Consider the following 121,896-nt stretch of genomic DNA (forward strand, 5'->3'; position numbering starts at 1 on the left):
TGCATTTGGAAAGGAAGATGATATCTGTCTGTATTTGTGCAAGTTTCTTCATGAGGTTGATGGATTTCCACGCCATACGGCTAAATGCAGTGCCTTGCATGGTGTCAAGTATCAGAGGGGTAGCCGTGTTAGTCTGGATCTGTAAAAGCAGCAAAGAATCCTGTGGCACCATAGTAACTCTAGCTCAGGAACCAATCCATGCCACAAACCTCGATGCCAACGCTACCCACATATCTACACCAGCGATATCATCACAGGACCTAACCAGATCAGCCACACCATCACCGGTTCATTCACCTGCACGTCTACCAATGTAATATACGCCATCATATGCCAGCAATGCCCCTCTGCTATGTACATCGGCCAAACTGGACAGTCACTACAGAAAAGGATAAACGGACACAAATCAGATATTAGGAATGGCAATATACAAAAACCTGCAGGAGAACACTTCAACCTCCCCGGCCACACTATAGCAGACCTTAAGGTGGCCATCCTGCAGCAAAAAAACTTCAGGACCAGACTTCAAAGAGAAACTGCTGAGCTTCAGTTCATCTGCAAATTTGACACCATCAGCTCAGGATTAAACAAAGACTGTGAATGGCTTGCCAATTACAAAACCAGTTTCTCCTCCCTTGGTTTTCACACCTCAACTGCTAGAACAGGGCCTCATCCTCCCTGATTGAACTACCTCATTATCTCTAGCTTGCCTGCATATATATACCTGCCCTTGGAAATTTCCACTACATGCATCTGACGAAGTGGGTATTCACCCAAGAAAGCTCATGCTCCAAAACGTCTGTTAGTCTATAAGGTGCCACAGGATTCTTTGCTGCTTTTACAGATCCAGACTAACACGGCTACCCCTCTGATACTTAAAGAGAGGTGTGGCCCGTGCACTGTCGGTGCCATGTGTTATAGCCTGTGTAATGTATAGCACATGGCAGACTTTCTCCCATAGGAGATCAGTCAGCTCGCATGGCTAGAAAGTTATCCCTGGCACTCCCGCCTTGCTTTCTGACTTTCCTGCCCTCGGCACTCTGGGGCAGCGATAGTGGATTGAAATAGCATGGGGGGGGTCACTCTCACAGGGAGCAGAAGGGGGCCCTCCCCTGTGTTATTACTGTGTTATTAGCAAAGACGGGGGCCTGTGCTCCCCTCGCACCACTTCCTTTAACCAGCGGATGAATGAGCATGGAATACAAATTAAATCCCACCTGATTAACTGAGATAGAGCTGGTTGGAAAAGAACGAGTTTGATTATTTAATCATACCTGAAATGTATTTCGAAAGTTAACTTATTCTGATAGGCCACAGTGTGTTCCTTGTCTATTGTATTCATAACATATACTGTCTGTAGATGGATACAGTGGATGGGTCTGGTGATTAGACAGATCGATAGATAGATAGATGATAAGCTCATGCTTTGTTCAGTAATTTACGCTCTCACCAAATGAGAATGGCTATGTTCATAGCCATCAATCAAAACGCTTTCTGAGAAAATCTTTTTTTATTCATTGTTTCTTTCTTAGCATCTCAGTCCACCACCTCTGTCCAGGGGGTTGTGACAGTATTGTCCCTAGATAACATGCATTGCTGTCATTCATGCCCTAAAAGAGATCATTCTGTCTCTGCTTAACTGTGCCAGGGGAATGCAGGAAGCAGCTCTGGGATGGGAGGGGAAGCTAAGACAGACAGACAGAGAAATTAAATGCGCCCCCTCCGTCAAGGCCACCTAAGGAATAACTTGCCACATACAGAAATGACAAGAAATGCAAAGTATGAGCTCTCTCAGAGACAGCACGTCAGCCACACGCACCCCTGCAGGTTGACAGCGCTTGTCACATTTACCCAGTCTAGTGTCGCTGCACATAGTCGTGGTGTTCATAGAACTGTCCAAGAGAAAAATGCTATCGAAGAGCTACAGACCCAGCTCCTCTGATGTCAATGGAGAGACTCCCCTTTGATTTCAGTAGGAGTTGGATCACCCCCTCATTGAATCAGTGCCTCGTAGATTTCAAGGCCAGAAGAGTCCATTTGCATCATCTCCTCTGACCCCCTGCATAGCACAGGCCACAGAACTTCACCATCGATGGGTAATTATTTGTTAAGTGGGGATGGAGTGGTCAGGCTGGTAGATCTGTTTCTTCCCAGCACTAGACACCTGAGGACTAGTTAGAGGCAGTGCAATCTCTGCTAACTAGCACCTGTTGCCTCTCATTACAGGGCCAGAAGCGTCTCTTGAAGTCTCATCTGGCACAGCAAATGCATCATGTTGCCCTTCAATGGCTCCTGCTTCAATCCCCCAACATTCCTCCTGATTGGCATCCCTGGGCTGGAAACCCTGCACGTCTGGATCTCCGTTCCCTTCTGCTCCATGTACGTCATCGCCATCCTGGGGAACTGCACCATCCTCTTCATCATCAAGACAGAGCCAAGCCTGCACCAGCCCATGTTCTACTTCCTCTCCATGCTGGCCGTCATTGACCTGGTCCTCTCCACCTCCACCATGCCCAAGCTGCTGGGCATCTTCTGGTTCAGTTACAGAGAGATCTGCTTGGACTCCTGCCTCCTCCAGATGTTTGTCATACACTCCTTCTCTGTCATGGAGTCTGGGATCTTCCTGGCCATGGCTTTCGACCGCTACGTCGCCATCTGCGACCCGCTGAGGCACAAGACCGTCTTGACCAACACGATAGTAGCCAAGATCGGGCTGGCGGCTATGATCCGGGGCATGTTGTACATCTCCCCGCTGCCCCTACTTGTCCAACAGTACCAGTACTACAGGACCAACATCATTGCGCATTCCTACTGTGAGCACATGGCAGTTGTGATACTGGTGTGTGGGGATATCACCATCAGCAATCTCTATGGGCTGACTATTGGCTTTCTGGTGCTGCTCATGGATTCTCTGTTCATCGTCCTGTCCTACATCATGATCCTGCTGGCCATGTTCAGGCTGACCTCAGTCAATGCCCGTCTCAAGACCTTCAGCACCTGCATCTCCCACGTCTGTGCCATACTGGCCTTCTACACACCGATTGCTGCCTCGTCGTTGACTCACCGGTTCGGCCAAAACGTGTCTCCTCACATCCACATCCTGCTGGCCAACTTCTACCTCCTGGTCCCACCCATGCTGAACCCCATTGTGTATGGGGCAAGGACCAAACAGATACGGCAGAGAGTGCTTAAGATGGTCTCTCTGAGTAGGCCTGGCCTCTGACCCCTAATCCTGAGAATAAGGACAGCTACATGAAGTGACTATCAGGTGGCAGGAAGGGTGGGGTGGCTAAAGATTTCTTTGAAAATCCCACCCAGGCTCATCAGTGTTTGTGAGGAGCACCTAGACAGATCAGAGGTGCCTTGTAGCAAGGCAGGAGTTCACTGGGTACGTGGGAAGAAAGGTACAACATCACTAAAGCGAATAAATTATATAAAGGCAAATTCCTGCCCTCAGAGGTCAAGGAGAGTTAGTGCCAGTTATCCCACCTCTGGAACTGGATATCCTGCTGGGGGAGCTCGAGTGGGGAGCCAGACAGAACTGGGATTCTCTCTCCACTCTATCTGTGTGATTTTGGTCCAGCATGTCTGAATGAAACCTCTTTCTCTTCAGGAAAGCCAGTGGCTATTTTCCACACTTACCTCTGTGGTCTTTTGATATATTTAGTAGGTGGGTGAGTGACGGGGAGGGAAGGAGCATTACAAGGAACTCCTGGGGAGAGGCATGTCAGGGGGTGAGGGACAGTGCTGGTGTGTGCATACAAGTGAGGGTGTGAGGTTGACCTCTGAGTGTGGGAGCCACAAAGGATGGAAGGGGGAGAGTTTGCAAGGGACAGAATCGCCTGCCCACTCACAACTACCACAATCCCCCAGGTTTGGGCTCAAGCTGCTGTGAGAGGCTGGAGGACGCTGACCCCGGCCCGCTCAGCCTGCTGGGCACAGAGACATGAAACGCACCCTTCCGGCCTGCAGTTTGGGATCCCTGAATCACCAACACCTCCCTTGCAGCCCAACACAAGCTGGCTGAAGGGACGTGCGCAGCAGCTTTCACTCCCCTCTCTCCTGCTGCCCTGGGGAAAGAGTCCCCACCAGCGGTCATGAGGCCCGTCCTCTTTTCCCCACATCCCCATCTTATGGCCTGGCACTGACCGAGGGCCCAATCCTTGCAGTGACAGGTGCAATTCTCCCCATGAGGCACAGTCGGACAAGATGGCGTATGTCAGCCCCAGGGCTATGCCGGCTCATGTTCTGGGTGACTCTTCCCTCCACCCCCCTCACACGTACCCCTTTCTCCTCTCATCCACTTCACTTACTCCAAGGTCTGTTTCTTCCTTCCCCTCATCTCCAGGCACTCCCAATGGCTGACCGACCTAGCCCAAGTGCCCACTTGCTCCTGCTTAACCATCACCTCCCTCCTTTCTGGCACCTGCTTAACTGGTTCCTGGCCTGCTCTGCTCTCCCCAGCCCCCAGAAAGCTACAGTCTAACCCTTCTGCCTCTTCAAGTCCAGCCTCACCTCTCTCCTGTCATAACCATGGAAGTAGTGGGTCTGCCCTGCCTGTGAGACGCTGGCTGTGTGATGTTATTGACATAAACGGTGACAGTATCAAACATTGTTGCAACCACTGTTACATATTTGCAGCAAATATTGTACAAAAGTTGTTGTGTGGGGTGTATATAAAAAGATTATGGTTTGCTGGTTATGATTATGCTGTCTGTATAAGTAGCCTCAGTGAAGCATTTGGTCAGCTTCTTGAGAAAGGACTATTCTCAGTAAGTGCCCAATCAAGAAACACTTAACTGACAATGGATCTTGGGAGACACCAATCCACATCTGAGCTTTTCTGGGAACGTTCATACTAAAATGTAAACAAGCACATGGGCCTGTAAGGAACCAAGTCTTGCATGGACATGTGACTTGGCCCTGTGACTCCAAACTCCATCTTGTAGCTGTGATTTTGCACAGGAGAACCAAGGGGTTTCCGCCCACGAGAGAAAGAACATAAAAGGCCCTGGAAACCCCTCCATTTTGTCTTCAATCCTGCTTCTTTCTTCTGGAGGAACCTTGCTACAAACTGAAGCTCTGAACAAAGGACTGAGTGACCCATCCCCGCTGTGGATGTTCCAGAGACTTGATTTGAGCCTGAAGTTTATTCTATCACCGCTACAAGTCTAAACCAAGAACTTTGCCATTACTGTATGTAATTGATTCCATTTAACCAATTTTAACTCTCATCTATATGTCTTTCTTTTTACGAATAAACCTATAGATTTTAGATTCTAAAGGATTGGCAACAGCGTGATTTGTGGGTAAGATCTGATTTGTATATTGACCTGGGTCTTGGACTTGGTCCCTTGGGATCAAGAGAACCTTTTTTCTTTTACTTGGGTGTTGTTTTTCATAACCATTCGTCCCCATAACGAGTGGCACTGGTGGTGATACTGGGAAACTGGAGTGTCTAAGGCAGGAGTAGGCAACCTAAGGCACACGTGCCAAAGGTGGCACACAAGCTGATTTTCAGTGGCACTCACACTGCCCAGGTCCAAGCCACCAGTCCGGAGGGCTCTGCATTTTAATTTAAATTTAAATGAAGCTTCTTAAACATTTTAAAAACCTTATTTACTTTACATACAGCAATAGTTTAGTTATATACTATACACTTAGAGAAAGAGACCTTCTAAAAATGTTAAAATGTATTACTGGCACATGAAACCTTATATTAGAGTGAATAAATGAAGAGCTCAGCACAACACTTCTGAAAGGTTGCTGACCCCTGGTCTAAGGGAATTGCTTGTGTGATTTATGGTTAGCCAGTGGAGTGAGACCAAAGTCCTCTCTGTCTGGCTGGTTTGGTTTGCCTTAGAGGTGGAAAACCACCAGCCTTGGCCTGTAACTGCCTCGCTCTAAGCAACTTGTCCAGAATTGATACTCTCAGTTGTGTCCCTCCGGAACCAGAATCATTACAGGCTGTAATTGGTTTAAGGCCTCTAGACTGAGAAACTGTTGCCATGGAACTCAGAGAAGGGCCTTATAACATCCCTTAACCGAGTCGTGCTAAGGAGAGCATGATGTATGCTGGGAACTTGGTTTAAAGGACTGGATTCTTGCTAATATACTTTGACGCTGATTGGGGTTGGGCCTTCAGGTGGTTTCAGGTAGAAGTTGCCCCTGGAAAGTGCTGGTAGGGCTGCCAGACTAGCCTGAGTGGTTTTCAATGGATGAAGGAAGTTTAAAACCCAGAGAAAACCTGATGTGGGGAGGGACTGGTCTTTGGGGTTTGATGGGGTTTTTTAGTTTGCTCTGTGCCAGCCCAGTGCTGTAGGCAGCTTGGAATTCAGTCTTTGCCTGCTGATCTGACAGCAGCCGCTGCTGGAATACAGTGACCAGTTCTGCTGCCTGCGTGCAAGAAGGACGTTGATCTGTTGGAGAGGGGTCAGAGAAGTGGCGGGAGAATGATTCAAGGAGTAGAAAACCTGCTTGATAGCAACAGACTCAGGAAGCTCTATCTGTTGAGATTCTCTACTTCAAACCCAGAGTGTTTGGGAGCAGTGCCCTGGCCTTGGTTATGCAGGCTAGATGATCCCAATGGCCTGGGAATCTATGAATCTGTGAACTGGCTCCTCCATTGCAGGAAACTTCCCCTGACACCCCCACCTTGCTCCCACCCAGCGTCCAGCCTGACCTCAGGAAGAGCAGCCTGCCAGTGGAGGGAGCCAGGACCTAGGGAGCTGGAAGGATTGGGAATTGTATCATTCGTGGTTTGGCTTCCTAGACAGGAAGTCAGGCAGAGGCGGGCTGCATAGCTCATGTTGAAGATAGTTGGAACAGCCTCTCTGAAAGAGGATCTGCCTCTAATCAAGTGGTCCCCAAACTATGGGGGGCACAGAGGAAAGTTGGGGGGGGCATGGAGGAGTCTGGGCCAACCCTCATAGAGGGCGGGCAGGGAGCGCCACCCAGCCACGCTTTACCCCCAGCTCTGCTCTGGTCTTGCCCCCAGCTGGGCTCCGGCCTCAGCTCCTGGCTCCCAGCCCGGCTGTGGTTCTGGCCCCACCCTCAGCCCCTTTACCCCTGTCCATGCTCCCCCACCCCCGGACCCATGGCCCCAGTTCCTGAACGAGGATCTGCGAGGGGAGGGCAGGGACAGGAGTAGAGGGTGGCACCACGTGAAAAGGTTGGGGACCACTATTCTACCCCTTTGGGCTCGATGTGAGTACCGAGCCCCAGATGGCACCAGGAGCACTTTGACATTAACTACAACAACCTGAGTGCAGCTAAACGCTCCACCAGGGCTGAAACTCCCGGGAAACGTGGCAGACAAGCGGAAGAGATTTCACTAGTGCGTTACTCTGTACCTGCCTGGGATGGGTGCCAGTGAAAAGGAAGGCAATCAGAATGAAGCCTTCCTTGTGAGGATAGCAGGTTTGGCTGCACTTGACGTATCTAATAGTTCTCAGTTAACTCAGCCTGGGAAGGCTACCTATGAACCCGTATTGAGGCGAGCTGCCCTCCATGTAAAAATGAAACATACTAGTGAGATATTGTTAGCCTGAGGGTGCAAAAAGACAGTGCAGCTCAAGAGGAGTTTGTGACAGATCTGCAGCTGAAGGGTCAGTCTTGCTATTTTGGGTGGGCTTACAGCATCCCCAATAAGAGGTCAGATTGTAATTAGAATCCAGAACAAAAAACACGGAGAAAAACTACTGGGGGACCCAGAATTAATCCTTGATGAAGCAATTAGAATTTGCCAAGCAAGAGAAGTCCCCCAGTCCAGACTGAAGCCAACGGAGGGAGGACAGTACTCTGACACTAGCGATATAATAGAGAAGCCGAAATACCACATGAAAAGAGACCTGTGGCAGAAAGGGATGCGGAGCTCAAAGTCTGACTCAAGCAGGACCAGCACATGCAGTGGCACATGCTGTGAAAACCAGCACAAGCCAGGACAATGTCCGGCATATGAGGGAAAGGCAAAAACAGCAACGGAGTCCATCACTTTGCAAGAGTTTGCAAGCATGAACAGGCTCAGAGGAATTTTTCATAAGAGCAGTGGACACCACTGCAGCAGTGAATGGACTGTCAATCTGACAACAAATGGGATTGTATTCATCCTAAATTGGACACTGCGGTTTGGGGGGAGCTGGGGGAATTTGGCTGGTGCCTTTCTCTGTGTGATTCATGAGTGGCTCTAGGAAGGATAAATACCAGGGAGGGAGAGGAATTATTTAAGATCAGTACCAAGTGGACACAAGAACAAATGGATATAAAGTGGCCATCGGGAAGTTTAGACTTGAAATTAGACGACAGTTTCCAACCATCAGAGGAGTTAAGTTCTGGAACAGCCTTCCAAGGGGAGTAGTGGAGGAAAAAGACATATCTGGCTTCAAGACTAAGCTTGATAAGTTTATGGAGGGGATGGTTTGATGGGATAGCCTAATTTTGGCAATTAATTGATCTTTGTCTACTAGCAGTAAATTGCCTGTGATGGGATGTTGGGGTGGGATCTGAGTTGCTACAGAAAATTCTTTCCTGGTTGCTGGCTGGTGAGTCTTGCCCACATGCTCAGGGGTTGGCTGATCACCATATTTGGTGTCAGGAAGGAATTTTCCTCCAGAGCAGATTGGCAGAGGACCTGGGTTTTTTTCGCCTTCCTCTGCAACGTGGCGCATGGCTCACTTGCTGGAGGATTCTCTGCACCTTGAAGTCTTTAAACCACGACTTGAGAACTACAATTACTCAGACATAGGTCAGGGGTTTGTTACAGGGATGGGTGGGTGAGATTCTGGGGCCTGCGTTGTGCAGGAGGTCAGACTAGAAGATCATAATGGTCCCTTCTGACCTTAAAGTCTATGAGTCTATGCAATCCAGCTGGGTGTGGGGCTCCACATGCAGTTGTGCTGAGTGATCACAGCGCCTGGAGGGGTTTGCTGCTTGTCACTAGCAAGGCATTGGGAGAAACAGCCCAGGCTGGAGACAGTTAAGGGGGCACAGCCATCCCACAGTCCCAGGCTGTACCCCAGGGATCCCGTCACACTCTCATTCCACTCCACCTTCCATCCCCACGAGTCCATCTTCTGCCCACTCCACTCCATTGAAATGGCTCTCAGTAAGGTCTCTGATGACCTCTTTGGGCCTGTCTACACTGAACTTGGGAGCGAGTCTCCCAGCCTGGGTAAAGAAACTTTCTCTAGCGAGGCTCAAGCTAGGGCGCTAAAAATAGCACTGTGGATGTTCTGGTGCAGGCTGCAGGTGGGGCTGTCAGATTCACCCAACCCCTAGACTTCAGGGCCTGAGCTCCAGCCCAAGCCAGGACACCCACATTGCGATTTTCAGCAGGCTTGAGACAATATTCTGTCCTCATCCTCCATGGCCACTCCACTGCTTTCAACATTACTGATCACGTCTTCCCTTGGTTTTCAGAATCCCACTTTGCCCTGTTTCTCTGGCCATTCCTTCCAGTACCTCTCCTCCCTCTCCCTCTCACCACGAGGTCCTTCTGGGCTCAGTCCTTGCCTCTTTTCCTTCAGCACCCTCTTTCTGGGTGGTCACATGCACTCATACAGCTTCCTCTGCCAACTCCGGGCTGGCAAACCAATCATTCATAGAATCATAGAATACAATCATAGAATATCAGGGTTGGAAGGGACCTCAGGAGGTCATCTAGTCCAGCCCTCTGCTCAAAGCAGGACCAACACCTACTAAATCATCCCAGCCAGGGCTTTGTCAAGCCAGGCCTTAAAAACCTCTAAGGAAGGAGATTCCACCACCTCCCTAGGTAACCCATTCCAGTGCTTCACCACCCTCCTAGTGAAATAGTGTTTCCTAATATCCAACCTACACCTCCCCCACTGCAACTTGAGACCATTACTCCTTGTTCTGTCCTCTGCCACCACTGAGAACAGCCGAGCCCCGTCCTCTTTGGAATCCCCCTTCAGGTAGTTGAAGGCTGCTATCAAATCCCTCCTCACTCTTCTCTTCTGCAGACTAAATTATCCCAGTTGCTTCAGCCTCTCCTCATAAGTCATGTGCCCCAAACCCCTAATCATTTTTGTTGCCCTCTGCTGGACTCTCTCCAATTTGTCCACATCCTTTCTGTAGTGAGGGGCCCAAAACTGGACACAGTATTCCAGATGTGGCCTCACCAATGTCGAATAGAGGGGAATGATCACGTCCCTTGATCTACTGGCAATGCCCCTACTTATACAGCCCAATATGCCGTTGGCCTTCTTGGCAACCAGGGCACACTGCCTACCCACCACATAGCCCAGCCCCAGCGCAGGGAGTTGAGTTCAGAAGACTGAGCACCCTGGAGCGGACATCATCAGTGAAATTAGTAACAGAGAATGAGCCACAAAAGACCAGCTGTGGGTGTTCAGGGGACGATGGAGAAGGTGCTATGCAGAAGCATAGGGATTCCATCGGCTCCAGTCTGCAAGGAGCTGTGTGATCACAATCCAGGAACCCTGGCCTTCGTTCCCTCACCCCATTACCCAAACTACAAATGTTCCAGGGCTTAAAGATACAGGGGCAGGCTCTGTTCTCCTTTACCCTTGTGTCCATCTCACTACTGACTTGGACAGGGACGGCCCAGTGCTACTGAGAGCAGAATTTTGGCCCAACAAACCCATGAGTCCAGAGCAGAGATATGCAGCAAAAACCTATTTGACTAGCATTTAACTCCTTCGTGTGTCACTGTGCTCCAGAGATCATGCGTTAGAAGGCTGCACTGGGGTATCTGCAGCAGCAGGGGAGTATGAGCTGGGGTACCATCATCGTAGCGAAGTTATACCAGTTGGTACCGACTGTGCTGCTTGGGGCATTTCAGCTCCTTGTGTTTGTTGGGGAGATGCAGAGAGCAGGGGGAAAATCTCTGTGGGATGAAACCATGAGCTCAGCTCAGCAATAACAAAGAGAACTCATCACTACCAGCAGCACCAAAGAAATTCTGCAGCTGAGCCCAAGACTTTCAGTAGCTTTCTAGTCTTATGGATTCTCTTCTCCCTCACTGCCCCCCCGGTGCTGTTGGTGGCCCTCCATTGACTCCAGTGGGACTACTCCAGATTTACACCCATGTAAGCTTAGAGGAGACTCAGGCCCTGTGGCTCGATTTTGGAAAGAGGTGGACAATTTCACAAAGTATGGGAGGGGATTGAATCAGTAAGTGTGATGCAGTAGAGACTGTCTGTGTGGAGGATGGGAGAGCTTGGGATGTCTTTAGGTGAGGGACAGGATCTAAGCCTGTAACCTGAGCCAGGAAGGTGGGGAGGGGATCAGCACCTTTGCCTGGGAAGCTGGACAAAGGAAGGGGCCGGCTGGAAGAAGTGCAGTTCAGTTTCGGTTTTGGGCTGGTTGGTTGGAATTCAGGGAATCCTAAGCTGGGATCCAAAGACCCTGAACCCCCGGAAGGACTCGATTGAGGGGTCCTGGTTGGGCCTCCAAGCTCTGCTGTAACCTGCATGCCTGTTGTCCAATAAACCTTCTGTTTTACTGGCTGGCTGAGAGTCACTGTCAGTCCCAGGAAGAGGGGTGCAGGACCAGACTTCCCCACACTCCGTGACACCTGGATTACCCCAAATTTCAGGGGTGTTCTGAGCCCATGTGCAGCCCCACCATTAGTAATTATAGAAACTAAGAAAAGGGAAACCAGAATAGCATTAGTTAATCTCGCCAAGGGGTGAGAAGGAATTTTTCTTCTCATCTATCACACTGAGCAATTAGCCAGGTGCATGATTGGCCTTCTTTGATGGTTCCTTTGAAACATCCTGCCTTGACCGCTGCTGGGGCAAGGACACTGAGGGGGCTAGCAGAAAGACTGGTGACCTCATGTGGCTTCTCCTACATTCAGGATCCTTTACATTGATATTGATCTTAAAGGCCTAAAGAGTTAAAGGTGTTTATAAACTCTTTGACAGTCCAGCATTAAACAGTGATAGGCAGGTTCAGGGTTATTTTTAAACAGAGCCCTTGGTTTTATGCAGTTGCTTGGCAAACACCCAGAAGCATTCATTCCAACTGAAAGTTTCTTGGCTAAACACAAGAAACGAAAACAAGCAGGTTTAGTGAAACTGCAGTTGAGCGATGATGCAAAACAAACTTAGTCACACCTTATCAAAGTCTCTCCTTTTGGAACCAAAATATCAGCTGTTTATTTTCAGAGCAACAGTTCTCTGATGAAAAGGAGAAGGTTACATTTACTCTCAGTCCTGAAGTGAAGGGCAGTCACTGATCCTTTTCTTAACAAACAGACTCAAAGTGGACGAGAGACAGGACAGGTGAAATATGGCATTAGACGATGTTTTTGGAACGCTGGATTACTGGTTAGTTAAGAGTGGAGGATTTGTCTGGCAAATCGACCACAACACCTGCTGCTTGGACCCCCCTGGTTAGATATGCTCTTTAAACAAGGCAAGTTTGGATGGACGTGTTATGATTAACTTCAGGACTTGATGAAAAGCTGTGAGAGTGAGACAGGAAGCAGTAAAGAAACAGTGGGGTAGAAAATTCTCAACAGTGGAAGGGAACTCAGTACAGGATCAATGCCAGATGCTGGCATTGTATGACATGGGATGGAGTACTCGATAATTGTCCTGTTCGGTTCATTCCTACTTAAGTATCTGGCACAGGCCACTGTCAGAAGACAGGATACCAGGCTAGATGGATCATTGGTATGACCCAGTGTGACCATTCAATGTTCTTATCTTACATGCCTGGGCAGTGCTGGTAGGCTGAGGACTGGATGGTGTGATAATGGGATGACTTTTAGAACTCACAGGTGAAAACAAAGTTCCTTAAACAAAAGCAAGACCAGCCGGTGTCCTCCTGAAAGAAAGTCCTTCAAGCTGGTTTGCCCCTATCTTGCAGTCGGGCAAGACCAGACAAGACAAGCTGGGATGCAAGGTGGGATGAGGGGTGAGAGACCTGATGATGGGTGTTTTTTTCCAATGTCTCTTTTTAAGAAAGTCAGAGAGGGAGAACTTTGGCAGCATAATTCATCCCTCTCGGTTTTTTGTCCAACCTTTAGGCCTAATGTCCAACACCGATTTTGGTTCATTTCCGGTTCCACATCTTCTCTTGCTCACCAAGCATGATTTTAACACACCACTTGAGCTATATTAGTAGGCCCTTTTATTTAGACTAATTGAATTTTTCTGTCTCCTTTTCATATCTTTTCCCACCAACATTTGTCACAATGACCTTTAATGACATCTTATGAACTCACACATACTTCTGACAGCTGAGCTCACACTTAAGGGTAAATGTTTAGGCCCTTTTAGTACAACAGATCTCACAGCATCCCGGCCAAGGACTTTTGTGAATATAGGGATCTTTTGGCAACACATGGAGGGCTCGACATTCAGCATGTTTGTGCAGAATTGCACACTTGCTTTGCACTCGCACCCCCGTCGTGCAAAAAGTCGTGTGAATATAGCTGCACACCTAGCCACATGTGCTCTTTGGGCAAGCACAAATGAGAGTTTGTACCAAAGCAAGTGTGTGTGCCTGGTACACAAGAACACACTGGCCTGCTTGTTTTGGAAACAATACAAGCAGAAAGCCCAGCCAAGGGAGGCCTGGAGTCCGGCGTATGCAAAAACTAACAGTTCACACAAATAGTTGACGTTACCCCTTCTGCCTCTCCCCCAATGGACTAAAGGCCATTCCCAGTCCCCTGTCCTGACTTTTGACAAGACTGATCTATGCAATCAAAGACCCTGCACAATTCAGAAGAGCCGAGGCCTGGAAAAGCAGATAGATACAGAGCATCGGGACCCGGTACATTGGCAGATCTGTGTGTGTGAGTCCAGGGCTAGAAACGTGGGGTGCCCCGCAGGGCGGGACTGAGGCGCATTAATGGAGCTATGCACATACTCGCGCCACCTCAGGTTTCTTGTCTTGGGTTTTGGGACGGAATTTCTCAAGACTCCTTCAAATATCTCTGGTATTCCAGCAGCACTGTGGCTCAGGGTCTGTATCCATGAAGAATTACCCTACTTAACTCTTACATGGCGATTTTCACCCATACGTATTGTGGTTAGATGTTTGACTGTGTGTATGTGTTCTCCCTGTGTGCTGCCCCAGCTCTGCGCAGACAGCCAGCACAGCAGACCTACGTACTGCCCTGCTAACATAGTCAGTTACCACCCCCTGGCATGGCTAATTATCACCCATCACCTTGTACTGGTTGGTTTGATCAAAACATCTGTATTACGGACTGTCATTCTGACCTTGTCTTTCAGGAGGGTCAATGTGTTCCTGTTATCTTTGGGGAATGTTTTTGTACCATCCTTGATATTGGGGTGTTCTGGTACCACTTGATATTGGGATGTGTTTGCATGAGTTCTCTATGCCTAGCACCCCTTAGGAATGTGTATTTCTGCAACATCAGCTCTGTTCTTGCCAGATTCTGTGAGAAGGGCATGCCTTATATTAGGCCTCTAATACGAGGGCTTATGTATCAGGCTCTCTTCCTACTACACAAATCTACACACTTTTCAAAGGAGGCGAAGCGCATTATCCCCATTTTACAGTTGGGGAAACTGAGGCATGGGGCTGTGCTGTGACTCGCCCGAGGTCACTCAGTAGGACCACAGCAGAGCTGTGAACAGAACCCAGGTCCCCAGTAAAGCTGTGCAAACAACTAATTTTCCGGTTCAGTAGCTGCACCAAAAAAGCAGAGGGGAAAAGTTCATTTCATGCTGACCTAAAATTATATTTTAAAAAAACATTAGTACACCAAAAAAAGCGGGGGGGGAGGAATAGTTTGGGGTGAAGTGAAACATTTAGTTTAGTGTTTGAGCTTTCTTTTACCTTTTTGGATAAAATTAATAGATTTGAAGTAAAAGTTGACATGAAACGGCCTTTCACATCAAAACGTGGAAAGATTTCAGTCCAAAAAATGTCAAAAAGAAAATGTTTTGCGGTTGGGGGGATTTTGGTGGTTTTTTGTTTGTTTGGGGGAGGGGCGTTTTGTTTTGTTTTGTTTTTGTTTAGGGTTTTTTTTCCAGCCAAAACAGTTTGGCAAAACCGCAAAATATTTCCAGTGATTCATAGCTGCGTTTTTAGCACACACAAAAAAGCCCCCAAAACGTTGCCCAGCTCTAATCTCTAGGCCAGGGCCTTATCCATCACACAGTGCTGCCTCTGGGACAATTACAGTTCAACGGAGGGGAAAGGGAACAGAAAAGGGGGTACTGTCTAGGCAGGCTGCAAAAAAATGGTTCTGTGGGCCTCCCGGTCATCTGGACCTGGTTCCTCGCTCCCACTGAAGACACTGGAAAAATTCCCATTGACTTTAGTGGGAGCAGAATCAGGCCCTTAAAATAAGCATGATAATAAAAGCAATTATTTATTAATTATGTTCCATGACTTTTTCCCCCCAAATGCCATGGAGTAACAGAGGGTGGGTGGTGGGGCAAAGTCAGAGTTTGCCCGTAAGGCCAGATTCTGGTATCCTGCCACGTGCTGAGAGGTACGTTACTCTGCACCCGGCCTCAGTGGTTTCAATGGGACGATTCACAGAGTGAGATACAATCCGGTGTAAGGAAAGGTATCAGAATCTGGCCCAGGAGCAGCTGGAAGCTGGAGAAAGCTCCTGTTCCCATGGGCCTGTCAGTTTGTTGAACTTAAATCTCAGCTACAAAGCCAGATAAACAAACCTCTGTTTTAACTGCTGAGGCCTCTTCTGCGGACCAAAGGGTCCATCGTGTGGCAGTCAGTCCGCAGTGCAGGTGCCCAGACAGGGACGTGAGCACAGTGTATGTTAGAAAACAGTAGAGAGGATCGCTGTGAGCTTGATTCTCAGGCCTCTGACAGCAGCCTCCCACTGAGGTCAGCGGTTACTCTGGCTTTACACTGGTGTAACTGAGAGAAGAATCGGGTCACTGGCTCATAATACCCAGAGGTCTTTGGCAGAATCAGACTAACCCAGCCACCCCCAAGCTGCCCCCACATTCCCTGCCACAGCATGTGTAAAATACATGGGGTGCACATGAGTGTCATTCGGGGGGACAGGGGCAGGATACATTTTTATGCAATCAGATCTGTAATACTGATCTATTCCTGATTGATGATTTATTTCTTACACCCTTATTCCACAAGTACAAAGAATCAGTCGCAGGCCCTTTAAATTGGTATTTGTTTGTCTTTCATCCCTGTAACTCCTGTGTGCCTGCTTATTAGCTCTGGCATGATTGCTCCAAGGGTCACCGGAGATCCCTGAGTTTGTCCACTGTTTATTAAGTCGGCCCCCAAGGAAAATATAACTCTCCCTTGTTTACATGCAACATTTAATAGCAGGTCCTTGTTACTAGTAGCCACTGAGCAGCCACTGAGGAATGGCCTGCGGCCAGATAATTAACCCCTCGGCACCTCATCCCATTAGCCACCGACCAACTTTCCAATTTTTAATTCGACCCTTGGGTGGAGCAGCCAAAAGCAATCAACAGCTTAACCCCGCGGCTGCTGGACAAGCCCAGTGCTTGGGTTGTTAACCTGGAGCTTTATTGACAGGTGTCTGCAGCGCAGCAGGGGATGTGGCAAAAGAAGCCAAGGAAAACTGGGGTGCCTGGCAAGGGATCTCTGAAGAGGCAAAGATGCTGCGTGTCTTTTCCTCAGTTTGGTCGGGGTCCCTCCTTCTGAGACAAGGAAATTGACTGGGTGCCTGGTGGTGCAGAGTACTGGGGGGGGGGTGGACTATTGTGAGTAGTGGCTGATGGGGATCTCTGAGCATTGGGGGGCTGTTCACAGGACACACAGGGGCTGTCACAACACACTATGGTTAAGAGGAATCAACTTCTGAGCATCCTAACCCTAGCAAAACCGATCCTAAGAGCAAATCCCCATAGTGAGCCTTGGCTGTATTTCCTGGTTCATGCCAAATGTCCCATCTGCAAGCAGGAATGTCGGCGGGGGTGCATGTCACTTGCGTGTGCTAGGGCTTGATCCTGAACTGTTGATGTAAATGGGAGGTTTGCCATTGCTCGAATGAGAACAGGATCAGGCCCTTACTGCTCATCAGCCCACTGTTTGCAGCAAGCGGCAGCACTGTGTGACAGCATTACCCACACAGCAATAACCTTGCCTGTATGCCTGCACCTCTATCCTGCCACTGCTCCTCCAGTCCTGGCCCCCAGCACAGCAACGCTGGGGTTTTCCTGAACAGAGAGACGCAGATACTAGACAGGTACACGAAGAGTGCCAACAGTGAATGATGATTTTATGATGCATACATCAGCAGCTAGGCTGAGACCAAACAAATTTCACCTCACTTGTGGCCTAAAAATAATGTGAAGCCAGAGGAAAGGGCAGAGTGGATCAGCCTGCTGGGCCACCTGCCCAGTTTTGAAGCACTGAATTTTTATATCGTCCCAAATAAAGGACTGAACCAGTTTCCAACATTTTCGTGTCCTGCTGTTAACTCCAAAGCGGCCCCGTGTGCTGCGCTGAAAGCCCCACACCAGAAGCTGCAATGGTCCAAGGATCAGGAGGACCCTTGGAAACACACTCTTGTGTTTCGAAGTGTATCTGATTTTTAGAGGAGCTTTCTGAGCTGGCCTGCTAGGACTGGAGATGTCACCAAAACAAGCTTTCTCTTCATATCTCAGCACTTCCAGCTCCAGGAGCTGCACGGGCCTCTGCGAGGGGAAAGTTAATTCAACTTTTACAAACTTTAAAAAAGGTTAGATTTGACTCTTTTAGCAAACAGGTTTCTCTGCTGGCCCAGGTGAGACCATGGAAAATTCTCCACCATGCAGAGTGTGTAGTAAATTATCCATAAGGGACCAGCTCCTGCAGAGTTGTCTCTGTATCTGTTTACTCCTGTGCACCCCCAATGGGCCATCTTCTGTTTTCCATCAGACGAGCATAAATTTAGAATATCTCCCTGGAGCCCGTTGGGACTTTGGCCTAAGGAAGGATGGAGTGAAGTCTTTAGAATTTGGACCAAGGTTACAATTTATGATGGCCCCCAGTGGTTAACGTGAACCAGACTGTACCACCTGCAGGCTCCATAAGGAACGTGTGGGCTATGACCACGTGGGATGCCAGGAGCTCATGATTTGCGTCATGCGTCACAACCTCAGGACACAAACAGAACATTGGCAGGTTGCCGGGTTGCAAACAATGCTGCGCGGTGAATGGAAATTCCCCTTTGCAAAGCATCTGAGATTTCAAAATCTGGCTTTGTTCTGCACTAGAACAAATAACAGCCTCAATTAGCTGAGAAGGAAAATTCCAGGGGAGAAAAATGTGTCTTGGGTCAATCAAAACATTTTGTTTGGATTGTGCCTTTTTATTTTGGATTGGATTGGAATATACATCACACAACATGCAAGAAACTTTTAAACTAAAAGTTGTTTCAAAAGGAAAAATTGAAACATTCCATTTTTTATGTACAGAAATGGGACATTTTCACATCGACGGAACTTTTTCCCCCCGTTTTCTGAGACGAAATTTGAGTGAAATTGACTGGATTTTGCAAAGCACTTTAAAATGTCAATGGAATGGCACAGACCCACAGAAAACAGCTCCTTCTCCGACCAGCCCCATGGTTAGGGTGACCAGATAGCAAGTGTGAAAAATCAGGACACATTCATAGATTCATAAATTCTAGGACTGGGAGGGACCTCGAGAGGTCATCGAGTTCAGTCCCCTGCCCTCGTGGCAGGACCAAATACTGTCTAGACCATCCTGGATAGACATTTATCTAGAAATGGAGATTGCACAACCTCCCTGGGCAATTTGTTCCAGTGTTTAACCACCCTGACAGTTAGGAATGGGGGATAATAGGAGCCTATGTAAGAAAAAGCCCCAAATATTGGGATTGTCCCTATAAAAATCAGGACATCTGGTCACCCTACCCATGGTGCACGACCATTGCATCACAAAGCTTATGGCACATAACGGTAACCCTGCAACCCAGCACAACACAACTGGTGGGGCACTGTGACACACACGGTCGCATGACACAAAGCTGCAGCAGAGCTGTCCCGATGCAGTAACTCAAACTGCAGGATGTTGCAACGCAAATGCCACGACACGGTGGCAGGACAAATGGCTGGGTGCCACAACTCTACTGATGCAACTGGGTGAGAGCAAAATGCAAAACAACTTAGCCCAAGCAGCACCACACGCAGAACACCCTGCTGTTACACAGACAGGGCCGTGCAAACAGCACAGCACTACAAGGCAGATGGGGTGAGACAAACAGCCTCAGAATGGTGTGGCCCAAAGCAGCCAGGCGGCAAATGGCATGAAGGGAGGTAGCTAGCAATGGCTGGCAATAGCTGCTTGGGATCTAGCTGCAAAAATCCAAGACCTGGAACAGCAGGAGCTGCTGGAGGAAGCTGGCTCAGCCCCTGCCTCTCCTCTGCTGATTGGCTGATCTGGGAGAACCACTGTCTGGGATTGTGCTGCAGGGAGCCGGGCTGCCACACTGAGTGAGGCTGACAGAGCCTGGTCATCAGCTGGGGGGATTGAACCAGGGACCCCTGTAGCTCAGAGCATGAGCACCTACAGCATGAGCTACAAGCGCACTGGCTCTTAGCTAAGGCAAACTCATTTCACTCTCTGAGTGGTCCTGGAGCCACCGGATGGGACAAAGCACCACAACCAGACAGTGTGTAGGTTACACACTTCCCCTTGCTGAGGAAGCACATCCTGAGTTTCAGAGACTTCCCAGTTGAAATCCCGGACAAGCCTCCACTTGTAACACCAATGGACCCCAGTCATCGGCAGGATCGAACCGGGGACCTTTGTGCATGAGCCTCTGCAGCACGAACTAAAAGCCAACTGGCTGCTAGCTAAGGGTGTAGAACAGCCTCATTGAACTCTAAGTGGTGCCAAAACCTGGAACAGAGCACCACACCTAGAAGATACGTGGGTTACACAGTGACATCACTTCCTGACGTATTACATCTCTAGGGCAACACCTGCGCAAACCAGGTGCACATCCCAGGGGCCATTCCTGGGCTAGGGCCTGGGCCGCCATGCTCGCTCGCAGACAGGACAGGACAGAGCCATGCGTTCCCAGCCACCCCCTGGCCTCTGAGTTGAGCAAAGGGGGGGCCTTTGGGTCTTGGAAATGCCCCAGAATGCTTTGCACCGGCTGCAGCTGGTGCAAAGGTTTATGGGACACGTTGGAGCCATAAAGGCTACAGAGCCTGATGGAAGAAGCAGGACACAGACAGGGTGGGAGTGCCAAGAAGGGATTCATTACTGAGACAGGCAGGCCAAAGCCTACTGCGGCCTAGAACAACAGGCCCAGGCATCCGAACCAAACTCTTGGAAAACTCCTGCCCCTCATCACCCACAGCCTCCAGGCTCCCAGGCCTAGCTTGCTATTGACATAAGAAGATTCACTGACAGTGTCTGTTTGTGCAGAGTCCGAGCAGTTGCCCAGCGTCCGCAGGGAAGCTCTTAGATCTGAACGTGTCGGTTTCATTAAGTGAAACTGTTGCAAAATCCCCCAGCGGAACCGGCAATTGTTACAACCTGCTAATTGGCCCACCTGCGTCCAGGCCTTCCCGGCCAGTGCTAATCAACCCTACTGTGGCCTGGTGCTATGTTTACCATCCATCTCGTTAACGCTAATTGGACTCACAGCCAGAGCGGCACCCCCGGGAGGGGAGCTGGCTGGAAAAAAACTTTAGATTCTTTTAACTTTGTCTTGTTTGTAGGTCAGGCAAGAAAAATCAGCTGAAGGCCCATAAATATACTGTCAGGTCTCCACTTCCTTTCATGCCATGGGTCACTAGAGCCAAATTCTACCACTGGCGGGTGGGTGTGTCTCTCCCAGAGAAGTCACTGGTATGTGCCCATCCACAGAGAGAGAGTTTAGGCCATGGCAGCAGTGGAGAGCCCCACCTGCTCTCATCCCTATTACTCCACTTAAGTCAAGGAATGGATGACTGGGGGTCCTGTTTGCTGCTCAGTCGCGGCCAGAAGCAGGCACCAGGCCATGACCATGCTAACTGGTGAGCCAAGTGCAACACCGACAGATCCCAGTCGTTGGTGGGTGGGATTGAATCTGGGGCCACTGGAGGTTAGTGCATGAACCTCTACTGCATTAGCTAAAAGCCAAGTGGCCCTTAGCTAAGGCTCCAGGTCAGGCTCAGGAATCTCTCTGTCTCTGAGTAGTCTTGGTGCCACTAGCTAGGACAGAGCACCACACCCAGAAGGTGCATGGGTTACACAAGCAGGTATCACCGCCTGGCTGGCGGTCATGCTGAGTTGGTTGTGTGCTACATTCCCCAGATGTGTGTGTGATGGAGAAAGCATGGGCCCGGCCTCCAGTCGCTGTGTGCCAGTGTAACGCCATCGAGCTGAATTCTCTCTGGATAGGAACTGGCGCAGGAGTACTCCAGTTCTCAGCCCCACCCACCCAGCAATGTCAGTGGAATTACTCTTGATCTACATGGGAGAGGTCCGTGGGGTCAGAATCAGGTCCGGTGGCTTTGCCCATCCCTGGCCCATGCGAAGGTCCATCTAAGGCAGGCCTTGAGGCCTAAGTGTCCCACACAAAGTGAGCTTTTGAGTAGCACATGGCGTGGCAAGGAGCAGGCTGATGTTGATCCAGGATTCAGTGGACAGGCATTCCCTAGCACCCGGTTACCCCGACTCACCCAGCATGTGACATGCACACTGCCATCTCTCAGGGCCGGAGAAGGCTTTGGGCAGCCTGGGATCCACTCTGCTCTGCATCGCTAGCTTCCAGCCCCACAAATGCTGCTTCAGTCAAGCAGGGCTGAGCAAAGACCTGATGGCTCCTGCAACCTCCTGAGCTGTCTGTCAGCACTCTGAGGGGTAGGTTAGACCCTAAGGGCACAGATATACTACAATAAAAATCCACAGTACCAAGGGCCAGCTGAGTGGGGCTGGGGCTGCAGGGTTGTAAAAGTGCTGTGTAGAAGTTTGGGCTCAGGCTGGAGCCTGAGCTCTGAGACCAAGGTCCAAAACACACTTACCCCTCTCCCACCACAAACACTGTCTGCCCTGCCATGCAGCTAGACCTGAAAGGCTTCGATTTTTATCGGCACATGTTAGTAAATGTCACTCCACTGCACACCCAAAATCCGACAAACAAAATTTCTGACAATAAAAATCAAAGTAGACAGCTCAGCAAAGTACGAACCAGGTTGCTGGAGAACTCGGAGTGTGACAGAAAGATATTTCCTGGGCGTGCATTGCCATGCAATGGTGACAATTTGTGTTTTAATGGCTATAAAGCTTTCACTTTTTGACTCTCAGCCTCTACTGTCATTCAATTATTGTCACACACACACACTTACACTCACCATTGTCTGGCCTCTCCATGATTTCCTGAAACTGAAAATTTTCACCGATGCACCTAAAAAAACTTCTCCAAATCCCAAATTTTGCACAACAGTGAAAATGTAAATTGATAAAAATGGGAACAAAAGCTTAAAAATAAACATTCGCATTGTTCATTAAAATGATTAAAAAATAAAATCGAATTTTGCCAAATCTACGAACAGCCCACGCAGTCGCTACAAAGGTCGAAACACACAATCTCTGCCCCCCAACACTGACCCATTGCAATCCTTACACACCTCGAAACACACAATCTCTGCCCCCCAGCACTGACCCACCCCAACCCCTACACACGTCCAAACGCCCAATCTCTGCCCCCCGACATTGACCCACCGCAACCCCTACACACGTCAAAACACACAATCTCTGCCCCCCAACACTGACCCACCACAATCCCTACACACATCGAAACACACAATCTCTGCCCCCCAACACTGACCCACTCCAACCCCTATACACCGCAAAACACATACTCTTCTGCCCCTGCACTCACTGACCCACGCAGCCCCTACACACCTCAAAGCACACAATCCTCTGCCCAGCACACACTGACCCACCCCAGCCCCTACACATCTCAAAACACAAAGTCACACACGCACACTTACCCACAGCCAAGCAGCCTGTTCAAACACCCACACTCCTCCAGACTCAAAGCCCATTGCAGGCACACACCCCATACTCCTATACACATACCCTACCCCCCCAACCACCTCCCCCTCTGCTCCACTCCCTCCAGTAACTCACAGGCTAGCACACCCCTACCCCATAACACGTCATGCCTCTAACGCACGCTACCTGCCTCACTTGCCCCCTACACATACACACACAACCTCAGTTGCACGCCCACCAAACTCTCTGTGTCTCCACCCACATCGGCCCCACTAGGCCCTTTCCCCTCCTGGCCATGAGCCCAAATGGTGGAGGCCTTCACTTTGACCCCAGAGTGGGCCACCACCATCATCAACACCCCACCCAAAAATCCATGCCTAGGCTGTATCACACCTTAACACAAGTACGGCCAGACTGGCTCAGACAACGGTCCAGCTGCCCTGTATCCTGTCTTCTGGCAGTGGCTGGTGCTAGGGGCTTCAGACCCCTGGTTCTCAACCAGGGGTCCAGGGCCCCCTGGGGGGCCACGAACAGGTTTCAGGGGGGCTGCCAAGCAGGACAAATGTTAGACTCGCTGGGATCCAGGGCAGAAAGCCGGGGCCCAGGGCAGAAAGCCAAAGCCGCACAACGTGGGGCTGAAGCCAGGGCCTTGAGCTCCGCCATTCGAGGCTGAAGCCAAAGCCTGAGCAGTGTAGCTCTGTGAGGGGCCCCGTGGCATAAGGCCCCAGGCAATTGCCCTGCTTCCTACCCTGTAACACCGGCCTTGGCTTTTACATGCAGAAAACCAGTTGTTATGACACAGGTGGGACATGGAGATTTTACTGCATGTTGGGGTGTCCTCAGAAAGAAAAAGGTTGAGAACTCCTGCTTCAGAGGGAATGAACAGAACAGGGCAAATTTATCAAGTGATCCATCCCTTGCCGCCCAGTCCCAGCTTCTGGCAGTCAGAGGCTTAGGGACACCTGGAACATGGGGTTGTGTCCCTGACCATCTTGGCTAACAGCCATTGATGGACCTGCCCTCCATGGACTTAGCTAATTCTTTTTTTTAACTCTGTTAAACTTTTGGCAACATCATCCCTATCCAGTCTCACGTGATGGGGACCGAGGGGTGATAGGTGCGGCCTGGTCTTTGCAAGCAAAGACACAACACTTTAGTTTTACACTGAGGTAAACTAGGTGAGGTCAGCACTGTACCCCTAGCGGGGGCTGGCCTCGCAGTAAAGCTAAAGGCCCAGCTCGGCAAACACATGTAGGCTCCTATCTTCTATTGACTCCAGAAGAAGTTAGGAGCCAAAATACTTGGAGGATCTGGGCCAAAGTGTCTTGTTCTCACTGTGTTCTTACCCCCGAATAGCTCCCGTAGTTACCCTGAGGCACCCGCCTTTTTAGCAGTGAAGACAAGGCCCGAGCTCTGTAGCTGGATGTAACAAACAGGGCATTTGCGAATGTTGGTAGAGGAAGTAACTAAGAGCACAGACGAGAGTGCAAATGACAAGCAGGATAACGGTGTAGATGGCCAGCGCCTGATTCGGTCTCCACTCACAGCCGTGTAGATCGGGGGTAACTCCCGTAAAGTCAGTGGGGCTACAGTGGTGTGAGATTAGAATCAGATCCCCCAGATCTTACAGAGACACACAGAGAAATGGCTTCAAATGGGCAAAGAGAAGCAGCTGAAGTTTCTCTGACATCACCAAAGCTTAACACATCCCCTGCTTCTACTGTCAGAGCTATATATATAGGGCCCCAAACCCGCCCCTCCCCCCTTTAATTAGCATAACCCCACCCAAGAGCTAGTTCCCTCCATAAATGGCCTGGCCTTCATTTTGGATTCCTTTTTTCCAAGCAGACACACTGTGGAGGTAGCTAGTGGGTTGGATGTAGGTAGCTTTAAACCCAAAGGTATCAGAACAAAGAAACAAAGGTAGCCAGGGCAGCCGCTGAGGAATGTAGCTTTTATTTCAAAGAATGGAAATCTTCCCCTACATTTGGGCCTCAAAAATCTCAACTCAACAAGCCTTAGAGATGGAGGGGAATATGCTTTGCCCACCACAGACACAGGGTATAAGGAAGGGAGTTTATTAGCATTGCCATGGGAAACTGAGGCACGGCGAGGGGAAGTGACTTGCCCAAGGCCATAGGTGGAGTAATTGGCAGAGCTGGAACCAGGATCACAGCGTCCTGGCTCTGAATCCCCTTCTCTGACTGCTAGGACATTCTGCCCGCTCCTTATGGGGGACGTTAAGTCAGATGCCCCACTGCTAGGAACAGCATAGTGCCTGAGAGATGGCTACGTGTTCCTGCAGAAGCATGAGGAGCAGAGAGGCTCATTAGGGAGAAGGCCAGTGTCAGGACCCGCTCACTGTGGCAGACACAGTCACAGCATGTATAAACCAAGTACTCTTCCCGGCAGCCTGGCTGCAGGCTTGCAGGCCCCCTTGGCTGTGATCCCATCAGATCTCCCCTCTCCCAGTCAGTGGTGAGAGGAGAGGCTTTCAGGAGACACCCAGATGCTGCAGGGAATGGTTTGGATAACGCACAAGTTTCCCTCTAGTACTAGGGCAGTGAGAATCCACGCGAGTTCTCCATCCCGAGCCAGTTTTAAATCAGGAGCAGCTTTTTTCCCCTCAAAGCTCTGCTCTAGTTCCAGGGAAGGCCGGAGGCCTGTGTTGTGCAGGAGGTCAGGCCAGATGGCCAAAATGGTCCCTTCTGGCCTTGGAATCCAGGTGATGCTCTTCCTTTGGGTCAGCGCTGCACAAAACTGAATATTTATAGTATAGTTGTTCCCAGGGCCGGCTCCAGGCACCAGCCCAGCAAGCAGGTGCTTGGGGCGGCCAAGGGGAAGGGGTGCTTGGGGTGGCAAAAACCCTGGAGCCGGCCCTGGTTGCTCCCAGCTGGGATCAGGGCCCAGCCGGACCCTGTGCAGACGCAGTCCCTGCCCCGAGGGGCTGACAGCCTAAACGCACTGGGCCCAAGGCTCAGTTCTGCCCAAACTCTACTTTAAGATGCTTTGCTGCTAAGCCCCCGCTGCAAGTTAAAACCAGCTGGAACTGCTCTAGCTTGGCTCTGCTGCCTTTGGCCACAATGACTGGCCCAGCAGCTAGGAAAAATGGAGCGTGGTCCCCACTCCCCTCCCTAAGACATCCCCCCCCCATGCGGGGGGTGTCACAGGAGCAGTGTAGAGGGACCATTAGGCAGCAGACACAGGACGTCGCTGCCGGCTTTCCAAGAGCTTCCCCTGCATGCCAGCGTGCGGCCCTGCAACAGTGCTGCTTTGCGGGCACACGTATCGACTTGCTTCCCAAGAAACACTTGCTGATGCTAGGCTCTCTTGTGCCGGTTAGGACCCCGCTCCTCACCAGGAATGGGGTGGAGCCAGGGGAGATTTTGCTCAAACTTTCCACCAATAATTCACCTGTGAGCCAAGACCGAGCCGGAGCCTGGAAAGCACCCGCCCAAGGAGTGACTGCTCTGGGAAGTGACTGGAAAGAGGGAGGTTGGAACAGGAGCCTGAATCAAAGCCCGCATGGCCAGCCAGCGGGGACAGTCTGTGCTGCCCCCCAGGATGGATCCTGCCAGCTGGCAAGCTCAGATCCAAACCTCCCCAGCTCTGGGGGTGGCTGTGTGAACCCACAGTTCAGCTGGCCTGTCCTAAAGACCAGCCACTCAGCACCAGCCAGATCTGATTCTTCCCTGTGCCCCAAGTAGGGTGACCACCAGCAAGTATGAAAAATTGGGACGGGGGGGTAATAGGAGCCTATATAAGAAAAACGCCCAAATATAGGGACTGTCCCTATAAAATTGGGACATCTGGTCACCCTAAAGTCTGGGGCTGTTTAGATCCAGACTGTGACAGAGCTTGGGACCAGCTACAGAATTCAGATGTGGATGTAGACATCAAACCCCCACCCAGCCCAGAGATGGGCAAATCCTAGCTGGGACAGGCCAGGGATGATCCATGATGAAACCATCCTCTAGCGTCTGCAACGTCATCTGTTGCCCTGGAAAGGACTGTGGTATTGTCACTTCTAAAGGCACTTAGGTGGTGCCCATCACCACAGTCATTGAGCCCCTCACAATCTGTAATGTATTTATCCTCACGCACCCCTGGGAGGCAGGGCAGGGCTGTTACCCCACTGCACATAAGGGGAAACTGAGGCGCAGCAAGGCTAAGTGACTGCCCCAAGGTCACACAGGAAGTCTGTGGTGGAGCAGAGCTCTCTCATGTGCCTGGCTAGCACCTTAACCTGGGTGTTAGAACTTCACTGCACCTTCAGCTCGGAAAAGGGACGTGAGGTCAGCGGCCTGCTGGGAGCAAACACCCTGACTGTGAGTTTAGAGAATAAATCAATCCATATATTAGTTAATGACTGCAGGGTTCCAGAGTGATCAGCCCTGTACTATTGCTGCCGCTGATATTGTTTTGGGTATTATTCACCACTCGTTAACTAACCTCCGAAACACAGTTCTTTAAAAACCAAACCAACCCTGAAATGCAAATGAGCAGAAAGCACAGGCCCTGGAACTAGGGGTGCTGGGGGTTCTGCAGCACCCCCTGGCTTGAAGTGGTTTCCATCATATCCACCGTTTACAGTTTGGTTCAATGGTTCTCAGCACCCCCACTACAAAAATTGTTCCAGCATCCCTGGCAGAAAGGTCCCAAGACACTCTGCACTTTCAAAGTTTGACCCAGTACAAAATCTGCCTTCGCGCTGCTCCAGGCACAGGCTAATCCAAGCGTGGAGTAAGGGCGACATCTAGTTCTCAGAGAGGAGAATTTCAGCCTCTTCATTTCTTTCTTTTTCCATTTTACTTGTGCTCCTGTTAAGGGCTGGTCACCTTGGCTAGGGCCTAAAGTTCCCAAAATCTCCACCCCAGCTTCAGCAGGCTGGTGTGATTATCTTTCACTGATACTTTTCTTTGAGATAGGACAGCCTGGTCATCCTGGGTGCAACTTAAAAATCCCCTGGCACTGACACACTGGCCCAGCTGTCCCTGGCCAAAATTATCACCCCACTACATGTGCACACTAACAACCCCACACATGCTGTGTACAGTTGCTTGCTACCCACCACCCCAAAACTGGCTGCATTTCCATGCTGCTGTACGCAGGGCCCAACAGAGAGGGGACGAGTAGAGCAAATTTGGCCTGGGCCTCAAGCTCGAAGTAGGCCTCAAACGTAGACACTTGTTAATTTTTTAGCATTCGATAAGTGTCACAACTTGTTTTTATGAGCATCCCTATCGAACCAAAATGTGACACACACTCTCAGCTTAGAGCTGCAACTTTGAGCAAATAAGAGATGGGATTTGGGAAAAGACATAATTTTTTTGTTCACTGATATGGATTTTGTCATATTAAAGAGTTAAAAATGTTCATAAACATTGCGTATTTTTGTCAGTTTGCCTGCATCAGTGGCATCGGGTAAATGCACCTTCAACGTGTTGAAGCAGCTAAAGAGCTGTCACCGTTCAAGTATGGGACAAGAGTGTTTGAATGGCTTCGCCATGCTTAATATCAACTGTGACATTGCACAAAGCTAGATTTTTCCTCAAAAATTAGTGCATTTGCACAGAAAAATGCTAGAAAAGCATTTGTTCAATAAAAAAATATTCAAATTATGTCTCACTCTTTTTTTGGTGCCTTATTTTGGTTTCGTGTAGTCATTTTTTATTTTTATTATGGCTAGGGGCCTCAAAAGCTGGAAGTGGCCCGGGCCTCTCTGGACCTCTGAGACGGCCTGGCTGTATGTATAGTTTGCAAATCCTTCCAGTTAAAAAGTGCTCTATTAATGTAATATAGGTGTCTTAATATTCTGCACTGGCTGTATGTCCCCCACTTCCCTCTTGCTGGAAGGAATCAGAAATGCTCAGTTGTGTGTTATAGGCCTTACGCTGTTAACAGGAAACAGATATTCTCCTTTAGTTCGAACAAGGGGCGCCTGTCTTCTTAGAAAAGGAGAATCTGAGTTCTCTCTCTGCTGGCTCTATAAAGTTGGAAGAAGTAATAGGATTGGTGTACTCTGTGTAATGCAATTAATTATCCCATTCTTTGAAGCAGCCAATTGTCATGTACACTCTCAACTTTCATTAAATAAAAGATGAAGTCTTCAAGCTTTACCAGAGGTGAAAGTAAGCCGGTGTGGTCCGGTACGGCGTACCGGCAAGAGCCAGTATGCCGTGCTGGACCGCGTTGACTTCCACGGCAGGGATTGAAAGGGCTCTGGGCTGCCCGCGGCTGCGGGCAGCCCAGAGCCTGTTAAATCCTGGCCACGGCTGAGATTTAAAGGGCTCAGAGCTCCCCGCCGCTGCGGGCAGCCCAGAGCCCTTTGATTCCCGGCCGCGGCTCTGGCAGCTGGGCTGGGGCCAGGGTTTAAAGGGCTCCTGGCTTCCCTCGGTGGCAGAAGCTCTGGGCCCTTTAAATCCCTGCCCCAGCCCCGCAAAGCTCAGGGTTCCCTCTGGCGGCCAGAGCCCCAGGCCCTTTAATTTGCTCCTGAGCCCCAGGAGGCTCCCAGCCACTTCTGCAGCTGGGATCCCCTGGTTGATTTAAAGGCTCTGGGTCTCCCAGACACAGCTGGTTCCCCAGGGCCTTTAAATCTTGTGAGGCCACGCCTCTTCTGGATGAGGCCATGCCTCTTCCGGATGAGGCCACACACCCCTCAGGACTCCGGCAGTACCAGTAAGTCCTGTAAGTTACTTTCACCCCTGGGCTTTACCCTTGTGAAGACAACATTCAAAATGTGACCTGAATGTCATGTGATGCAGCGTTGTTCACCTGAGTCTGCCGAGAGCCTGAAACAGTAGATCTAGGATTGATGGGATCTGCTCCCGTTGGAATCAATGAGAGCTTAACTCTGAAACCTAATGACGACAATTTCTTTGTCAGCATTGTTAACTCTTTAATTGCTGATCCCTTCAGCAGAATCTTTGTGCTTGTCCATTGTTGGATGTAGTGGGGGAAAATGATGAATCATGTGCCAACAATTTTAAAGTTGCCTCTACTCCTGCCCAAAAGGAAATGTCTCCTCTCCCAAGCACTGGTGCATAGACAGGGTGGATTGAACAAGGATGCCAGGGAGCTTGGGGTCAACACACTATAGGGCCCTTGTTCCCACTCACCTTAGCTGCCCCGTGTGGAAAACGTGATGCACTTAAGTGGCAGTGGAGGGGGATGGAAGGGCAGTGGGCCTGGGGAGTGACAGAACAGGGCTGTCTGTGGTCCCCCAGGGCTGCACTCATTTCAAGCGGCAGCGGATGCAGACAGAGGGCAGCATGTTCTTGGCCACCTCAAAACCTCAAGTGGCAGATTAGTGCCCCGAGCAGGAGAATCCCAGCAGCCTCTGCTCCTGGGCAGGAAATGCCTTCTTCGTGAGTAAGGCAGCTCCCATCCAGCCAGACCTGTCTAGCTCAGTGAGAACAGGGCAGGCCCTCGAGGGAACACCCCCAAGGCTTTCCTGCCAGCGTTTCAGTCCATGCCACTCTGCGGCAGTACCTAGCTCGGGTATTTATCAGCTCCCCATCACTGCAGTAGCTGAGTGCCTCACAACATCCCCATCAGGGAGGGCCGGGCGCTCATCCCCATTGTACAGATGGGCAACTGAGGCCCAGAGAAGCTCTGTGCGGTGACGGGGTCACACAGGGAAGTGCAGCAGAGCAGGAATTCCTGAAGCTTTGGGCCACACTCTAACCACCGGGCCACCCGTCCTGACGGGTTTGGACATCCCTCAGCCATCAACTTATGCTCCAGAGCCAACTCCTTCCTGGCTGGTGAAGGCCAGGGGGAAAGAACTAGGCCCGCTCCTGTGGAGATTGTCAGAGCCGCCTTGGTGGAGGGCAGGCTGCCTGCTCCCCTAACCAAAGTCTCTGTATTTCCTGCGCTCCAGCCCCATCGCTCAGCACGGACGCTCTGGCCAAAATCTCCCTCTATCACACCTCCCGGGTTTGGTCAAGATCACTCCCCATACTGTGGGGGAGGCAAGTCCCACTGACTTTAGTGGGCTCTTGACCAGCCCTCCCATGGGCTGACGGGGAGAGCGTTGCATTGCTCCATAGGTCCCCTGGCCTACCAGGGACCAGTTCTGCTGTGCAGATGACACGCAGTGCGAAGATTTCTCTGCCCGTGGCATCAACTCGGGGAGAGCCGCCTGTGCAGACTGACTGGGCAGGAGACTGCCACATGCACATGCTCCCCTCGTGAGAGAGGAAGGACAGGTGCCCGGTCAGGAGCCGAGGATGGCAGAGGCCAGTGGTTGCACCAAAAAGCAAACATAAAGAAACCAAACCTCCTTTTTGTATTTCCCCTTAAAATTGCACACCTGAGTTTGGTGTTCTGACCACATGGTGAAGGACACGGATGGTGCTGGGCATCTCCTGCTTGACATGTGTTTGAGAAGACGAGTGAAGAGAGGGACCACTTTGCTATCAGTCCTCGTAGGAGTCACAGGATGTTATAAGGGACCAGCACCCTGCTGGATTTGCCATTCGTCTCCCATTAGTGCTCGCCCAGCTTGGGACCTGAAACCTGACAGATTTCCAGGGGAAGCAAAGAGCACATTTTTAACAGGGAGAGGAACTAACCGTTGGAACAATCTCCCAAGGGCTGGGGGAGGCGTCTCGATGCTGGAAGAAATGCTCTGGCCCACCCAGAAGTCGTGGGCTTGATGCAAGAACTGCTGGGCAAGGCTCTGTGGTCAGTGTTATGCAGGAGAGCAGGCGAGTCGGTTAAAAAGGACTCTTGTATTGCTGTCACGCTGCCTATATTGCCCCTCCTGCCATCAGTCCCTCCCCGACCTTTGTTTCACCACATCCAGGTCACACTTCTTGTCCTTCCCTTCCAGGCCCGTCCTGGCTCTGAGCTCTCCTCTCTTCACATTGCTGGCAGCTCCCTCCACTCCAGTACTGATGCCAGCCTTGTCCTTTCCTCAGGCAGCATCTCCGCACACTCGTCCTCACTGTCCCTTCTGAACCAAATAACCTCGTCCTTCAGCACCACCCTCCCACCAAAGTCAGCCAGTTAAGAATGACAGGAAGGGCATATGGAAATAGTAGGTGCTAATTGCTACATGCAGGAAGCCACTTTCAGGGCATAGCAACAACTTGATTGAAACTACGGATAAACAAACCACACAAAATACCCTCTGCTCACATGCCAATAGCCGGTGATCGATGGATCTCATCTGTCGATTACACAGATGCTGCTTTTATTATATAGACTTCTCAGAACAATGGATACTGACCTCATCTATAATTATCAGGAAATAAATTGCAAATGTCTATACATATTAAAACAGAAGGCTGGCCATACTTGGTCAAACTAACGGTCCATCTAGCCCAGTATCCTGTCTTCTAACTGTGGCCTACGCCAGGTGCCCCAGAGGGAAATGCACAGAACTGGACAATTATCAGGTGATCCAACCCCTGTAGTTCATTCCCAGCTTCTGGCAAAAAAAACCTGATATTAAAAGAACATTAGGATGGCAAAGTAAAGCACTCAAAGATTAAGAAATGGCAAGAATTAGGATTGTCTGTGGAATGTTAATTTGGCTTCCTTGCGCATATGCATTATGATACACACTATTTTTTCCACAGAATGTTATTTCAAATATAAGGGGGGATTTCATGCAATTTCTTAAGTGTTTTAAAAATATATAATTTGAAAACAAACAAAAACGTCATCACACGGACCCCCACATTAGCAGAGTTGAGAGCTTTAGCTCCACCATTCTGTCCTACACTACTTGAGCTAACACAGTAACTGGTAGGAGTAGAAGACTGTTGTATTCTATGTGGACCTGACAATAGAGGGCGATGGAGAGACACACAGGTTCTCAGTGGGTTTCACAGCTATTTGCTAGGGAGCAGAGGAATAGTGAGACTCAGGAATAATGGTTCTGTAGGGCAGCGATTCTTAAAGTCGGTTCGCTGCTTGTTCAGGGAAAGCCCCTGGGCCGAACCGGTTTGTTTACCTGCCGCGTCCACAGGTTCGTCTGATTGTGGCTTCCACTGGCCGTGGTTTGCTGCTCCAGGCCAATGGGGATTGCGGGAAGCGGTGCGGACCAAAGGACATACTGGCCGCCCTTCCCACAGCCCCCATTGGCCTGGAGCAGCTAACCGCGGCCAGTGGGAGTCACAATCAGCCGAACTTGTGGACGCGGCAGGTCAACAAACCGGCCCAGCCTGCCAGGGGCTTTCCCTGAACAAGCAGCGGACCAGCTTTGAGAACCTCTGCTTTAAATTCATCAGGAGCAAGAGGAAGAGGAAGATGAAAGAAAGTGCAGATCCTCTGCTTAGCGGGGAAAGGAGAGCTAATAAATGATGATATCAAGAAGGCTGAAGGGTTTAATATCTGTTTTGCTTCAGTCTTCACCAAAAAGGTTAATTGTGACCATATGCTCAACACATTTAATATTAACAAGAAGGGGGAGACCCGGAAGGAACACAAGCCAAAACAGGGAAAGAACAGGTTAAAGAATAGAATATTTAGCTAAATTAGATGTATTCAAGCTGGTAAGGCCTGACTAAATTCACTCTACCGTACTTAATAAACTAGCTGAAGCAATCTTGAACCATTCACAATTATCTTTGAGAACTGATGCAAGGCAGGAGAGGTCCCAGAGGGCTGAAGAAGGGCAAACCTAACACCTATCTTTAAAAAAGGAAACAAAGAGAATCCAGAGGATTATAGACCACTCAGCATGACTTCAATACCTGGAAAGATACTGGAACAAATTATTAAACATTCAATTTGCAAGCACCTCAAGGATAATGGGTTGTAAGGAATAGCCAGCATGGCTTTGTCAAATACAAAGCGTGCCAAACCAAGCTATTTTCCGTCTTTGACAGAGTGACTTGCCTAGTGGATGGAGCAATGCTGTAGACGTGCTGTATCTTGACATTAGTAAAGCTTGGTGGTTTCTTATCTTGATATTAGTAAAACTAAATATATAATCACCATAAAAAAAAACAGTAAGAGGACCCAAAAAAATGCCACCATGGCTAACCAGTGGAGTAAATGAGGTGGTTAGAGACACAGAGACATCATTTAAAAACTGGAGCTCACATCCTAGTAAGGACACTAAAAAGAGCTTGAACTCTGGCAAGTCAAGTGGAACAGTATAAGAAAGCAAGACAGAAACAATTTGCAGATCAGCTAGCTAAAGACACACAAACTAAATACAGCAGAAAAATATTGTAAGTACCTCAGAAGGAGGAAGCCTGCCAAACAGTCAGTGGGGCCAGTGGACAATTGAGGTGCTAAAGCAGCACTCAAGGAAGATGAGGCTGTTGCGGAGAAACTAAATGAATTCTTTGCACTGGTCTTCACTACAGAGGATGTGAGGGAGAGTCCCACACCTGAGCCATTCTTTTTAGGTGACAAATCTGAGGAACTGTCTCACATTGAGGTGTCAGGAGAGGAGATTTTGGAACAAACTGATAAATTAAGCAGTAATAGGTCACCAGGACCAGATGGGATTCACCCAGGAGTTCTGAAGGAACTCAAATATCTAATGTCAGAACTACTAACTAGGGTATGTGACCTACCACTTAAATCAGCCTCTGCACCAGATGACTGGAGGATAGCTAATGTAACACTTGTTTTTTTAAAAAGGCTCCAGAGGCGATCCTGGCAATTACAGTTCAGTGAGCCTAACTTCAACACCAGGCAAATTGGTTGAAAATATAGTAAAGGACAGAAAGTATCATAATGCCACTATAGAAATCCATGGTCCACCCATACCTTAAACACTGCATGAAGTTTTAATCGCCCCATCTCAAAAAAGATATATTAGAATTCGTAAAGGTACAGAAAAGGGCAGCAAAACTGACTGGGGTATAGAACAGCTTCCATATGAGGAGAGATTAAAAAGACATGGATTGTTCAGCTGGGAAAAGAGACAACTAATGAGAAATATGATAGAGGCCTATAAAATCATGAGTGTTATGGAAAAAGTGAATAAGGAAGTGCTATTTACCCCTTCACGTTACACAAAAACTAGAAGATACCTGATGAAATTAGGATTGTCAACCTTGTAATCACACAAAAACAAGCACCTGTGCCCCGTCCCTGCCCTGCCCCTTTTCTGAGGCCCCACTCCTTTTCAGAGGCCCTGCCCCCACTCCTTCCATCCCCCCTCCCTCTGTTGCTCACTGCCCCCCACACACTTTCACTGGTCTGAGGCAAAGGATTTGGGTGCGGGATGGGCTGAGGGTTCTAATTGGGGTGCAGGCTTTGGGGTGCAAGAGGGGGCTCCAGGCTGGGGCAGGGGGTTGGGGTGCAGGGTGGTGAGGGCTCCAGCTGGGGGTGTGGGTTCTGGGGTGGGGCCAGGAATGAGGGCTTTGGGGTGCAAGAGGGGGCTCCAGGCTGGGGCAGGGGGTTGGGGTGCAGGGTGGTGAGGGCTCCAGCTGGGGGTGTGGGTTCTGGGGTGGGGCCAGGAATGAGGGCTTTGGGGTGCAAGAGGGGGCTCCAGGCTGGGGCAGGGGGTTGGGGTGCAGGGTGGTGAGGGCTCCAGCTGGGGGTGTGGGTTCTGGGGTGGGGCCAGGAATGAGGGCTTTGGGGTGCAGGAGGGGGCTCCAGGCTGGGGCAGGAGGTTGGGGGAGTGTGTGGGGGGGTGAAGGCTCCAGCTGGGGGTGTTGGCTCTGGCATGGGGCCTGGAATGAGGGGTTTGAGGTGTGGGAGGGGATTCTGGAATGGGGCAGAGGGCTGGGATGCAGGAGATGTGTGAGGGCTGTGGCTCGGGATGGGGCTGGGGATGAGGGGTTTGGAGTTCAGAAAGGGGCTCTGGGCTGGGCCAGGGGGTTGGGGTGTGGGGGAGTGCGGGGTCCTGGCAGCGCTTACTACAGATCTGAGGAAGCAGCCACCAGGTCCCTGTGGCCTCTAGGTGCATCAGCAATCAGGTGGCTGTGCAGTGAGCATTGCTTTTGTGCCTGCAGGCACCGCCCCCTGCACCTCCCATTAGTCATGGTTCCCAGCCAGTAGGAGCTGCAGTGCTGGTACTCAGTGCACAGTCAACCTGTGGAACTCCTTGCCAGAGGATGTTGTGAAGGCCAAGACTATAACAGGGCTCAAAAAGAACTAGATAAATTTATGTAGGACAGGTCCATCAATGGCTATTAGCCAGGATGGGCAGGGATGGTGTTCCCAACCTCTATTTGCTAGAAGCTGGGAATGAATGACAGGGGATGGCTCACTTGATGATAACCTGTTCTGTTCATTCCCTCTGGGGGAACCTGGCATTGGCCACTGTTGGAAGACAGGATACTGGGCTAGATGGACCTTTGGTCTGACCCAGTAGGGCCATTCTTATGTTCTTATGTACTTGGGCAGGAGGCAGCGTGCAAAGCCTCCCTGGCCGCCCATGCACCTGTGGGCCGCAAGGATCTAGAGGCCACTTCTGGAGCCATGAGGAGCTAGGGCAGGCAGGGATCCTGCCTTAGCCCTGGGCCCCTGCTGCATCGCTGACTGGACTTTTAACAGCCGGGTCTGCAGTGCCAACCGGAGCTGCCAGTGTGAAAACCGGACACCTGGCAACCCTGGATGAAATGAATAGACAGCAGGTTTAAAACAAACAAAAAGAAGTACATCTTGACACAATGCACAGTCAGCCTGCAGCACCTGCTGTCCTGCATCTAGCTCTGGGCACCACACTTTAGGAAAGATGGAGACAAATGAGACAGTCCAGAGAAGAGCAACAACGATAAATGGTGTTGAAAATCTGTCCTATGAGGAAAGGTTTAGAAAACTGGGCACGTTTAGTTTTGCGAAAAAAGACTGAGTGGGGGACCAGATAATAGTCTTCAAATATATTAAGGGCGGTTATAAAGAGGACCGTGAACAATTGTTCTCCATGTCCACTGAAGGATGGACTAGAAGTAATGGGCCTAATCTGCAACAAGGGAGATTCAGGGGAGTTAAGTTCTGCAACAGGCTTCCAAGGGAGATTGTGGAATCCCCATGACTGAAGGTTTTTAAGACCAGGTTGGACAAACACCTGCTAGGGCTGCCCTAGATTTACTTGCTCTTGCCTCAGTGCAGGGAATGGGCTAGGTGACCTCTTGAGGCCCCTTCCAGCCCCCCACATCTATGATTTAATCAGTATTGCTCAGCACAGTCAGCACACCAGGGCCCGGGCGCAACCCTTCTATAACAAACCAGTCTGCAACAGAGGCCAGCCATTTCTATTGGCCAAGGCGTTGTCATTATAAACCACTGATGCCGGAGGGGATGGAGAATTACTACATGTCTGAGCCATCCAGAGTCCAAGCCTCGTACATCTCTGATTCAGGTATAGTGACATCAGCTCCACTGGGGTTTCCAGGAGGAGCATAATACCCTGCATGCTTCAGCTCCTTTCACTCAAACTTAAGACAGTCTCCTCGCTGTCCTGGCCAGGTGAGCTGGACCGGAATCATCTCAGCAGTGTTCCTAAGAGCCACTCTGGTCACTTTACATCTTGACAGGGACTATTAAAGGGCAGTAAGTAGTCTTGGATCTAATACTAATAATGTTGTCAGAATACTGGGGCTGAGATACCACAGGCATGGGGGCATTATAAAGAGACAGACCCGCTCTGCACACCAGCCATTCATTCTGTAGCCATTATAACTTGCCAGAAAAATTCTAGCACAGAAAGGTGGCATCTTTCCCATCAGAGCTCTGCGATCCCCCCACTGCCCAGCCCTAGCATGGCAGGAAAGACACAAAGCCTAGAAGGGAATCTCTCCTACACAGATTTCATCCAGATGTTGCTGGGCTTCTTGTTCCATTCCGGCCGTGTCTCCCTGCCCAGCTGCCTGGCCCAGATGTTTTTCATCTACCTGATGATCATAATGGACTCTTCTGTTCTCCTGATGATGGCGCTGGATAGGTACGTCGCCATCTGCAAGCCGCTGCGCTACATGAACATCATGTCCAAGAGCCTGCTGGCAATGCTGACCCTCACTGCCCTGATCCGTGGCATCTCCATGGTCTGCCCCGTGGTCGTTCTAGCCTCCAGGCTGCCTTTCTGCCAGTCCAACGTCATCCAGCATCACCACATAGCCCTGGTGAGCCTGCCTGCAGCAGCACATCCCGCAACAGATTCTTGGGCATGGTGGTGGCAGCCGTCATCATCATCTTCGATACCGTCTGTATCCTGGCCTCATACACCTCCATCGTCCACAAAGCCCTGCAAATCGCCACAGGCAGCCTACGGCGGAAAGCCTGGGTGCTGCAGGTGATGTTCTTCATGTAGTCTTCCTTCCTCTCCTCCTCCATCATGTACCGGGCTGGCCAGGCCACCTCGCAGGACGTGCATAACCTGCTGAGTGCCATCTACCTGCTACTCCCATCCACCATCAACCCCATCATCTACGGCGTGAGGACAAAAGAGATCAAGCAGCATGTCCTGAGGTCCTTTGGGAGAAGGCAACTCACCAGTGCTGAGCCACATGAGGTGTTTCCTGCTTGGGATGACAAGGCTCTGCCCTCCGCTACCAAGAAAGGACCTCGGAGCTGCCGCAGGGGACATTGGAGGATAGATGTGTAACTGGTAACAGAGAGATTGTTCCTCTGCAGAAGCCGAGCACCTTCAACTCCCCATGACCGCGCTGGGAGCTGGAGGCACTCAGCACCTTGCAGGGTTGGGACCTTCAGAGCTGACAGACCATACATCTGATCACACTGATGCACCAAGCTGCCATTGCTCTACACAGCAGCCCAGTGATGCATGTACAAGGCGGCTCTGGGACTGCGCACGTTGAGCACCCAATGATCTCAGGACCCCTTCCTGGAACCAGCACGCTGTTCCTTACTGTGTGCAAGGCCCTGGAGCAGCTCTGCCTGTTATTTTAGTCATACAGCTGCCAACATTTGCTGGGGTCTTTACAAACAGCATGTGACGGAGACCCAAGACCCAGAGAGCCTCCACACCAATTAATTAAATGGAGAACAGGATCATCTTCGACAGTAAGGCGCAGACAGGTTCCTAACATTGAGAGAGAAAAGTCCCTTTCCGGTTTACAACATGTGAGGAGATGAGGCAGAAGAGACAGCGGGATGCACTGGGTCTCCTCCCAGGCCACTGCTGTGAACAATGCTTACACCATGTTGCCTGAAATAACTGAGAACAGTCCGGGTTGGTTCTTCCCCCTTGCGCTCGACACCCCACAGCTCCCGAGTCCAGGGACCTCACCCTCTTGCCAGAGCAGGCTCTAGAACAGGAGTAGGCAACCTAAGGCATGCGTGCCAAAAGCGGCACACAAGCTGATTTTCAGTGGCACTCACACTGCCCAGGTCCTGGCCATCGACCTGGGGGGCTCGCATTTTAATTCAATTTTAACTGAAGCTTCTTAAACATTTAAAAACCTTAGTTACTTTACAGACAACAATAGTTTAGTTATATATTATAGACTTATAGAAAGAGGTCTTCTAAAAACGTTAAAATGTATTACTGGCACGCGAAACCTTAAATCAGAGTGAATCAATGAAGACTCGGCACAGCACTTCTGAAAGGTTGCCGACCCCTGCTCTAGAACTCTGTAAAACCACGCTTGGCGTGTTGGCTGAAAGCAGAACTGTGACTAGGAAGCCAGTCAGTCTCAATGCAGCAGGGCCTAGACTGCGGGCTGCATAATTCCGCGTTCTAAAAGGCCTTCCAATGTCCTGCAGGTGGGAAGAAGGGAGCGTTTCATGTTTCAAGAGTCAAAACAGTATGTCGAGTGTGTTCTGTGTAATTGTGTGCATTTGACTGGGGTTGTATTTCTTTGCCTTCTAGGCTACTCTGGTGGACCTAACAGGAGAGCGCTCAGTTTTTCCAGGTCCAGTAAATCAGTGCTCGGTGTCAATAACTTAGCCATCTCCATTATTCAAAATTGTAAGAAGCCCTGCTAGCCATCTGAAGCTACGCTAGGGACGAAACTGGCACAGTGTCTGTATAGCACCCACCACAACAGGACCCCAGTCCTTACTGAAGCTTCTGGATGCTATAGCAATATATGTATTAAATAGTAACCATCACGCAACAGTGTTTTATGCGGCCCTCTTGGGTTTTAACGTAAATGGCAGGGGAAATATTCTGCTTAATTAAGGAACACTGGGCAGTCATGGTCTTCTCTTTGGGGTCAACCTCCTTTTCCATAAGGAGCAAGGATGAGAGTTTTGTGCAGGGGGTTTATAGATCACTTTAATAAGCCATAAATCCACTCTCTCTGCTCAGTCCATAAGTTTTAGCCCTTGTCTGCACTAGTTTTGTTGACAAGTCAGCGTTTGTTGACAAAACAATGGAGCTGTAAACAGTGAAATGTTCCTCCCACCAATGTAACTCCCTGGCTATGCTCACATCATAAACTACCTTGAGAGGTGTAGGACTCACGTCAGTTTAGACCAGGGGCGGGCAAACTTTTTGGCCTGAGAGCCGCATCATGTTTCGTAAATTGTGCGGAAAGCCAGTAGGGGAGGGGGTCGTGGCCCAGCCCCCAACTCATATCTGCCTCCCCTCCCCCAGGGACTCCTGCCCCATCCAACCCCTCGTTTCCTGACGGCCTCCCCAGGACCCCTGCCCCATCCACACATCCCCAGTCCCTGGCCAACCCTGGACCCCCGCCACCACATCCAACCCTTTCTCTCATTCCTGATGGCCTTCTCAGGACCCCTGCTCCATCCAACCACCCCTTCCAACCTCCCCCCCCCAACTGCCCTCCCAGGACCCCTGCCCCCATTCAACCCCATTCCCCCCCGACCCCTACCCACCATGGCTCCAAGGAAGCTGGAGCCAGGCTGCTCCCCCAACTCCACTGCAAGCCGGGCTGCCACCCAGGCTCCCTGCTGAGATCCCTGCTCACCCTGTGCTCCTGGATCCCCCCCGGGAGCATGGCAATCAATTGGACTCAGGATGTGAATCGCGGATGGCTTTACCCCTGCTTCCAAGCTGGGGGCAGCTGGACTCCCAGTTGCAAGGAGCCAAGAGCCCTAGCTCTGTCACCCACACTGTCCCACTTCAGTTGGTGGAAGTGCTGCTGGAGAGGAAGTGCACCACCAACAAGAGGGTCGTGTGGACATCAGCCACCACAGTAATTAATGCAGTGGCTACAAGTCGACTAAACTCGCCAGCTTGAATTCTGCAGGTGTTGTGCAGGTTTCCATTAAGGATGAGGACAGACAGGTCAGATATAGAGAGTGATTGCTTTGTGAAGTGTTCACCCACAGGTGAGATGGCGTGACTGGACAAGTGCTAACAGGCCACTTCACCTTCAACACTCTCCTGAAATGTGTTTACTCTAAACGCTGGGGTCCCAACCCCCAGTTTGAAAACCCTCAGGGAGTCATGAGGTTATGTGGGCGGCTACAAACTGTCAGCCTCCACCCCAAACCCCGCTTTGCCTCCAGCATTTATAACGGTGTAAAACATATAAAAAAGTGGTTTTAGCTTGGTGGGGGGAGCGGTCACACTCAGATGCCTGCTATGTGGCACTAGAGGAGGTTCTGGAATTAGTTGATATACCTAACAGTAACAAGTCACCGGGACCAGATGGGATTCACCCAAGAGTTCTTAAAAAACTCAAATGTGAAATTGCGGAACTACTAACTCTGGTTTGTAACCTATCCTTTAAATCAGCTTCTGTACCCATTGACTGGAAGATAGCTAATGTAACGCCACTATTTAAAAAGGGCTGTCGAGGTGATCCTGGCAATAAGTCTAACGTCAGTACTGGGCAAATTAGCTGAAACAATTGTAAAGAATAAAATTGTCAGAAACATAGAAGAATATAAATTGTTGGGCAAAAGTCCACATGGTTTCTGTAAAGGGAAATCATCTTACTAATCTATCAGAGTTCTTTGAAAGGGTCAACAAACATGTGGACAAGGGGGATTCAGTGGACATAGTGTACTTAGATTTTCAGAAAGCCTTTGACAAGGTCCCTCACCAAAGGCTCTTACATAAATTAAGTATCAGAGGGGTAGCTATGTTAGTTTGGATCTGTAAAAGCAGCAAAGAGTCTTGTGGCACATTATAGACTAACAGATGTATTGGAGCATGAGCTTTCGTGGATGAATATCCACTTCAACGGATGCATGTAATGGAAATTTCCAGAGGCAGGTTTTCAGATGCATGTAGTGGAAATTTCCACTACATGCATCTGACGAAGTGGATATTCACCCACGAAAGCTCATGCTCCAATACGTCTGTTAGTCTATAAGGTGCCACAGGATTCTTTGCTGATTTTACATAAATTAAGTTGTCATGGGATAAGAGGAAAGATCCTTTCATGGCCTGAGAACTGGTTAAAAGACAGGGAACAAAGGGTAGGAATAAATGGTAAGGCTAGGACTATAATAGGGTTTAAAAGAGAACTGGATACATTCATGGAGGGTAAGTTCATTAATGGCTATTAGCCAGGATGGGTAAGGAATGGTGTCTCTAGCCTGTGTGTCAGAGGGAGGTGATGGATGGCAGGAGAGAGAGATCACTTGATGATTACCTGTTAGGTTCACTCCCTCTGGGGCACCTGGCATTGGCCACTGTCAGTAGACAGTATACTGCGCTAGATGGACCCTTGGTCTGACCCAGTACAGTCATTCTTATGTGAAAGGGGTCACCAGTACAAAAGTTTGAGAACCACTACCCTAAAAAATCTGTTCCACCTTGTGTTCAGCTGTGACAGAGCACATTTCCAGGACCTCAAGAGCTCTGTGTATGCTCGCAAGCTTGTCTCTCTCACCAACAGAAGTTGGCCTCGTAAAAAGATATCCCCTTACCCACCTTGTCTCTCCAAGGGTATGTCCTACATAGCCAACGTTAAACAGGCCTGAGTAGTGGCGGCTCCAACCTCTGCGAGGGGAATGGCTCCCAGCACTGTAGCACTATCTACACTGCCACTTGACAGTGGTGAAACTTGCAGGGCTCGGGGGGTGTTTTTTCACACCCCCGAGTGAAGAAAGTTTCAGCGCTGTAAGTGGCAGTATAGACAAGGCCATAATACCCTGTGACCAGCAGGTCTACAACTCTATCATAGTACTGAGATATTGTACATGCCCTCAACATTCAGACTTTATTACTGTCTTCAGCTAGTTTAAAGAGTTGAGTTAATAAGCATGATATGCAAATTCAATAAATACTCAAACACTAGGCCACTGAAGTCCTACTGCCTTAGTAAGGGAAGTTAAGAACAGAAAGGTAAAAACATTTATTTTAGAACCATCAAACAATTAGCCCAGCCAGATGGATTTGGCTCTTGAAAGGAGACAGAGTGCGCAATTCAGCAGGAATCTCTCAGAGCAGGACACTTTAGCTAGTTACTCAGAAGCTGACCAGCACCCAGGTTTTTTGGTACAGACAAGTGTGCTGCAACAGCTTTTCTGTTTCCTGGTATCAGGAAAAAAAGGGAACCCCTCTTTGGTGCAATGCTCTGTCTCCCCTCTGGCCAGATGGCAAAGAAGCGTGCATGTGACATGTACACATAGCCGGTCTGTCCCCCAGCACCTGGGGAGAACCAGGAGCATCTTGTGAGGGGTCGCTCGAGCAGGTGTGAGCAAAACTCCTCAGTCTAACACAACACACTCCTGACCACAACAGAGCACAGCACAGGGAGGTTTTCCTCACTGTCTGAAGTGCACAGGCACAGGCACCTTAAGGTAACAGGTATTAGCATTTTTCCTGTCCACGTTTAGGAAAATTCTATCTACAGTGGATAATGCAAGACTATACAAAAGCACTTAGTTTCCAAGAAGCTCAGCTGCAAAAGTGATACATATAAACGTCTTTTGCGCGATGTGTGTGTGTGTGTGTACAGGCCCCAAACTCGGGATGGGGAAAGCATTGTACACTACTCCCTGACCACCCCTCATAACAGTCCCAGCAAGACCCTATATACTGAAGTAACACTAGACCTATCTACTCTAGAAGAGATTAAGCCAGATGGAGCAGCTATGCTGGCACCCAAGGGCAGGTGTGTTAGGAGCCACACATCAGGCAGTCATCTCTGTTCTCCAGTGAACACACCATGGCTGCTTTGTTCCTCTCCTTCTCCTCCTCTTCCCTGGACACTTTCTCTCTCTCTTTGAGCTTCTCCTTGTTCAAGGTGAACTGGATGGGCTTGGCCGCGGGTTTTGTCCTCAGGTAGTACATGCCTGTCTTCAGACCCTGCAGAGTGAAAGCACGTGAGTCAGGGAATCATACCATGCTGGAGCTCAGGCTGAGTTCTGGCTATTGAGACACGCTTCCCATAAGCCAAGCAGCTGCTTTCGTTAATGGCCCCCCAATAGGACATAGCCACCCCACAGTATTAGCTAACGATCTATGGCTACCATGCTAGGATCCATAGATGGGAACAATGCTGGGAATGCCCCAAACCACCTAGTCATTCCTCCTCAGGGCTTGTCTACTCTTGAAACACTCCAGCTGCGCCAATGTAGACACTACCAATACCGATGGGAGGGGCTCTCCTGTAGGCGAAGGGACTCCCCCTTCCCAAGAGGCAGTAGCTAGGCTGAAAGAAGAATTCCTTTGCTGACCTAGTACTACCTACCAGGGGCTAAGCTGACTTATCTTTAGGGCTCAGGGGTTTTCACACCACGGGTGATGTAACTAGGTTTTTCGTATAGACCAGGCCGCAGAAGTGGAGAGATATTGCTAATGGCAATGAAAGGGAAACAGACTTTTATTTCTAAGAACCATGTGAGCCAACTTTTAGTGACCAATGCATCAACCCGAATGCTATCAACTAGCAAGTAGGCTCCCGCTCCCGCATACCTGCTTCCACCCATAGAAGTGCATGCTGGTGAGTTTGCCATAGTTGGGCTCTGCAATATGGATGTTCAGGGACTGGCTCTGATCAATGAATGCGCCTCTGTCAGCTGCCATTTTGAGGATGGTCTTCTGGGAGATTTCCCAGACCGTCTTATAGAGCTGCTTCAAGTCATCTGGAATCTCTGGGATGTTCTGAAAGGAAGAGGACTGGTTACTAGGCAGCATTCCCAATGACTACCTTAATAGTCACATAATGACGACCTGTAACAAGCTACTCTGGCTAAAACCAAACCGCACTGCAACACCTTTAAAGAGAAGGCCCTGTTCAACCAGATCTCCAAGGCAAGAACCCCTTAGCCAATCAGGACAAGAAAGGGAGCTCCCAACTCAGGGCAAAGGAAAAGGGGTTTATTAGCAGGGCATTCACCCTCAGCATGTTTCAAGGGCGCAATTTACTGAGCCCAAAGAGACTCCTTTGCTTTTCATGTCTGGGTGCCAACATCTCCATAGCAGGTTCTTGGTTTAGGTCTATTGGTTGCTCTGAAGTTTCCCCCTTTTACACACACAGTTAAGCAGACTAACATTCTCTGGGACAGCTTAGAGCAGCAGTTCTCAACCAGGGGTCCACAGGCCCCTGCGGCTGAACTCCCAATCTCCGGCACCTCCCGTGAGGCTGAAGCCAGGAGGCACAGGGCTGAAGCCTCGATCCCCAACACCCCTCCAACCCTGTGGGGTGGAAGCCTGGAGGTGCGGGGCTGAATCCCAGAGCCCTGGTGCTCCCTGTGGGGCAGAAGCTGTCAGTCCATGAGCAGAGGACATTGTTCACCCCCAAACTGCAACGCAAGAGCACAGAGGTCCCAGGGGCAGCTTCTCCCCCCCTCAAAAATCTCCTCTCCCCACTCTCTGGCCAGGTCGCAGGTGGGAAGCCAGAGCCGGACAGCACAGGGCAGCTGCTGCTCTGGCTGGTGCCATGGGGGCACACAGCACCAGAGTTCCCTCTGCTGCTGGTGCCCCAGGTTAAAGCTGCTCCTCAGCTCCCAGTCCCCTTCGCTCCCGAAGAGGCAGCCAGTAAGAGCCCCCTGGATGGGGATCCCCGGCTCTGTGGCTGACAGACCTGTCCAGGAACAGGGACCACAGTAGAGTCCTCCCAGCACACAGCCCTTAATACCCCTCTCCCTGCACTCTGAGCTACCCCCTGCCCACACACAACCCCTAGCCACCCCCTCCCGGCACCAGACACCCCCTGTGAGAACACAGCCCCAGCCACCGCTCTCCCTGCACCACAGCCATCTCCGCCCACACAGCCCCAGCTACTTTCTCCCTGAAAGTTGAGCTACCCTGTCTGCACACAGCCCCTAGATACTTGCTCCCTGCACCCTAAGCTGTTTTCAAACTTCTTGATCTAAGCCCCTCAACTTTGAGTTATAATTTTTGGTTGCGCACCCCACCCCCAGCCCAGACAGACGGGTGGCCTGCTGAGGTGAGTCGGGGTGGAAGTGGGGCTCCCTCTCTGGACCCCGCTATGCAGAGGTGGCTCAAGCCCCATTGGCCCCTGCTCCCCAGAAATAGAAGTCACACTATGCCAAGGCCCCTACCCCAAGGTACCCCGGCCCTGCTGGGCTCTGGAATGTTTACAGCATGTCAAGGGGGGCCTCAGAGAGAAAAAGGTTGCGAACCCCTGGCTTAGAGGGAACAACTCATCCACCTAGTGCCTGTTCTACTAATTGGTAGGAACGCGTATAACCAGTGGAGGCCTCCCTTGCACACATTCCAGAAAACTTCAGAAATGGCAAGTTAACCCTGTGGTCAGAAAACTCTTCTAACGCTTCTCAGAGGCTCTTTGCTTTGTCAGAGCCAGCATGCAACATCCCAGCCCTCCCCTTCCACAGAGATGCTGAAAGGCAGAGCAGCGTGAAACACACTGAGCATGTGTGGCAGGTCTCACCCTCCTCCTCAAACACCCATGCCAGCTCCTGGGAACGCCTGACCTGCTGCCTTCACAACCACATTCATCCCAGCTCCTCTCACATACCTGCACAGAGCCACTGTGGGCGATGATTTGGTTTTTCATCTCCTCATTCCACAAGCCTCTCTCCGTCAGATCTTTCAACAAGTGCGGATTTGCAATCTGTAGACAGCAGAGCCCGTTAGATGTACAGGGAAGGGAAGAACTGTGTGCTCACAGAGCCCATCGCGTGCCTTATGGCAGGAATAACTCCCCTGCAGGAGACATCCCCACCTACATGGTGCAGACAGGCCCCCAAATAGCCACAGAACCCAATCTTACATTTTAAGGAGCTAGCCAACTGTGCTACTGCCCTTCCTCAGATTTTCCCCTTATCTATCCCTAAATCTCTCCCTTCATTTAGGGCCTCCTTTTCCTGCAGTGCGACCAGTGCCCTACCATTTGTATGTTAATTACACCTCCTGTCGATATACTTTAGTAAATGCTTTACATGCGGAAACCTTTCCCCCTGACACTTCCCTGATGAGCCTTGTGGCCTCTGAACTTTCCCTAAGACCTAGGCATCTCCCCCCCTCGGCAATCAATCCTGCAAGCAACACGGAGGTCTCAGAGGGACCTTCTCTAGCAGAACTAGCATTTCTTGAATTTGTAATTAAGGCCCCTTCAGCATATCCCAGGGCAGTCAAGTTACATACTATGGCGTTGTATGAACATTCTGGCTTAGTCATTTATCTTCCTTGGCATGTTTTTGCATGGAAGAGGGACATACGGGGTAAATAAATTGACTAACCAATGTGCTGCTTCTGTCTTACTGAACATTGCTGGCTGTCAAAAGCCTGCATGTTTAAAAGCCATTTACCACATTTGCCCCGGCCTCCTTACCTGAAATTCGCCCGAGAGGACCCTGCGTGTGTAGATGTTACTAGTGTAGGGTTCAATGGACTCATTGTTGCCCAAGATCTGAGCAGTAGAAGCAGTTGGCATTGGAGAAAGGAGCAGGCTGTTTCTAACACCGTATCTAGTGCAGAGAGGCAAGGACAATCAGAGGTTAAAGTTTCAGCCAATGAGAGAAAGACACCAGCACCTGCGAGATGAATCCCACCAGAAAGCACAACCCTAAGCATAGTTTGGAAAGAGAAGAATCAGAGTTCGGTGCAAGGAACCATGCTGTAAAATAGAAAGGGCAAGCAAATTCAGCAGTGCCCTTTCTAACCCCACTTAGGCCCCCTAAATCCTCACCGCCACATCTCAACAGCCTGACCTGAAACACCTCACACAGACTGAAAATACAAGCTCAGCGTTCACCTACAAGCACTCTGCAGTCTGGGTGACGTGGAAGTGTAACTCCACCATAGCTATTCTCCTCCTCACAAGAGCTTCGCAAATGGCTCAGTTATGGGGAAGAGATTAAGGTGGACTGACAAACAAGCACTGCATGAAAATACATCCTCTTCGCCCCAGTGGATGTGCAGAGGATTTCTCCAAAAAACTTGTTTCCAAGATTTTCCAGGTAAAAGGAAAAAGCCTCCAAAAATGTGCAGCCTTCTGACTGCCAAGTTGGGCAAATATATCTCGCCTTTCAAAGTAACAGTGTGAAAGATTTGTTGAGGGAAACCTGAAAGTTAAACCCCCTTCAAGTGAATCTTAAAGTATCAAGAGGCTTCACATTTGTCTCTCCATGATTCCTGGATCCGATGTGCTCAGCTTAGACATTTTGTTTCCCTGTCAGCCTGCAAACCCAGCTTCTGCTCCTAGGGCCAGACTGGGTTCTTTCCACCTCACACCTATGCAAATGCAGTGATCTGTAATCCACCAGAACTGAACAAATAAGTCTATTGGAAATGCACGAACCAGAAAAGCCCAGCTCGTTCAGTCTTGGTTGCACGCAATCTCCAGAGCTAGTGGGAATAGGAGACAGTAAACACTTGTCACTAAAAGCTGATCTGTTCAGTAAGCTGGTGCCATTTCTACACAATCTTTTTCAAAAGAAACCAGCACATTCAGGCAATTAAAACTTTATTCTCTACCATCATCAAAGAATGTTTGCACCTAACACAAACTGAGCAAAACTCATTGGGGCATTTACTCACTTGGCAATCTTCTGCTTTAAAGCCTTCCAGTCCCACAGGTCAGTAGGGGTGACATTCCACATGTCATACTGTAGGATCTAAAAGAACAGAGGCGTGGGCTGAGTTAGACAGCGGCTCTTTGGGGTAAGGGCAGCAATTCATCCGTGCTTTGAAAACCACCATGTAAAATCAAACAAAAAAGTCACTTCAGTACTCAACGCTCAGCATCAGACAGTGAAGATGTGTTATTAGAATTTTGCAGACCTGCACACCACATTTTCACTAGTGGATAGTGAACAGTTAGCCTAGTGATTACTCAGCCAGCCACTTTAAGTGCCCTCACACTAGTTCTACTCTACTGGAGACCTGACGCTGCTACTTACGCCTTTGCTGACCGGGCAGCCTTCGTAAGTTTCGTACGGGCCATGCTCTTTGGCGAGTTCACAGCTGGATTCCAAAGCACCGTAATAAATGGTCTCGAAGATCTGCTGGTTCAACAACTGGGCCTCGGGGCTTTCAAAGGGGTATCTCATCAGGATGAATGCATCCGCCAGACCTTGCACTCCAATGCCGATGGGACGATGGCGTCTGTTGGAGAGCTCAGCCTGTGTTTGAAGGGGAGGACAATATAAGGTAGAAATCAGAACCACATGACCCTGACAACACATCCACTCACTCCTGTGGCCACCACCCCCTTCGGTCCACACAAAACAGGCTCTGACCTTTTCGCCTCCTTGTCCATCAAATCTCTCTTTCATTCCCTCTACTAGTTCTTTGTTACCTGATGTTACATAGGGCCTTGAAGGGGAGGACGAGGGCCAAGTATTCCAAGAGTGACAAGTGACTTTGGGTGCCCACTTGAGGCCCCTTAAAGGAGTCTGGGGCTCTGAGGGTGGGTGCTCAGCACTTCCTGAAAAATCAGGTCCTTCTTAGGACTCTCAAGCTGGACACCCAAAAATCACCAGTCACTTTTGAGAAGCGTGGCCCTTGTTCTCTCCTTCAAAACCTGCAAAACTCCACTCCAGCCTGGATCTTGCCCATGGTCTCTTATTGCCCCACCTCAGGGGTGAAAGTAAGCTAACAGACTTACCGGTAGACCGGAGTCCTGAGCAGAGGGCGTGGCCTCAACCAGAAGAGGCAAGGCCTTTGGAGTCCCAGGCCCTTTAAATTGAGATTTAAGGGGCCCCGGGCTCTGGCTGCGGTAGCTGGGAGCCCTGAGCCCTTTAAATCACTGCCAGAACTACCATCTGGAGAGGCGGTTGGGAGCCCCAGGGCTCAGGGGCCATTTAAAGGGCCCGGGTATCTGGCCGCCGCTACCGCAGCAGAGCCCCGGGCCCTTTAAATTGCTTGCGCTACCCTGGGGCTCTGGCAGCGGGACTCTGGCAGCAATTTAAAGGGCCTGGGACTCCAGCCACTGCTGGGAGCCCCAGGCCCTTTAAATTGCCGCCTGCGGAAGCCAGTCCATTACAGCGTACCGATCTGCTTTCACCTCTGCTCCACCCACCAAGGAAGCCAGTCTCACTCTCCCTCAACCATCTCCACACTGCCCTATGCAGGGAATGCCCTCCCAATTCCTCTGCACTAAACTACAACCCCCCTCCACCTCCTGAGAGGTATGTCTGTGAAGCCCACAAAAACAGTCAGCAATAAATAAAACCAAACACCTCGTACGACTTCCTTCAGCCTTCCTGGTGCACTCTTTCTACCATGTCTGTCTTCCTTACTCTGTAAGCTCTTCAGGGAAGGGACTGTCTATGTCCTATTGTGAGTCATGCAAAGCATTCGTAGGGGAAGATCTACTCTGGAATCTGCTCCAACTAAGCATCCATCACATCTGGAATTTGCCAAGCTTCAGGGTGCTGAGCCAGGCTACCAATGATGGACTATTGCTGCAGCAGGGTAGATGGGTGTTTCATTACCACAGTTCTATTTGCAGAAAACAATACTTACTAGCCAGATTCAGAACTCCAGACAATTTTATAGCATGCAATAGCAGGATCAATTTTGCTTAAACCTTAATCCAGCCAACTGTAAAACAGCAACTCCCTTGTTCCCAGACTGTTCACATGGTCCTTTCCACCCCAACTCCAGCCCAGTTGCACCCTCCCCCATACCTCTGGCACAGGGTAGAAGTTGATGTCAATTATTTTGTTCAAGTTTCGGACTATGACTTTGGTGACCTCAGCCAGTTTGTTGAAGTCATAAGTGTGCTCCGACGTGACGTACATGTTCAAGGCTATGGAGGCCAAGTTACAAACCGCAACCTGGAACAGCAACAGGAGCAGAAGCATCAGCCAACATTAGGCAATACAAGAGACTAACAGAGTCCCAGCCCCCACAGCATGTTCTCTACCTGGAGGAAATGGACACAGGAAGATGAAACTAACAGGTCAGTGCAACCGGCAGAGATGGCAGAACATCTGCCTCATCCTATGTATCCCATTGCCCAAGAGTGGCAAGTATGTAGATTGCCTGAAGATCCCTGACCTCTGTAGGAACATAGAGAATGCTGTAATGGATCAGACCTCCAGCTCATCTAGTCCTGTTGTGATACTGGCCGTACCAGGCATCTTAGAAGAAAGTGGAGGAATCCCTGTAGGTTTGCGGATATCCCTCAGCACTATGGGAGTTCTGCTCACTTTATCTGCTGAAGGTCTTGCCTCTCCTTGCCTTCCAGACCCTGATCCCCAACCATTTCCTCTATCACCTTGCTCTGCCACAACATTAGAGTGGCTGATCCCAGCACTAACTGTCCTGCTAGGTCAGGATATGCAGGCTGCCTCTCCTGGCTCATTTTTTATACAATCCTGCCAGCTCCAGAAGGATCAAACCAACAATTCCTAGCATAACCCGTGCTTACACAGTGGCTGTGTAAAGGGCTAGAACGTTTGAGCTAACTGAGCTGTCTCCTTTAGCTCAGGCAGCAGAGGCGCCTGCTTTTAGACCTAGTGGTCTCAGGTTAGACCCCCCACTGCCGACGACCCACTGGGGGCGTGGTATTACACTGGTTATGCCCAAAACTGTGCTAGGCATTGGTCCTTTCCTCGATTTTCCTCTGCTTCACTAGGGACTCTGCTCCTCTAGTGCCCAGAGCAGCTGCCCCCCAGTCAAGGGACAGAAAGCAGACAGCTAGTTGCGTAGATCTCAGTTATGCAGCATCCTGTTTAGGGCCCGAAGACTCCGGAGGTTTCAATGATTCCCTCTTGACCCCATAGAAAACAGGATGCACAGGCTTCACCAAAGCACCAATATAAGCCCCAGCCCCCCATAGTGACTACGAGCCCCACCCACCCTTATAGCAGCCATGGCAAGTGGAAATGGAGCAGGGCACTTCCCCACTGAGCCCTTATACCCACTTCTTATAGGAAAAGATGAACAGCCTATGGAAAAGCCGTAGACACACACGATGGCTTCCTAAATTCAACATGCCATGCAGTTTCCCTAACTGTCTGTCTTGAAGATCCCCTGGCCATGATTCCCAGAACCCCAAAGATAGGGGAAAAAACAGGTCAAACGGAAGAACTCATAAAGACAAAGCTTCTCGTCACTTGAAAATAGATTTGTATCTGAATATCCGAGCCAGGCATAGGCACAGCTTCCCCATCAGCGCTGGAGTAAATCCCACGGCCCTACCCACCTCGTCTTTGCTGGTGTACTCCACTATTTCTGTGCACAGGTTGCTGCACTTGATGGTTCCCAGGTTCTGCTGGTTGCTTTTCCTGTTACAAGAGTCCTTGTACAGCATGTAAGGAGTCCCAGTCTCGGTCTGAGACTCTATGATGGCATACCACAGCTGCTGGGCCTTCACCACCTTGCGGACACGGCCCTGCTTCTCGTAACTGCAAGACGAAGCAAATGCTCCTTTAATGCTTATTTCCCTGGGCTCAACAAAGAGCTGGTGAATGGGGAGGGGAAGAAGGGGGGGTTTCTCTAGTACAGCAACACTTCTCTGGGCAGCCAGATCCTTTTATTTGTGGTCCAAGCCAGATCTGACTGGCCAGTCAGATGACTTAAGGACAGGATGCTGGGTCTGCTCCCACTCACAAGGGGCATGAAATTGATCAGTGCACTCTCTCCTGCATTGCAGGCAACAAATGAGACTAGTCCAACCTGAAGCCACCAATCCCCTTACTGAGATTTATCCCTGTTTGTCTTTATTAAACAGAGATCATCGTTCAGGCTTGTCCCCATCTTGGGCAGAATGTCAATGTGGGAGGAGACATCCCCTCTCACCATCCTTATTAATAACCCCATGAACAGAACTCACAGGGACATGGTAGGACAGCACTGGGCTCCAAATTCCCAGATACAGACACAGCCACCCATATAAAGAGGGATGGAAACTCAGTGAATGGGGGATGTAAATAGCCAGCTCTGCTCTGAATTCTGTCCATTCTTCATACCTCTCATATAGTTTCTCAAACTCCTCTCCCCAAACTTCGTCTAGGCCAGGACACTCATTTGGACACATCAAGGACCAGTCCTATGAAGGAGAGGAAAAAGATAGAGAAGATCCTTAGATATCCCATCTCCATCAACAGAATGGAAATCTGCTATCCCGGGATAACTAGCGAACACCTCCTGACCTACGCACAGTACTGATGCGAAAACGACAAACAAATTAATTTTTCCACCTCCTGAAACATGAGGCTAATCCTGCAATTTCACAGAAGGGGAAGGGTTATGCAAACTAGTAGGAGTTAAAACTATTCAGGCAACTGATTTTAGATAAACCTAAGCCTCCGCTTGAAGGATAATATTCAGCCTGCAATGACTGCTTACTCCTCAAAACAGAACCCACTTTGAAGCATATGTGCACAGGCACAAGGGGGGCTGTTTATTGAGGAAAGCTCGATGTTTCACTTACTGCAGCTTTTCAGCATTTAAAAGAAATTTCCAGAGGTCAAAAATTAATCTGAGAACAAGAGGGTGAGTGAACAGTGCTCTGAGGCCGAGCAAAGATGCACGTGATGTGGTATAATCAGTGCCCTACAGCTCATCCAAAACACTCTGTAGATTATCTGCATAGGTAAGCTGCTCTGCAGCAACTGTTTTAGGTAGTTCTTTTGCTGGTAGGAAGAGACAGCACATCTCAAATTCCATCTCAGAGTCGTGCAGCAGCCTCTGCAATAATGCTACTGATCCATTAACCGACCCTGTCCTGCACCAACACATCTCCTCACCTGGTTAGTTTCTACCCGTTTCATGAAGAGATCGGGAATCCAGAGGGCAAAGAAGAGGTCCCTGGCTCGCTGCTCCTCCTTCCCGGTGTTCTTCTTCAGGTCAAGAAACTCAAAAATGTCCAAGTGCCATGGCTCCAGGTAGATGGCAAAGGCCCCGGGTCTCTGTCAGACAAAACACGGCCAAGATCAGAACCAGACACGCAGGGGAAACACATGGGAGTAGAGTGATAATTGCATAGCTGCTGTGTAAACATGGACACCAGCTGTGCACAGTTAGATCCTACATGGTTTGGGGCCCAAATAACTTCCCCCATTGTCTTTCTGAAGTCCCATCAAGGCAGATACACCAGGTGCTGAGTCACACTCACTCTCACTTCCTGGGACTGAGTTCTCTGGGGCTGGCCACATGGTGTTTCAGTCAAAAGGAACAAGCATCTGAAACATCTTCAACTCCGGTGCTCAACAAGAGCTGGGCACGTAAAAGACTTCCTTGCCTGGTCAAGCTTTTACTGACTTCTGGGTGATTTGTGGAGTGCTTCATTTGTTGCAGGAGTCTTTCCGGACAATTTTAGATTGGATTTCAACCTAAGGCACTCCAGGAGCTACTTATAAATGAGTGGAAGAGGCTGACCTTACTGGTGTGGGCATTTTACAGAAACAGAACCTGTAGCCTCCCAATAAGAGTTGTGGGGGCACGACAATTAGTTATGAGAGAGTTGGACAAAGTTATGAGTGTAACTGTATGATGTGGTTGCTTGTGATGGTGTGGGGCAGATCTCAGCAGTTCTGGGGCTCGCTTCTAGTTTATGTATTATGCTCCTAAAAGCTCACAGTCCAGGGTTTCAGCGAGCCACCTGCAGATCCAGAAGGGATTTCCCCTCCCACTCCACAGTGTATTCTGCGGGAGTTTTTTATCTCCTTCCTCTGAAGCATGAGGGATGGCCACAGATGGAGACGGGACACTGGACGGGTTGGGCCAAGGCTGAGGCGGCACCGAGCATGCTCTGTCTTTCTCAGGTACTTGGCTGGCTGGTTCTTGCTCGCATGCTCAAAGTCTAAGTGATCGCCATATGGGGAGAAATTCCTCTCTCACCCACAAGTCAGACTGGCAGTGACCTTGTGGGGGGTTTGCCTTCCTCTGCAGTGTGTGGCTACGGGTCACCTGACAGGAATATCTGGGTATATCTCACTTAATCAATTCACTGCCACAGCATGGGCCTCATGCACTGGTGCACGTCAGTCCCCCTGCTCTCTGCCTGTGATACATACTAGCTGAATCTCCTGTGGTTTGTAATACTCTGATCTCATTTTGGTTCTTTGGTTTAGTGCGAGGGTACTGGGTGAAGGTGGTGGCCTGGGATACAAAGTGGTGGGCCCTTGCTACCTTAAATACTGTGACACTCCTTTCAGAGGATAGGCAGTGAAAGGTACACTTGCACTGTGCAGTTTGTAATGAAGGGAGAACCAAATACCCATGCGATGGGAACAGGATACTGCTTTTTAGTACATGCCATGCAGAGCCATTGCTCCAGTTCATCTGTGCTAATCATCAATCTTTCCACAGCCCACTGCTGGCTCATTAAGACATTCAATTAAAGTTTCCATTGCCACCTTCCTTCCTGGTTGGAAGATGACATACCTTATTACCACCTTGATCCACATAGCGGGCGGTGTTGTTGTAGACTCTCAGCATTGGGACAAGCCCATTGGAATTTCCATTTGTCTGCAAAGACACATGAAAACCATCAACCTCTGGAAGCTGGTTGGTTTGTGAGGCTGCTCTTAGACAGACTGCCAATGAGACACAGCAAATATCAAGGCCCTTACAACGAAAGCCATTTCTTGCCCACTGCAGATAAAAGCTGGCTACAAGAGAACTAAGTTTTTAAATATATCATGGAAGTTGCACTCACCGTCAGGTAACAAGGGTTCTAATAAGCATTTGTTTATACAAGCCATATTTTGAATGTGCTTTGTTTTAAATTTGCGTTAAAATACTCAAAAGCATTATTTGGAAACTTGCAAGAGGTGTTATTGTTCATGCATAACACGGAGAAATCCAGAAGTTTATGAGTCCTGACGTATCTGCTCTAATATCTGTCTTCTTTACAAATTAATAAGTAATTGTCTGATGAAACATTGACTTTTCTTTCTGAACATACCTCAGTCTGAAACCAAAGCACTGTAATAGGAACGCTATGATATCTGGCTTCATACCGTAAAAAGAAGGTGCAAGCTACTGGGTTAGATGTACCTCCCTGATATGTGAAGGTATAAATCAGCGTAGTGTGCCATTTACTCACTTACCCCAGCAATGTAGCTGCCAGTGGCTCGGATACAGCTCACAGCAACACCAATTCCACCGGCAGACTTGGAGATCAGTGCACAGTGCTTTAGAGTGTCATAGATTCCCTCAATGCTGTCATCCTTCATACACAGCAGGAAACAGCTGAATGGAAATAAACGGGACTTGACATCAGACAATTCAAAATCAGAGCGAACAATACCATAGAAGGCACGCAGAAACCTGCCAGGGGTTCTCTGGTATCATTAACGCTTTAGGGGTCAGGTAACTGAAACAAAGATATGATGCAATTTGCAGAGCATTGTAAAGCTCTCACTTTTTAAAGAAGTTCACATGCGCAGCTGAGGTTTTTTAAAAAGCTAATTTCTTTAAACCTAAGTTATAAGTAACACAGATACTAAAACATTTTAAAAATCAAATCTATTTCTTACCATTTATTTTTGTGTTTTTAGCATCTAAGCTTGGACAACGAATAGTTAATAGCCATGATTAATTTTGTTTCTAGTCAATTTCACTTTTAGGTTCTAATTCACTTCAGGAGAAGGGAGTGTTTAAACAATTTTTAGGAATTAAAAAGATAGTTACGGAAGCACTTCTATTGGCGTTAGGCTTTTGTAGATTTTTTCTTTAAATATAAAAATATATATACATTTTGGGCCATATTTGACAAATTACAGATAATTTTAATTAAGGGTCACCAAAGTGCAGCTGCCCATTTAAAAAGGTGTCACAGGACACTTCATTCGAACAGAAACCACCTCCTGCCCAGCACCTTCCTCTGCATATACTGTGAGCCAAGCCTGGCATCCTGAGGTACCTGGACAGCTGAGGTCGGTTGGTGCCAGCATTGAAGAGTGTGGGAGATGCATGGGTAAACCACTTCTCAGACAGGAGGTTGTAGGTTTCTATAGCAGCATCAATGTCATTTTTGTGGATTCCCACCGATACCCTCATCAGCATGTGTTGGGGGCGTTCAGCGACTAGGCACCAGAAGGGAGAGAACAGGATATAAGGATTCCATTTAAAGCCATTTTTGACAGATGCGGATCGTGCAAACAAGAGGGACTAAAATATGTCACTGAAGAAGCCTGAAGGGTCAGGATTCTAGGCCCCAATTTTTTTACTTATACTGAAGTGGTTAGAATCAGAGGCTACATTATAATAGGATTCGAGGTACATTATAAATAAATAAATAAATAATCTCTCACTATTATGGATGCCCAGAAATTTCAGACACGTGGTGACAACAGTTGAAACTGATGGCGTTCTAGCCATGCCAACTTCAGCTCTATTACAAATATCCAAACACCAAACAGTGAGATTGCAAATGGACTTCTCGCACCGCAATTCCTAAAATGTGGTATCAGCCTGCTAGAGATGAACACATTCTGGGTGTTCTGGTGCATGAGTGGTCTTTGTGCCAATAGGATCCATCCGCTGAATGCATGAAGTGCCCCATGCAACCCTTATTTAAAACAAAACACCCAACTAAACTCAATGTGGCACTGTAACTAATAATTACAAGCCTTCCCGCAGCTATGGCAAAGAGATGCTTATTGCTTACTAAAAGATGTTTGGGGAGGGAGCATTTGTGGATGAAGGGGGAACACACAAGCAAGTCTTTCTGATGTGGAAAAGCAAATTACAAATATGCTGTACCCTCTTGGAAAATAATGGACACTGAAAATAGTGAAGGAAGCTACCTAGCCCCATTTAGACCCCAGCAGAGAATACATCCAACAGGAACAGTCCGTTCTTACCTTTGGAACTGATTTTCAGCAGATAGGAGCGCTCTAGGGTCTAAAAAATAAAGCATCCCAGTTATTAGTCGCTCAGATTCCAGTTTAAAAGCTGTACCGATTAATGCACAATGCTCTGGGACCAAAAACCCAACTCTCAAGCAGCTTGGCTCTTCCAGTACCAGGTTTCCTATACAAACTTAGTTCCCTGCTCTTCTGCAACCTTTATTACTGATATACCATCCGAGGTGGGCTAGATGCTATCCAGTCATATGTCAGCAAGGGCCCTGCCCTGAGGAGTCCACAATCTACGCAGACACAGCACAGATAAAGGAGTGAATGCATGGTAAGGTTTACTATTTGCCTTTGATCCATGGTTTTGGTAGAGACTGGGGGAGGGGGAAGAGTACTATTTCCCTAATACTGTCATCATTAATTATGTTTCGGACAGTAGCGCCTAAGGACTAACCAAGATCAGAGCCTCATTGCGCTGGGCACTGAAGAAACACGTAGTAGATAGTCGCTGTGCCAGAGCTTACAATCCAATAGACAAAGGTAGGGGAAGTGTGTATAACGAAGAGCAGACAGTGCAATGGTGGCAATCATGTTAGTTCCACAAGACTGGATGGGGATAGGAAGGGAGCTGAAACAGGTAGCGAGGCAGGAATAAAGTAAATGGGAAAACAAGTGAAGGAAGAGGAGGAAGGTTAAGAGGGGCAGGTGTGCAGACAGGCTGTGGTGAAGACACTGGGGAGGGTGGAAAAGGGAGCTGGAGCAAACAGCAATCAGCACAGGGGACAGAATGTCTAATCAGAAGCGTAGAAAATACTGACGGCATCATCCGTGTCTCTGTTTATGCTGCTGCTCTATCAGCTTGAGTCTCCTGCTGGCTCCTCCCTGAAATTTCTCTTCCTTAAGTCCACATACCTGGAGGAGGGGGATGCGACAGGGAGCCCAGTGCTGGGGGGGGGGGGTCTTCCCTGCCCAGTTCTGAACTGGGGGGCTGATTTTGTTAGAGCTTCAAGGAGGGCAGAGCTAGGGCTTAAGTGACCAATCACATTGTGACGAACTGGGAAAGTTCTTAATGTTTTCTCTGAATACTGTATTGGTGCCTCAGTGTCCCCATGGCAGTTCTTAAGTATCTGGCAGAGCCAAGGGCCAGTGCACCTAAATGCCTGACACTCTATCTCCTAGCAACTGATGGCCTGGGCCCCTCCTCTGCAAAGGTGCCAGCTGAAGGTGTTGGAGACAAAGGGATCAGGTGACCTCCTGGCCCGAGAAAGGAGCTGAGCAGAGAGGAGGGGCTGGGAGGGGTTGGTTGTTAGTCTGGAGCTGGCTGAGGGCAGACCTGGGGGTCTGGCTCACTGCCCCCCAGAATGGACCCAGCCGAGGGGTCCGGTTCGCTGTATCTACAAGCTCTGTTTTAGACCCTGTTCCTGTCATCGAATAAACCTCTGTTTTACTGGCTGGCTGAGAGTCACGTCTGACTGCAAAGTGGGGGTGCAGAACCCGGTGGCTTCCCCAGGACCCCATTGGGGTGGACTCACTGTGGGAAGCGCACGGAGGGGCAGAGGATGCTGAATGCTCCAAGGAGAGACCCAGGAGGTGAAGCTGTGTGAGCTTCTTGCCCTGAACAAGTCTGCTCCAAGGGAGAGGAGGCTCCCCAAAGTCCTGACTGGCTTGGTGGGGAGCAGTTCCAGAGCATCGCCCGGTGACTCCGTGACACACATGAAGTGCCGAGCACTCTCGGCTCCTATGGACTTCAGTAGGTATTTCACAGGGTTGGACCCTAAACGGCTCCCTGAAGAAGTGTGTTTTAAGGGTGGATATGGAGGACAAAACAGGGGCAACGCAGACTGGCTGTGGGAGAAGGGTCTGTGCAACAGTACGGAAGAATGCACAGAGATAAATGGGAGGACAGGCAGGGGACAGATGTGTAGCTTGTCTGAACAGTGGGGGAAAGCTTTTATCTGGAATATGAAGACCTGATGTGTTTGGATTCAGTTACTCCTTGAGGAATAGCATGTGCAAAGTAGAATCTGGCAGAGCGTCCAATGCCTCTGCAGCAGGGAACTTACACCCCAAACGCTACAACGGAATGCACATTTGCCCTGGCTTTGTAATACATCAACCCAGGTCAAAGAGGCTGCAGCCTCACACTGGGAAATTCTGCAGACAACCAGGCCAGAGTATTTAGCTTCCACATCACCCACTTTTCTTCTATAGAGAGAAGCTATTTGGCAGGTAGACTTCTGTCATAAACAGATAGTTAAGGGTTAATAGAACAGGAGTATTTCATGTCTCTTTTGACTGTAAAGGGTTAACAAGTTCAGTGACCCTGGCTGTCACCTGACCAATCAGGGGACAAGATACTTTCAAATCTTGAGGAAGGGAAGTTTTTGTGTGTACTGTTAGTGTTTGGTGGTTGTTCTCTCTGGGTTCTGAGAGTGACCAGACGTGCAACCAGGTTTCTCTCCAATCTCCCTGATACAGGTTCTTATAGATTCAAAATAGTAAGTACTAGGTGATAAGGCGAGTTAGGCTTATGTTTGTTTTCTTTATTTGCAAATGTGTATTTGGCTGGAAGGAGTTCAAATTTGTATTTTGCTGAAAGGATTTTAATTTGTACTTGTATACTTAGGCTGGGAGGGTATTCCCAGTGTCTATGGCTGACCCTGTAATATATTCCATTTTAAATTTACAAAGATAATTTTTACTGTTTTTTCTTTCTTTAATTAAGTTTCTCTTGTTTAAGAACCTGATTGTTTTTTCATTCTGGTGAGACCCCAGGGGACTGGGTCTGGATCCACCAGGGAATTGGTGAGGAGGGAAGGGGGAGAGAAAGGTTAATTTTCTCTCTGTGTCAGGATTACTCTCTCTCTCAGGGAGAGTCTGGGAGGGGGAGAGAGAAGGAGGGGGGGAAGGTGGATTTTCCTCTCTGTTTTAAGATTCAAGGAGTATGAATCACAGTGATCTTCCAGGGTAACCCAGGGAGGGGGAGTCTGGGAGAGGCAACGGTGAGGGAAAGGGTTTACTTTCCTTGAGTTAAGATCCAGAGGTACTGGGTCTTGGGGGTCCCCGGGCAAGGTTTTGGGGGGACCGGAGTGTACCAGGCACTGGAATTCCTGGTTGGTGGCAGCGCTACGAGTACTAAGCTGGTAATTGAGCTTAGAGGAATTCATGCTGGTACCCCATCTTTTGGACGCTAAGGTTCATAGTGGGGGTTTATACCATGACAACTTCAGAGTCATTACAAACAGAGGTGCTGGGCTTCAACTGGCCCAGGGCTCCCATATACAGTCATCCTTTCTTCCTGCTTTCCCCTTCAATAGTTTCAGTTTATGATAGGACTGTGTCCTGTTCCTAATCCCCAACTAACACAAACTAAACCAGTCAAGCATGCAAGTCCACCACAACGGTGCAGAAGCTGTGCAGAGGGCTAAACACATGAGCATATACTGCAATGCTGAGTGACTGTGCAGAGCCCCACTGCACATGATCCCAACCAAAACAGGTTGCTTTATTAGTTACAGCACAAGAGTATGCTCCCCTGCAAAATTTTCCACCACCACCCTCCTGCCCCAAGGCCAACTAACTGTACACTCAAAGGATTTAAATGTGCATTAATGGATGTCTTGAGGCTGTCAAAAACAGCACTTGTGCTAGATAAAAATGGCACAGTGAAGCTTTCAGAAAATAGTGGCATACCCCTCAGGCACCATAGACAAAGCAAGGCTGAGAAATCATAGAGGAAGGAGCATGTGGCTCATTCAATTTGGCCACTGTTTTCTGGAAATCATCTTCACTACTACAGTCTCTTTCTGCAGCAATGAAAATGATTTAGGTTTTTTCCTTATGTTGTTAAGGCTTCGAGAAAAAAAACAATTAAATCTTCACTCTCACATGAAATCTGGTCTTTACCTTAAAGCCAAAGTAGTTGTAGGAGAAGTCTCTATCGTAGATGATGGCAGAGTTCAGGCGCTGGGGATGAAACAATTCAGAGACAGGTTAGGCACTTTGACTGAGGAAATCATCTACCTTAACATCAGACCCACACAGCTTCACATTACCAAAACAACAGTGCTCTTATTGCTCAGTGCCTCTGATCTTCATGCTTCTGGCCTCAACATGATTCCATAGCTACAGGTACCAGGCAGAAAACCAGCATATGCAAGGCTCTCTTAGCAAATGCAGCTGGCATCCTATGCTAAGTATTAATGAAATCCCACTAAGGGCAACATCCTGGCTTCTGGCCCTGCTCAGTCATACACCTCCATTCTAGTTAGACCTCACACAGGAAAATTCAGAATTAAAAAAAATAAAAAATAAAAAAATAAATAAATAAATAAATAAATCACACTCAGGTTGCAACCTAAAGGAGACAGATAACAAACCTCATCTCCATTCTTGAAAGACTGTTCTCTATTAAATAAATGAGGAGATTCTGTTATTTTATTAAGTTAAGAGCCACTCTTTGTCCAACTACCAAATGAGCCTCAGACATTCTAATCCTACAGTGCTGGTGGACATATAAGAGCAGGAATAGATGTCCTTCACATAACAGCATCAGAAGTACCCTTCAGTGGTCAGAATTCCAAATGCTGTTGTCCAAAATGGAGCAGTCACCGTCTGTGTTAGTATTTACATCAGTGCACGGTTTTTTTTTTGGTCCTACAACCAACATGGTTTACTTTCGTATTTAGAAGGTTAAAATATCACAGAACTTAGTTTGCTGGATCTTACAAACATCAGATCTCATGAAGTGCTACATACATCTTTGTTAGCCAAGACAATATCGAGTGTTTCCTTGGCGATCATTGGAGAGTGTCTGCCATTATGAGGGTTTACATAATTGTACAAATCTTCCATGACATCTACAAAGGAAATGGAAAGAAGAGTCAAAGAAAAGCCACTCACAGACTTATTTACACAGTCTGAAAACTATAATTACAGACATTGAACATGCCTGGACCACTGCACTTCTCCCAAACCTAGCCCACACGGAGTGTCTTCAAAAAATACACGTTTGTTTGTTGTTCTACCTATCCAATGGCAGGGAATATCCACTACTCAGAAGCCCCAAAATAATTTGCTTTTATGAAAAAAATTCTAGGAACACAAAGTGTCCAGGTAGTCAGATAGATGCTAAATAAGCCTAGTCCATATAAAGTTTACCAAATGGGTCTTGGCTAAAAGTAACTTAAATTTTTTTAATTTATTCTCTTCTCATCCTTACACAGCTGTTTCTATTTTAGGATGAGAAGAGAGAGACAGTGAGGCCATCCAGGTTTTAACAGCGAAATGGTCCAGCAGAAACTTCTCTATACTGTGGGCAATACTACATAATCAAACTCTCTCAGCGTATGTGCAGTGTGCCCAGCCATTCGATAGCATCACCAGCAGCCAGGTGACGAGCCAGTGGAACTAAAAGTCTCAGATACATGTGCTCAACGCTTAATCACTCCTGTTTAAGAACAAGTTTACCATAGTCATATCCTCTAATGCTCCAAGCTCTCCACTGGCTCCCTCCTCAACAAGGGAGCACAGGTTGTTACCCAAGTGCCCATGGACACACTCACCACTGAACACTTTCTTGGTTTCTTTGTGCAAGTTGGAGACCGCAATCCTTGCTGCTAGGATGGCATAGTCAGGGTGCTTGGTAGTGAGGGTTGCAGCTGTCTCAGCAGCCAGTGTATCCAGTTCCACAGTTGTGACACCACTGTACAGACCCTGGATCACCTTCATGGTGATCTGTGCCTGGGGAAATCAGAATTCTGCAGGTTAGCTACCTATGTTTCAGGGACAAACCCATCTTTACAGCCACAGTCTAGAACAGTGGCAGGCAAACTTTTTGGCCTGAGGGCTGCATCAGGTTTCGCAAATTGTATGGAGGGACGGTTAGGGGAGAGGGTCGTGACCCGGCCCCCACCTCCTATCTGCCACCCCCAGACTCCTGTCCCATCCAACCCCCCATTCCCTGACAGCCTCTCTGGGACCCCTGCCCCATCCACACACTCCCACTCCCTGTCCCCTGACCACCCTCAGAGCCCCGCTGCCCCATCCAACCCCTCCTCTCATTCCCAACTCTTCCCTCATGCCCCTGGGACCTCTGTCCCATCCAACCACCCCTTCTCCCTGTCCCGTGACTGCCCCCAGAACCCCTGCCCGACTGCCCCCAACTGCCCCCAGCCACCCCATCCAGCCCCGCCTCCTTCCTGACTGCCCCCCTCAGGACTCCTGCCCCTATTCAACCCCGTTTCCCCCCCCCCGACCACCATCCACACTTCCACCCTCTGATCACCACCCCAAACTCCCCTGCCCTCTATCCAATGCCCCCTACTACCTGCCCCCTTACCATGTTGCCTGGAGCACCGGTGGCTGGCAGCGCTACCAGCGCGCTGCCTGGCTGGAGCCAGGCCACGCCGATGCCACCACGCAGCACGGCGACTAGGTCAGGCTGGGCTCTGCAGCTGCACTGCCCCAGGAGTTCACAGCCCCACTGCCCAGAGCATTATGCCGGAGCGAGTGAGCTGAAGCTGTGAGGGAGAGGGGACAGCAGGGATGGGGCTGGGGGCTAGCTTCCTGGGCCAGGATCTCAGAGGCTGGGCAGGATTGTCCCGTGGGCCAGATGTGGCCCGTGGGCCATAGTTTGCCCACCTCTGGTCTAGAAGAACTCCATTTTCCTAATGGCTAGCATCGTATTTTCTGTTTGCAAGCAAAGTTATTACAATATGTGCTTCACTTTAAACACCAGATGATAAAAGTGATTTATAGACTGAGCTGCTTTGACAGAGGGAAAGCACCAGGCCTTAAAGTTACAAACGTCTAGCGACATATTGGGGGAATGAAGGGGGCAAGAAATATAAAAATGAGGTATTGATCAGGAATCATCTGATCGTGCACAAGGTTTTGTATGCAGTTCATTGCCTAAATATTGATGTGTCCTGTTGAAGTGGTAACACAAAAGCAGGAACGTCACATCCAAACCTGTACTTGCTCAGGAATTTTCAAACTCCAAACAGCATTCTGACTTTTCACATGCCTGATCAGGCATGTAATTTGTTATATTTAAACTAAAAATAGTTAATACTAAAACAGTTTGGCAAGAGACATAAAACTTCATGTCGTAGGGCTTAGATCAATCTCTAACTATTAGGGAATAAGTGGAGATTCTCTCACATCTACCCAATGGAATTTTTTTTTTTTTTAAATGCTGCTGCACATTGAGTGGATGTTTTCAGAGAACTAGCCACAATGACTCTAAGATCTCTTTCCTGAGTAGTAAAAGCTAATTTAGGCCCCATTATTTTATATGTATAGTTGAGATTATGTTTCCATGTGCATTACTTGGCATTTCTCAACACTGAATTTCATCTGCCATTTTGTTGCCAAGACACCCAGTTTTCTGAGATCCTTTTGTAGCTTTTCGCAGTCTTCTTGGGACTTAACTATCTTGAGTAGAAGTAAAAGTAAAAAGTAACTAACTTTGTTGTTATTAGCCCAGTCACCAGGTTGCTGTACTAGGAATCCAGAGACCTAGATTTGATTCCTTGCTCTGACAGCAAGACAACACACCTCTCCATGTGTCAGTTTCCCCAACTGGAAAAGAGGGATAATGATTCTCCTGCCTCTTTGTAATGCTCTTTGAGAAGTATTACTTCTTATTTGTAATGCATTGACAGCATCCTAAGTGTTTTACAGACATAAATAAAGACAGGGCCTTTGTGACCCTTGGCCCTAATCCTACAACTTACCCCACACAGCTGGACTCTCATGTCCATGAAAAAAACCCAGGGATGTTAATGGGGCCATGAATGGCTACTGAGGGGAGCTGCTTGCAGGATCAGGGTCAATATCAACTCCTAGGCTGTTGGAACGAATAGGGCAGTGTTACTGTTAAGGGAGGGAAATTCACTTCTGATAGAAGAACACTTTTGTGTTTTAACAAAGAGAACTAGTACTTCTCCTTCAGACTGGCATGGACATAAATATAAAGAGAGTTGTAAAAAGGACATTTTTAAAAAAGCCATGTGATTGCTACACTATTTTAATGAAGAGAAGCAAAATATTCAAGATGAAATGGCACGGAGCTTCCTAACACCAGAAACATGATCACTTCAAACCATGTTTGAGGGATCCACCAAGGGGAATTTAAAACAGGTAAACACAAATCTCTGTCTCAGACTTTGCACCTGTAAGGGAACGAAAGGCAAACAAAAATCTCTGAAAGAATCCAGTCATAGAAGAACCTCAGAGTTACAAACACCAACATTTGGAACCTGAAGTACACAATCAGGTAGCAGCAGAGACAAAAAAAGAAAAAAAAAAGCAAATACAGTACGGTCCTGTGTTAAACGTAAACTACTAAAAAATAAAGGGAAAGCAGCATTTTTCTTCTGCATAAAGTTTCAAAGCTGTATTAAGTCAACGTCCAGTTGTAAACTTTTGAAAGAACAACCCTAAGTTCAGAGTTACAAACATTTGAGAGTTACGAACATTCCCAAGGTGTTTGTAACTCTTGAGGTTCTACTGTATAAAAAAAAAGTAAAAGGACACAGTGGTTATCATTAAAAAAGCAGCATTTGCCAACAGTTCACACGCAGGGGTGATGGAACATGCCAACATCTCCCCTTACACCAGTGGTCCCCAACGCAGTGCCCGCTGGAGCAATGGTGCCCGCCAGGGCATCTACGTGCACACGCGTACTGGCTGATGGGCAAACATCCGCCGAAATCCCACTGAAAAGCGGTGTCATCAAGAGGTGTCGCCGCCAAAATGCGGCATCACCAAGAGGCACTGCCGCCGAAATGCCACTGATTTTTGGCAGCATTTCAGCAGCAACGCCTCTTGATGCTGCTACTTCAGCGGCATTTCAGCAGCGATTTCTCTTGATGATGATGCTTTTCGGCATTTCAGTGGATGCTTGTTCACTGGCCATGGTCCTCGGTGGGTCGTCGTCCAGCGCCTGCCACCCAGAAAAGGTTGGTGACCACTGCCTTACACTAAGAAAGGGAAATAACTAGGTGGCACCTGGATTACAAATGGTGGCTTTTCAATGATCACCACTGTAGCATGGTGGAAGGTGGAGAGGATACAAATCAACTCACAGGATCGACGAAGTCAGCATTGAGTCCATAGCAGAGCTTCTGGATCCGAGAGGTGATCTTGTCAAACATGACACGCTCATGGCGCCCATCTACCAGGTGTATAGGAAGAGAGGGGAAGAGAGATGGGCTTTTATACAGCAGCACTAATAACACAGCCAGTCACATGCAGCAGGGGTCTGTGGGGCCTCACCACCATCTATGGCTACCAACTTATCTCTGTGCTCTTCCCAACACTCCAAGGGCTCTGCTCCACAGCTCTGTGAGCAGCACCTGAGGAGCCCAGCCCTAGGGGGATTATTGATGTCATTTGTGGGGTTCTCCATTCAAGGAAAGGGGGACTGGTGGCGATCCAGATATTAGAGGCCCAGAGTCACAGGAGGTAGGGATCCCAATCTCCAGGGGGGCTGCCCCTCCAGTGGTGCCACCTGTGGGGTTCCCCACTCAAGGAGAGGGGAATTAGCAGAGATCCAGAGTCAGAGGGAGTAGATGTCCTCACATATGCCAACAGACAGGCCTTGGACAGGGGGCCGGTGTTACGTCTGGGGGCACACACTCCAGGGGGCTCAGTGCCATCTGCAGGGTCCCCCACTCCAGGAAAGAGGAGTTAGACAAGGCGGGTGGGGCAGGGAACAGCATTAGGTGCAGGGGGATCCACACGTGAGGGGCAGGGTGCCTAGCGCTATTTGTGCGCTCTCCCCTTGGGGAAGGAGGAACTGGCTAGGGAGGGCTGGCGTTAGGGGTGTCACACTGCTGGGGTCAGCACCATCTCGGCGGGGGTGCCCCCCTCCCAGCAAGCAGAAGCAGCAGGGAGCCCCCTCACATGGGGGAGGGAGCCCGCCGGCCGGGGGGCAGCCCCTGGGGCTGGGTGCCAGCGGAGGGAGGTGCCCGCTCAGGGAGAGGGGAGCTGGGGGTGTCCATGGTCCCACACCAGGCTGGGGGCTCCGCACTCCAGAGATCCTGAAGGGACCGGCCGGGGGAGGGGGCCAGGCCCGCTGAGCCCCCCGGGGGGCGGGGAGCCCGGAGCCGGGGGGGGGGGCCGGGCCCGCTGAGCCCCCCGGGGGGCGGGGAGCCCGGAGCCGGGGGGGGGGGGCGGACCCGCTGAGCCCCCCGGGGGGCGGGGAGCCCGGAGCCGGGGGGGGGGGGGGCCGGGCCCGCTGAGGGGGGGCGGGGAGCCCGGAGCCGGGGAGGGGGGGGGCCGGGCCCGCTGAGGGGGGGCGGGGAGCCCGGAGCCGGGGGGGGCGCTGGGCCCGCTGAGGGGGGGCGAGGAGCCCGGAGCCGGGGGGGGGGGGGCCGGGCCCGCTGAGGGGGGGCGGGGAGCCCGGAGCCGGGGGGGGGGGGGGCCCGCTGAGGGGGGGCGGGGAGCCCGGAGGGGTACCGGGGGGGTCTCACCTCGCTTGATCACGTGCATGGCGGCGGCTCGGGCCGGGCGCTCGCGCTCTCGGGTGGGTGTTTGAGCTCCAGACGCGACCTACCGCTTCCCGCTCCCGCCAACCGCGCTGTTGATCCCGTCGCGCCGCCGTAGCGCCCCGCCCCCTCCCCTTCCCGTCCGGTGGAGGCCGCGGCCGCCATCTTCGATACGGGCAGCCGCCCGACCCGGGGCTCCTGCCCAAACCGGCCCGGGGCCCAGCGCTTCCTCTGCCCCTCCCTCCTCGCCCTCTCCCCGCGGGAACACGGCACACGGGGAAGGGACCAACGCGGGACAAGGGAGGGAGCCTTGCCCGGTTCCAAGATGGCGTCCGAGATCCCGCCTTCCCGTCCCCTCATTTCAGATACGCAGCTGGGGGGGGCGGGGCGGCTTCCGGCTCGGGGTTCGCCCACTGGAGCGGCCCGGCCGGGCCGAGGGGCTCCCTCATGGCGGGAGGGGCAGACGGGGGTGGGGAGCACTCGTGGGGGTGGGGAAGAGAAGGGGAGATTCCCTGGGGGATGGGGAGCAGTCATGGGGGAGGGAAAGCGAAGGGGGAGACTCCATGGGGGGGACACTCATGGGGAGAGGGGAAGAGATTGGGGGCCTCATGGGGGGAGGAGAGGAGATGCTATGAGGGCGGGGAACACTCGTGGGGGGAGGGGTAGAGAAGGGGAAACTCCCTGGGGGATGGGGAGCACTCATGGGGGGAGGTGAGACTCTTGGATCTGGGGGACACTCATGGGGGAAGGGGAAGAGAAAGGGGGAGACTCCTGGATGTGGGGGACACTCATGGGGGGAGGGGAAGAGAAAGGGAGAGACTCCTGGATGTGGGGGACACTCATGGGGGGAGGGGAAGAGAAAGGGAGAGACTCCTGGATGTGGGGGACACTCATGGGGGGAGGGGAAGAGAAAGGGGGAGACTCCTGGATGTGGGGGACACTCATGGGGGGAGTGGAAGAGGAGATTCCTTCGGGGATGGGGAGCAGTCATGGGGGGAGGGGAGACTCCTGGATGTGGGGGACACTCATGGGGGGAGGGGAAGAGAAAGGGAGAGACTCCTGGATGTGGGGGACACTCATGGGGGGAGGGGAAGAGAAAGGGGGAGACTCCTGGATGTGGGGGACACTCATGGGGGGAGGGGAAGAGAAAGGGGGAGACTCCTGGATGTGGGGGACACTCATGGGGGGAGTGGAAGAGGAGATTCCTTCGGGGATGGGGAGCAGTCATGGGGGGAGGGGAGACTCCTGGATGTGGGGGACACTCATGGGGGGAGGGGAAGAGAAAGGGGGAGACTCCTGGATGTGGGGGACACTCATGGGGGGAGGGGAAGAGGAGATTCCTTCGGGGATGGGGAGCAGTCATGGGGGGAGGGGAGACTCCTGGATGTGGGGGACACTCATGGGGGGAGGGGAAGAGAAAGGGAGAGACTCCTGGATGTGGGGGACACTCATGGGGGGAGGGGAAGAGAAAGGGAGAGACTCCTGGATGTGGGGGACACTCATGGGGGGAGGGGAAGAGAAAGGGGGAGACTCCTGGATGTGGGGGACACTCATGGGGGGAGTGGAAGAGGAGATTCCTTCGGGGATGGAGAGCAGTCATGGGGGGAGGGGAGACTCCTGGATGTGGGGGACACTCATGAGGGAGGGGAAGAAAAAGGGAGAGTCTCTCGGGGATGGGGAGCAGTCATGGGGGGAGGGGAGACTGCCGGATGTGAAGGACACTCATGGGGGGAGGGAAAGCAAAGGAGACTCCCTGGGGGGGACACTCATGGGAAGAGGGGAAGAGATTGGGGGCCTCAGGGGGGGGGAGGAGAGGAGATGCTATGAGGGTGGGGTACACTCGTGGGGGGAGGAGAAGAGAAGGGGAAACTCCCTGGGGGAAGAGGGCCCCTCATGGGCAGGGGGGACCTGTTGGCGGTCTCTCCCCTTGGGGCCGGTCTGCACCTCTCAACCTGCCTGAACAGCCTGAAGGTGGGGCCCGAGCCCCTGGGAGAGGGATTCATGCAGGAGGGCTAAAGTGCTGTGGAGTCCCAGCCCCATCACTCACCCTCGCTTGGCAGATCTTCAGTTCTGATGTAAATAACTGTCGAGCGTAGAAGTTGGGGGCTGCCCTGGCTGTGCAGAGGTAGGGAAGGCCCCACTTCTGCTAGCCATGCTACTGCCAAGGCATTTCCCCCAAGGCTTGTCTGCACAGGGAAATTGACTTAACTTGGCTGTTTCACAGTAGTCATTCCGCTATGCCGGAATAACAGTTCTGCTCTAATTTAGCTAATCTGGAATAATTCCCCCATGTGGATATTCTGCTCTTGAATAAAAGTGATTTAATTACAGAGTAGTTACTCCCAAATAATTACTTCCAAGGCGAGTAATTATTCTGGAATAAAATCACTTTTGTTCAGGAATAGAGTGTCCACCTGGAGGAGTTGTCGACACAAAAATAATAAATCAGTTTCTGTTTTTGTCCTCCCTTTAATCTGTAAATTAATCCCTAACTAAAGCAATTTTTCCACTTCCCCAGTAGATGGCATCATTAGACTACTTTTTCTACCATCCACTCTCCCAAAAACATTACTATTATTATGCATTGTTTGTATTGTATTACCTGTTGCAGATAACTGTCTCTCTATGCCACTGATCAAATATGAGGGACCCAGGATACTAGGTATTGTGCATGCATATAACAAACAAATTGTCCCTCCCTATCTAAGGCCATGTCTATGCTACAGGGACTATAGAAGCACAGGTACAGTGCTGCAGCTATATGACAACCTTGTAATGTAGACACAGTCTACAGTGACATAAGGGGCTTTTCCACTGTCGAAACACTTCCCTGAGCAAGGTTAGCACCTAGCTACGTCTACACCTGGAGTTAGGCCTGCATACCTCGTAGTTGCATTGTCCAGGGGTGTGGTTTTTTCACATCCCTGAGCAATGTATTATGTCAATGTACCTTTTTAAATGTAGAGCCAGTCTAAGAATAAGCCAAGACAACAGTTTAATATAACAAACAGCTGGAGGAGACCATGCAAATAATGAGGCAGTTATGATTATGTCTAAGGACTATGTAATTAGCAGCAGTCAAAGAACTTCAGCAGCCTAGTGTTACCAAGCATTTAGCATCCCACCCATGAAAGCTCATGCTCCAAAACGCCTGTTAGTCTATAAGGTGCCACAGGATTCTTTGCTGCTTTTACAAGCATTTAGTATTTAGCAGCGTAGGTTGGTTTTAATAAGAGATTTAAAGGAGGCCAATGTGGTTGCTTTGCAGTTTTTCACAGTGAGCCCCTCTCATGCAGAAGGAGCAGTATGGGAGAAAGATTTTTGCAGATGCATTTGAATGGCTGTAATGGCTTTGTTTTGGCTGGAGATGTTGGCCAGTGTTTGAGGTGGAGGCTGCTTAACCATTTCAGTCACCTGTTTACAATGGCTTCTTTATATTTATCCTGAATGCAAGGTGGCAGTTACACCCCACCCATAATAGCAGGATTTAGCCTGACCCATAACATTTGTCATATACAGCATCTTTCAACCAGAAGACAACATGCTGATTACTAATTCTATACAGAAATCACTTCTTCTACCTTTGGAAAGCAGCCATCTCGGGGTGGGGGGGCAGAATGCCTCAGGTGCTTAACAATATTATGCAACTACATAAGACAGGAAACTGAGGAGAATGCCATCATGCAAGGAAAATTAAGGAGGCAGAATGTAATCTAATTTGGCTGGGACAGTGGGGCTAACACCATGGTTGTAACAAAAATTTCCCTAGGAGCTTTAGTGTTGGGACCTCAGTTATTCATTTCTTCTGAAAAAAATGTGCTGCTTGCAGCAGTGGGTGCTCCTTAGCTGCACATTAGGACATCAGTTCAGACTAAAAATGGCCAGCTACTGACTAATCAATGCTATGAGACTCTTCAGGTCTCCCATTTAAACAGTAACCCTGCTCAGCTTGTGAAAGCTACTAGGAAATGCTGCGCAAGGCTACAAGTCTTTCAGTTCCTTAATGTCAGGGATGTGAAGAGGGAATTTCTTGGAACTGATTAGGGAATAAAGCAGAACAGGTTTCAGAATCTGCAGTGCTATATTTTGAAGTATGTCTTGGAAAGGTCTGCTGAGGGGAGAACAGTCTGGTTGGAGCCCATGCTGTGCTCACTGATCTTTCTCCTGGTTGTTTTACTGAGCCTTCTTTGAGTGTCTTGTACTAACTGACAAGGCTGATTTATTTTACTAGAACGTGACAGTACCCGATGAGTTAAACTGTGACAGAGGAAACCAGACTTCTCCTTCTGGGGCATGACTGCGACTACATCTGAAAGATCAAAATTAAAGAAGCTTCACACTCAGAGATGATTATGGAAGAAAATTATGCCACAAAGAGAGGGCTTATTGGAATTGTTGTGTTACCTCCCAGCCCACTGCCTCCTTGGTAGGGAAACTACAGGGCAGGAAAGAACCTCTGTACAAACAGGTTTCAGTGTGGTAGCCATGTTAGTCTGTAGCAGCAAAAAGAACGAGGATACTGGGCTAGATGGACCTTTGGTCTGACCCAGTGCGGCTGTTCTTATGTTCTCGTGAGGCTAGCCCACGAAAGCTTATGCTTAAATAAATGTGTTAGTGTCTAAGGTGCCACCAGTATTCCTCGTTCTTTCTGTACAAACAGGCTCCCATAATTATTCTCTTGCTGATTTCCACAGTAAAATGTGTTCCATCTAACCAGGCTCTTTCTACCTGCCAACTCTGCAGATACAGCCTGGTCATGTGAACAACTGAAATCAGGTCCTTTCTTTTGCACAACATTGTCAGCTGAAGTCAAGGTTTCTGGATAATGACCATGGGTGAGGTGGACTAGAATGGAGATCAATAGTAAGAATGTATTTCTTCCAGTAAACAGAACATGTACAGCATGATCAGAAGAAACACACAGTGCCCTCCACCCCTATAGACATCAGTGGAAATTCTAGTTTAGCCTACATAGGTTATCGTGCTGTTTTATGAACACTCAGCACTTTACTGTAAGAAGAAGGAAATATAGGTTCCAGATTCTCCGTGGCCTATTTATTTGGATACTTATGTTCAGTCACTCTCTGTTATGCAAAACACTTAAGCACCTGCAGTGGGACTGTTTAGAATGATCAGGTTTTGCTGTGGAAATCGGTGAACGTTACATCTGTGTAAAATGGGTGTAAACCTCTACCATTCTACGCTCACTTGATAACATTTTGCACAGGCAGAATTGACTACATAGGGTGCAGGGTGATGGAGAATCAGGCTACAGCTACTTATGGGGGGCGCTAAATCCTGGTTGCTTTACTTACTAGATTTCAGTGGCTCTTGTCACAAGGGTTTGGCCCTTGGGCAGTCATGTAACCGTAACCCTGCTATGAAAGATGCTGTGAAGTAGAAGTTACCACAGTGCCCCAAGGAAGGTCTCTTCTCTTGCTTCATTTCCCTCCAACAAAACAAGTTTGTATGGCCAGCTTCCTTTTTTCTCCCGGACTACTCAGTTTAGATTGTCAACACAGCACAGAGAAGGAGGTTTATGTATGCAAGCAAGATGGGGGACATAAAAGTCATTAAGATACACAGGGTTTTCAGCTAAACGGGAGATTTTGTGATGGGGGATTTTGGATAAACAAGTTTTTCAGCTGAAAGTTATTTATATATTATTATTTTTTATTTTGATGTGTTCAGTTTTCCACATCTTCCAGCCTCCCAGACTTGGATGAAATGGACACTTTCTGCTTCTCAGGATTTTGCTCCACTGAAAAAAAGTTGTAAACAGCAGCATCCAGGTACAGAATTGAGTGAGATTCCTGCAGAGCTCCTGAAATGCCATGGAAGGGTATGTATGCGAGGCAGACTCAGAGAAATGAATGTGGTGGTCTGGGTTTGGCAGTAAATGGGCAGAGGGCTGCTTGTGGCAGGGAAGCAGGGACTTAGGAGAGATCAGATATTGCCATTCACTGCGAAGTATGGTGACAAAAAGGGATAGATAAAAACAAGACCAGGGAAATGAGCAACTGGCTGGCGCCGGAGATTGGAAATGATACAGAGCCTTTCAGAGCTAAATCACTGTTCAAGGTTAGCTCTGTTCCAATGATAGTTATTGTCTGGTGATTGGCCTTTGTCAAAGGAGGTGATGGCCTCTCTGGAACAGCTCCCCACAAAACCAGTCAGGACTTTGGGGAGCCTCCTCTCCCTTGGAGCAGACTGTCTTCAGGGCAAAAAGCTCACACGTCTTCACCTCCTGGGTCTCTCCTTGGAGTATGCAGCATCCTCTGCCCCTCCGTGTGCTTCCCATAGCGAGCCCGCCGCAGCGGGGTCTTGGGGAAGCCACAGGGTCCTGCACCCCCACTTTGCAGTCAGACGTGACTCTCAGCCAGCCAGTAACACAGAGGTTTATTCAACGACAGGAACAGGGTCTAAAACAGACATTGTAGATACAGAGAACCAGACCCTTCGGCCGGGTCCATTCTGGGGGGCAGTGAGCCAGACCTCCATGTCTGCACTTCATTCCTCGTCCCCAGCCAGCTCCAGACTGAAAACCCCTCCAGCCCCTCCTCCTCTGCTCAGTTCCTTTCCTGGGGCAGGAGGTCACCTGATCTCTTTGTTCTCCCACACCTTTAGCATCCCCTTGCGGGGTGGGGGGAGGGCCTGGCCATTAGTTGCTAGGTGACAGAGGGTCGGCCAGGAACTGAGGCCCCCCCACAGTATTCAGAGGGAACATTAAGAACATTCCTAGTTCATCACACCTCAATCCAGTCGCAAATGGACAGGCATTTACATCACAGAGACCACCAACTGCCTTGCTGGTTGGCATAGTCAGCAAAGAGCCCAAGGGCTGAATAGACCTGAAGACTAAAACTTCCCGCTCACCCCTACTGCCCAGGTGGGGATGGTACAGGAGAAGTTATCTCCTCACTGTCTGTGTTGCACAGAAGCTGTGGATGAGAAAAGAATGTTGCTGTCCAAGGGCTGCCAGGCTAGCACTTTTCGCCTGCACTAGACTCATATCAAATTTATAGATATAAAAAATTCATTTTAAAAGAGTGAGAGGCTGAAAGTTAACGAGTCACAGGCATTTTCAGATTGTGGGTTCCGCCGATCTGTGTATCATTACCAACACTGTTGCCGCTGCTGCTGGTGGCCTCTGGCTTTGCCCAGCATGTGGAGATGCTGCTCAAACTGCTGTCCTCTGATGGTTCTTTTCCTCCCCAAAAGGCTGTCTAACTTGGAGGGGGCAGAGGGCACATGTACTGAAAACAGGATCCGTTTTATTCCCTCCTCTCCCCTTCTCTAGGTTCCTCACTGTCCCTGTTTCTCTCTTCCCCCCTCCTGCCTTCCTTGGTATTTCCTTACATGTCCCATCTCACAGTGCAGTCCTCACGTCTGTCCGTGAGGGTTGTAGTGATTATTCTTCCAGGGCTTTAGTGTCAGTAGGAAGTGCTGGTAAGTGTAACACATGCAAACCCTGGGATATCCATAGACTAGAGAAAGCAATAGCTGAGAGAACTAAAACAGTGGTTCTCAACCAGGGGTACACGTACCCCGGGGGTATGTAGAGATCTTCCAGGGGGTACATCAACTCATCCAGATATTTACCTGGTGTTACAACAGACTGCATAAAAAGCACTAACAAAGTCAGTACAAACTAAAGTGTCATACAGACCATGATCTGTTTATACTGCTCTATATACGATACACTGAAATTTAAGTACAATATTTATATTCCAATTGATTTATTTTATAATTAAATGGTAAAAATGAGAAAGTCAGTCATTCTTCAGTACTAGTGTGCTGTGACACTTTTGTATTTTTATGTCTGATTTTGTAAGCAAGTAGTTTTTAAGTGAGGTGAAACTTGAGGGTATGCAAGACAAGTCAGATACAGTAGTCTGGAATGGTTGAGAGCCACTGGAAAACACAAGTTTGAAATGCCCATGGTCTGTGGGGTCAGTTTGAAATCCTGGCAATATGGCTCAGCCCTCAAATGAAATGAGTTCCAGGGAGTTAACTGTACAAGACCATAATTACTAACCTTCGGCAGAATTTTATTTTTTTAAATATAATTTCAGCAGATCATATCAATGTTTAATTTTAAGCATTTTTTTTATTTTGATTGATTAAAATTTTAGCAGTTGGTCAAAATTATGAGGTTTCAGCTTTTTTTATCAATTTAAATATTTACAGTTGCAGGAAAGTATGTGGTCATCAAACATTAGGGGGTCAGGCAGTAGTTATTTAGTGACAGTAGATATTGAGATTCAAAAGTTAAAGCTTTATAACTTTGGAATACAAATTTTCAACAACACATGTCAAAATATACAAAGTAGATATCCTTAAATCAAGGTCTCATAAGTTTTAAAGCAGCATTTTTCATACTTTACCTGTTTGTAAATTTTTTTCATCAATTTCTGTTACTGACATTTACTAATAAAAATCCTAGTCTTCCAAGCCTAATAATAACTGAGGCCTCATCTGCTCTGCATGGACATGCCGGATAGGGGCCTGATTTTCAGACATGCTGAGCACATGCAGCTCGCTTTGACTTCAGTTGGAGTTGTAGCTGCTCAGCACCTTTGGAAATCAGGCTGTATGTAAATATGTCATAACACTCTTGTAATTAACCAAACCAAGCACTAGAGGTCACTGATTCAAAATGAAAAACAATCAGAAAATTCATTAGCGCTCTGGAAATGAAAATAAAAATTAAAACTCAAAAAGCTAACACATTACACAGAAGTTTATAGGGGTTGAACCTATCAGTGGTTTGAGCATTGGCCTGCTAAGCCCAGGGTTGTGAGTTCAATCCTTGGGAGGGGCTATTTAAGGATCTGAGGCAAAAATCTGTCAGGGGATTGGTCCTGCTTTGAGCAGGGGGTTGGCCTCTGACCTCCTGAGGTCCCTTCCAACCCTGATATTCTATGATTCTATTGAACTCCATCCTGCAATTAGGAATGGAGAATCCATCACTTCCCATGGTAGTTTGTTCTGGTGGTTAATCACCTCCACTATTCAAAATTTGTGCCTTATTATTTCTCATTTGAATTTGCACCAGCAAATAAGTCTTTAGGGCTGTTACATCAACCCAGGGGGGCAGATGCTCTGGGGAGCTGAGATCCAGGACTTCTGAATTTTTATTCTAAAGTTTTTTTCCATTTTACTTCAACAGGAAAAAGAGAGCGAGAAGGAGAAACAACAAATAATTGGTGGATGTAATCAGACCTGCTCTGCAGTGACATCTGCTTTTCCATTGCCACCCATGCTCTGCTCCCTAGATCAGAGCTGCCCTGCACTTTTCAGTAGCTCCAACATTTGGATTGCAGGTAGGTGTCTGATGTGCCTTGCAAGCATACACCAGGCCTTGCACATTAGATAAGGACATGCCTAGTTCAGTGCAGAGAAGTGTGCAGAGTGGGGTCCTGCTTTATTTATTGTACATTTTAAAGATGCACTGTTTTTTTAAAATGCATAGTTAGTATGGTGTGCATGGGAGACCTACCTCATTCAATGCATGCCATGTCTCGTACATGGAACCCTTTCTGTCTACCTATCTGGGTGTGTGTTTACTACCTGAGTGGCTTGTATGATGTGCAGATAGTGAGGCAAGTCTCCTCAGTAGCTCTCATCTCCCTCACTGCCCATCATGTGAGGGACACATAGAATGAGGCAGGGTTCTGTGTAAATCCTCTATGATAGAAAATACCTGTGTTGCTATGGCATAGAGGGAGAGTCTCCCTCCTGTGGGCCTTGTGAGGGACGTGGTGGTGTGTGGCCTTTTCTCTGTGTTTTTTCTTTTAAAAAACACCCACCCTAGAAAATTCTATTTAAAAAACTATGTTAAATGAGTCTAAAGTAGGCTTGGAAGAATTAGATTTTTGTCGGTAAATGTTAATAACTGTCAATTTCACTTGTACATATCCAGATGAACAAATATTTCCAGTGATGATAATCAAAATTTACAAATAGGCAAAGTAAGAAAAATGCTGCTTGAGAATTTATTAGAGATTGATTTAAGGATATTTACTTTATATATTTTGACATGTGATATTGACAATTTGTGTATCAGCAGTTCTAGAGCTTTAGCTCTTTGAATCTCTACATCTCCTATCATTAAATAACTATTGTCTGGTACAAGTGTGAAAATTGAAATACACGTTTAAATTGTTTCAAAATAAACATTGATCGATCCATTTAAATTTGTAACAGTTCTGCTTAGCCTAGTGTTCAGGTTGCATGGGGAAGTACCCCAAAAGTAGGAAATATTTGCCTCTATTCATTTGATACAGTCTACAAATGCATGAACATGTGTTATTTCCGACTGGACAATGGACACTGTTTTCTGCAGCCTAGAAAGAGCAGCGGATTAGGCAGTGGCTCTTAAGGACACCATTGTGTGTCTTGTGTATAAATGCCTTTTGGACTCTTTCTGGCATGCATAAATTATTACCCATGAGAGTCTCAATGTTCTTTTAACAATGTTTTCAGTGACGTCAGTGTTAAGATGCATCTGTGAGGGAAGTGTAGCTCATTGTGAGATTATTATAAAGGAGGTCTTTGAGACACCTCGCTTGGCTCTGGAGATAAAAACAGCAGTACCTAATGGGCAGCTAAATAAATTCTGCCTGAGAGCTTCTGACCATGCTTAGGTCAGCCTGAAAGTTGTAAACCATTTCAAAGAGCTTCCTGAAACTGGAACTGTTCTGAACAGTCCATTTAGGAATAGCTTGTCACACCCTACATATCCAACAGTCTGTGGGACTGAAGTTACCTCTCTATTGTAAGTACTTATATGGCTCCTATTATTATAGCATTTCAGCACTTTACAATCTTGAATGTCACAACAGCCAGTGAGGGTGAGGTAGGACAGGGCAATTACCCAAACAGACACTAAGGGACTTGCCCAAGATCAGAGGGGAAATCTGGGGCACAGTGAGGAGTTGAACTTGGGTTGTCTAAGTGCCTGGCCAGCACCATCACTCTGTAAAAGTACTTCAGCCTGCACACAAAGCAGAACACGTCCCCCATTCCACCAAGCCCAGGAGATGGGAAGTCAGGTTGAATTTTGGGGACAAGTGAAGGGTCAGGTCCATCCTTAAGGAGGGCTGAAGGATACAGTTTGGCTTGCAGGGACATCTATGAATCTTTGCCCCTTTCCCCACATTGATCCTGAAACTTTGTTGCCCCCATGGGAGGGGAGTGATGTGTGTAATTAGCACTTTGCCAGCATTGCACAAATGAATCCTAATTACCAAGTTCAGTCATAGAATATCAGGGCTGGAAGGGACCTCAGGAGGTCATCTGGTCCAATTCCCCTACTCAAAGCAGGACTAATCCCCAGACAGATTTTTGCCCTAAATGGCCCCCTCAAGGATTGAGCTCACAACCCTGGCTTTAGTAGACTAATGCTCAGACCACTGAGCTAACCCCTCCCCCTGCTCCCTGCTTTAGGTGGGAGATGCCCATAAGCAAGCTCCTTAGGGCAGAGACCATGTCCCTTCACATGTCTGCAAAGCGCCCAGCTCCTTAAGATCTTCCCAGGCAGGCAACACACCCGCTGTGTGACATCTCCCTTATTCCTTTGCCTGCTGCTGCACAGAAAGGGACAGTGTCTCTTTAAGCTTGGGGAGAGCTGCCTTGCCTGAGTGAGGGTAGGTTCTGGTTACTGTGAAGAATCCCAGGTGACATGTGAGGCTAAGGGGCGGTGCTTCACCTGGCCCCCAGGTGAGAGCGATATGGGCAATAGTTCCCTAATGTCTGTGTCTCTTCCTCCCTTGCCGTGGCTTAGGCTGTAGTAGGTTCTGCCTCTGCTGGCTTCTTTCATTCACCTGCAGTCTTGGAATGAAGCTGTTTCCTGAACAATGGTCTGCGGAGGGTGTAAGGCAGAGTGACTTCCCGGAGCAGGAAATGCCAGCGACTGTGATGCCGGTGAGTATAGCAGGCTTGTGTTAGGACTCTTCCTTTCTAGGTGTCTGGGGATGGGGCTGCGACTCTCTGATTATCCCCAGACAGCTGCAGATTGGCAACGCTAGGGCTGGGTTCCCCACCTGAATCATGACTTGGGAAGGGGGAAGCTCTGGAGGCCCCCATTCAGCTGGAATCCCTCCCTGCTGAGATTTGAGCATATGTCTGAGACATCCCATGCACACAACTACTTTCACCTGAGCACAGAACTTTCCAGTTCTTCCTCTCCAGGTGTTGCCTGGGTTTGAACTTGTGACCTAGAGGTGACGGGCTTCCATCAGAGTTCAGAGTTGCCAATCTGGCTGTGTGTACTTAACTCCCCTTGTTACATTTTATAGCTCCTACCTTAAGCAGGGTTCTCCTGCACCCCCTTCCCCATTAGCCCGTAGCAGGCTGCCACAGATGCCGATCTTGGTTGATTACGCAGGTAGATTTGGAGTGATGCCTCTGTTTGCTTTATTGGAGTTACTGTGGGTCTCCGCTGGAGTGACTGAGATTGGAATCTGACCCACCAATTGCCTTAGTTCTGGATTTCCTTGGAGGGATTTTGTGTGCGTGTTTAATCTCTGAAGCACCTTTAAGATAGTACATATTGCATCTGGTTACAAGGAATCCAAGATCAAAAGGCTTAAATCAGATAATTTATAATCTTTGGAGTGTAACTTCATAGTGGTGTTTCTTTCCTATTTTTGTGCTTCCAGCTCTGTGGTAGTTTATAATCACAATCCACCAACAGAGGGGTGTAAAAACTCCTAGACCGTAAATCCTATCCAGATCTTGCCCATCCCTTGTCTGGAACAGGATTTCCCACACTGATGTGGTGACACTGACAACTTGCCAGGTGCATAAAAGTTTAACCTAATGCAGGAAATGAAGCAGTTTGCACCTGCTTTCTCCTTTAATATGGGGGAGGAGGGAGAGACCTGTGGAGAATATAGCTCCCAGAATGCAGTGCTCTCTCTTGATCCAAGTGAGTTGCACCAGATCTCTCCACCCCACTAATTTAGTCTGCCTTGCTGCATGCATGCAGGAAAAACTGTGGCTGGTGTATTTCCCATACAGCAGACCCCGTTGATACACTGTGCCCAGCACCCTGATGGCACTGAGCAGATGTGACTAATGGTTGTGGCTCCCAGAATGTCTGTGTAGGAGACTGAAATAGACAGAGCTCTTTTCCTCTTCTTGCCTTTGCAGCCCTCTTGTGACTAAGCATGTGGTGCTGTGGGTTACCAGTGCAGGATCCACAGAGGCAAAGGGTGTCTACTGCTCAGAGCTGCCATCCTGTGTCTTTTGGTTCTGTGCAGCTGGGTTTGCGCGGGAGCCTGCCATGGGCGTTAGTCATGCAAAGCTGAGCTGTCTGCGAGAGCTGCAGGCTATGCTGGGGTGTGGCTGCCCTTTCAGGTTTCTGGCAATTGTTCTTGTGTTGCTGCACCACAGCAAAAACCAACAGGCCCCTTTCATCAGGCCATCTCCCCTCTTGATAAGGGGTCTGGAATGCGGAATGGCAAACCCCTGATCTCATACATGTCCCCTGTTATCATGGCTCATGGCAACGCTCTGATCTCCCACCTCCCCTCCCTGCCCACCAATAGTCTTTGGGGCGCTCTTGCCTGAGGTACTGCCCATTGCAGAGCCCGGCTTGTGACTCTGTGCAGGCCTCCTGCTGAAAGGAACATGAACGATCTGGGTTTTGCTGGGCGGTACCAAGTGATGTGACCCACCCAAGGGCGGTGGCTCAGCCGGCCCTGGTGTGTTTACTGTACACAGAGATGATAGCTATGGAGTTGAGATAACTGCATAATAACTCTGTGAAACACCGAGTGCCAGCCTGGGTGTAACGAATACACCACTCGGTGGGTGCCTCAGAGCCCGTTCGGAGCCTGCTATCTGCCTTTGTTGTTAACAGGGCCAGGGCAAGAGTGCCAGTCTCCATTACCCACCTGTTCGATTTCAAAACAAACACCTTTGTGCTTTCTCTCATGCTGCCCCATGCGCCTGCAAGGCCCTCCCTGTAAGCACCCACAGAGCTACCTCACTGTCTGCCTTTGAATCTCGCCACAAAACTCTCCTGTGCCGTGAGGCCTACAAAAGAAACTGCTGGTGTCCTGACCCACTGCCAATGGCAGAGCAGGATGACCTCGCTGTGCTCCCCTATCGGTCTGTCTCTTCATTGCTTGTTTTCCACCACGAGCTTTTGGGGGCACGGCCCATTGTTTTGTTCTGTGTCTGTATAGCGCCTAGCGCAATGGAGTTCCTGCTCCTTGACTAAGAACATAAGAACAGCTGCACAGTTTCAGGCCAATGGTCCATCTCACCTAGTATCTTGTCTCTGATAGTGACCCGTGCCAGGCTAGGGCTCCTAGGCACTAAGATAATAAATGTAAGGTGTTCAGAGAGATCACAGCCCTTTTCCCCTTTATGATGCCATACTTTTCAGAGTGTCTCTCCATGTCTGGAAGGCAGGCAGGTGCAGCCTGTTGGGCCACCTACTACAGGCCTGCTGGAAAGAGGTTCTCCCTGCCGATTACTTAAGCAATAGCATATCAGAACTAAGGGATCGCTTTGTATACAATAATATACATATGCTCAACACGCCTGACTGCTGGAGCTAGGAAGAGATGCACTGTTCCATGTCTAGACACTTGTACGGTCGCCACAGTATCTGAGCACCTCATGTATATTAATGAGTTAGTCTTCAGCAGGGCCGGCTCCAGGCACCAGCATCCCAAGCAGGTGCTTGGGGCGGCAGTCTACAAGGGGCGGCAGTCCCTGTGTTTTTGCCCCCAAGCAGCGGCTGAATTGCCGCTGGATGGCGGGGGCAGTCCGTGTACTGTTAGGGCGGCACCCATGTTTCCGCGGCAGTGGCAATTTGGCGGCAGCTTCTATGTTCAGCTGTCCGCAGCGGCGCAGCTTCTGTTTTCCGGCTGAAGACAGAAGCTGCCACCGAACTGCCGCCACGGCGGAAACGTGCGTGCTGCCCTAACGACGCACGGACTGCCCCCGCCATCTGGCAGCAATTTGGCACGCTACTCGGGGCAGCAAAAACAGTAGAGCCAGCCCTGGTCTTCACAACACTCCTCTCAGGGGGAGTCATTGTCACCCTCCTTTTACAGGCGGGGATACTGAGGCACCAGGAGACTAAGTGATTTGGCCCAAGGTATCACTGGAAGTCTTGTGATGGAGCTGGGAATAGAACCTTGATTTACTGGGTCCCACTCCAGTTCCTTAACCCTTAGTCCATCCTTCCTCTGTTAAACTGGCCGACCCATCCTTAACACCATGGTGACAGCTAGTACAGCCTTTTCTGGTAGGGTTGGGTGTCCAGTGTCCTATGTGAAATGTGTCTGCTAGTCTGGGTCTCTGGCTGGCTTGTAGTGGACAACAGGGCTTTCACATCAGAAAATCCACTGTTCAGACGCTGGCCCTGATGGATCCCCTCTTGTTAGCACCCTCAGCAGAGGAACTGAAGTGGGGCTGTGGTCAGGGCAGCTGTTGCTCATGCAGTACCTCATGGGAACTAAAAATTCATAGGAAACGGTGTGTGAGCACAGAGATGTGGCACAGCCCTGTGGTATTTTGTCACTTGTTTTCTGCTTCCCAGCGTGCAGAGGCTGTTGTCTTCGATGTGGCCTCCAAGGCTGGTGGAAGTGACTGGCAGGCAGCTGGCGACATAGACTTGAGCAACAGGCCGTGCCACTTTGGGGAATGTCGCTTTGCTGCTGTTACCCAACTGTTTTACTTCCGAGGGAGCAGGGGTGGGGGTGAAGCTGAAAATACCCATTAGAAGAGAAGCGTGGGGAGATGGTAAGAATTGTGCCAGGATTTAGAGCCAGTTAAAATGACCAATTGCATATTGCACAGGCACCCGGAGGCCCCACTCAGGATCGCGCCCCATTGTGCTGGTGGGTGCTGTAGGAATGCACAGTAAGAGAGCTTGTGGTGTAAGTTAAGACAGTGTGACAAGTGGGTGTGACAGAGAACTGGGGAGGTAAGAGTGTGCTGGCAGCATGGTTTTCTACAGATCGGCTACAAGCAGATTTTGCAGGCGTTGAGTCTATTTTATCCATCCATGGAGTCTCTGCAGGTTGTGCAGCCAATGCTAAGGGGCCGAGAGAATTTCTGGCTCCTGCCCAGTTTGGCTATCAGAATCCTCCCCCCTACCCCGTCCCACCCAACACACACAGTAAATGTTGTGTCTTTCCCTAAAAACAATCTTAGTTTGAGAGAAGTGGGGTTGGAGGTAGCGTTCTCTAATAAAGTAGGGGCCTGGAAGTTAGGGTTTCTAGGTTCGGTTACTCTGCTACTGCCACTTGGTGTGACCTTTGGCTTGTCACTTCATCACTGTGTGCCTCAGTTGCCCCATTTCAAAACCAGGAGTGACAATACTGACCAGCCTATCTAGGACAAATTCATGTTTGTGCAGGACTTTCAGATCTTCTGAGTGAGGCTTTAAGTGCAGAACAGGGCTTCATTTCTGGCGGTTCCGAGCCCCGGCCCCTCTGGGCCTGGCGGTTCCGAGCCCCGGCACCTCTGGATCGCTGCATCAGTTATGAATGTAAAAGAATTGCTGGAGCCCCAGCACCTAACTGCTTGAGTCCAGAACCTCTTTCATTACAAATTAAGTACTGGTGCAGAGTATTCAGTTTCCATAATAATCAGCCTTGCTCCAAAACGAGCTCTGACCTCCAGTGACTCTTCTGCTTTCTGTAATTCTTCAAGGCAGAGGTGGGGTTGGAGAACATGCTGGATTTGGGATTCTGTGACCCCTCTATGGCCGTTTTCTTTAGCGGTTGTGTTTTGTGAAACAGTTTTTCCATGACCTAACCCATTGTTTTGAAAGGGAAATTTAATTCAAGACACACAATTTCCAGTGGGTTCTGACAGCACTGACTAATAATCCTCCCCTGTGGGGTAGATGATTAAATATCATTATCCATATTTCACAGATGGGGAAATTAAGTCACAAAGGTTAAGTGGTCTGCCCAGGGCTCCACAGCCAATCAGTGGCAGAGCTGGGATTAGAACTCATGAGTTCCTGGCCCTGTGGCCGGTGCTCCAAACCATGCTGCCCGTGTGTGTTTCAGCCTGGTGCTTTGATTACGCTCAGTCCAGAGAAGTTTATAACTTAAGGGCCTGACCCGACTGGGTGCTGAGCCCCTTTGGGCCCCACTGGCTTCTCTAGGGTGCTGAGCATCCCCAGCACTCACTGGACTGGTCCCGGCATTCTCGGTTCTACCTGCTGGCTCGGATCTGGTTTTTCCAGCTCCGTCTCTGCTGGCGACTGGCTTTTCTCAGTGTAGTGCTGTATAAAATACGTGCCCGAGCCAGTGACCTGCCTCCTGGGACCCCCCAGGAACTGCTAAGGGAGAAGTTGCTGCTGGCTCCCAAGGTCTCCAGCTTCCACCAGGAGCATCCTGGCTGCTGTTAGGGTTCAAGGAGCAGTGCTGACCTGCGTCGGGGGCTGGGGAGTGTCGAGGGCTCACCCAACTCCTACCCCGCAGTCTGATTTGGATGAAATCTTCCCCCACTCAGTCGCTGCTGCTAATTGTCCCTGAAGATTAGGGACTCTGAAACCCACTGCTCAACAACTGATAGCTCCTCTGATACCAGCATGGCTGGCCACCACTGCTGAGAGCCCTGGGAGTCATGCATCTGCCATGTTCCCTGCAGCCCTTTCTCTCGGCTCCTTCCTTCCTTCCTTCCTCTGGTGACCTATGGACTAATCAAGCCCTGTCCTGCCATTTGCTTCATCCTGCCCCTCTCGCAGGGTGCCTGCTGGCTCAGCTGCCCTCCAGCTGCCTTCCCCCTCGGTACCAGAGGCAGTGAGAGGTGCTAGGAAAGGTGAGATGGGTGGTGGAGTGTGAGCTCGCTGGAGTCCCATAGGCCTGGGACTGGCCCTGCTGATGCTAGAGACGGCCAGATACAGATTTTGGGGTGGAGCCAATGTTACAACTCTGGGTCACTTGTGCCCTGCCCCCAGGCTTCCTTCCCATCCTGTGTGCCCGTGCGATAGTTATGCTCTGGGAGCAGGCAGGCTGGTGGTGCTGTGCCCCTTACATGGGGGGCCAGGGAGAGGTGATGGGGGAGCCCTCTGGGACTGCAGCGCAGGTGTGAGCTTGGGAGCTGAGCCCACTGCCGAGAGGCAGTGTTCAATGCTGAGATAACTGGTGCCAAGACGCTCGCTTCCCCGCCCTCCCATGTGTGTCTCTGGATTCTCTAGGGCCTACCGGCCGTGTTACACAGCAGCGAGGGGCTGGCAGCGCTGGCTGGAGATGGACAGCACTTCCCTGCAGCGTGCGCAAGCTGCTCCCCCTGTGCAGCCAGAGACCTCTGCCGATGCAGCGTGCTCCTTGTTTGAGCCTCTCGTCCTACCCCGACGACATCCCTGCCAGTGCACCTCCGTCCTGCCTGCATCCCCCTCTGCTGGTCCAGCCCTGAGCCCAGCTAAGGAGCAAGTGCTGATCTGTGCCGGAGTTCTGTACTGGGCGCAAACGAGAAACCTTTCCCTGGTCCCACTCCTCGCCGCCCAGTGAACTTGTGAGCTGGGGGAGCTGTAAGTGCCATGGCTTATCCCGGTGTGTCAGTGGCTCTCAGCCTTCCCAGACTACCGTGCCCCTTTCAGGAGCCTGATTCGTCTTGTGTACCCCAAGCTTCACCTCACTTAGAAATGACTTGTTTACAAAATCAGACCTAAGAATACAAAAATGTCCTCACACACTAGTACTGAAATGTTGCCGACTTTCTCATTTTGTTTGTATGATATTTTAGTGTGTGCTGCCTTTGCTAGTGCTTTTTGTGCAGCCTGTTGTAACACTAGGCAAATGTCGAGGTGAGTTGATGTACCCCCGAGAAGATCCCTGTGTACCCCCCAGGGGTATGCGTACTCCTGGTTGAGAACCACTGCTCTACGTGGAATCCCAAGCCGCCCCTTCCTCGCCTGCTGGGTGTGTTTTCTGATGACCCAGCGGCTTGCAGTTGAGTTTCCCTGTTAAACTGTTGTCTCTGTTTTCCCTGTTGAGTGCTGCTAAGAGACCAAGCCTTGTTCAGCCCAGCTGGCAGTTGCAGGCATTGCTCTGACAGATGATGTGTGAAGAGAGGCGCTGGTGAAGGGAGGAGGCAGCTGCCGGTGATGAGAGCTGCTGATCTGTCTGTCCATGGCAGATAGTGCCCAGGCAGGGCTGCTCTGCCAGGGTGCTAGTCCTGGCAGCCTCTGTGCAGGGAGATGGCAAGTGCTGATGATCAGACAGTCCCTGGGTGAAAGGGAAAGTGATCCCTCCGACCCCCGCACCCCATCCCAGCATGTTTGTTTCCTCGTATCTAGAGAAAGCAGGCTTGGAGCTGCCCTGGAGTTCTGCCAGCTGGAGAAGAGGGGGATTTATACGAGGCCTTGATCAGGATCTGGGCCTTGTGCCGGGTGCTGCGCAAACAGGTAGATACAGTCCAAGCCCTAGAGAGGAGACACCTGGTGAAATGGGGCGAGGGGGCAGCACTCAGATATCTTGCTGCATAGGTATTAACCACAGCCCAGCCGGCAAACAGGCCGATCACTTGCATGTGTCTTGGCAGCGGCCTGTCTGACTCGGGGATGGGAAGCAGGAGGAGAGGCTGGTGGGCTGCATTGAGGGGTGGGGGGGCAGAGAAATTATGAGGAGCAGACACACGGGTGGTCCCACCAGCTGGGTGGAGGAGGTGATGAGGAGCGAGTGGCTGAGCTGTGAAGGGCCAAGGTTGAGACGCTTGGACTCGATGCCTGAGAAGAAGAGGAGCCAGTGGAGGAGACCTGTGGCCAGTGTGACTGGCAGGGAAGATGGCCCTCACTGTGTTATGGATGGATTGGGGTGGGGAAGGTACAATGTGAGGCCTGGGCAAGAGACAGAAGGAAAAGGACAGAGCTGAGAAATGCAGTGGGGGTGAGGAGGGGGAGAGGCAGTGAGATGTGAACAGCCTGAGTTTGTGTATTGGGGGGGGGAGCAGAGCGAGGAGTCTCTACTGACTCATGAGGGGCTGGCCTGGTTGCTGGAGAGGACGGTGGTCATGCTGAGGTGACGGAGAACAGGGGCTGTAGAGAGGCCTTGGGAGGAAAGGTTGAGGACTGAGTTTTGGCCACATTGACCAAGCTGATGGTGACACAGGCTGAGATGCAGGGTTGGGCCGAGGGAGACGGGTGGATCAGAGTCATTAAAAATAGGAGAGCCCTCCGGCATCAACATGTGGCCCATCTCCTCGAGGGCCAGCACGGTGGCTTGTTCCTTCCAGATCTCTCCGCAGGGCTCTGTCCCAAGTCATGGGGACTCCCTGAATGGCCTAGATATATGGGACAGCTTCCACCATTTCTCTGTGAGGTGGGGCTGTTGGTATGGGTCATCCAGGAGAGCTGCTTGGGGGAAGGTTGCTCAAAACTTGCTTGTGGGCTGACGGACCCGCCCTCCCTCCCGGAGGCATGCAAGCGTGCATGCTGGCACCCCGGCTGAATGGGATTTGTCTGATCTCTGACTCCTTTACCCCTTCTCCTCCCACTGCAGGGAAGTCCGGTCCAGCTGAACAGTGTCACCCTGGAGTCTGAACACCCGCAGTCCGTGAGCCAGCCCCAACCTGCCTTCCAGATCCAGCCCGTGACCCCGGACCCTGCCCCCAGCCAGTGCAGGGAGACATGGGGTGGGAAGTATGAGTTCCTGCTCTCCTGCATCGGGTATTGCGTGGGGCTGGGCAACGTCTGGCGCTTCCCCTATCTCTGCTACCGCAATGGAGGAGGTGAGTCCATGCAGGCCTCTTTGCTGCTATCTGTCTCATAACGCTGGACTGAAGCAGATGAGAATAGGTAACTGATCCCTTCGGTGGGAGGCAGCTGCCTTCGGGTCACGTAATCATACCCCCCTTACTCTGGAACTAATGCCTGGATCCACCAGGCAGTAGGAAGCTGGTGATGAGCAGAGACAGAATATCTGCCGAGTCCCGGACAAAAGGAGTGCTGCTCCGAAGGGATGGTGCTGTTTGCATGGAGCAGTGTTTGTCTAATAGCAGGGCCACTTGTGGGTGGTGGCATGGCCTAGCGGGTAGGGATCTAACTGAGTCAGGATACCTGGGTTCTGTTCCCACTGCTGCTCCTCACAGGTGCTCAGCGGTTATCGTGTCTCCCCTCAGTCTTCTCTTCTCCAGACTAAACAAACCAATTTTTTTCAATCTTCCCCCATAGGTCATGTTTTCTAGACTTCTAATCTTTATTTCTCTTCTTTGGCCTTTCTCCATTTTGTCCACATCTTTCCTGAAATATGGCACCTAGAACTGGACACAATACTGTAGCTGAGGCCTAATCAGTGTGGAGTAGAGGAAGAATTACTTCCCATGTCTTGCGTACAACACTCTCTCTAATGCATCCCAGAATTATGTTTACTTTTTTTGCAACAGTGTTACAATTTTGACTCATATTTAGTTTGTGATTCACTGTGACCCCCAGATCCTTTCCGCAGTTCTCCTTCCTAGGCAGTCATTTCCCATTTTGTACGTGTGCAACTGATGGGTTTTTCCTAAGTGGAGTTCTTTGCATTCGTCCTTATTGAACTTCATCCTATTTACGTCAGACCATTTCTCCAGTTTGTCCAGATCATTTTGAATTTTAATCCTATCCACCAAAGCACTTGCAACACCTCCCTGCTTGGTATTGTCCACAAACTTTATAAGTATCCTCTCTATGCCATTATCTAAATCATTGATGAAGATATTGAACAGAACCAGACCCAGAACTGATCCCTGCGGGACCCCACTCGATATTCTCTTCCAGCTTGACTGTGAACCACTGATAACTACTCTCTGGAAACGGTTTTTCAACCAGTTATGCACCCACGTTGTGGTAGCTCCATCTAGGTATTTCTCTAGTTTGTTTATGAAGAGGTCAGTATCAAAAGCGCTGATTATATTTTCTTGGTCCTGGGCGGGCCATAAAGGAAGGAGTCTGGCTTGTCTGCAGGCAGACGATTCATAAGTTTTCAGAAAGAGATGTTTTGGGGACTTGGTAACTAACTTTATGAACTGAGGCAATCTCCTCCCAGCCCTAAATAGAACCCCAGGTCTGGAGAGTTGTGCCTGGCGGCTTTGGAATGAAAGGTTAGCACACACCAGTCAAGGCTGCTGGGCTCAACTCTGGCTCTTGAATGAGCAGATCTGTGCAAGAGCAACACATCTGAGGTACTGCAAGACACCTGCCCCAGAGATGTTACCCCAGGGCAGCCCAGTCGAGCTGGAATCTTTCAGCTATTTCCAAGCAGTGAGATTTTTGCTTCGTGGGGGACACAGTTAATTTGTTCTTGCTGCTGCTGTGGCATGGACTGACCAGCCTGGGTCTTCCAGAGCACATTTGCTCTTGGAGGCAGGTTAAGGCCCCTTTGTTGGGGGTTCTTGCCCGACCTTTTCTCCAGCTTTAAAAGGAGCAATCCAGCCTGCCTGGGTAATTAGCCATGCCCTTAGGGAGCCCCTAGTGACTGCTAATGAAGGGAGGTTCTGGTGATTACCTCATGGTGAAAGATTCCTTGCAGAGCAGGGCTGATCCCCTCTGCAATGTACACAGTAGAGAGGGGAAACCAGTGCTGGCTGGTTGGTATGGGAGGAGCTTGGAATTGGGTCTCCTAACTAGATGGGGTCTGATCGAGCTTTCCTTGTGCAGCGGGGAGCTGCAGGTTTCGGCTAGCCGAGCAGCTCCTGATTGAGCGCTTGCCTACTGAAATGATCTAGAGAGTACGTTGTTCAGAATGGACAGACCCATTGCAAAGAGAGAGAACAAAGTGAGTGAGGGGATCTCTCTGATTGGACCAACTTCTGTTGGTGAGTGAGAGCAGCTTTTGAGCTTACACAGAACTCTTCCCTGTGGCTCTGAAAAGCTGGTCTCTCTCACCAGCCGAAGTCCGTCCAATAAAAATATTCCCTCCCACACCTAGTCTCTAATGACCTGGGACCAGCACGGCTACAGCAACGCTGCAGCCAGGCCTTCTGTTCAGATACTCTGCATGCAGCCGTGGGCTGTGGTCTGCTGCAGCCTTAAAAGCTAGGCAGGGTCAGTCCTGGGCACTGCTTGGCTGGGGCAGGGTCAGTCCTGGGCACTGCTTGGCTGGGGCGATCTCCAAAGGAACCTCAGGGTACCTCTGGGACAGCATGGTGTCTGGCGGAGGAGAGGGGTGCCAGGCTGCTGGAGTGCCTGCTCCCTTGTCTCTCTCTGCAGGAGGAGGGAGGGAGTTAACCCTCATGTGCCCCAGCCAGTTCCAGTGGCCCTATATTTCCCCACGCCCCCAGGTATGGTGGGCCCTGAGGGCAGGCACAGAGTCACAGTGGGGTGACAGGGAGGAAGGTGGGGGAGGAGGGGACAGGGAGCCAGGGGAGGAGTCTGGCCAGAGCAAGAGAAGGAAGGACATTTCCACACCAGCATGAGCAGAGGAGGCCCAGTGAGAGTCAGGGAGGCAGGAGAGAGGAGCGCCAGAGATCTAAGAAAGGGGGTTAGCAGTGAGAGTGGAGAGGCTCACGGCTCCGATCCCCCCCGGTGCTCTCTTGCAGGGCAAGAAGAAGACCCTAGTGCAGAAGACACTGTGACTTTATCCACCGCTGTGCAGATCGGAAGCATGTGACCCTCCATGCTGCTAGTGCTCTCCCCGGAGTGGTGTTCTGTGTAGACTTTTAATCACACCTCTCGGGGCGGCAGCTGAGTGTCCCTCGCGGCAGTGTTAATGTCCCGTTCCGAGACTGAAGGGACCATTGGGGCCATCTAGTCTGGCCTCCTGCGGCAGGTCTAGGTATACTTGGCCCTGCTTCAGCACAGGGGCTGCACTAGGCCAGCGGGTCTCAAACATCATTGCCCCGCGACCCCCCTCTGACAGCACTGCGTGACCCCGGGGGGCAGGGCCCAAATCCTGCAGCCCTGGGCAGGGATGGAGCTCAGGCTTCAGCTTCAGCTCCGGGTCCCAGCAAGTCTAATGCTGGCCCTGGAAACCCCATTATAACGGGGTCCTGACCCATGGTTTGAGAACTGCTGCACTAGGCGACCGCTCACGGGCCGTTTCTATGGTTCTGTGACAGGCGGTAGCACAAAGCACCCGTGTCAACCCTTACTCTTGCAAGCAGGGCCACTCCGGTCTCAAGTCTGGGGTCTGCTTGCAAAGTCATGGGGGGCGGGGTGCTCTATCAGGGGGAGATCAAAACTGCTCCTGGGGGGGGATTCTGCATCACAGCAAGCCCGCAGAAAATGCCCCGCCCTGCAGATTTCCTGCGTTTCCCTGCTGCAAATGGAAGGGAATGGCAGGGAAGCTGCGTGGGTGGAGGGACGGGGGCGACCATGGGTGCAGTTTGGGGGGGGGATTGCCCCCTCCAAACAGAGGCAAGGCTTGGGGGCGCATACAGTGTTACTTGCCACTTCCCCCCCCCGCCCCCTTGGCCCAGCTGAAGGAGGCTGTGTCTGGGCTCCCCTGACTAATCTGCAGCTGAACGCCGCCTCCTGGGTCCTAGTGCGGGTCCTCTCCCCTTCCATGTGCTGGGAGCCTTCCTGGTTTCTGTGAAACAAGGAGTGCCAGCAGTGGGGCTGGGTAAAAGGGGGCGGGGGAAATGAAGGAAGGGGGTGCAATAGGGCACGGGGTGGGGGAGATGGAGAAGAAAAGAGGATTGGGGAATCGCAGGGGAAATTGGGAGCCTGGCATGTGGTGTTCCCTCAGCAGCAGCTGGGGCTCCTCTGCTAAGCAGGCCCATCGAACTCTCCCCCTGACAAGCCCCACCCCCGTACACCTGGTCCCCTCCGAGCCCCCCCCCACCCGGACCCCCACCCCACTGACCCCCAACCAGCTACACTTGGACCCCCACCCCATCAAGTCCCAATCCTTTAGCACCTGAAACAGACCCCTCCTCCTGAGCCCCAACCACCTTCACCGGGATCCCCTGCAGTGTCCCATTGACCCCGCACCTGGAACTCCTCAACGAGCCCCTGTGCATTCAGATCCCCCACTGAGCTGACCACAGCCAGGTTGCCCCACACAGAAACCTCTCACCCCACACCTGGATCCCCCCACACTGAGCCCAGGGGCGGCTCCAGGCACCAGCACGCCAAGCGTGTGCCTGGGGCGGCAAGTCACTGGGGGGGGCTCTGCCCGTCGCTGCAAGGGCGGCAGGCAGACTGCCTTTGGCGGCTTGCCTGCGGAGGGTGTGCTGGTCCTGCAGCTTTGGCGCCTGCGGGAGGTCCTCTGAAGCTGCGGGACCAGCGGACCCTCTGCAGGCATGCCGCCGAAGGCTGACTGCCTGCCGTGTTTGGGGCGCAAAATGCCTAGAGCTGCCCCTGACTGAGCACCTCCACATTGGGATCCTGCTGGGCTGAGCCTGCTCACCCACACCTGGTGCACCTGGCGCAGAGGAGCAGGGCCCTGGGGAGTTTCTGGGGCAGGCCCAGCCCTTGTGCTGGGGCAGGGTCAGGTGCAGCCTCATGACCGAGTCCCTGTACCGGGGCAGGTGGGGGCTTCAGAATGATCTCCCACCCCAATGCGGCCAGTGGCCGGTGCTTCCCCTGCCATGCCAGAGCCTCCACATTTATTTATTGACAGACAAAATTTGCAGAATTTTAAAACATTGTGCGCAGAAATTTTACATTTTTTGAGGGCAGAATTCCCTCAGGAGGGAAAAACAAACTTTTTTCACTGACAACTCCCTGGCGTTTATACACAACCCTAACCAGCCAGTTTGTGCATGCAACACAAGGGGAAATACTTTGACTGCATCTGTACTTTAACCTGCTATGCTAACAAGTGTGCGTTCACCACAAGATGTCTCTCCAGGCTCTCTGAAGGCACCGGTATGTAGCCTCTTCCAGAAGATGACCGTTTGGAGCATTAGTGCTGGTTTCGTAAACGAGCTTTCTGCATTTGGGCTCTGGAGGACCGTATTGAACTGGGGAGCTTGTGCTGGTGATGGGCTTGTGTTAGGAAATCATAAGAGTGACTGGACCTTTTTCCTACGTGGCTCTCCGGAGTGTCAGGTCAATGAATGACAGTACACGTGATGGGATGGCATTGCCTTTTCTTTGGCTGGCTGGAATGGACCATCATGGGTGGGAATTGAGTGGACAAGCACAGGAAAGCTCTGTGTGTTCATGGGAACTGCTGCCTTCTCCTGGATGGAGTATGCCAGATCTGTTTGTACATATCAATATGTGTGTATCCAACGTCTGAATTAGTGGGACTACCGTTAGGGGCCTGGGTTAGCTCACCTGAGGGTCTGGGTCTTTCGGGGGAGTCTAAGTTTGTGGTTTCTGTTCCCTAAAGCACCTGGAGTGATTTAGCTGATGCCCGTCAGTGTCTGTGCCAAGGGCAGACTTTAATGATAACGTCAGAGGAGGCTATAGTTGGGTCAACTCTTTTGATTCCAGATACAATTGATTTGACTTAATGTGGTGAAGTGGGAATGTTCTTAATGTGTTCTTTGAATACTGGGTGAGGAGTATTGACCTGGGAAGGGTGCAGGGGGTTTTTGCTGGTACGGTCTGCATTGGGGATGGGAGACTTGCCTTGGGGGAGGATACCTGAGCACATAACATGGGAACCAGGAGGGGGATTGGAGCCAGGCAACACCTCTGCCGGGGAAACTGGACAAAGGCTGAGGGAGGGACGGGGAAGGGTGAGTGAGATGGCTGGAGGGAGTTTCAGTTTGGAAAAGACGGTTACTTACCTTGTAACTGTTGTTCTTCGAGATGTGTTGCTCATATCCATTCCAGTTAGGTGTGCGCGCGCCGCCTGCACGTTCGTCGGAGATTTTTACCCTAGCAACACTCGGTGGGCCGGCAGGGCGCCCCCTGGAGTGGCGCCGCTATGGTGCTGGATATATACCCCTGCCGGCCCCTCCACTCCTCAGTTCCTTCTTGCCGGCTACTCCGACAGTGGGGAAGGAGGGCGGGTGTGGAATGGATATGAGCAACACATCTCGAAGAACAACAGTTACAAGGTAAGTAACTATCTCTTCTTCGAGTGCTTGCTCATATTCATTCCAGTTAGGTGATTCCCAAGCCTTACCTAGGCGGTGGGGTCGGAGCGAGACGTTGCAGAATGTAAGATCGCTGAGCCAAAGGCGGCATCGTCTCTAGACTGCTCTACCAGTGCATAGTGGGATGCGAAAGTGTAGGCTGAAGACCAGGTAGCAGCGCGACATATTTCCTGGATAGGAACCTGGGCCAGGAAAGCGGTGGACGAGGCATGAGCTCGAGTAGAGTGGGCAGTGAGAGAGCCGATCGGGACGTGGGCCAACTCATAGCACGTCCGGATACAGGATGGAACCCATGATGATAGCCTCTGGGAAGAAATAGGCATGCCTTTCATACGCTCCGCAACCACTATAAATAGCTGAGGCGAGCGTCTGAATGGTTTGGTTCTCTGAATGTAACAGACAAGAGCCCGGCGGACATCCAGGGTATGCAGCTGTTGTTCCCGGCGTGATGCGTGCGGCTTTGGGAAGAAGACCGGTAGAAAAATGTCCTGATTGATGTGGAAAGCGGAGACCACCTTGGGGAGGAAAGCCGGGTGTGGTCGCAGCTGTACCTTGTCCTTGTGGAAGATCGTGTACGGGGGGTCCACCATCAGGGCACGAAGCTCCGATACTCGTCTGGCCGATGTTATAGCAACTAGGAAGGCCGTCTTCCAGGATAGGTACAGCAGCGAACAAATGGCTAACGGCTCAAAGGGAGAGGCCATAAGCCTAGCCAGAACAAGGTTGAGATCCCAGGTAGGAGAAGGGTGCTTAACCGGAGGATAGAGTCGCTCCAACCCCTTAAGGAACCTGGAAACTACCGGGTGGGAGAAGATCGAACTACCGGATTCCCCAGGATGGAAGGTGGAAATCGCGGCTAGATGCACCCTTATCGAAGAAAGTACCAGGCCCTGCTCCTTGAGGTACCATAAGTAGTCTAAGATAATGGGGACCGATACACCTGCAGGAGCAAGGTTACGCTGGGCGCACCAATGGGAGAAGCGCTTCCATTTGGCAAGATATGTCGCACGTGTGGAAGGCTTCCTGCTTCCCAGGAGGACCTGTTGCACCGGGGTGGAACAGCGCAACTCAAATTGGTTTAGCCAGACAGCAGCCATGCTGTCAGGTGGAGGGACTGCAGGTTCGGGTGGTGAAGTCTGCCGAAGTCCTGCGTTATCAGGTCCGGGTAGAGTGGCAGAGATATCGGGTTCACCCGAGAGAGGTCGAGCAGCATGATATACCAGTGCTGCCTCGGCCATGCCGGAGCGATCAGGATTAGCCTGGCTCTGTCTCTGCGGAGCTTGAGCAGGACTCTGTGAACGAGGGGAAAGGGCGGAAAAGCATAAAGTAGACGACCTGCCCAGTGGATCAGGAAGGTGTCCGAGAGGGAGCCTGGGGAGCGACCCTGCAGGGAGCAGAACACCTGGCATTTCCTGTTCTCCCTGGAGGCAAAGAGGTCTATCTGGGGAAAGCCCCACTTCCGGAATACTGAAAGGAGGACGTCCGGGCGGATGGACCATTCATGGGACAGGAAGGATCTGCTCAGGTGATCCGCGAGCAAGTTCCGGACTCCTGGGAGAAAGGAGGCTACCAGTTCTATCGAGTGGGCTATACAGAAGTCCCACAGTTGCATCGCCTCTAGACAGAGAGGGGAAGACCGTGTCCCTCCTTGCTTGTTTATGTAATACATGGCCGTTGTGTTGTCTGTAAAGACTGCAACACAACGGCCTTCTAGGTGCTGTTGGAAGGTCTGACATGCCAGTCGGACCGCTCTCAGCTCTCGGACATTGATGTGAAGCCCCAGCTCCTGAGAGGACCAAAGGCCTTGAGTACGAAGGTGCCCTAAGTGAGCACCCCAGCCGAGAGAGGAAGCGTCTGTTGTCAGAGACACTGAGGGCTGTGCTGGGTGGAACAGACGACCGGCACACACCAGGGAGAGCGTCAGCCACCAGTTGAGGGAGCCCAGAACGCTTGGTGGAACCGTAATTACCATGTCTATAGCATCTCTGCGAGGACGATAGGCTGAGGCGAGCCAAGTCTGAAGAGGACGCATGTGCAGTCTTGCATGCCTCGTCACGAAAGTGCACGCAGCCATGTGCCCCAGGAGGACGAGACAGGCGCGGACAGAGGTTGTTGGGAAGCTTTGTAGCCTCTGTATGAGGCAGACCAAAGTCCGAAAGTGGTGTGGGGGTAGGCTGGCTGTTGCAATATTGGAGTCCAGCAAGGCCCCTATGAATTCTATCCTCTGCATAGGAAGCAGAGTGGATTTGTCCAGGTTGATAATCAGGCCTAAACAGATGAATAGGTCCTTGATGACGTTCACATGGCGGTGACCTGAGCCTCGGAGGTCCCTTGAATGAGCAAGTCGTCGAGGTATGGGAAGACATGCACTTGACGACGGCAGAGGGAGGCGGCGACTACCACCATACATTTCGTGAATACCCAAGGGGCCGAGGATAGGCCAAAGGGAAGGACTGCGAATTGATAATGTTGACTATTCACCACAAAGCGTAGGTACCTTCTGTGCGGAGGGCAGATCACGATGTGGAAGTATGCGTCTCTCATGTCGAGAGCAGTGTACCAATCTCCGGGATCCAGGGAAGGGATGATGGTACCCAGGGACACCATGTGGAACTTGAACTTTCTCATGAATTTGTTCAGTCCTTGCAGGTCCAGGATAGGCCGGAGGCCTCCTTTCGACTTGGGAATTAGGAAATATCTGGAATAGAACACCTTGCCCTTTAATTCCTCTGGAACCTCCTCTATAGCTCCCATGGCAAGGAGCTTGGACACCTCCTGCAGAAGGAGTTGCTCGTGAGAGGGGTCCCTGAAGAGGGACGAGGAGGGAGGGTGGGAAGGAGGGGTCGAAATAAACTGAAGACGGTAGCCATACTCCACCGTGCGGAGGACCCTGCGGTCCAAAGTCAGCTGGAACCATGCAGGGAGGAATGCGGCAAGGCGGTTGGTGAACTGAAAAGGATCCTGGGAGGCAATTGGTACGGTGCTCTCTGGCGCACCCTCAAAAGTTTGGCATCGGTCCCACCGGTGGCTTGGTAGGACCGGAGTTGTTACCCCCCTGTGGTCCAGACTGTCGTCTGCGAGAGGTACGACCTCGCCTTCTGGAGAAGTCCTGCCTTGGACGAGGTGGGGGGTAGGGGCGCTAGGGCTGCGTTCGGAAAGATCGCCTCTGAGTCTGTGGTGTATGCATTCCCAGCGAACACATGATTACGCTATTGTCCTTCAGACTCTGTAGGCGAGGGTCCGTCTTCTGAGAGAAGAGGCCCTGGCCATCAAAGGGTAGGTCCTGTATCGTATACTGGAGTTCAGGTGGTAGCCCTGACGCCTGCAGCCACGATATACGCTGCATGGCAATCCCTGATGCGACGGTTCTAGCCGCCGAGTCAGCGGCATCTAGCGCGGCTTGGAGGGAGGTCCGCGCCACTTTCTTCCCTTCCTCCAGGAGAGCTGTGAATTCCTGGCGGGAGTCCTGTGGGACAAGCTCTACAAACTTCCCTACTGCCTCCCAGGTGTTAAAGCTGTACTGACTCAGGAGGGCTTGTTGGTTCGCCACCCTGAGTTGGAGGTCTCCCGACGAATAGATCTTCCTACCCAGCAAAACCATGTGCCTGGCCTCCCTTGGTTTAGGCACAGGGGCTTGCTGGCTGTGGCGCTCCCATTCGTTGACGGACTGGACTACCAACAAACAAGGAGGAGGGTGCACATACAGGTACTCGTACCCCTTGGATGGTACCATATATTTGCGTTCAACCCCCTTGGCTGTGGGTGGTACTGATGCCGGGGATTGCCAGATGGTATCCGCTCGCGCCTGTATTGAACGGACGAAGGGAAGGGCAATCCTGGTTGGAGCTTCCGCTGATAATATACTGACAACTGGGTCATCTACCTCAGGAACTTCCTCAACGGGTAAGTTAATGTTGAGGGCGCCGCGCCGCAGGAGGTCCTGGTGCGACCTGAGGTCAATGGGGGCGGACCAGATGTAGCCGTCCCCGCCACCGCTTTATCCGGTGATGAAGAGGATGAAACCCCGGGAACCAGCTGGTCTTGGAGTTCCTGGTCCTGGGGGATGTCCTGCGGATCCTGTGGATCTGGTACATGGGCTGTGGGTTCCTCCGTACCTGCTGGGGGAAGTCTGCTCACAGTGGATTCTGGTGCCCGATGTTCAGAAGGGGCGGACCGCGGTGGAACATGCGGATCACCTTGGTTCTGATGGTAGGTGTGACGAACTGGAAAAGTTCTTAATGTTTTCTCTAAATACTGTATTGGTGCCTCAGTGCTCCCATGGCAGTTCTTAAGTATCTGGCAGAGCCAAGGGCCAGTGCACCTAAATGCCTGACACTCTGTCTCCTAGCAACTGATGGCCTGGGCCCCTCCTCTGCAAAGGTGCCAGCTGAAGGTGTTGGAGACAAAGGGATCAGGTGACCTCCTGGCCCGGGAAATGGGCTGAGCAGAGAGGAGGGGCTGGGAGGGGTTGTTAGTCTGGAGCTGGCTGGGGTCAAGGGTGGAAGGGAGACCTGGGGGGTCTGGCTCACTGCCCCCTAGAATGGACCCAGCCGAGGGGTCCGGTTCGCTGTATCTACAAGCTCTGTTTTAGACCCTGTTCCTGTCATCTAATAAACCTCTGTTTTACTGGCTGGCTGAGAGTCACGTCTGACTGCAAAGTGGGGGTGCAGAACCTGGTGGCTTCCCCAGGACCCCACTGGGGCGGGCTCGTTGTGAGAAGCGCACGGAGGGGCAGAGGATGCTGAATGCTCCAAGGAGAGACCCAGGAGGTGAAGCTGTGTGAGCTTCTTGCCCTAAACAAGTCTGCTCCAAGGGAGAGGAGGCTCCCCAAAGTCCTGACTGGCTTGGTGGGGAGCAGTTCCAGAGCATCGCCCGGTGACTCCGTGACAGTAGGCCCAAGGTGTCCAAAAAGGCCACTGATGAGGGCTCTGGTGATTATCCGAATCCCTGTATGATGCAGATTCTGCATGAGAGGAGATCGACGGATGGCGAGATGGCCACGGAGGGGCGGAGACCGTTTGGTGAGTGTCTCTGCATCCATTCGGACCATCTCTATGCAGTGCCGGAGAACAGTACCGAGAGTCGTGGCGGTGCCGGGAGTGGGACCGGGACCTGCGACCAGCATGGTGCAAGGAGGTTGACTGGTACCTGGAATCGCCCGGCCGAGATCGGCTGCAAGAGGCCCGGTGCCACGAGTGTCTAGATCTGGATCAGTGCCGGTAGTATCTGGACGGCGACCGGGATCTCGAGCAGTACTTCGAGTACGACCAGTACCTTGATGGAGGACAGTACTGGGACTGCGAGCGGCCGCGGGATCAGGATCGACGGCGGGACCGGGACCGGGACTGCGAAGCTCTGTGGTGCCGGGCGAAGAAGGTCTCTCGAGCCGGCTTGCCAATAGACTGAGGGACCCGCACCGGCAGTGCCGGGAGTCGAGGCAGCTCAGGCTCCGTCATGGCGATCAAGTCTCGTGCTGCGGAGAATGTCTCCGGCGTGGATGGCACGGTAAGCTCAACCATGGCGCATGCCGGGGAGCTGGTAAGCACCGGACTCGACGGCCCTTGCGAGGCCGGAATCAACGGTGTGGAGGACGTCGGTGCTGCGGCAGATGACGGTGCCGGGCGATCCGACTTGGTTAAGCGCTCGGACTGCGGTGTGGATACAGTCGCTGCAGGAGGCTTATGCTTCTTGCTCCTAGGTGACAGCGAGCGGTGCCGGGTGGGAGCTTGGGCGGATGAAGGCTGATGTCGTGGAGTCTTCACCGATGGCGTGCGCTCCGGTGCTGAGGAGGTACTTGTTCCCGGTGCCTCTGCCGGTGCCGCTGACTGGGGAGTCAAAGCCGCCTCCATCAGGAGTTGCTTTAGGCGAATGTCCCGCTCTTTTTTAGTCCGGGGCTTGAACGCCTTACAGATGTGGCACTTGTCTGTAAGATGAGACTCACCCAAGCACCTAAGACAGGAGTCGTGCGGGTCTCCTGTGGGCATCGGCCTATGGCAGGCTGAGCACGGTTTGAAGCCCGGTGAGCCGGGCATGGGCCCTGGTACTGGGGAAAGGGATGGGACTAATCCCCCAAACTATCTACAACAACTATTACAGAACTAATGACTAACACTAACTATACTTGTAAGAAATCGAACTATATACACAATTAGAAGAAAAACGAGCAAATCGCTAGGGAGGTGGAGGTCAGGCAACTGCACTCCACTGTTCCAACGACCGACACGGGCGGTAAGAAGGAAGTGAGGAGCCGAGGGGCCGGCAGGGGTATATATCCGGCACCATAGCAGCGCCGCTCCAGGGGGCGCCCTCCCGGCCCACCAAGTGTTGCTAGGGTAAAAGTCTCCGACAAACGTGCACGCAGCGCGCGCACGCCTAACTGGAATGGATATGACCAAGCATTCGAAGAACTGGCTGGGAAAATGGAGGGGAGCCCCAATGGGCTCTGGCCTCCCTCCTCCCCCCACCTCCCCGATGGACTTAACTGAGCGGGTCCTGTTGTCTGTACCTGCAAGACCTGTCTTGGACTGTGTTCCTGTTGTCTAAATAAACCTTCTGTTTTACTGGCTGGCTGAGAGTCGCGGTGAATCGCAGGAAGCCGGGGGTGTAGGGCCTTGTCTCCCTCAACACTCCATGACACTTAACAAGTCAAGAGTTTCTGGCTTCCAGGGCTGAAAAGGCCACTCGAGTTCTAAAAACCCACCGCGTTTTGTGTCTTTTGCTGCCCTCTTATGGGCGATAAAAGTTCTGTCGCTAAAACTTAGGTGAAGATTCCACTCGCAATGAAGCAAGAGAGAGCCCTGCTTGCTCTCATGTGTCTGAGAGGGTCTGGCTGCTGCGTGCCTGGAGACAGACCTGGCGAGGTGGCTGTGTGGAGGAGACCATATTTAGGGGTTGCTATTCAGTCTGGAATGGCACGGTAACACTGCGCTCTGCAGAGGTTTCACGGTTACGCTGAGTGTTTAAAATGGAAAAAGTATCTTCCTCCTCCCCTTCCCATCAGACATTGTTCTTCGTCAGTAGAAAACGCCCCATGTGCAGTGGTGGGCTGGGCCCGTTCTAGAGCTGACAAAGCTGGATTTCCCTCCCCTGAGCGAAGTGTTCAGTGCAAGTGACCCTGTTTGGGGACAAAGTAGCACATGGCTCTGCTTTTTCGTGCAGAACGGCGCTGTGCCACGTGCGTGGGGCTGCTTTCCTGTTCACTCTTGGCTGGTTTGTGTCCATGTCCAAGACCTGCCATTGACCAGCTACAGCTCACCCCTGTGCAGTGGACCTGCACATGGCCCGTGCACCGTTAGAATCCCAACCTCACCCTCAAAGTATGGTTTGCATGGGCTGTGCCTTGGGGGGTGAATCCCAGCTCTGCCTTTGGCTGCCGGAGCCAGTCCTGTCCCCTCTCTGTGCCTCAGTTTACCCATCAGTAAAATGCAGGAACGGTGCTTGCGGCAGTTAGAATAGGTGAAGAGATGCGACATGAGCACTCTGATTTTGGGAGCTGATGGGTGGGAGCTGGGTAGGAAGCAGAGCCCCTGGTTGGGCAGGGTTTCTGTGCTGCTCTATCAGGCTGCCGGAAGGAGCAGGGCAAGGCTGGCTGGTTGGAGTTCAGTGGGGTGGGAGCCCATTCTGCCCCACGCTTCAGTGTCTCAACCCAGACACGTGATTTCCCTGCGTCAAACGTGCCTTCTGCATGGAGGGGTAAAGCAGGAACGCACCCTGTGCCGAGGGCGCCAGCAACTGGAGCTGAACGTGCTGCTTCTGCATTAGGTTCCCCAGCCACAACCTGGCAGTCAGGCCTGTTCTGCCCTGGTCGCTGGCACTCCCACCAGCTGTGGGCTCCTGCGAGGCAGGGTCTCTGCTCTGTCCCTTCCCCATGGCTCAGTATCCGAGTTCTTGCCTCCTTCCGTCCCAGTTCCTTGCTAACCGTGTCTGCTCCCTCTTCCCCAGGGGTCTTCCTGATCCCCTACTTCATCATGCTGCTCTTCACCGGCCTGCCTCTGTTCCTGCTGGAGCTCAGCCTTGGCCAGTATGGAGCTGCAGGGCCCATCACCGTCTGGAAGTGCTGCCCCCTGCTGAAAGGTGAGTCCGTGCCTGGCGCAGCGTCCCGCTCCCCTGACTGAGCAGGGCATGGGGAGAGCCAGCCGCTGTACATTTTACCTCCCACTTCTCCGTCACCCACAAACCCACAGTGGACAAGGTCCTCTGCCTCTCGCTCTGACCACATCACCTCCCGCTCTAGATCCCTCCTCCAGTCCTGCTCCTCCACTGTGTCCAGTTCAGCCAGCCTGGCCGCTGCCTCCAGGCCTGGCAGAGCTCCACCCCCATCCCATATCTGACCACATCCCTTAACACAGTCCCCGCCTCCAGCCTCAGGGCTAGGTTTATCCACTCCCCCAGCTGTCGCTGCACTGTCTCAAGTGCCAGGAAATGCCTCCTTGAGCTGCTTCGCAAGGTCAGTGCCCTCCCCTCACTGCAGCCCTCTCCGAGACCCCCAGTTCCGAGCAGCCCGCCCCGTAGGCTGTAACACAAAACCCAGCCTCTCCTCTCCTCCTCCGTCCCTGGAGGATTTCAAAGCACTAAAGAATGTGCCCTCCTGGGCCCCTGGGAGGAGCATCTGTTGTCTCCATTGCCCAGAGAGACCAGTGGCTTGGCCTGACCTCCCCGATGTACCCAGCACAGCAGCCCCCACTGAAATCCACAGGGCTATGGGCACCTGGGAACGTCAAGTTCCACAAGTGATTGGCAGGGCTGGGCGCAGAGCCCGGGCTCCTGACTTCCTGCCCTGTGCATTAGCAGCGAGTGCATCCTTCCCTCTCTAATGACTGTAAAGTGCTGGAGGTCTCCGGCGCCGTCAGCGTTCTCCATAGCAGATGGTTCCCAAGCAGAGCTGTGGTGTTCAGCCCGGCTGTCGACTGTCTCCAGCTCTTCCCCCTGCCAGACCCTTGGGAGTGGGACAGGGTGGGGACTCTTAGCATGCCGAGGCTCTAAGCCCAAGGAGCAAAACTCTCTCTTGATTGTCTCCTCAGTCGTCCACCTTGATACACCAGAGGAACCCACTGGGCAGCAGGTCCTTGCTCCAGCCCCACGCCGTTCAGTGCAAGCGTGTGAGGGAGAGACACCCAGCACCACTCAAACCACCTGAGCTCAGCAGTGTGTGTCCCCTGCTCCCTCTCCTGGGGGGTTTGGCCCCTAGAGCTTCCAGCTCTGTTCAGGAGCAAGCAGATCACCCTGTGGCCCAATGCGGGCTGACAGCCTGAGCACACCTGTCCGAGCAGGATGCTGGGCTCTCTCTAGTCCCCTACGGACGTCATTGCTAGCAGTGCTGGACACACCTGCCCCGTGTGAGGGCAGGAAGCGTGCCTGGGGAGGAGAGATTTGAATGAGACCTGAAGGTATCAGCCAGTGAGGAGGCTGGGGAAAGGAAGGGGACATGGGCTGATGGGCTGAGCCTCCTGACGAGAGATGGATCGGGCTGGGAGAACGCTGCCCCCAGGATCACGGGGCACAGAGCCTGCAGACTCGCTGGAGAGACCTAGGGGGACCAGAGTGCCTGGTGGGCCTTGTCTAGTTCCCGTGTGCAGCGGTGTTTAGATCTGAATGCTCTGTAGCTGCAGAGGGGTCTTCTCCCAGCCTCCCACACCCGCGCTGGCGGGAGACCCCGAGATCTGCTGCGCTGCCTGTCATAAACAGATAGCTAAGGGTTAATGTTCTTTTACCTGTAAAGGGTTAACAAAGGGAACCAAACACCTAACCAGAGGACCAATCAGGAAACAAGACTTTTTCAAATCTGGGTGGAGGGAAGTTTTGGGTGTGAGTTCTTTGTTCTTTGTCTTGGTTCGGTGACCCTTTCGGCTCTGAGAGTGATCTTTCTATCTCCAGGCTTTCTAATCTTCTGTTTCCAAGTTGTAAGTACAAGGATAGTAAGACAATAGGTTTATATTGTTTTTTTTTTTTGTATTTACATGTGTGTAGTTGCTGGAATGTGTTAAATTGTATTCTTTTTGGATAAGGCTGTTTATTCATTTTTTCTTTTAAGCAATTGACCCTGTATATTGTCACCTTAATACAGAGACCATTTTATGTCCCTTTTCATTCTTTTTATATAAAGCTTTCTTTTTAAGACCTGTTGGAGTTTTTCTTTAGTGGGGACTCCAGGGAATTGAGTCTGCAGCTCACCAGGGAATTGGTGGGAGGAAGAAGACAGGGGGGGAAATCTCTTTGTGTTAGATTTACTAAGCCTGACTTTGCATACCCTCTGGGTGAGGGGGGAGAGAGATTTGATCTCTCGGTATTTGTGTTTCAAGGACTTGTAGCAGGGAATCTCCTAGAGTATCCGGGGCGGGGAAATCTGGGAGGAGGTAAAGAGGGTGGAATCCCTTTGTTTAGATTCACGGAGCTTGAATCTGTATATCTTTCCAGGAACCCAGGGAGGGAACACCTGGAGGGGAAGAGGGAGAAGGGAAATGGTTTATTCCCCTTTGTGGTGAGACTCAAGGAATCTGAGTCTTGGGGGTTCCCCAGGGAAGGTTTTGGGGAGACCAGAGTGAGCCAGACACTGGAATTCTGGCTGGTGACAGCGATATCAGATCCAAGCTGATAATTAAGTTTGGAGGTTTCATGCTAGCTTCTCATGTTCTGAACTCTAAGGTTCAGATCTGAGTAGGACAGTTATGACACTGCTGCTCTCCCTGCTTCTGTTTCGCTCCGTCTCAGTGGCCTAGGATACATGCCGTTACGTGTCTGGCCAGTGCCTCGCGCAGCCTGCGGTCATGGCCGCGGTCTGAGAGGTGCTCCCTGCAGCACGTGCCACCTCCCATCGTTGGCAGTGTGCAGTGACCAGTTCCCCACAACCTCGCGCTCTTAGTGCAGCTCAGACACGTGGCCTCCAGGCTCGTGCACCCCCCCACATCTCCATCCACCTGTTGTCTCATAGTTGACGTGTGAGCACTTCGGGGCAACAGCCATCTCTCTCCTGTGCCCACAGAACGCAGGGGGCCCAGCTTCGATCCCTGCCGATGCCCGCAGGGGTAGTGATCGAGCAGGGCTGGTGTCAGCTGCACCTTCCTCCCTTCCTTCTCTGCAGGGATCGGCGTGGGCATGCTGCTCGTCTCCTCGCTGGTGTCACTCTATTATAATGTCATCATCGCCTGGACTTTCTACTACCTGGGCATGTCCTTCCAGAGCCCCCTGCCCTGGTCTTGCAATGCTCCGCAGAACGCCCCTCTCTGCCAGGTCTGTCTCTTTCCTCCCGGACGACTGCTCCACTGGGGCGGGCTGGGTTAGTCCCCTCAGCTAGGCAGCTTGGCCTGGCGCTGCTTAAAACACTCGGCTGCTCCTCATGCTGCTATGGGTGGGCTAGGAGGGGGCATCTGTCTGGGTCAGCCAGGGCCTCTGTATGTGCGGCTGTTGGGTCCCGGGCACGGCTACTGTAGGAGATGGGAGTCAGCTAGCCATAGTGTGAGGATGCTGCTGTTCCCTCTGGGGCCTCTTGCCGTTTGGGGAGGTGCAGGTGACCCTCCCACAAGCAGCATCCTGCAGGGACCCCACCCTGAGGTGCAGGCTGGGTCCTGGCTACAGAGGAGATGGAACTGCCTACAGGAGCTACTCAGACCTGTTCCTCACCTGGCCAGAGGGGGGTCTCCAGCCCAGCGGGCCCCTCCCACGCCCAGCTCCCCCCCGCCCAGCTCCCCCCCACCCAGGCCCGGTGCGAGTGAGGGAAGAGGAGGAGCAGGCTGTGATATGCAGGGCAGAGGCCAAACCAAGAGGCCAGCGGATGTGTCCTTTAGCAAACGCTGGGCCTGACCCAGTGCCCATGGATGAGGGAGCAGCAACGAGCAGTTAGGCCAGGGCTGCTGGGAGCCACGAGCTCTCTGGGGAGTCTGCCTCTCCGTGCTGTTGGGCAAGGAACAGGGAGGAAGCTTCTGCCTGGGGGCAGCCGGCGTAGGGTTGCGGAGCCGGTGACCAGCCCGCTCTGTCTCTTGCAGAACGCATCAGGAAACGCCAGTCGGTTCAGTGCCAGCGAGGCCTTCTGGAAGTGAGTGGCTGCGTTACGGTGTTTGTGTTTGAGACTGATTCACCGCCCTTCCCGGCTCGCTGCAGGTCCCAGCCTGCCTGGCGCTCTCCCTCTCACTCACGGAGCCCCTGTGCTCCTGTGGAAGCCTCTCCCACCTCCGCTCACTCAGGGACTGCCTCTGCCAGCTCCACTCTCAACACCAGGGGGCGCTTCGGTCAGCAGAGTGCTGGGATAAGGGTCCAGGACTCCCTGGCCGGAAAAACAGTTGCATCAAGGGATTCTCCCTGTGTGGAGCTGTGGAACTCACTGTCGCAGGGCGCACAGTGCATGAGAGAATAGCCCCTATCCTGGTACTGGGGTTGAAGCCGTAAGCTCCTTTCCAGGCTAGGTTTGGAGGAAGCATCCCCTGCAATACTGTCATGTCTCCACGTCAATGTTACCCTCAACAGCTCACACGGAGTCCAGGTCCCTGCCCCAAGCCGCTAGAGACCAGTGCTGGCAAACTGGCTGTGGGGGTAGTGGGACTGTCATGCCGGATGTAGGCCTGTGTCATGAGCAGGAGGGGCTGGCTGGTGGGTGGGAAGCTCTTGCCAAAGTAGGAGGCAGGGATGAAGCCAGGAGGGGGCAAAGGGATCTGGTAGTGGGCACGGTGGCAGGATTTAACACCCATTCTGGTCGAGGGGGAGCGACACCCTGTGTTCAGTGCAGGCTGGCTCTGCGTGTCTTTAACCTGCACTTGTGCCATGCAGCGAGCAGGTGCTGGGGGTCACGCACAGCTCTGGCCTCCACGACCCGGGCCCGGTGAGGTGGCCGCTCGCCATATGCTTGTTGGTCGCCTGGATCGTCATCTTCCTCTGCATGTTAAAGGGAATCCGCAGCTCGGGCAAGGTGAGTGCAGGGCAGGGCGTGGCCGGGATTTGCTAGTGTGGGCCTGTTGGAGCATGTTCCCGTGGCAGTCGAAGGAAGGGGAACCCCATGTGCTGGCTAGGCCCAGGGTTTTCTGTATGCATGTCCTTTAAGGAGGGAAGTGCCCCCAGAAGCTTGGTCAATGGGCACATTCTTACCAACGCTGATGTCTGAGTATCAGTCCCCGGCCCCTGCTCCCCGAAGGAGGTGGGGCTGATCCCCGCTTTACATGGGGAAACCTAGGCATGGCATGACTCCGGAGCGGAGTTGCTGACCATTAGCTAGCACTGCCGTTGAGCTGGGGCCATGTCTCATGAATTCTCACTATCCTGCACGTGTCCCGGGCAGCGGCCGGGAGGGCAGATGGGAAAAGAGGCTGATCTGCCACGTGAAGGCTAGAGAGAGTTTGGGGCTTCTCTGGTTAAAAGTATCTGCCAAACCCACACCTTCTCCATTCAGAACGTCCTGAGATCTCCCCTCCAGAGGGTTAGTTCTGGGGAGGGGTTCTGGGCTCCCCAGCACTGAGGGGGACATGGCACATCTATTGGGGGGGGTGAAATAGCTAAATAAGGCAACAGGCAAAGTGCTCTTCTCCTCCCACCTCCAAAGAAAAAGGCCCCAGGGCACTGAACAGCAAATAACCAGGAAGTAGGGCCTGGCCCCACAGCACGCAGACCGGCCCATGGACTGGTGGGGTCGGTCATGCATGCTCTGACCCCATCAGGCAGGGGCTCCTTGTGCATGGGGTTCCTAGCCCCATCCAGGCTCCCTGGGCAGCTGCAGCAGGGTGAATCCAGCTGGGTTCACCCCGCAGTTGTCTCTGCTCCATGGTGTTGCCAGAGTGATGCCGTATAATTAGCGCCGTGAAAAACGCACCACGGACCATGAAATCTGGTGTCTCCCATGAAATCGGGTCTTGTGTACTTTCAGCCTTCTCTACAAATTTCGTGGGAGAGACCATCGTTTCTCAAACTGTGGGTCCCGACCCAAAAGAGCCTCAAGGTGTGGGGGTCACAAGGTTATTGTAGGGGGTTGGTGTATTGCCACCCTTGCTGCACTGCCTTCAGAGCTGGGCAGCCGGAGAGCGGCAGCTGGAGTCTGGACACTCACCTCTGAAGGCAGCGCCCGACCACCAGCAGGAGTAAGAGTGGCAATCCCGCAACCCCCCCTACAATAACCTTATGACCCCCCCCCCCGCCAAAACCCCCTTTTGGGTCAGGCCCCCACAGTTACCACATGGGGAAAGTTCAGATTTAAACAGCTGAAATCATGAAATTTACTACTTTTAAAACCCTATGACCATGAATGTGGTAGGGCCCTACGTATTCTCCTCCATCCCAGGCCTTGGCTCCCTCGTGTTGACCTCAGCACTGCAAGGGGTGGGTGTCTCCTTGGTGCTGGTGGGTGCCATGCCAGGGATGGTGTGTGTGGGGATGTAAGCAGCCAGTGGTGCCATCAGCACTGTGTGGGGCTGGTGGGTGCAGCGTGCCAGGGATGGAGGGGGGTTTCAAGCCAGGGGTGTGCCAGTGCAGGGATGGGGGGGAGGGTTACAGCCGCCAGGGGTGTGCCCGTGCAGGGATGGGGGAGGAGGGCTACAGCCGCCGGGGATGTGCCCATGCAGAGATGGGGGGCGAGGGTTACAGCCGCCGGGGATGTGCCCATGCAGAGATGGGGGGCGAGGGTTACAGCCGCCGGGGATGTGCCCATGCAGAGATGGGGGGCGAGGGTTACAGCCGCCGGGGATGTGCCCGTGCAGGGATGGGGGGGAGGGTTACAGCGGGAGGGGGTGCCTGTGCAGGGATGGGGGGAGTGATTTACAGCCACTGGGGGTGTGGCCATGCACGGATGTGGGGGAGGGTTACAGCCGCCGGGGGTGTGCCCGTGCAGGGATGGGAGGGAGGATTTACAACTAGGGGTGTGCCTGTGCAGGGATGTGGGGAGGGTTACAGCCGCCGGGGGTGTGCCCGTGCAGGGATGGGGGCAGGGGTTTACAGCTGGGGGTGTACCCGTGCAGGGATACGGGGGGAGGTGAGGGTTTACAGCTGGGGGTGTGCCCATGCAGGGATGGGGGTGGGGGTTTACAGCTGGGGGTGTGCCCGTGCAGGGATGGGGGTGGGGGTTTACAGCTGGGGGTGTGCCCGTGCAGGGATGGGGGCGGGGGTTTACAGCTGGGGGTGTGCCCGTGCAGGGATACGGGGGGGGTGGGGGTTTACAGATGCCGGGGGTGTGCCCGTGCAGGGATGGAGGAGGGGTTTACAGCCGGGGGTGTGCCCGTGCAGGGATGGAGGAGGGGTTTACAGCCGGGGGTGTACCCGTGCAGGGATATGGGGGGAGGTGAGGGTTTACAGCTGGGGGTGTGCCCGTGCAGGGATGGGGGCGGGGGTTTACAGCTGGGGGTGTACCCGTGCAGGGATACGGGGGGAGGTGAGGGTTTACAGCTGGGGGTGTGCCCGTGCAGGGATGGAGGGGGCGGGTTTTACAGCCGGGGTTGTGCCCGCGCAGGGATGGGGGTGGGGGTTTACAGCTGGGGGTGTGCCCGTGCAGGGATGGGGGCGGGGGTTTACAGCTGGGGGTGTGCCCGTGCAGGGATACGGGGGGAGGTGGGGGTTTACAGATGCCGGGGGTGTGCCCGTGCAGGGATGGAGGAGGGGTTTACAGCCGGGGGTGTGCCCGTGCAGGGATGGAGGAGGGGTTTACAGCCGGGGGTGTGCCCGTGCAGGGATACGGGGGGAGGTGAGGGTTTACAGCTGGGGGTGTGCCCGTGCAGGGATGGGGGCGGGGGTTTACAGCTGGGGGTGTGCCCGTGCAGGGATGGGATGGGGGTGGGGGTTTACAGCCGGGGGTGTGCCCGTGTAGGGATAGAGGAGGGGTTTACAGCCGGGGGTGTGCCCGTGTAGGGATGGAGGAGGGGTTTACAGCCGGGGGTGTGCCCGTGTAGGGATGGAGGAGGGGTTACAGCTGGGGGTGTACCCGTGCAGGTGGTGTATTTCACAGCGACGTTCCCATACCTGGTCCTCACCGTGCTCATCATCCGAGGAGCTACGCTGGAGGGATCCATTGAGGGCGTCCGCTTCTACCTCTCCTCGGACTGGAGCAGGCTACAGAGCGCTCAGGTACCCGCCCCCATGGGCACCTTAGACTCCCCCCCGCTCGCCATAGAATCACAGAATATCAGGGCTGGAAGGGACCTCAGGAGGTATCTAGTCAAACCCCCTGCGCAAAGCAGGACCAACCCCAACTAAATCATCCCAGCCAGGGCTTTGTCAGGCCAAGCCTCAAGCGTTGGCCCGGCTTTGTGCTCGGCGGGGGCGGCGGCGGCGGTGGGATGTGGGGCCCGGCTTTGCGCTCGGCGGGGGCGGTGGCAGCGGTGGGATGCGGGGCCCGGCTTTGCGCTCAGCGGGTGCAGTGGTGGCCATGGGATGTGGGGCCCGGCTTTGCGCTCGGCGGGGGCGGCAGCGGCGGTGGGATGTGGGGCCCGGCTTTGCGCTCGGCGGGGGCGGCGGCGGCGGTGGGATGTGGGGCCCGGCTTTGCGCTCGGTGGTGGCGGCGGCGGCGGTGGGATGTGGGGCCCGGCTTTGCGCTCGGCGGGTGCGGTGGCAGCGGTGGGATGCAGGGCCCGGCTTTGCGCTCGGCGGGTGCGGTGGTGGCGGTGGGATGTGGGGCCCGGCTTTGCACTCGGCAGGTGCGGTGGGATGTGGGGCCCGGCTTTGCACTCGGCGGGTGCGGTGGTGGCGGTGGGATGTGGGGCCCGGCTTTGCGCTCGGCGGGGGCGGCAGCGGCGGTGGGATGTGGGGCCCGGCTTTGTGCTCGGCGGGGGCGGCGGCGGCGGCGGCGGTGGGATGTGGGGCCCGGCTTTGCGCTCGGCGGCGGCGGCGGCGGCGGCGGGATGTGGGGCCTGGCTTTGCGCTCGGCGGGTGCGGTGGCAGCGGTGGGATGCAGGGCCCGGCTTTGCGCTCGGCGGGTGCGGTGGTGGCGGTGGGATGTGGGGCCCGGCTTTGCACTCGGCAGGTGCGGTGGGATGTGGGGCCCGGCTTTGCACTCGGCAGGTGCGGTGGGATGCGGGGCCCAGCTTTGCGCTCAGCGGGGGCGCGGGATGTGGGGCCCGGCTTTGCGCTCAGCGGGGGCGGTGGGATGCGGGGCCCGGCTTTGCACTCGGCGGGGGCAGTGGGATGCGGGGCCCGGCTTTGCGCTCGGCGGGTGCGGTGGTGGCCGTGGGATGCGGGGCCCGGCTTTGCGCTCGGCGGGTGCGGCGGTGGCGGTGGGATGCGGGGCCCGGCGTTGCGCTTGGCGGGACGCGGCGGTGGTGGTGGGATGTGGGGCCCGGCTTTGCACTCGGCGGGGGCGGTGGTGGCGGTGGGATGCGGGGCCCGGCGTTGCGCTTGGCGGGACGCGGCGGTGGCGGTGGGATGTGGGGCCCGGCGTTGCGCTTGGCGGGACGCGGCGGTGGTGGTGGGATGTGGGGCCCGGCTTTGCGCTCGGCGGGTGCGGTGGTGGCGGTGGGATGCGGGGCCCAGCTTTGCGCTTGGCGGGACGCGGCGGTGGTGGTGGGATGCGGGGCCCGGCGTTGCGCTTGGCGGGGCGGTGGTGGCGGTGGGATGTGGAGCCCGGCTTTGCGCTCGGCGGGGGCGGTGGTGGCGGTGGGATGCGGGGCCCGGCTTTGCGCTCGGCGGGTGCGGTGGTGGCCGTGGGATGCGGGGCCCGGCTTTGCACTCGGCGGGGGCGGTGGTGGCGGTGGGATGCGGGGCCCGGCGTTGCGCTTGGCGGGACGCGGCGGTGGCGGTGGGATGTGGGGCCCGGCGTTGCGCTTGGCGGGATGCGGCGGTGGTGGTGGGATGCGGGGCCCGGCTTTGCGCTCGGCGGGTGCGGTGGTGGCGGTGGGATGCGGGGCCCAGCTTTGCGCTTGGCGGGACGCGGCGTTGGTGGTGGGATGCGGGGCCCGGCGTTGCGCTTGGCGGGGGCGGTGGTGGCGGTGGGATGTGGGGCCCGGCGTTGCGCTTGGCAGGACGCGGCGGGGGCGGTGGGATATGGGGCCCGGCTTTGCGCTCGGCGGGTGCGGTGGTGGCCGTGGGATGCGGGGCCCGGCTTTGCGCTCGGCGGGTGCGGCGGTGGCGGTGGGATGCGGGGCCCGGCGTTGCGCTCGGCGGGTGCGGTGGTGGCGGTGGGATGCGGGGCCCGGCTTTGCGCTTGGCGGGACGCGGCGGTGGTGGTGGGATGCGGGGCCCGGCGTTGCGCTTGGCGGGACGCGGCGGGGGGGCGGTGGGATATGGGGCCCGGCTTTGCGCTCGGCGGGGGCGGTGGTGGCGGTGGGATGTGGGGCCCGGCTTTGCGCTCGGCGGGGGCGGCGGTGGGATGTGGGGCCCGGCGTTGCGCTTGGCGGGACGCGGCGGTGGTGGTGGGATGCGGGGCCCGGCTTTGCGCTCGGCTGGTGCGGTGGTGGCCGTGGGATGCGGGGCCCGGCGTTGCGCTTGGTGGGACGCGGCGGTGGCGGTGGGATGCGGGGCCCGGCTTTGCGCTTGGTGGGACGCGGCGGTGGCGGTGGGATGCGGGGCCCGGCTTTGCGCTTGGTGGGACGCAGCGGTGGCGGTGGGATGCGGGGCCCGGCTTTGCGCTTGGCGGGACGCGGCGGTGGCGGTGGGATGCGGGGCCCGGCGTTGCGCTTGGCGGGACGCGGCGTCAGCGTCGGGATGGCTTTGCGCTCGGCGGGCGCAGTGGCAGCGGCGGGACACGGCGCCCTGGCTTTGCATTCAGGGGGCGCAGCGGCCCGCAAGGAGCATGTTCGGGGTGGGGAAGGAGCCGGCTCCCAATGAGTTCTTCCCCCTACCCTCCAGGTGTGGAACGATGCTGCCTCACAGATCTTCTACTCGCTGGGCATTGGCTTTGGGGGGCTTCTCTCCATGGCCTCCTACAACAAGTTTGACAACAACGTGATCAGGTGAGCGGGCGAGTGGGCCAGGGAGCACTCTGGGCCAGGCCGTGTCGGGCCGCGGCAGCGTGGTCCTGAGTGACCCCGCACACGTGCTGTAGGGGAGGCTGCCCAGCTGTGTGTGTGTGGCGGGGGGGCGGAGGAGGCGCATGTCTTTGCTGCCATGATAACTCCAGAGCCACCTGGGTCTCTACTCTTGTCCCAGAGCTGGAACTTGTGAGCTTCTGCTCCTGAATGCCAGGTCCTGCCAGCTGAGCTACAGGGGAGCCTGGGAAAACCAGTGGGCTACCACCACTGGGACGGCGAGCCGGGATCCCAGCTCCTTGGCAGCTTTGCCACACCGTCGGCTCCATGGGGAGCTGCTTGATGGTGTGAACATCTCAGCCCAAAGGGTTGACGGTCTCTGTGCCAGAGATCCTGGGCCGGGGGGCAGCCCAGGCTCCTGTCAACTCCTTGTACAACCCACCCACCCCCGCTCTGCCACCCACAGGGACACCCTGGTTATTGCCATCGGGAACTGTTGCACCAGCTTCTTCGCTGGGTTCGCCATCTTCTCCATCCTGGGCCATATGGCGTGGAGGAAGAGAGTGCCGGTGGGGGAGGTGGCCGATTCAGGTACGGGGGGGCCGGCTGTATGTCCTGCCTGGGTGAAACCATCCTGCTCAGCACCTGCCTCCCATCCTGCCCCGCCCCAGCCGAATTCTGTGCCCATCCCAGTGATGTTGGCAGGGGGAGTGGGGATTTCTTGCTGCCAATTCCTCTCCAGATCAGGCCAGCTGAGCCTCCAGCAGGAGCTGCCCTCACTCCATCCTCCAGAGGATCGGGCGGCTCCTTGCCCTGGATTTAGGAGCTTACCTTTGGGCAGCTGGGTTTAAAACTTGGCCTTTAACTCTTGGGAGATGGGATGGGAGGTGGCTCCGGGGATGATTCAGGCCCAGCCCTGTGAGGGGTGCAGTCTGCCCTCAGGGCACCCCAGCAGGGCACTGCTGGAGTGTCTAATGTGCCGCCCTCACCCCAACCCTTCTCGAATGTGTCCCGGCCCAGGGCGTCCAGGACCCCGGCTGACATTCCTTGCAGGGGCTGCCACTGGCGCTGACCTGGCCACTGGCTGGCGCTGCCCTTGCTCCGGTGTGAGGGGCACCCCACCTTTTCCCAATTCATAGGGCTCCAGGCAAAAAGCACCTACCCGTACCCAGTCCACAAGGCTCCAGGTGTAACTAACCCGGTCCATGCAAGTACCCACACCCGGACCCAATCCGCAGGGCTCCGGGTGTATACTACTTCTGCAGGTGTGCAGGACCTTTTCCCAGTGAAAGAGCCTTACACAGTAATACGCTGCATAACCTCTGTCTATTACCAATCACCAAAACCGGACTGCACACGCAACACACAGTGTCACCAGTCCAAACCAGACATGAACTTTTCTTGATGGCCAGCCAGGATCAGATCCATCTGGGGAACTTGTCTCTACACGGCGTCATTGGCAGGGTGCTGAGGTCTGGCAGCTTTGATCTTTGGGGCTGTGTCCTGGGGTTGGTTCACAAAGAACTTGTTTTTGGACCCCAGTTTCTATAGTGAAACGAGTCCTTTTTAGCTGTTTCCTAACTTGTCATTATAGTAAAATGTTACTAACCGATCCGAACATTGTGTAACAAAATTCTATAACCAGTCCTACCTCACCACCTTGATTGATTTTTACTAGGTGTAAATTAATTATGTAACAGACAGAAACAGTTAAAGAACCAGACAGACCATACAGATAAACAATGGGGAAGTGGGGACAGTAATGCCCAAACAGTACAAAAACAGGGATTTCACAACCACAACTATTGAGAAGTGATTTCTTGCCAGACAGATGCTGTCAAACAGGGTTTTCTTTAGCCACCTTATGTTTCTTTATCTGGTGATAGCCAGAGGTGAAAGTAAGCTGGTCCTGTCTGGTACAGCGTACCGGCAAGAGCCAGTACGCCATGCTGGACCGCACCAGCTTCCACGGTGGGGATTCAAAGGGCTCTTGGCTGCTCACAGCCGTGGGGAGCTCTGAGCCCTTTAAATCCAAGTCCCAACCTGGCTGCCGGGATTCAAAGGGCTCTGGGCTGCCCAGAGGGGCCTGGATTTAAAGGGGTCAGAGCTCCCCGCGGCTGCGGGCAACCTAGAGCCCTTTGAATCCTGGCCATGGCTCCGGCAGCTGAGCAGGGGCCAGGATTTAAAGGGCTCAGGGCTCCCCTCAGCAGCAGGAGCTCTGGGCCCTTTAAATCCCTGCCCCAGCCCCACAAAGCTCGAGGTTCCCCCCGGCGGCCTGAGCCCTGGGGGCCTCCCAGCCACCTCTTCACCTGGGAGCCCCTGGTTGATTTAAAGGCCCCGGGTCTCGCAGCCACAGCTGGTGCCCAGGGCCTTTAAATCTTGAGAGGCCACGCCCCCCTCAGGACTCCAGCGGTACCGGTAAGTCCTGTAAGATAGCAGACGAAGGCCTTAGGCTTTAGGCCTTATGCTGTGGTTGCAGACAAAGGCCTTATCCCTTAGACCAGGGTAGAAACACGCTGGCCAGGAGTGAATGTTGCTGGGCTGTGCTGCTGCTTGAGGCCGTGTTCTCCATTTCTCCTCCACCCCCGCAGGTCCTGGGCTTGCCTTCGTGGCCTACCCAGAAGCCCTTGCTCTGCTGCCTGCCTCTGCCTTCTGGTCGGTCCTGTTCTTCCTGATGATGTTCACGCTGGGAGTAGACACCCTGGTGGGTATAACTTGGCAGGTCATCGCTCACATGCCCCCTCCCTTCGCTACTGGGGATCGCTGGCCTCTAGGACCCTCTCCTCCCTGCAGCGCAGAGGTGTCGCCCTCCTGGCCGTAGATCTGGGACGAGCTGGCCCCTAGCGATGCAGAGAAGCTTTGGCCACCCATCGGTCCATCTGCCTCTTGGACACATGGTCCACCAGCGTCCACCGCTCACCCAGGCATCTGCAAATCCTGCTGGTCCAGGGGGTCGTTCTCTGGCAGAGCTGGGTTCATGGGGGACGGTGTCAGCACCCTCCCCCAGGACACGTTGTCATGCTCTTTATAGAGGGGGCAGGGAGTACTCCTTGCAGGGATGGCGCAGGAACATGTGGTGGGGCAGCAGGTGCTCCTTGGAGGGGTGGGGCAGGAGCATGTGGTGGGGGAGGGGCATGAGTGCTCCTTGGAAAGGGTGGGGCAGGAGCATGTGGTGGGGCAGGGGCATGGGTGCTCCTTGGAGAGGGTGGGCAGGGAGAATCCTCGCCACCCTGAGTCGGACAGGCAGTCAGGAGTGACCCTTTCCAGCTCCCTCTGGACTTAGCCCCACATGTGTGGGGTGCTCCCCTGTGTCCTGGAGACACTCCGCACCGGGCCCTGGGACACGCTCAGCAGGGTGCCGGGGCACTGAGCACACATCCCAAAACCGGCAGTGCCTACGGGCTGGTGCCCGGGGTGCCCTGACTCCCAGTCTCTCCCCCAGTTCGGGAACATGGAGGGCATCACCACGGCTGTGCTGGACGAGTTCCCAGCCCTGCGTGAGTGGAGACGGAAGACTCTCTTCCTGGGTGCACTGTGCTTCATCTTCTACCTGCTGGGCCTGCTGCTCATCACCGAGGTAGGGCAGAGCTCAGCCCCCCACGGGGAGCCGGCTGTTGGGGCCAAATTGTCTCCAGCCCACAGATGCCATCGACCTTGGGGCAGGAGCCCACCACTGCCTGCTTGGCACAGGGGCGGGGCCTTCCCCACTGGACAGGGGTACTGGGGGGTGCTCACCTGGCTGTGCTGCACTCGGGCTGGAGACGGGTGGCCGGGCCTGTGGCTCAGCTGGCCACGTGCTGGGCAAGCAAAGCACCCTGTGGTGGGTCCATGGGAACAGAGGCTGCCCCTCCAGCATGGCAGGCGTTGGGCGCGTTAACCCACCTGTACCCAGTCCATGTTCATGTGCCCGCTGCACTGTCGCTTGCAGGGTGGCATTTACTGGTTCACCCTCATCGACGCCTACAGCACCAGCTTCGGCCTCATCATCATCACCCTCTTCATGTGCATTGGCATTGCCTTCTTCTATGGTGAGTGTCCCAACCTGGGGCTAGGCCCATCCTAGAGTGTTGGACTAACCTCCCTCCTTGCCCACCGTGGAAATGCAGCCACCTCTGGGGCGTGACGTGGCAGCTGCTTCACAGCACATCGCAACACCACCCTACCTTGTTCAAGCATCAGCCGCCTGCTTGGTACAGGATGCAGAGGGGGCTGTGACCCCTGGCTGATCTCCACCCTGGAGGGCAGTACATTTCTGGCAAAGGGTCAGGACCCCAGTGCTTCTTCCAGAGACCAGCAGCACCCCCTGGAACTGCTGACCTGGAAAGAGCGCCTCCTTCGGAGCTACCAAGCACCTCTCTGCAGCCCCCGGGGGTTGCTGGGAGGTCTGCCATCCAAGCCCTGCCTTGGTGTGCAGGGCTGCCCAGAGGATTCAGGTGGCCTGGGGCAAAGCAATTTCAGGGGCCCCTTCCATAAAAAGAAGTTGCAATACTATAGAATACTATATTCTCGTGGGGGCCCTTGCAGGGCCCAAGGCCTGAGACAAATTGCCCCACTTGCTCCCTCCTCTGGGCAGCCCTGCTGGTGTGCCCCTGGGGAGCTCGCCCAGTGTCGGGGACGCCGCAGGCCTAGTGCAGGGGGTGACCACGGTGCCGGAGGTTCTCCTCTCTAAACCCCCATTTGTCCCCATCTCAGGAGTGAACCAGTTCTGCCGGGACATCGTTGACATGATCTGCCGGTGCCCGCCCTGGTGCAGCAAGCTGGTGCTCTACTTCAAGGCATGCTGGGTATTCATCACGCCGTGCCTGCTGCTGGTAGGTACCGGCCCTGCCCGAGAGGCCCCCACGCCACGCGCAAGGGGCAGCTGCGCGATGCAAGAGCAAAGCCTGCCTCTATCGCCAGGCCTGGGACGACTCTGGTGCTGAGCGCTGAGTTGCTCGCCGGCCTGCCTGACCCGGCAGCCAGATGGGGCCGTGCAGCCCCCTAGTGTCCCAGCCTGTAATCCCCTGGGCATCCCTGGGGCAATGCCAGACTTGACGGTGCTGCACCACTGCCCCCTAGTGGCTCCAGCCTGCACAGCTCAAATTGACCCCCATCCCCCAGGTATCTGGGCACCTTCTGGGGAAGGGCTGCGGGTGTCTGACCGGGCTGCTTGGATCTGCCCTTCCAGTTCATCCTCATCTACATCTTCCTGGAGATGTACAACACGTCCCTGCACTACGGTGCCTACGCCTACCCACGCTGGGGCAAGGCCCTGGGCGTGTGCATGGGCACCGTGACCTGCATCCAGATCCCGCTCTGGGCGCTCATGGCCATCTGCAGGGAGTCAGGGACGCTGACGGACGTGAGTGTGGAGCCTAGCCGCCCTCCCCGGGTCCCCTGTGCAATCCAGCTCCCCCAGGGGTGGGGAGGGCAGGGCAGGGCAGGGCTGGAAGGAGCTGGGAGCTCCTGGCTGGGGGCGGGGGGTCATCCTGCAGAGTGGGGCATGCTGGGATCTGGAACCTGCCATCTCTCACCACCTGGGGCCCCTGGGGGGCCCTAGCCCCTGCTTTGTCCTTTCTGGGTAGGGCTCAGGCTCCCAGCCCCGTGGCCTACCCCTGCAGCCGTTGGGCAAATGCTGCAGCTGTGCTCCAGCGGTCATGGCCTCAGCCCTCCGCCCTGCAAGTCCTTGGACCCCACTCCCTGTGAGGGCTGGGCCTGGCTCCCTCACCATTCCCCCTGAGGGCTGGGTCTGGCATCTGGCTCCCTACCCCCCCTGCCCCCGAGGGCTGGGCCTGGCTCCTGCCCACCCCGTCTCCCCCTGAGGGCTGGGCCTGGCGCCTGGCTCCCTACCCGCCCCCCCGAGGGCTGGGCCTGGCTCCTGCCCACCCCCTCTCCCCCCGAGGGCTGGGCCTGGCGCCTGGCTCCCTACCCGCCCCCCCGAGGGCTGGGCCTGGCACCTGCCCTCCTCCGAGGGCTGGGCCTGGCTCCCTACCACCACCACTCCCGAGGGCTGGGCTTGGCTCCTGGCTCTCCCCCCTTTCACCCCTCCCCCCGAGGACTGGGCCTGGCACCTGGCTCCCTCACCCCCTGCCCTGAGGGCTGGGCCTGGCGCCTAGCTCACCCCTGCCCTCCTTGCAGCGGTTCCGGAAAGCCATCCACCCTCTGAATTCCTGGCGCACGGCGCCCACCCACGCCGAGGTCATCGACGTCCCCTACACCATCAACCTGGTGGACAGCGACTTCGCTAGCCCGCCCCAGGGGAGCAGCGAGGCCTGAGGGGCCAGGGCCGGGCAGCAGAATGGGGGCTCCAGGCAGGTCGCTGCCCTCGCCGCTCCGGGCAGCTGCTCTTGGCTCCATTGTGGCAGCCTCCCAGGCAGAGGCCGCGGGCCGGTGCTCCTGGATCCTGTTGGAGGCTGCAGGTGGTTCCTCACCTGCAGGAGACGATGCTGGGCTGGAATCTGCTGCTCTCCAGCCGCAGCGGTGCCAGCGGGGGGGCAGGGCGGGGCCAGGACTCTGCTCAGGGCTGTGGCCCACCAGCCGCCGGGCACTTTGCAAGAGGGGCCTGGCCTCTGAACCTTCTTAAAATCATAGGGAAAGGATTGTACTTGAGAATCGATTGCATGTGCCCCCTGGCGCAGCTGGGCACACGGCTGGGTGGGTGCGCAGGCACCTCCCAGGCATGGACAGAGGTGCGCAGATGGGGCCGCTCCGAGGTGTGGAAGTGTGCAGACAGCGGCATGCCCTGCGGCACAGACGAAGTATGTGGACAGGGGGGCGCTCCAGGGCGTGGACAGAGAGGGGCACGCACAGAGAGGTGCCCTGGGGCACACACAGAGAGGGGCACGCACAGAGAGGTGCCCCAGGGCATGGACAGAGCTGTGTGCTCCTTGCCCAGCTGCACCCTCGGCGGGAAGTGATTCCCCAGCACTGAAGCAAGGCTGGGCTGCTGCTGTCCTAGCACTAGTGTCTGTGCAGGGGGCTGGCCGGGCTCCTGGGGGCTGCACCTGGGGGGGAGAGTTGTGGTGGGGGCTCCTCTGGCTCTGTGCCTGCCAATCCGAGGTCTAGGCCCTGGGTTCCCCTCCTCTGTCTTGGGCACTAAGGCCAACTGCTCCATTAGCCAACCCAGCCATGGCTCGAATCAGCTCCTGCCAGGGTCTCGCCAGGGGGCGGCCGGCAGGGTCACAGCCCAAGCCTGCCCCAGGGGTGAGGACTTGGGGCCAGCGGGTTGGTGGTGGCACGAGGTTCATGGTGCACAGCTGGGAAGCACCTTGCTCTACAGGAACTGCCCACGTGTGGGAGGCGGCAGCTGCTGTGGGCAGGGCTGGCAGAGGTGAGGATTTGTCCCGGCAGCGAGATGCAGGGGGAGGGGGTCTCTCCACAGGCCGGCCCTGCCAAGGGGCTGGGTTTTGGGGGCCCCAGCTCGCCGGCCGCTGGGATTTCTCTGCGGCAGAAATAAAGGCTTGGTGATTCCCGAACAGAGCGGGACAGTCTCTTATTGTCGCCCCAGTGGCCGCCATGGGGATGGTGCTGCCTGGTCCCTGTGCGGGGCTGTGTCAGTCTGGGGGACGATGGTCCAGCTGGGCCTTGATCTGCACAGCAGTATGGACCGGCCTCCCCTCCAACACACGCACACACCCTGCAGGGATGGGGGAATCGCTGGGAGGCTGCAG

General features: G+C 52.4%; 3 protein-coding genes and 1 pseudogene across 10 annotated transcripts; 3 read left to right on the top strand and 1 right to left on the bottom strand.

Annotated features, from left to right (window-relative positions):
- Positions 1 to 2,272: 2,272 nt before the first annotated feature.
- LOC115648184 (olfactory receptor 52M1-like) lies at positions 2,273 to 7,265 on the top strand. Its single transcript, XM_030555422.1, has 2 exons — positions 2,273 to 3,196; positions 7,107 to 7,265. Exons 1-2 carry the CDS (start codon positions 2,273 to 2,275, stop codon positions 7,263 to 7,265), a joined length of 1,083 nt encoding a protein of 360 aa, XP_030411282.1.
- Positions 7,266 to 37,616: 30,351 nt separating this feature from the next.
- Positions 37,617 to 38,450, top strand: LOC115648189 (annotated as a pseudogene).
- A 4,490-nt stretch (positions 38,451 to 42,940) lies between these two features.
- On the bottom strand, positions 42,941 to 68,533 carry RRM1 (ribonucleotide reductase catalytic subunit M1). The gene is made up of 19 exons (XM_030555714.1): positions 68,415 to 68,533; positions 67,026 to 67,114; positions 63,498 to 63,675; positions 62,692 to 62,792; positions 61,840 to 61,899; positions 57,940 to 57,979; positions 56,997 to 57,159; positions 56,182 to 56,323; positions 55,514 to 55,597; positions 53,875 to 54,036; positions 53,095 to 53,174; positions 52,329 to 52,530; positions 50,806 to 50,955; positions 49,075 to 49,296; positions 48,713 to 48,789; positions 47,505 to 47,640; positions 46,689 to 46,784; positions 44,660 to 44,848; positions 42,941 to 44,050 (listed from the first exon to the last, which is right to left on the bottom strand). Exons 1-19 carry the CDS (start codon positions 68,431 to 68,433, stop codon positions 43,862 to 43,864), a joined length of 2,379 nt encoding a protein of 792 aa, XP_030411574.1. The 5' UTR covers positions 68,434 to 68,533; the 3' UTR covers positions 42,941 to 43,861.
- A 1,733-nt stretch (positions 68,534 to 70,266) lies between these two features.
- LOC115648318 (sodium-dependent proline transporter-like) lies at positions 70,267 to 121,684 on the top strand. 8 transcript variants are annotated; one of them, XR_003999521.1, is made up of 20 exons: positions 70,267 to 70,554; positions 72,661 to 72,855; positions 74,121 to 74,271; positions 77,602 to 77,755; positions 80,218 to 80,357; positions 88,916 to 89,144; positions 103,329 to 103,460; positions 106,465 to 106,613; positions 107,366 to 107,415; positions 108,144 to 108,282; positions 111,279 to 111,413; positions 114,129 to 114,232; positions 114,714 to 114,838; positions 116,839 to 116,951; positions 117,690 to 117,824; positions 118,176 to 118,275; positions 118,940 to 119,058; positions 119,415 to 119,588; positions 120,365 to 121,040; positions 121,081 to 121,684. XR_003999521.1 is itself a non-coding variant. In XM_030555730.1 (19 exons), exons 2-19 carry the CDS (start codon positions 72,776 to 72,778, stop codon positions 120,500 to 120,502), a joined length of 2,367 nt encoding a protein of 788 aa, XP_030411590.1. In that variant the 5' UTR covers positions 70,267 to 70,554; positions 72,661 to 72,775; the 3' UTR covers positions 120,503 to 121,684. The 8 variants fall into 8 exon arrangements, 7 of the variants coding, with proteins under 7 accessions (XP_030411590.1, XP_030411606.1, XP_030411617.1 ...); XM_030555730.1 differs by having other exon boundaries at positions 120,365 to 121,684; XM_030555746.1 differs by having other exon boundaries at positions 70,267 to 70,504; positions 120,365 to 121,684.
- Positions 121,685 to 121,896: the final 212 nt, after the last annotated feature.

The sequence above is a fragment of the Gopherus evgoodei genome, chromosome 1 (genome assembly GCF_007399415.2).
Source record: "Gopherus evgoodei ecotype Sinaloan lineage chromosome 1, rGopEvg1_v1.p, whole genome shotgun sequence".
Lineage (NCBI taxonomy): Eukaryota > Metazoa > Chordata > Testudines > Testudinidae > Gopherus > Gopherus evgoodei.

What these genes read in the sequence shown, in the direction of transcription:
- RRM1 (XM_030555714.1), bottom strand. An exon ending in AGTACACCAGCAAAGACGAG is followed by an intron (nt 50,956 to 52,328) that starts GTGGGTAGGGCC and finishes TTGCTGTTCCAG; the next exon opens with GTTGCGGTTTGTAACTTGGC. An exon ending in ACTTCTATGGGTGGAAGCAG is followed by an intron (nt 44,051 to 44,659) that starts GTATGCGGGAGC and finishes TTCACTCTGCAG; the next exon opens with GGTCTGAAGACAGGCATGTA.
- LOC115648184 (XM_030555422.1), top strand. Translation starts at nt 2,273, where the DNA reads ATGTTGCCCTTCAATGGCTCCTGCTTCAATCCCCCAACATTCCTCCTG. An exon ending in GGCAGAGAGTGCTTAAGATG is followed by an intron (nt 3,197 to 7,106) that starts GTCTCTCTGAGT and finishes CCATGGCCCCAG; the next exon opens with TTCCTGAACGAGGATCTGCG.
- LOC115648318 (XM_030555730.1), top strand. Translation starts at nt 72,776, where the DNA reads ATGATTATGGAAGAAAATTATGCCACAAAGAGAGGGCTTATTGGAATT. An exon ending in CCCAGCCCACTGCCTCCTTG is followed by an intron (nt 72,856 to 74,120) that starts GTAGGGAAACTA and finishes TGATGTGTTCAG; the next exon opens with TTTTCCACATCTTCCAGCCT. An exon ending in TCCTGAAATGCCATGGAAGG is followed by an intron (nt 74,272 to 77,601) that starts GTATGTATGCGA and finishes TTACTTCAACAG; the next exon opens with GAAAAAGAGAGCGAGAAGGA.